Source organism: Barbus barbus, assembly GCF_936440315.1.
Source record: "Barbus barbus genome assembly, chromosome: 23".
Classification (NCBI taxonomy): domain Eukaryota; kingdom Metazoa; phylum Chordata; class Actinopteri; order Cypriniformes; family Cyprinidae; genus Barbus; species Barbus barbus.
The window spans coordinates 3979591-4123769 of NC_136751.1; the positions used below are offsets into that span (position 1 = coordinate 3979591).

Here is a 144179-nt window from a genome sequence, read left to right on the forward strand (position 1 = left end):
ATTAATAAAAAAAATGTGCAAGTATAACTAATTATGTCCGTTTTGATTTAATTGTGGTTTTAAAGCAACAGTATGAGTATTTTCGCCATGTTGGAGCCCCCTACAGTTAAGCGAGTGGAAGTCACTTTCGTAATTCCAGTGAATCGCTGTACAAGCGCATTTGTTGCTGCCGTAAAGCAATCCTTCCTTTTCGCAGAATTTCGTACCCGTTTGCCAAACCTACATACAGTACTTGCAGAACAGATGTTTGAGAGACACGAGTAAAAGTAAGAACAGCAATGCGCTTAATTAGAAATCAGTGTACCACCAGAATGAGACCAGATTTTTTTTTCACGTATAAGTGCCATAAAAGCCACCAAGTTTTGTACCATTACAGTGCAGCTACAATTTTTAAAAATTCAAAATGTAAAACTCTCCAGTCAGAAGTGACCGAATACTGCAGCAGGGTTAAATGTTTAAATGTCATAGAGTCAGCATCAAGTTTTTACTAACAAAATTAAAAATGCCCCTTTTGCCTTTCATTCACATATTTTTTCAAACAGGCAACAGACGGTGCTTGTATTTCACAACAGTGTTTCCCAATGCACATCCATCAGCTTAATTGAATCTTCACTCTGACAACACAAATCCCTAAGATAGCACTCATTTATACTTCCCCACAGAGAACACAGTGTCAACACTTCAGTTAGAGACCCTTATCTGCATTCATTTCAGTACACTCTAAACATATAATGCACGTACATTTGAGATCCAAAGGAAAGGCAAATGGTGAAATGAGTGGGCTTATACACACTTAAAATTAAAAGTTCAAAAAGGGTGCTTTCACAGCGTTGCCAATAGAAGAACCATTTTTGGTTCCCCAAGGAACCTTTCAATGAACAGTTCTTGAAAGATAATTTTTTTTTCCACTATGAAGAACATTTTGTGCAATGGACGTTTCCATGGATGTTAAAGGTTCTTCATGAAATCATCAATGCCAATAAAGAACCTTTATTTATATATTTATACTTTTAGAACTTTAATAAAATAAACATTTGAGTGAAATAAGTAAGTTCTTTGAGGAACATCATTTACACAATTAGGTTTCCTGCTAACTAAACAACAAACAAACACCCACACTCTCCCACCCACACACTCATATTCATGCACAGACATCCAGGCATTACTCAAAAGAGGACTGAAAGTGCTGTTCAAGTAAAAGATGAGTAAGGTACAGAAGAAGTGGCTTTTTTCACAACCCCTAGCTCTGACTCCTCCTCTGGAGATGGTGGGGTGGTTTTAAGAGCTGACAGACCCAGACAAATGTACACGTTACTCCATGCGTTCCTCCAAACACATTTCCCATCTCAGAAGCAGATAAACGTGCATTCTGCTGGACTGCTAGGACCTCTTCAAGATCTTTTCTTTGAGATTTTAAGATTTATTCCTGTAGCTTTGAGCGCAGGTTCTTGCAATCTAGTCTGCAGATATTCAAGGCTGTTGCAACAAAGAAAATCCTCCTAAATGCTGACAGAGACGTGTGGCCTGATGGGATCGGACGTCAGAGACCTGAGCACCCTGCTTCCAGCGGTCCCGAACGCAAACTGTTCGCTGCCCGTCGGCGGAGCTCCGCAGTGGGGACCGATGCTGGACTTTCACCCTGCCTCCCCGTACGGATCTCTTCCCTCCCACTCCTTCGTTAAACAGGAGCCGGGCTGGGGGCCCACAGACCCCCACGAGGATCCGCACTGTGGTCTGGGGGCCTTCACCGTGCACTTCTCGGGGCATGTCGCGGGGATGCATGGGGCGTTTGCTGATTCTCCGTCCAGCCAGAGCAGGATGTTCTCCAGCGGGCCTTATCTACCAAGCTGCATGGACAGCCCTCCTGCCCCACGCAACCAGGGTGAGGACAGCCGTTCGTGGTTCACAGGCTCTCTGTCATGAGCCACAGAATCGGTTTGTCTCTGCTGTTGGTGTCATGAAACTTCAGAGTTAACATGAGATGTTTGAGGTTTTGCATTAAGCTGATGTTTACTGCGCTGTTGATGCCAAATTACTTATAGAGGATTTCTTGTCATTCTCAAATTATTACTTCTGAAAAGTACATTAATTATGCATTTGAAATAAATGTTATATAAATAATTTTTTTTTTTTATATTTTATTATAAATATAATAATAATAAATGTAAATATACAATAAATGAAATTATTCAAATAATAATTATTTTAATTCTTAAGTTATTTTAATCCTCACCATCATATTCACAGTTAAACATGCATTTATTATTAAATGATTTGCAGAGTATCAGTAGTTTATTTTATTCACAAACAGATTCACAAAGACATACAGAAGTGACATATCTTTGAATATGATTCATACAGCATCTGATAACCAAGGAAAATAAAATACACTTTTTGATTTGAACGTAAAAAATACAGCCTTCTATTCAGCCGACTTGAGATGCTTTAATGAAATGGAATTCTGCATAAAGGCTTTTATATCTGCTGCGTCAGCTTTGATAGACGTCCTGGATCTAGAAGGGCACTTCTGACCTCTTTAAGACATTTGGAAAGCAAAATATTGATGCTCTCACAGCTGATGTTCTAAACGAAACTAGATTAAAATGATTCTTAAACAATTAAAGTAGTATTTTACATTAAACCAACCAAATAAACATTACAAACTTTTTGGAGATAATGTGTTCATAAAAAAAAAAAAAGTCTTAAAAATTTAGAAACATGAAATGCCATTTTCTGTAGTGTTGCAGCTCAATGGCTTATTAAGATTGGACTTTTTTCATTTATTTCATGCAACAATTATTACACATGCAAAATAAGTTTAACACAGTTTCTCTCTCTGAAATCTAATATTCACTTTTTCTTTGAGTTGACTTAAAGCACTGTGTGAACATCTTGAAGAGCTTCTCATATCTACTTCTGCAATTTATCATTAGATTAACTTTAGGAAAAGTCACTTGCATGATTAATTGCATAAGCTTATTGGTCTCAAGCGGGTTTACACACCAGATGAATTATAAGTCTGCTGGAGAGGGATTTATATTTAATACATTTTGTCAGGAGTATTAGTGGAACCTTTTCTATGTTTATATTAAGTAATATTCAAATGAATACTTGCATTAGAAGACTTTTATTTAGTCATTTTTCACACTTGTAAACAAAGAACAATGGACAATTCTTCAACAGGAGGAATAAAGTCAGCTGAGATGTGTTCAGTGAGAAAAGGTGGATTTCACTGAGAACAAAAACACTAACTGGTTCTCTGTTTTTCTTTGTCTCTTTCTCTCAGGTTATGGTACAGTAGCATTAGATGGAGCTCCCAGCTACGGACACACACCTGCTCACCACACTCCACCATTCCCCAACAATACCTTCAAACACGAGGACCCCATGTCTCCCCAAAGCACCATGGGTAAGGAAAATATATTCTCAGTGTGGCATAGAAAGCAGTAAATGCCTTTGAATAAATTATGATGCAAAAGTTAACCATTTGCAGGTTGATTTCCATGTACAGTGTAAATACAGTTTGTTTGAGCATCTGACACAGAAACACTGATTCAGCCAATGGGGTGAGCCTGTAGGCGGAGTTACGAATATCAGGCACTTCCCCTTTAAATGCTTTTTGCACTCCCTTGTGAAAATGAAGTGCGCTGAATAGTATCGATTGTGCACTTGTAGTGTACTTCAAATCCTATACTCTTAAGTACAGTATATAAAAAATTATACTTGCAGATAATACAATATTGATTAAATAAAAATCCAAATGGGCTTGGTGGGTTAAAAAGCATTCTTCCATTCAACTAATTCCAATAATATAAATTTAAACTATAATACATTTTAATTTAATTGTAAATATCATGCAATTAAGTGTCCAAAAATTGTCAGTATATTCTTTCAAAGTGTATTATTACCAAAATAAGATCTCTTTTCAAAATTATGCTAAAGTGTACTTCTTTTTCACAAGGGCTGTGTAGGATAGAGTGAATTTGAGCGTATAGTATGACAAATAAGACGTATCGCTATCTGGAGATCACTGTATCCGCACGGATCATTTTGAGGTTAAGTGTCAGATGGAGTTTTAATGTCAGGGCATATTTTTTCCCCTCTTGCTCTCATTTTTACCTCTTTGTCTCCTTCCTCAAACACTGTATGCAACAGTTTCTAAGTTCATTAAGCATAAATTATGTTGCCATAAATTACTGCCACTCTTTTTCGGGCAGCTGAGAGGAGGAAGCAGAATTGTGGATGTGGATAAAAATGTTTAGTGCTGCAGAGGGACTGATTCCCTGTCTATTGCCCTAAGAAACTCTGCTGACTGCTTTATGGTCTTAGTGAGCCCTGCACTGTTTGGATAACCGCAGTAAAGATGAGGCCACACTCTCTGTTAGCTCTACTGTAAAACGCTTTGTTTCACTTGTAAACAGGAAAACTGAAGTATGAGGTCTTTGAAGAGGACTTTCTTTCAGATATTGCTGATATCTATGCTCTTTGAGTGTTGTAATATGCACTTTGATTTTGTGAATATGCAGGTGAGCAGCAGTACTCCATCCCACCGCCTGTCTACGGGTGCCACAGTCCTCATGACAATCAGACGCTGCTTTTGAGGAATAGCTTCAACAGGTACCTTCTTTACCATTGATTATACCATTAAACACAGTGTAATAACAGATTTCCTAAGTATGAGTTTTGAAACTTTACTTGAGTTATTATCGAGTTAATTCTTGAGTTAACAAGTCCCAAGGTGTGATTCATCATGCATGACAATGACAACAATAAAAGTGCAATAAACTGCATCATAGAGGAAGCAGCCACGAATTACAAGAAGTTACAAAAATACGCTGAATTGTTTATGCAACTGATGAAATAAAGGGATATTCCTGGATATTATCTAACTACAGCATCTGAGACGTGCCACAGAAAACAATTTCTGCTTGTCCGTCAGTTTGCAAAAACATGCAGGAATCTCAAAGGCATCATGGAGGGTTCAAAAGCAGAGATGTTAGGCTGTATATTGTTTAAATCTGTGATTCTCAAACAGGCGGCCTCAGCAAACGTCCAAGGGGTTCCTCAAGATGACTTATTATTTAAAATACAAATTATTTAAAATAAACAGGCTTTAAATGGGTCATGGAAAGCATTTTCAGATCCGTTATGTTTCTAGAGGTTAGCTTATGAAGTTTCCGTGTATGAAAAAAGGATGATCATTTTCTATCCTCATTTTCTCTCTCTGTCTTTCAGAGAGGCAAGTGAACTTTTTATTGTAGAGTAACCTATAAATATGAAAGACATTTTGATTTTAAATTTCATGTCTCCTTTAATATAGTCTACTAAAAATATATATATATAAATAAAAAAAAAAAAATCCAAATCACCGTTTTTTTTTTTTCCAATTCACCCTTTTGCCTTTAAAGTACCAGGATTCCCATGGATCATGCAAGCTGTTTTCAATATTAGAACTGCATGGCCATGTTATACATTTTTGTAGTTAAGCTCTAAAATATTTTAGAGAGTAGAAACATTAGGTAAAAAAACGGAAAGATCATGGGGCCTTCGAATATTGTTGTGGACAATGGCGTTCTTGCATGGAGTAAAACAAAATTAAGAGAAATGATGTAAATTATTGTTTCAGTGTTATTGTTTTATTATTGGCATTACTGTTCTAGGAGGATATACTTATGGTTATACTTCTGCGTAACCAACATAGTTTCCCTTTCTCATGTCGTATGAAACTTAAATGTTGTACTGGCTTTACGTGATCATGGCAGGAGTTTAAAACTTGGATATATATAAACTGTCTATAGTAAGTTTGATATATATTAACAATATACATAGTTCACATCTTCATGCCTTATAGGCAGTCCTTTACATAAAATCTGCTATCAATAATATAATCCTTTACTTTTCATGCTCTTAAAACCCTCCACCTTCCAGCTCCACCTTTCTAGATCTGCTATGGTATTTATTAGTGCCTATTCAGGAAGCAAGCATTTACATTATTTACTTTTCACGCTCTGAGTCCCTCCACCTCCCACAGCTCCACCTGTCTAGATCTGGTACAGAGTGTTTATTCATGTAGCAGCAGCATATCTTACATGCTCACAGTGGGCCTATTTATTGGCAGTAGACAGTCCATACTGGCTCATCAGCAGCATAGCAGATCTAGTCTCCCAAAGCCCAATCCATTAACATACTAAAACTATTCAGAGAGTTGTTGATATTTGGTTGAAATAATTGCTAAATTGTTTCACAGCGTGTATTTTGTAATGCTTATTCCAGTGCAATGCTTTGCCCATTATATCTCCATTGTATTGTGTCACACTAAATACCGTTTTCACGGTTTAGTTTCTGTGTAATTAACAGCACGTCACATGAACATGAACTTGTATTGAACTCTGACATTTTTTTAAAAAGGCGCATTAATTAGTGCAAGAAGTAAAATATGTATATTGCTGATTTGTGACTTTGCCTTGGCACAGCCCCCTCTGGTTTCTGAGTGTCTGAATTGAGCGTCAGTGAGGCCCATGTCTGGATGGCTCAGATAAATCCTGAGTTGGTCTGCAGTGAGTCTTGCTGTCTGCACAAAGGTTAAGAACTGCACAGCAGCTCTCAGCAGGCCAAAATACACTCACAGTGATCTACTGCCCGTTTCCTCCAAATTCCTCTTCCTTTCTCTGCCTGGCCCTCCCCAGAGACATGAGAGGATGGAGAGAAAGAGTTATGTATTCAAAAGATGAACTTTATTGGGAGGAGAGGAGGGAAAATCATTATATATATATTTTGTGGAAACAATGATATATAAGTAAAGAAGAACAGCATTTATTAAAAAATTTTTTTTTGTAACTAAATATCTTTACTGTCACTTTTGATCAATTTAATGCGTTACTAAATAACATTTGTTTCTTTCGAAACAAATTTTTGAATGGCAGCATACATTTCAAGCATACATCACATGCTTTGTAATATAGCACATGCATAGTATGGACCAACAATTAATTAATGCCGATATTCATTTTAAGATCAAATATTCCTTAAAAGAAAGCTGAAGAAGAGAAATTTAGCTTTTCTTCAGTGACACAGGAATTAGTGTGCATTCTTCAAATACTGCTCTCATGTTGTTTAGAGAAAAGGAGATCGCAGAATCCGAAATAAGGCATCCAGTTTTGATAAGACGAGATCGCAGCATCCGCACTATTGCCCTTGCTGTCTGGAGCTCCGAGTGCTTTTGGAAACCATCAAAAGAAAATACACACACTCAAACAAACTCACTGGTTTGCATCAGCCTGGTACTGTTGCAGTGTGTTCCGGTGACCTCACAAACCTCCATTTCTTGCCAATAAAGTAAGATTAGAGGGGAGCGAAAAGGGAAATTCCACCTTATTTTCACCAGTGTTTGGCCTAGAAATGGTCTCTTGCATTTTGAAACACTGGTATGAGCTATAATGGAAAGAAATCTATTGGAAAGCAATGTGGCAGCCAATCATAAAGTAATAATGAAACACCACCATAAACTTTCTTATTTTCTGATAATTATATTATATTATAATATTATTTAACTTTTATTAACTAAATATTTACAACTACAACAACTATCATTCATCATCATTATTATTGTTAAATGTGACCCTGGACCACAAAACTAGTCATAAGGGTAAATTTTTCCGAAATTGAGATTTATACATCATCCGAAAGCTGAATAAATAAGCTTTCCATTGGTGTATGGTTTGTTACGATAGGACAATATTTGGCCGAGATACAATCTGGAATCTGAGGGTGCAAAAAAATCTAAATATTGAGAAAATCGCCTTTAAAGTTGTCCAAAAGAAGTTCTTAGCAATGCATATTACTAATCAAAAATTAAGTTTTAATATATTTACAGTAGAAAATTAAAAAAATATCTTAATGGAACATGGTCTTTACTTAATATCCTAATGATTTTTGGCATAAAAGCAAAATCAATCATTTTGACCCATGCAATGTGTTTTTGGCTATTGCTACAAATATACCCCAGCGACTTAAGACTGGTTTTGTGCTCCAGGGTCACAAATAATAATAAACAATAGTGTATTTTGGTATGTTTTGTACTGCTAAGAAACTGGCTGACCTTCAAGAATTGCTACTTCAGCCCACAGAAAAGGGACAGACAGCATATGAGTCAAGACCACTTCTCCAAATCCTTCCCACAATACCCAGAAATCTCTGTGACATCACGCTATTACATGACTGTGCCAGTCACTCTTCTCGCCAGCCAGGTCCACGTGAGAGCTAGCTGAGATACAACACTTCACAACATGTGGTGAAACAGAGCGATGTGTGTTTCCACTGTGCCAAACAAGCCTCCAGTTTTGCTGCTTCCTTAGAAAACAGTTATGAATCAGTGGTGATGATTAGAAAGAAACACCAGCACAACACACTGCTGACAAATCTGCACTTCTACTCGGTGTAGGAAGCCCGTTTCCGCCAATGAATAAAAAATAAAACAAGGTAATTGCAACTTTTTATCTCACAATTCTGACTTTTTTTTCTCGCAATTCTGAGATATAAACTCGCAATTCTGACTTTTTTTTCTCGCAATTCTGAGATATAAACTCGCAATTCTGACTTTTTTTTCCCGCAATTCTGATATAAACTCACAATTCTGACTTTTTTTCGCAATTCTGAGATATAAACTCGCAATTCTGACTTTTTCTCGCAATTCTGAGATATAAACTCGCAATTCTGACTTTTTTTTCGCAATTCTAATATAAACTCGCAATTCTGACTTTTTCTCGCAATTCTGAGATAAAAACTCGCAATTCTGACTTTTTTTCGTAATTCTAATATAAACTCGCAATTCTGACTTTTTTTCTCGCAATTGCAAGTTTATATCTCACAACTCTGACTTTCTCACACCATTAAAACACTCTCTGTGTAAGGTTTTGCAGTGCTTTGTTCAATTTGCTATAGATGAACTATATATTGAACTAGATGAATGTTGCGTCCGAATATGATTTTTGAACAAACATAAAAATGACTCATTATTTTCCATTTCTGTGTTTTGCGCTCGCGGTTGGACAGTACCATTACCGCCGGGCAGTGTGCGGGAGGGGTGACGGGGCGCACAGCTTTCAGACACAGCATTCTTCATTTCTTTATAGTTCTGAGGTTGAGGCAGCTTCTATCGCGTTATTTTAAAAACAGCTGTCAAGTCAAAAACATATTATTGTAACACTATTATTGATAGCTCATCGGCAGCTTTATTTCCAGAAATCCATTTATGTGCTGGTACAGCAGAATCTGACTGTCCTTCAAGAGCAGAATACTTCATTCACCAGAACTTTTCTGAGTGACTTCCGAGTAGATGTTGTTACTGATTATACCAAACCAGAACATCACTAGGCCTACTCCGTATACGTCATGCTTTATTTCATCTAGCCATAATAATCCTATAATACTAATAATCCTATAATAGTAGCCTAATTCGTTTTATACTGCAAGTTTAGCATCAACCGAAATACACATGGTTCAGCTATAAATCAATATTTTTTTTTAAAAACAACAGTGTTTTTGAGCAGGGTTGGAACTAAACTCTGCAGGGCTGTGGTCCTCAAGGAACTGAATTTTGCACCCCTGAATTAGATGGCATTTATCTGGAATATAGGCTACCTGTGTTTGGACATTTTCATAAACGTTTTCCAGAATATGCTTCTTTTTTACACTAGTTAAGATAGACTAGTACAAGATTTTACACTAGTTAACAGTCAGAACTGCAACCAGAACGAGAGCAACTTACATTATTATTGTCTATAGCAATGATAATTTAATCACAGAAGTATATACACTCACCTAAAGGATTATTAGGAACACCTGTTCAATTTCTCATTAATGCAATTATCTAATCAACCAATCACATGGCAGTTGCTTCAATGCATTTAGGGGTGTGGTCCTGGTCAAAACAATCTCCTGAACTCCAAACTGAATGTCAGAATGGGAAAGAAAGGTGATTTAAGCAATTTTGAGCGTGGCATGGTTGTTGGTGCCAGATGGGCCGGTCTGAGTATTTCAGAATCTGCTGTTACTGGGATTTTCACGCACAACCATTTCTAGGGTTTACAAAGAATGGTGTGAAAAGGGAAAAACATCCAGTATGCGGCAGTCCTGTGGACGAAAATGCCTTGTTGATGCTAGAGGTCAGAGGAGAATGGGCCGACTGATTCAAGCTGATAGAAGAGGAACTTTGACTGAAATAACCACTCGTTACAATCGAGGTATGCAGCAAAGCATTTGTGAAGTCACAACACGCACAACCTTGAGGTGGATGGGCTACAACAGCAGAAGACCCCACCGGGTACCACTCATCTCCACTACAAATAGGAAAAAGAGGCTACAATTTGCACGAGCTCACCAAAATTGGACGGTTGAAGACTGGAAAAATGTTCCCTGGATGTGCATCCCACAAATCTCCATCAACTGCAAGATGCTATCCTATCAATATGGGCCAACATTTCTAAAGAATGCTTTCAGCACCTTGTTGAATCAATGCCACGTAGAATTAAGGCAGTTCTGAAGGCGAAAGGGGGTCAAACACAGTATTAGTATGGTGTTCCTAATAATCCTTTAGGTGAGTGTATATGAAGAGTTTAGATGCAAAAGCCTCCAAGTTCCATCTGAAATTTTCTTCTAAAATGAGCATTTAAAAAAAACTTAAAATAATAACTAATACTAAATGAATCCTTAATTTATTTACAATTTTCATCTGGGATGTCTTGCTTGGTCGATATCTTACAACATAAATACAGGAGATAAGATAATTCTATAGCAAGAACATAGAGATGAAAGCGCGCTTTATGCGAGAGTGAAGGAAATCCACCTGCATACATTCATATATATCCACTCTCGTGTTACAATAATACGCTCTTTACTTGACAGCTGTTTTTAAAATAACGCGATTGAAGCTGCCTCAAACTCTATAAAGAAATGAAGAATGCTGTGTCTGAAAGCTGTGCGACCTGTCACCCCTCCTGCACACTGCCCGGCGGTAATAGAATAATAAGTCATTTTTACGTTTGTTCAAAAATCATATTCGGACGCAACATTCATTTAGTTCAATAGTCATCTATAGCAAATTGAACAAAGCACTGCAAAGCCTTACGCAGAGAGTGTTTTAATGGTGCGAGAAAGTCAGAGTTGTGAGATATAAACTCGCAATTGCGAGAAAAAAAGTCAGAATTGCGAGTTTATATCTCAGTATTCTGAGAAAAAAAGTCAGAATTGCGAGTTTATATCTCAGTATTCTGAGAAAAAAGTCAAAATTGTGAGTTTATATCTCAGAATTCTGAGAAAAAAGTCAAAATTGTCAGTTTATATCTCAGAATTCTGAGAAAAAAAGTCAAAATTCCGAGTTTATATCTCTGAATTCTGAGAAAAAAGTCAAAATTGTGAGTTTATATCTCAGAATTCTGAGAAAAAAAGTCAGAATTGCGAGTTTATATATCAGTATTCTGAGAAAAAAGTAGAAATTGTGAGTTTATATCTCAGTATTCTGAGAAAAAAGTCAAAATTGTGAGTTTATATCTCGCAATTGTGAGAAAAAAAGTCAGAATTGCAAGATAAAAAGTCGCAATTCCCTTGTTTCATTTTTTATTTAGTGGCGGAAACGGGCTTCCATAGGAGCCAGAAAAATAAAATGCATGAAAAAACATTGACTTTAAAATCAAAATTCTCTTTCTTTCAAATTTCTTTCTGTTTTTTGCTTTTTTTCCCTCCTATTTTTGTCGTTGTATTTCTTGAGAAGCTGAGCAGTTGAAGTGAGGTCACATGACTGTGATTTATCTCTTCTGTCCTGGCAGTGATAATCTCTACCAAATGGCTTCTCAGTTGGAACGTGTTACCTGGAATCCCGTCAGCCCACTGACACCCAGCATAAAGAGGTACAGACTCTCTCATATCAACACGTGTGCCTTAATAATAACCCCACATTATTTGAATTCCTTTCCTCTTTGACTGTTCCCATTTTTTTGCTTCCTTTCCGTTCCGTTCTGTTCCGTTCCTTCCCGTTCCGTTCCGTTCCTTTCCTTCCCTTTCCGTTCCATTCTGCTCATCTCCTCTCTGACTGTTCCCATATTTTTGCTTCCTTTCCTTTCCTTTGCCTTCCCGTCCCGTACTTTACAAAACTTTCCTTTTCTTAAGAAGGACAGAAAGACAGCCTATATTATTTTTACACCCCCTCACTTCTCGTCTTCTCTGCCGTCGTCTGCCCTATTTTAATTAGTGTCTGTTTTGAAGGTAGGCTTCACTGTCCTCTGATGCGACACAGCACTTTGAAACAAAAGTACAGAGTGAAGTAGGAGCATGAATCATGCTGTGGTGACAGCAGAGGAGATAGGAATGGATCCTGCTCAGTCAACCAGTCCAACCCAGATAGAGTGTCTGACCTTGGATGTGTTGAAGGGGCAGTCCAGGCTAGCATGTTTTTGTGTGTGTGAGAGAGACAGAGAGATGTTGAAATGAAGAGATGTAGACAAACTAAAGGGTCCCACAGCATTGTGGGGATTTTGCTTTGTTTTTTAACGATTGAGTGAATGTGAGCTTGTCTATAGACAGATGATTAGGTGACTGGGACGCTGGACAGAATATTTATGCCGCCTGTCCAGATAAAAGATTTGGCATTCACCTTCTTCACCCCCAATGCCATGACAACAGGGTGTTTATCTACTGAAAGGATGAATGGTTGAGCTGTGGGAGGACTGGACCAGCAATGGCTGATTGTGTAGTTTGAGATGTGAAGTGAGTCGGACAAAGAAAAAGCTTTAGAGGTCTTCAGCTCTTCATCCGTTACTGCCCACACTACAAATCCCCCTCCAGACTAACAGTCCCCCTTGCTATCATTTATGACAGTTGAGGCTGTTATTTTTGGATATAACAACATCCTTTTGTTAATAAAGAGGAAAAGCTGATTCCTATATAGCAGAGCTAATAAGACATGTTTAAATCTGTCTTTTCTGAGAATCTTATATAGGTTATAGGGTCATATTTACATGTTTCACTAAGATAATATGTCAGCTCTGTTTGAGCAGTCTCTCTGTTCTCTGTGAGCGGTTTTGTTTTATCTGCCAGTTATGAATAACTGCAGTTATGTGTAACTGCTCTGTCTTTGTGTCCAGTCACAGTGGTGGTTATGAGGCTGAAGCGTCTGCAGGAGCTCCGCTGGTGTACAGCTGCAGCACTCAGTATCACATACACACACATGGTGTGTTCAGAGGAGTACAGGTGGGTGATTGCAAAAAACACACTCCAACACAGAGACAAACTCATACACATCCATTTTACCTGTACACACACACAGATTGGAGTCTCACGATAATATAACCATAGTGCAAGTGCATTGTAATTAAGGGGATAGTTCACCCAAAAATGAAAATTCTGTCATTAATAACTCATCCTCATGTTGTTCAAAACCTTTAAGACCTTCGTTCATCTTCATATTTTTGTAGGAGAAGCCACTAAATATAATAATTTCCATATATAATAAAAGCAGTCATTGCTTTTGGAGGTGGATGTCTGCTGTTTGGGAACGCAGTCATGCAAGACAGTTCTGTGAGACAACTATACAGAAATACTTTGATGACAGACTTTGCTCAGGCATTTAAGAATAACCATAACAACATTTCAGATGCTGTCCCATTGCACAAAGTCTCACGATTCGAGGAACTTTTTTCGCAAAATGCATTTCCATCTCCCGTTATTCGCATTAACCATTTTCACAAAAGTTAAAAACCAGCTCAAGCGAGCATAAAAACTTTCTTGCCAATTAAACAGATTTTTTTTTTTTCCGAAATTTGTCATTTTCATCATTCTTTTCTGATGCGATACTTCAAAATGCGCGTAAAAACAGTCTAAAACTTCTGTCTGTAGTGTTTGTATGGCCTGAATCAACATCCATCAGAGCTTGAGAAAGCTGATCCTGTCCAGAGAATAGTGTGCATGTATGTATGTTTATAACTTTAGTTTAAAGCTATCCTCTAAAGGCTTTTTAAAGCTAAATTGATATTTAACAGGCCACAAGATAAGAGGGTTTGCTCAGCTGCAGAACTCATCTGGAGTTTGGTAACGCAGAAGTTAAAACAAACAAAGGCTCAGAAGTACAGCAGAATTGGCAAATAGAGTTTGTTGATTGCCAATTATTCTGTTTTTATTTTTGTTTTCTCCAGGATGTGCGGAGAGTACCAGGCATCGCTCCTTCCATTAAATCATCAGAGAGCAGTGAGAAACGGCCTTTCATGTGTTCTTACCCCGGCTGCAGTAAGAGATACTTCAAACTGTCCCACCTGCAGATGCACAACAGGAAACACACAGGTGAGACAGATGCCACCATATGCCGATTGTGTGTATATATATATATATATATATATATAAGTTTCCAGTTTCACTTTGGGGTCACAAACAAAACTGCTTTTATAGTCTAGATTGAGATCTTTTTTTCTCTTAAAAAGCTGCAGGTAAGATTTACAGTGTTATGCAACATGCATAACAAAGTTATAAATCATGCGGGAATCTATTTTTTTCAGACCTCAAATAAGAGAAGTTAATGACAGGGAATTAAATTAGAAGATGTGAAAATTTCTCCATCACTCATAAACATAAATTCATGAGATCAGGTCCCTGGACACTTGAATTCCAGCTCTCAGGAATGTCTGACTCTGAGTCTGATAACAACCATTATTCACAACCGTGAATCAACACACACACACACACACACACACACACACACACACACACACACCTAGAAAGGTGGCAACGCTTTTGTACCGTCTCACCTAATCAAAGAAAGAAAAGCTACACCCTGAAGACACTTTACAGTAAACATGAGTCAATGCAGGACAATTATTATTATATGGACAACATTATAAAAATGGGTAATAGCTTCAAGTGTCATTAGGGTTTACACAGTTACATTAAGATTTAATTTGTTTCATATTAACATAAACTAACAATGAAAATACTTCAAAAGCATTTATGAATCTTAGTTAGTGTTCATTTCAACATTTACTAATACATTATTACAATTTTGTAAAAAAAAGTAATATTATTAAACGGACCTGAGCATACTAATGGTAACAAAGATGAATAAAATCTGTAACAATTACACAGCTTGTTGTGAGTTAAAGTTGGTTAATGCATTAATTAACATCAGCTAATGGGGCCTTGTTGTAAATTGTTACCAAAAATGTTTTCATTCACACGAAAACTGATATATTTCTGGTTATTATTACAATTAATTAGAAGACAGAAACTGCATTGTCAATCGCTTTGGATGAAAGCATCTGTTAAATAAAATGTAAATATTCAATGCTGGAAATTTTATATAAAATTCATTTTATTTTTATCACAGAAAACCAACTTTACTTCACTATATTACAATTAAATCCTAATGTAATCATGACAAACTGTATATCATTGGATTTGTAACTATTTTTTGAAATATTTGTTTTATATAAAATAAAAATAGTATAACTTTTTTTACAGTACATTTAAACTTCTATAACTTTTTAATACTTTAATTTTATTAAATGATTTCATTCTGTAATAATCTGCTAATTGTCTTCTTTAAAAAGAGACCAACCTTAGGTCTGTATTCAAAAGCGTTCATGAATTATAATTTAAGTTTGCATAATGCACTTTCTCCTGAATTTTAAAAAATGGGGATGACAGTTAAAGGGTTAAACAATAATAGATCAATATAGGATCTGTGTAACAGGCTGTTGGAGATTTCTCTTGAAGACACGTGTTAATAGCAGTTTACCTCTGTCTGGAGTACTATATCTATATTTTGGAAATAATGTTATCATAGTAAATTATTTTAAATAACTCCTCAGTTGCACAAGAATCACTAGAATTACTAAGAAACATCTGGAGTGAGTAATTTGTGACCTCATGGCATGTACAGTTTTTCTGATAAATCTATGATGTATGACACTCGGAGCATAACAACAAAACAGATGCTCAATTCAAACGGCGTCCCCTTGTGGAGGCTTCATGTTAATGGCAGAGACTCAGTTATGTTCACACACACTGATTTTCTGCCACACACAGGTGAGAAGCCCTACCAGTGCGACTACACAGGCTGCGGCCGCAGGTTTTCCAGATCTGACCAACTCAAGAGACACCAGCGCAGACACACAGGTAAGACACGTCTCTACTCTTCTAAGCACTCCAGGACAGAAAGCAGTTATGTGGCTTTGAGGTCATTAATATTCTACACTCATAACAGTAGCAGGTTCTTTATTGGCACGGATGGTTCCATAAAGAACCTTTAACATCCATGGAACCTTTTGGTTCTTTATAGTGGAAAAAGGTTTTTAGCTTATTTAAATGTTCTTCCTTCCAAAAAAAACCTAAAAATGATTCTAGCTGTCATGAACCCATCACTTGTATAAAGTATGTGAAGCCCACCACTGTCTCTCTGTCTCCTGCTTTGCTCCTGCAGGCGTCAAACCCTTTCAGTGTGAGACATGTCAAAGAAAGTTTTCCCGCTCAGACCATCTTAAGACCCACACTCGGACTCATACAGGTAAAACAAGTGCGTAAGCCTTTTTTTTTTAGACTTCTCAAAAATGTTTTTTTTTGCATATGCACTGATTTGATTACAGTGCACCAATAAAATGTGTTTCCTCTCTGGTGGTTCTCAGGTGAGAAGCCGTTTACGTGCCGCTGGCCCAGCTGTCAGAAGAAGTTCGCCCGCTCAGATGAGCTGGTCAGACATCACAGTATGCATCAGAGAAATGTGAGCAAACTCCAGTCTGCTGTTTGAGACACTGTACATATAAACACACACACACACACACACACTGAAACACTTCTATCAGTCAGTGAGCTGCACTGCTGAATCACAGCATCCCTATAAGAGAGAAAATGGTGCGAATGCATATAAATATGAGTTTTATTGAAGTCTGCCTTATTGTATTTGACATGGAACACTGCTTTTTGCCAAAGAATGTGTCTGCATCATTTTGGGTCATCTCATTTTGTAAATAAGAACTTTTTCCATTTGTAATAGTTATTTTTTACAACGAGTATATGGACAGTTGATTGCACTGGGTATACTTGTATTTTTTTTTTAAATGGCAAGATGTGCTGGGTCACTTTCATTTCTTAATTTGTAAAAAATTGTGAAGGAGTGAAAAACAGGTGGTGTAAAAATCATATGCACTGTAATGCCTTAAGTGACAAGTGTCTTTCTTAAAATGCCTTTTATAATAAACTACATTATAAATTCTCAGGAAATGGATTGTTTTATTATACATGTATAAATGTGTGTGTGTGTATTTATGTATATGTACGAGACACATGAGTGTATATATAGGCCTACATACATGTGTACATATAAAGAGTTTAGTTGCAAAAACAGATAACTGTTTTTATTCATTTTCATAAATCATGTATTAAAAAGTTATGCTGTATTTTTTTAAGTTATTTAATCCAACCAACCCAACTGCAGTTTGATTGATATTACATGGAATGCAGGATAAAAAAGAAAAATCTCTTCAAATATAGATTTATATAATATAAATTGCATACATACTGTACACACCTGTCAGAAATTGTGTATATTTTTCAGTGCACAAAGCCAGCAGTTTAGACATGAATGGCTGTGTATATATAAATATATATACATGCATACATGTAGTTTCTCACAGAAGTGATTACACCCCTCACATTTTTGTAAATATTTTATTCCATCTTTTCATGTGACAACACTGAAGAAATGGCACTTTGCTACGATGTAAAGTAGTGAGTGGTGTACTCACTTCTGTGAGAAACTGCATGTATGCATGTATATATATTTATATATACACACACAAATAATGTATAATGTTTAAAGAAGGAACACCTTACTTTCAATAAACTAACAACTATTAATTTTATATGAGCAAAAAAAGTACACTGAATAATTTCTCCCAAAGTTTGGTTTGGAGCATTTATTAAAAACTGTGTACAAAAACAAAACTGCATACAAACGTACACCAATGTGAATACAAGCAAGCAAGACCCCAGAAACCGTTCCAGACGAATGTTCGTACTGTTGTCTCCGTGTGGGGTCACAAGGAATGCATCTCTATATACAGATCTAGTCCTCGTCCTGTTCGGCAAACACTGTATACCATCATGGTTTGACTTCACGGCACAAAAACTGCTAATGATTGTCCTAAAATGAATGAGTGCTGAACGCATGCATTGGATCAGAAAGACGGTCTTTCAACGGCCTTCGAGTTTCTATATACAAAATAACGAAATGCTACTTAGATCTGAACGTTTGCATTATTCCTTATTGCCACTATGAAACACAGAATTGTTCAAAGCTTATTGGGTGTGAAATTTTTACTTGTTTTTGCAGAAAAAAATAAAGAAAAGCAAGATCTCTTCAAGATCAAGGAATAAAAATTAAAATCTTGCTCAGACACACGAATATATACATACACGTACATTCAAGCATCTAGAAATCAATCGCATTTACATAACATCAACATTACAAATGACAGCCTAGACTAGACTAAAGTGCGTTTTTGCCCAGAAATACTTTGCCATATCACCTCGTCCTGAGGCAGCAGGTGTTGTCGAGAGGTCAGCGGGAGTGTTGATCGTTTTCAATCGCGTATCGGCATCGTAAAATTAAGTTGGTCGTTTCAATCAAAAGGAACATCGCTTCAGTCATTATAGTTCCCAACATCAACCCTGATTTGCCGTTAAGCTCCTGCCATGCAGCAGGCAAGGTCTTTCATTGGTTCGTTCAAGAAAGGAGCCGATTGGTCGAGAGGTTTGGAGGATGGACGCTCTTTTGAGGTGTTTCTCACGCAGTCAACTTCATTCGTCCTATAAACAAAGAGAAAAGTGTGATAATTACATACACAATCATGACTAATTCATGAAGCTTTTCCAGTTTACAGGAAACACTAGACTTAAAGCATGTTGTTGCAATGGAAACCACACAACAGAAGAATCATCATCAACTATCTTACTGCAACTTCTGCACATTTTTAACCATATTTCGAGGTCTAGAAAGCTCGTCTTACGGTTCAGACAACAGTGGGGTTTAGTCAGTCATTTAGTTACTTGGTCTGCTGAGAAACTAAGTAAGGCATAATAGATCTTTTCTACACAAACGCAACCTAATTATGCCGCCAGATAAAAAAAACAAAAAAAAAAACTTAAATTTTAAAGGCAGCTTCACGTGTAGCCTTTACAGAGGATCTAAGATTGCCGTTCACACCAAGATGAACATCCGGTGTGAAAATTCTGTGCAATAAACATTTTTTGAATGAATTCCTGTTAATGTATCCATTCAGAGACGGGCATGCAGTCATTGCAACTTTTTTTGCATTCTAATCTCTTTTCTATTGCACTGAGAAGAAAACTGGCCAACCAATAAGATTTGGGGTTTTGCTCATATGCACAGAGCCGATGTTGTAAGACAAAATGAAAACTGTTGGTGCTAATATACATATATTTTGCTAAGCGACAGTGAATAGCAGAGGAAGAATCCAGAACCGAGTCTCGTTCTCCATACACTTGTATTTGTGCGCAGCTCTGTTTTGTGTACTGCTGTATTTCTACTGTCCTACAAATGCCACCTACTGTCAGAGAGTGAAACTGCATTGGTCTGAAAAAACAACAAAAAAAAAACAAGCGAAATTGACCGAATTTTCACCCAGAGCATTCATGTTGGTGTGAATAGGAACATGTTAGCAACATGCTAACAATAAAATTAAGTGTCAAGTCTGCGACTGTTCCAAATCAGTCACTTGTGAGCTTCCGTAACCTGTTCAAACATGAATGTTTGAGTAATAGAATTCAATTGCACAATTCATTTTATGCTGACATAGGGCTGTAGTCAAGTCCAAGACCAGGACTATCGAGTCCTGAGACCGAGTCCAAAGAGGTTCGAGTCCAAGTCAAGTCCAAGTCCAAATGAGACAGTCAAAACAGAGAAAGAAAATAAAAGCATCTTCTTCAAAACCACACACTTAACTATTGATAATATGTGACACGAGAGACAGCATATCTTCTATTCTAAGATAATCATTTTGCATTATTATTTGTAATGATCTAAAAGCATGTGCAGCAACACTGTAGGATCAAATTAGGCTATTTTATTTACGTTAGGTTTAGCAATTTCACTAAAGTCACAAACTGAAGTGCAACTTCACATTTTCAGCATTTTTATTAAAGTGTAACAATCACATTCTGGGCTGCCAATGGAAAATATTACAAAGAACAAGCAACATAAGTCTAAAAAAATAAATCAACATGTTCCCATTCTTGAACTTGTTACTTGTTCTAAAGCAGGGTGTCCAAACTCAGTCCTGGAGGGCCGGTGTCCTGCAGAGTTTAGCTCCAACTTGCCTCAAAACACCTGCCTGAAAGTTTCTAGTACGTTTAGATTAGCTGTTTCAGGTGTTTGATAAGGGTTGGAGCTGAATTCTGCAGGACACCAGCCCTCCAGGACTCTCCAGGCGTTTGACTGTTGTGCTCGAGTCTCGTGCATGAAACGGCTTTCTAAAAACACGGCGCTCTAGTTATTAAAAGATGTTTAACTCCAATCTTCTTGCATTTTTTCCTATTCCACTGCCCGCGTTGCATCGGTCAACACAAAAGCACATTATGTGTGAATGGCACATATAGAGAGCATCACAAGAGAGCGGTTAATCATGTGCGAGATGCGGTTAGTTCGTTCTTCTCTCTTTACTGTTATTGTCAAAGTGTCTAAATTCTAGCGTTTGGTAATATTTCTATTCAAAATCGCGATTCCTCGATTTATAAAAAATACATTTGTGGCAAAACATTAAATTCGATAAAATTAATCCATAAAATCTGAAAAATCGCCCAGCCATAGCCCCAGTGTTTGCTTATTTTTACTTTATTTAAATTTTGTGTAATTTATTTATTTTATTTTACATCAAGGTGTTTGATCCTCCAGGCTTTATTAATTTTGCTCTTATTCGTTCTGTTTCTTATTCATTTGGTTCCACAGTGGTTTTTTGTTGTTGTTTTTTTTACTTTTAAGCATTTGTAAGTTTGTTATTTTATATTAGGCTTATAGCATGTGGTGTATTCGTTTTGTTAATAAAAGTCCCATGTTTATTGCAGAAAATTTGTTGTTGTAAGTTATAGATAAGCAATTGACTTGCGCTATTGAAAGTGAAAGTAAATTGCGCACGGGCATTTATAAGCTATATAAAAGCAAAGGAAAGTCAGGTGGAAGAGAGGGAAAACTCCAACGAACTTTGTAAAACCAAACTGTATTATGCAACTCGCCAACATTGTGTCTGTGGCCAAAATAAAAATTAATCATGCCTCTGCGCAGCGCGCACACTCAGAGCCAGGCATATGACGCAGCAGTGCATTTACCAGGCGACCAATGCAATGCCCGTTCTAGATGGATTGTAAATTAAACCAATTACATTACCCGTTTTCCGAACAAGCGAGCCAGATTAATGGTTTTGTTTTGAAAGAGAAAAAAAAAAAAATATAGCTGGACTCGGTCGAGACCAACTACAACATTTGGCGAGTCCAATGACCAAGTCCGAGTCCAAATACCAATGAGTCCAAGACAAGTCCGAGACGACAGAAAAACGTCTTGAGTCCGGACTCGAGTACTACAGCCTTATGTTGACATTGAACGTAGATAATTATATACATTTTGTGAGAAAATACTGGTAATTCTCACCTCACGGTAAGAGTTCTGAAAAGTTTCCACATATGCAAATGGAACTTGGAAGTTGGAACTCCATGCAGCTCCTGTGTTACTCTCCATTGAAAATGAATGACTTCCAGTTTCGCTTGATGCTTGGTAGTGGAAAAGCGGCTTTATTGTCTTTAGTCATACCGCATTGCATCCGATATAGACACTGTGTAAGACGCACCCTTAGGACTTGTCTAAAGATATGTTTTTTGTTTAATGCTATTTAAAAGGAACACTCCACTTTTTTTGAAAATAGGCTCATTTTCCAATTCCCTTAGAGTTAAACAGTTGAGTTTTACATTTTTTGAATCCATTCAGCCGATCTCCGGGTCTAGCGGTCGCACTTTTATACTTTTTAGCATAGATCATTGAATCTGATTAAGCCGTTAGCATCTCGCTCAAAAATGACCAAAGAGTTTCAATATTTTTCCTATTTAAAACATGATTCTTCTGTAGTTACATCATGTACTAAGATTGACGGAAAATAAAAAGTTACGATTTTCTAGGCCAATATGGCTAGGAACTATACTCTCGTTCCAGCGTAATAATCAAGGAACTTTGCTGCCGTACCATGGGTGCAGCAGGCGCAATGATATAACGCAGCGCCTGAAAGTAGTCCCCAGCTATACCTAGCAATGATCTATGCTAAGCTACGCTAAAAGTGCTACCGCCAGACCCGGAGATCGGCTGAATGGATTCGAAAATGGTAAAAAACTCAACTGTTTAACTCTTGGGGAGTTGGAAAATGAGCCTATTTTCAAAAAAAGTGGAGTATTCCATTAAGCACAAGAAACAACATTGATGGAGCGGTTTAGTTTTGTTGCTGATTTGAAATGTTATTTAAATTAGAGTGTGGCAAGCAGTTTTTGGGATTTCAAGATTTCTTCATTTAAGTAGATAGATTTTGGTCTTGGATACCCAAGAGGCATTGCAAATATGGCTGCAGAGTGAACTAACTTTCCTTAAAAGGGCAGTGTCTCTGGTTACATGACTAAAAGTCAAATCCTAATGGTTGGCCAGTTTTCTTCCAGTGTGATGAAAAAAGAGATTAGAACATCTCTCAGTGAAAAATGTTTATATTAGTTTGAACAGAAGCATTAACAGTAGTTCATTCAAATTATTCCTTATTGCACTTTTTGCGCCGAATGTGTCTTCTTGTATTAGAAAATAGCTCACTAGATTTTAGAACAGAGCTACTGTAATCAGTATTGAACTCATTTACCCTGACATGACAACAATGACATCACATTTGTCACAAAAATAAACATTATTCTGTCACCACCATAGTGCAGCCCAGCCAATCAAAAGCAGAGCTGTAGGTGAAGAAATAAAACAAAATTATTTTCACCACTCTCTCTCTCTCTCTCTCTCTCCCACACACACATACACTTAACAGACAAACAGTGAATACAGTGCACAGTTGTAAAAATCACAAGACAACAGATATAGATCAATTGGACAAATACAGTAAGCTTGTACAAGGCCAAACAAAACTAAAAAGACAACAACAAAACGGCAGCTGATTCCAATTTACACACACACACACAAAGCTTCCTGGGGGTTAAAGGCGCTGTGTTAGATGGGTGGGCATTAACGAGGTGACGCGTGGGTCACCATGCCATGCTGAGCGGTTCATGCCAAGCGACCAACCACATAAAACCCCACCTACCTGCCCACCGTCCCCAACCAATGGGCTGCTTCTGTCTACCTGTCTATCTGGAAACCAACCAATTACAGCGTCACAATGCAAAGAACAGATGTCCCCTTCACATAGCGTGACCTGTACTCAACGCACGTCAGATGCTATGATTATCAAGGCTGTGATTATGAGATTAATGTATTATTATATCAGATTATTTACAGAGTCTTATATAAGCAGGTATTTCTGCGTCATGTGACCGTTGGTTTTACAGTGATACTGTAGGTGTTTCTCTCTCTCCTAACCTGTGGACAGCTGACTGTGGGACCTCCGCCGGGTTGTGGGGGTTTTAGAGTTGGAGGAGAGGGTTGAACCTGCGCTGCTGGCCCTTGAGATGGGGAGCGGCACAGGGGTCACGGGAGGAGAGTCCAGCTATGTGAGAAAAGAGATTATTTTGTAAATGCTGACCTGCATTTGTAGCACCTTATAAAAAGTTGTTTTTTTCCCCCAATTATTTTTTTTTTCTTTTTCGTTATACAAGTTAACATTTTATTAATTGTTTATAATGAAATGCATTTTACTTTTCCAAATTTCCATTTTATTTCTCCCAAATTGTGCATTTTCCATTTTAATTCCACTGGATTCAATTTTTATAATTAAACTGTAATAATTAATTCAAATCATGAAACATACAATTTAACAAAAAATTCTCTGTGGTTTAATTAATAGCTTAATTAACTTTTAATAACCAGAAAGCATGTCTAATAAATTTAATTCTGGATTAATTATATATGATACACAATTATATTAAAAAAAACAGCACAAAACATTAAAATATTATAAACTATTCAAATAATGTATTTAATTATTTAATCTTTTAAAATGTAAATAACAAAGTTGTACGGCAGCAGTTTACTGTTATCATGGGGGCCTACATTTGTCACTTACTTGGACAATAAAATATTGGGTTCAAATTTGTGTTACCTATGTGAGAACCATACATTTTCTAAATTAATTTCTCTAATTTTAAATCACACACAAATCACATTATAATAATGAACAGGAGCAGAGGAAAAGTAATAATGAGTGTATTGATTAGTGTATTGATGAATGAGGCCACTGCAATTTAAAAGGTATTATTGATCTTAGACATGAACTCGTGAGGATGCGTGTGTTTGTGCTGGTGTACCTCCACGCTGTCATGAGTTGGAGACGAGGATGTTGAGGAGTTCTCTGCTTGGCGGCGTGACAAAGACGAGGGCCCGATCTCAACAGTACGAACACGCTGAGCGAACTTCAGAGAGCAAACTGACTCACTGACGTTACTCTCTAGAGGAGACACCTGAGATACAGAGAGAAGAAGCACAGTTTATCTCAGAATCTCAGAGTTGTGAGAAACAGTACTGGAGGGAATGGTAAACTGTAAATTATGTAGATAAAAAATTCTGTAAACTTCTTGTTTGGGAATCATAAGGAATATAAGTACTGTGGTTCCAATTCAAAACCACTTCGTTATGATTCCATTAATGACTTTTATTTCGCCTTTAATACAACAGCCTTTTTAATTCCATTAGTTCACAACGAAGTTTTTTAGCATAAGAGGTGATTTCTGTGGCGATTACCATAAAACAACAGGAGAGGGTGTGCACAAACTGCTTAAAATACCTGGTCTGCTCGTGCTGTACCAAGTACAGTCTTTATCCCTAAATCCATTATAATCCACTCAAAATGCGCCGAGGTTTAAAGCAAGCCTCTCTTCATTATAACCCTGCTGACCCAGTGATCCAGAGAGCGCTCACACACCTGCACCATCATGAGGGTCTTGCTGTCTCCGCTGAGTGAGTCCTGCAGCAGGTACGTGAGGCGGGAGTTCCTGAAGGGCACGTGTGAGTGTTTGGAGCGCAGGGCGTTGATGACGTCGCCCAGCGCAGACAGTGATTTGTTGATACACTGAGCCTCACGCAGACGGCTGCCCTCGGCGCCGGATTTGGCAATCCGCTCAGAACCAGCCAGATCCACCAGATTGAGCTTACCTGCAAAAAACGAGAACAAAAAGTGAAGGTTTCATATTTGCAGTTTAATTACTTCCAGTTTAAATGAACATTGTGTGTACCTGAGGTGCGGTGGCCCGTGGAAGAGTTGAAACCTGCCACTGTGACGATAAGGAGGGCATGAGAGCGAGAGCTGTGCTCGTTTAGATTAGTGCACGCTGTCGCCCTGTTCATGTGACCCAGGTCAAACACCTGCAAGGTCAAAGGTCAGCGGTTACAAACAATGAATTAAACTGAATGGATTGATGCTCGTCTATATGACAGACCTGGCATCAGAACACTGATTATTGAACACATCTGAACTATTTTCACTAAATAACGTCTAAAATATCACTTTATTTTACAGTCTCTTTTATACTATAATTATCCTTGTTATACTATAATACTAACAGTAAATTATGTAGAATTACAAGCAACTAAACCAAACCCTAATCCCGTAGTAAGTACATGTTGCTAATTAATATTACTCAGTATTTTATTGTATAATTACACTGTAACAAGGACACCTTAACCCTGTAAAATCTGAAATAATAACAAAAACATAAATTTTTTTAAATGTTTGAAAGCAAACACTTTCTCAAAAGCCTGATGTATCATGTTTGATACTCATGTTTAACATGATTTTTTGATAATATAACAAAGTTATGCTTACTATACATTTACTTTATAAAAATCATTAAGCCTGAAAAGGTACACATACTAAAATGCCCTTTATTCGCTAAAAAAATATAATCAATCAGATGAAGGCATGTTGTGTACAACAGATTTTTCAGCAAAGTTTTGATAATTTAGAGGCCTTAGAAATTTGCATATCAAATATGACAACACATTTAAAATAAAGACCAAATATTTTTTTTTATTTATATGAGGTATACTTTAAGTAGTAAAAAATTTACTACTTTCACAGTTTTCAGAGAGGAGTAGCAATGGATATGCTTTACATTGTCTACAAACTGACCTAACAAGGAAACTTTGTTGCTTTTCCATTAAAAATGTATCTAATAGTGGTGATATTCATTTATTTATCAAGTTCATGAAGCTGGCTTTAAAGCATGAAGAGACGACAGGAAGCATAACTCTGGTCAGATGCTTTGAGCTTCACCTTGTTAATGTCCTCCACGCTCTCCACGGTGAACTCTGTGAGTCCTGGCACATACAGCTGTCCACTGCCGTCTGGACACATCTTTATATCCAGCTTCTCATTGGGATTGTCGCCCAACAGGTTTCTGTTGGAATCAGAAAAACACAAATTAATTCATTTTATCTGCGCAAAACTTAAAGTGGGGCACAGATTAACATTACGCAGGCAAGCTGAATCAGAGCCTATGCACATCTGTTTGAGTTACACAACACAGCAGGAGGCAGGACAGGAAAAGTGAGGGACAGGGCGAGTGAACAGACAGTGTAGGGGGTAATGTGTGACGTGTGATCTGTTTGTGTCTTGCAGATGGCCTGAGAGATTTTAAATCTAATCTGTTTTTACATAACTGCTGACCGGCAGAATCTGTGGCAGGTCACACACACTTCAGTGTGACATTGGGACAATAAAAGAGTGCTGAATATGCTGCAGTGATGAGCACGTCACACTGAAACAGCTCCTGTACAGCATTTGATCATCATCATCATCATCATCTCTCCCTCCTGCTGTCACAGTGCAGCTCTACTTGTGTCTGTTTTTCTCACCGAAGTGTCTCATTGTAGATTTCCACCATGCTGACTGTGATCTTATAGTCCCAGTCAGGCTTTTTCTCAGACACTTCAGAGAAGAGCAGCCGCAGAGCACGCTGGTTAATGCCAGGGTCTTCAGGGACACCCTGCATGAAACAACCAGACATGAGAGACTGACACGAAAACTACATAACCAACATGTATTTAAAAAAAAAAAAAATTTTATTAAATGTGTTTTAAATGCAAGTAACACAACATATTGTTTAACGGTATGAATGATTGATATTCATTTACAATTTGTTTAGTTTTTTTTAAAAGATTACATTTAACGATGTTACTGAACTACACCAGTAATCATAAAAATATTTTTTTAAACACTGAAAATAATCAGAACTATTTCTTGAGCAGCAATTTAGCATAGCATATTTTATAATATTAATAATATAATTATTAATTAGTATGTAGTGCATAAAACAAATTTGACCTATTTTTTTCAAAAATATTGCCACAATGCAAAAAGTCTTAATGGGCTTGATTTTTTTTTTAGGACAATATAGTTATATTTTTAGTTTTAGAGTGACATTTGAGAACATGTGATATACCTCCATAGTATAGGTCTTTCCAGAGCCAGTCTGCCCATAGGCAAAGATGCATATGTTAAAGCCATCAATACAGGAAGTGACCAGAGACTGCACTTCCTGGAACACCTGTCCAATCACAAGAAAGCGTATAGTAACTGATATAATAACAAGACTGTGATATAATAACTGATACGGGAAATACAACTGTAGGAGAAAACTAGTTCAGGCACTAACCTCCTCCTGAGTGGCCTGAGTGGGAAAGACTTTGTCAAGTTCAAAGGTCATGAGCTTGCCCTTATTAGACAAGTAGAGAACAGCATCATCATCAAGGTCAAAGGTTACTATGTTTTTGGTGTCAGCAGCATCTGTTTCTCCAGCATATACAGGACGTACTCGGCACAACACCCGAATGTTTCCTGAAAAACAAAATCTTTATAATTAGAATATCTAATTTCATAGAATCAAACAACATACAGTAATATGAATCAAACTACACAATTCCCAGAAATCTCTGCAGTCTCACCTTTGAGGCGCACCAGTTCATTGTGGCATTTCTTCCTCAGGTTCATCTCCCGCTTGTATTTGCGCAGCAGTTCTTGGTTTGCATTGCTCACCTCTCCAATCACCTGACAGATCTGTAATCAGAGACAGACACGACTGATGAGCTGCGCTCAGGCTGATGTGTCTGTGAGCTCGTATGCGCTGCTCTCACCTCCTGCTTTGCCTCAGTGATGGCTTTCTCCAGCATGTAAGGGAAGTCCTGCACCTGTCTCTTCAGACAGTTGTAATCACAGGTGAGGGTTCTCAGGGCTGGCTGCAGGGTCAGGAGGTTCATCCGCACACCTGTTGTACAACAATCAAAAGAGAAATAAATAAAATTATTTTTTTTACAAAACATATAAACTAGAGCATTTTTGAGAAACACAAATATTTTGGTAACACTTTAGTATAGGGACCAATTCTCATTATTAACTAGTTGCTTATTAGCATGCCTATTATTAACTTAAAAGCACATATTCTGAATGACCATATTCTACATCTCTAATCCTACCCAATACCTAAACTTAGCAACTCCCTTACTATTAATAAGCAGCAACTCACGAGTTTGAGGCAAGTCATAGCTAATAGTTTGTTAACAGTGAGAATTGGACCTTAGAATAAAGTATTGCAAGTAAAGTTTTGTATTATGATATTATTATTTATGATAATTAAGTACATTTTTAATTAAATTTCCAATATTCCCAATGGTGAGTCTCGTTAGGTTGAGGAATCCAGGTTTTTACCCAAATGAGCACACCTTTGGACTAAAAGCCCTGAGGAAGTTTTTTCTGGATGCATAAGGGGCTCATATTTCATGAAGACATAGACTAAAATAAAGAAATTGTCACTATAAGATATATACAACAAAACAAATGTCAAATTTTATCTCATCAATTTGTCTTTGACCTTTCTAATGAAGTATAGTTGTCGAGATAAAAAAAGAGACTTAAAAAATCCATCCATCCATAAATTGTGGCTTCACCACATTAACAGGTAAAAGAAAAAAGGCAACAACAAAAAACTATTTAAAGTTTTTTTTTAGTAAAAAATAATATTACACTAATACAGTTGTACAATATTAAAATGAATAAATTATGGCATAATAACAATTTTTATGTAAAGCAATACAAAAGACAGTACATATAGCACTATGATATGTATAACACTTTAGTTTAAGTATATTTCCTGGTTGTTTTATTTCAAGGTGTCCTTGTTTCAGTTTAATTACACAAATAAATATTGAGTAATATTAACAACATGTACAATTATAGGATTTGGTTTATGGTTAATTGCTTGTAATTGTGCATAATTTACTGTTATTACTATGTGAAATACATTTAACAAGAACACTAATTGCCTTTTTTGCATCAAAGTAATGAGAATATGAGAGGAAAATAAATCCAAATGGGTTTTGTTTAAGAACAATATATTTGCTTAGGCCTATTTCTATTTTGACTTGAGGGTGAAACACGACCTGGACTCAAACACACATGGTCTCACCTGCTAGGTTCTCGTGGACGGCCTTCATCTCGCTCTCGGCTCTGATAAAAGCTTCCTCGATCACTCTGTTCTTCTCCTCCTCCAGACTCTGCATCTCTGCCTCCAGCTGACCCTGAGCTCTCTCCATCTCCCCCTCATACACCAGGATCTAACACACACACACACACAACACTGTCAACACATCTGACCCCAAGGTCAATAAAATCCCGTGTCACTGAGCTATTCAAATAGTAAATGTTTTAAATGAGGAATTACATAAGGTAGTATAAAGGAGCTTTTACAATGACAGAGATTAAATCGCCAACACTCTGAATGTATGATTTGTATCAAGATCACTGTCAGTGTAAACACATTTTTACAGACACTGATTTGATCTTATTCAGATGTCATGAGAAAACCAGTTATCCAAACATCTGAAATGGCAAAATATACAACCAAACAGTCCTCAATTGTAACCCCGTTCAGACTGGAGAGTGGTTACAGTGTTTACTTAAAATTACTACAGTAGCATTACAGAACCAATAATTTCTATATAAAGTATACATCCGTCTATTTTACAAATTTTATTAAGTTCAGATATTATCATTTAAATAATTAATAATTTTATGCAAGATATTTGTGACGCTAAATTGGATGCTTATGCATGTATTATCTACACAACCAGCCAAACATCTGGTATCTGTGATATCATACATCAGTGTTATATTGGTCATTATACTTCCTAATATTTCAAAAAACCATATCAGGTGACAACTACTTTCCACCTTAATGCTAAATCAATCACAACAGTTTAAAACACCACAGATGAGCATATCCTAAGTTCCACCTTATTTGAATAAAATAGCTTTACTTCTGACCAACATAACACAAACCCAGTCATGACTCCTAACCAGTGTCATTAGTTAGACTGACCTAATGCAGTTAGTTAAGTGAAAGAAGACCTGTGGGTGGGTGGAGGGCTGTTGGTCACACATGGGAAGTGCATCTGGGGTCACACACCATCAATATGTATAAAGTACACAACGGGGGTGACATTGACTATTTCACAGTAAGTTAGAAGGGATAACTACTGCAGGTAGAATAAATTATAAACCTGAAGGGAATGTGAGCTAGTTACTCTGCAAAGTTTCAGGGTTTTACAGGTCAAAAATGAGCATGAGCCAACATCAAACTACATTTTTGAATGGCACTAAAAATGGGACAAAGACCCAAAAGTCTGCTCACAGTAAACCACTTCCTATGAATGACAGTTGGGATCTGACCCATGACACATTTTTGACCTTTGACCCCTGCAGAGTATTCTGGCCGACCTTGGAGAGCCTGTGGGTGACCTCGGTGTTACCCCCACCCACCGCCTTGGAGAGCAGGCCATACAGACGGCCACGGTCTGTCCTCAGCTGCAACGCAAGTGAAGAGAGAGAGAGCCGTTAACCAGCTCTGTCACAACATCGATATCAGAGAGGCCTGGAACTAGAGCCTTGTGATTACCACCGTGCAGAAAATCATGAAGTCCAGTCATAATAAAAGGAATTTACAGTATAATGTGGAATGTTGGATGAATAAATCAAAAGTAGGTCTGAATAATCAATCAAATAACCATAAGAAATAGTGTCTGTGAATAGGTTAAAGTACAAAAAGACTGCTATGCAAATATGAGGTCGAATGAGTGGCACAGTTTCATCTACTAAATATACTGAATCATGTGTGATGCATATGGAGTTTTCAGCATCTGCCGTCCCACTATATGAGGAGGACATGAGCACACAAACTGCATCTCCAGAGCTGCTCTGAGAGTCACTTCACCAGCATTTCATTTGTTAAAAACTATCACAAGATACACAAACAAACTCAAAAGGTCTTCACTACAACCAGACAAAATAAAAGTTAGTTTTAACTTTATGACAGAAATGCATTACTACTGTACAATAGAATGTACTTCTCAAAGTATTAACAATAATACAGTTTGTTCATTTTTTTTCAGGAATTTCACAAAATATATGCATTTTCCATTCATGTTTTAAGCAAAAACTTAAATGCAAACCTCTGTTGTGCAGCACTTCCTTTGCCAAAAAAGGATTTGTTTCAAATTTCATTACATTTTATTATGTAAGGTTAATTAAAGACTAAGATTAATTCTTTATGCATTCATTTGATTACCACCATTTTTGATAAACGTGTATTAAATAATAAAACACACTTTAGAAAAATTAACAGATTTCTGGAAAAAAACATTTCAGAGAGTAATATTGTTAACATTTCAATTAAATATTAAATTGTTAAAGTCCTTTCTATTCATTTAAATTAATTAAAATCCAGCCAATTTAAAACTGAAAACCGCGCAGACCTCTAAACTCGAAGCAGCGCTCACAGGAAGTGAGTGTGGTACCTGCTGGCGGAGCTGACTGCTGGTTCTCTGGGACTCGTGCAGCTGCTGCTCCAGCTCTCTGAGGAGCTGCCTCTGGACACTCAGCTGCTCCTGCAGCGTCTGGTTACGGGCCTGAGCCGCCATTAAAGCCTGTTTACACTGAGCAGACTCCACTTCAACAGTCTTAGTCACATACTGCAGGAAGAGTGAGATACAGATTAAATCACTTCAGTTAGGAGAAGTGCATCTTGTTTTTGGTGAAAGGCAGAGAATCAATATATTAAGTGCATTCCTTAGAGAAGTCACAGGGCGCTGGCTATAAGTATATTGTATTGTAAATGTGAAGAGAATATACATATTGTGGTAATAGAGGTGACTACACAATATACTATACACATGGAAAACATGGAAATACTGCCAGATACCATGTTTGCTATTCTGTGGCCAATTTGTGAATCTTCTCTTAATTAGAATAAATGTCTATAGCTTTATTTACACTACCAGTCAAAAGCTTGGAATAATAAAGATTTCATAATTTTTTTAAGATGTCTCTTTTGCTCAAAAAGTTTGCATTTCTATAATCAAAAATATAGTAAAAACAGGACACGATTCCAACATTTGATGATGTGATCACCTCATACCTTTTTGTATTATTTTTTATTTATTTAAAAAATATCTTAGGTTGTCACGGCTGTGATCTTTTGATTTAACTGCCTTATATTACTTTTATTTTTAGGAACAATTTTCTTTGACATTAAAAAAAAATATTTTGTCTACTTTGTTAGTTTAAATTTGCTATACTATTCTTTTCTTTTTAAAAAAAAAAAAAAATTAAAAAATGTTAGCTGTATACGTCATTGGGATGTATCATTTAAGAAAAACAACCATTCCAATGCACAGTAAGAAAGAAATTACAGTAATTTGCAGCTCATGAGGTATAACAGTCATTTATATATTATAGGTTCCGTTTCTTAAATGAGACATCCTCAGTGACATAAGCAGCTGACAAATGCAACCTGTGGACAGAGCAGGCTTTGAAATGAGACACAGCTAATGTTTCATTAGCACACTCTCACCTTGACCTGTGGTGTCAGAGCAGCCTGGCGAGACAGAGCCTCCTCAGTGTCATGAAGCCGTGAGGTCAGCTGCTCCTCGCTCTGGCTCCTGAGACGTGACGCCTCTTCCAGCTGCTGCTGGAGCTCCTGTCTGCGCTGCGCCGCCTCCTGCAGCTGCTGCTGGAGCTGAGCTACTACACCAGTCCTCTCCTGCACCTGCTGCTCCAGCGCAGCCAGTCGCCGCTCCCGCTCGCGGCACTCCTCGTCCTTACGGCACAGCTCTCCACGCAGGGCCTCCACATCCTGGAACAGATGCAGACAGAGAGAGGAGCATTATAGAACAGCTGTGAAACACCAAAACATTTATTGCTTAAAGTAATTATGATGTCATTACAGAAACAACCAATCGGACTGTATTTGAGGTTTAAGTGATTTATGGTTGTGTGAGTACCTGGCTGTGTGGGCAGTGGCCGGTAGAGCAGGTGGTCTGGGTCTGACTGGCCCTCAGCTCTTGCTTGAGCCGCTGGTTCTCACTCTCCAGCACCTCGAGCTGTTTCTCCAGATCTGTCGCCCCCTAGATACACACATATACATTTACTTAGCTAAATGAAGAATGCTAACTATAATTACTATTTGCAAATTCTAACCCAAAGCCTCTCCAAATTCCCTAACATAAATCTTTATACTGGCGGAAAACATTGAAAATTCTTTAAAATTGTATTTTATTTATTGTGTGAATACATTTGGATCAGTTAAAATTAGCAAATGTTCATTACAGTAATGAGACTCAAAGTAAAAATGTTCACTGCATATGCATTGAGTCAGTAAGATTTTTAATGTTTTTGAAAAAGTATCTTATGCTCACCAAGGCCACATTTATTTGATCCAAAATACCGTAAAATTGTAAAATATTTCTAACTGTATAACTGCTTTCTATTTGGCTACATTTTAAAATGTAATTTATTTCTGAAACATTTTATGATCAGTGTTGACTTTGCTGCTTAACATTTTTGTGGAAACTTTTTTTCAGGATTCTTTAATGAATAGAAAGCTAAAAAACAGCATTTATTTGAAATAGAAATCTTTTGTAACATTAAAAATGTCTTTACGGTCACATTTGAGCAATTTAATGCATCCTTGGTTTCTTTCTTTTTTTTTAAATGTGAAAGTAATTTTTTGAACGATTGAGTAACTTAACAGTTCTTTTTATTTAATGCATTAAATAAATGTCAATTATTTTTCCGAAAGAGGGTGAGGTTTTATTATATTTAGCTTTCTCTGGGGGACAAAGCTATAAAGTACAGTTAAGTACACTCACACCCATCTCACATTTGAGATCAGTGCCAATTGTAAATCTTCCAGGGCCGAAGGCATACATTCCTCTCTACTCCCCTCCCATCGTAAAACTAAATCAGGTCAGTGTAAACCTGCAGGAGCAGGAGCTCTTTATTAAACAATAGAATTGTGGTGACTTTAGCCCACCAGGATCAGGTGATTCATACAATGGCACTGAGTGTGACACAACTCTCCCTGTCCCTAATAATTCAGTCTCTCACCAGCTCAGAGCGCAGTCTCTCCACCTCCTGCGTCTGATCCACTAGTTTTTCCTCCAGCTCCTTGACCTACAAAACCACAAACCAACAGCATTATTCAGCCAAATCCCTTTACAAAAATTAGTCAGGAAGTATCCTGCATCCATACTCATGATGTATCGATCTATTTTAATCCAACCAGACAGAAACAATGAATATCAATGCATAAAAGGTCACAATGCATGGTGGCTGAGGAATATAAATGATCTGGTGGTGCTCGTGTGAGTCTGGCTGGAAAACTGAGCCTTATTCTCTCTCTCACTCTCTCTCTCTGTGTGTGTGTGTGTGTGTAATGTACCTGTGTGCACAGCCCAGTAATGAGAGCAAGTTGTTCTCCCTCGTCTTTTTGAAGTCGCTCCTGTGAGTGAACTTTACTCACTTGTACAGCGCTGGGAAAATCCACAGGTCTCTGTGTCAAAACACTAGAGGTCCTCACACCTACAAAAACAAACACACCCCCACACACACACTTTATGGCAAGCAAGCAGATTTTTCTAACTTTTAGGTCACAAGATAAGTAATACCGTAAATAGTTTTATTATAAAAGTATTCATTATTAATGAAATACACAAAAAATTAATTAAAATGTACAAAAATATAAATTTTATAATTAAAATAGAATATTTCTATTAATAATAATGTAATTATGTAATGTTTCAACAATCTGAAAAACAAGCCCAACTTTTTTTTTTTTTAGGGAAAAAAGCAAACATTTACTCAACCTACTCATTTAATTTCAAACCCATATACAAGATGCTTTTTCCCCACTTTTTTAGGTCTCAACACAAGAAATTAATATATTTATTATAAATGTGTTAATTATACAATCTCATATCAGGTCTCTCTCTCTCACCTGTAGGTGACACAGCTTGGTTGAGCTGGCCGTCCTGCAGTCTGAGCTGCTCTTGAGGTTCTTGGTTAATGGACAGATGCTCCTCGTTCTGCTGGATGTCTTGGTTGAGCTGGTGGTCGTGTGTCTGCAGTCGCTGTAGCAGGAGTCTTTTTGCAGCGTCTTCGCTGCGCAAACGTGACTGGAACTCACAAACTCTCTCTTGCAGCGTCTGCACAAACACACAAGAAACCATGAATGCCAGCCGTGCTAAAGAACCTTCCACAACCTGAACTATGAGGGAAACACTAAAGCAGACAAGAGGAAAGGGATAGGTATTTCTGAAATGAAACACATAGGTTGATTTTTCTTTTTAAGAAGTGTTCATGCAAAATAAAATATTAATAAAAAAATAAACCTAAATAAAAGCATAATTTACTCAACCTATTCATGTCATCCCTAACCCATATGACAATTTATTCCATGGAAAAATTAAAAATATTTCATAATTTAATGTATAATGCACAAGCCTTTTTACATTTTTTGGGTCACTATGATTTTGCAGTAACAGAACAAACAGCCAGGACAGCTACAAAAATATGTGATCAACAGAATAAAAGAAAATCATACTAGTTTGGAATGAAAGTAAATGAAGACAAAATTGAACCATCACAAGAAAGCTTAATGGGCAAGTGACTATTCCTACTGGCACAAACTACCTTGGATACAGAACCCAGATGACTACAAAACCTCTAAATAGAGACATTTAAGCAAACAGGGTGGATCTATGAACATAAGAGACTTTACTGCAGTACAGTGTGCTTTGTAAAGTTGACGTCAGAACGACACAAAGTAGCTCACAGCTAAGCACAAAGAAAGAATCAGAGGGAATTACGTAGGCAGACGTCCAGGAACAGGACAAAGTAACCTTCTGTGCAGGTGAAATGGTGAGAAGGCAGCGCAGAGACACACAAATGAAGAATGACGGGGAAAAAGGAGAGTAGAAAAGCATGAAAGCAAGAAGATCAGTGGTGTGACAATTAATTATAGACAAAATATGAAACAGCAAATCAAACAAAATAACTCAACCTCGAATATCAGGAAAAATGTGCACATACCAACACACCGAGATGAAGCTATACTGGAAGATTTGATGTCTTAAAATCCTGTATTTCAGACATTCATTAGACTGGAAATCATTGCACCTTCACAGGTAACACTGCCTGGTCAACACAGATTGATCTAGAGAAGCACATACACAAAGCTATCCCATGTCTAAACTATTGTTTGTATTGAGAAGAGTTGTCAATGCATTGAAAAGCAGAGATCAGGACACACCACACGTGATCTCCAGCCAATCGGATCGCTCCTGTGCTCATGGTATGCTGAAAAGCCTGGAAACTCCAGCGCACTCAAATCTCACTCCAGATTGTCTTTTACAGAGATGTTTATCCACCCTTGGAGATCAAAGAGAGGAGGACTGCACTCCTAATGCTTCACTAAATAACAGTGGATCATGTTATGTAACTCATATCTAGGGACCAGGGGCCGGTTTCACCAGCTGTGCGCAACTTAGCCTAGTTTGGACATAAAGGAGCACTAAGTTACAGCTAATGCATTTACACACGCCTCCAACCAGGAGTAATGGTTGGAATAAAACAAACTCATGTTTCACTTGACAAACTTCAATCGTTTACACACACGTCCTAATGAATAATTTTACACTTGTTAATAAATTACTTTGTTAGTGACTCTTCAACATGAACCCAATCTAAGCAGCAGTGCTATGTGTGCATTCTTGTCCTTAAATAATAAAAAAAAGGGACAAAGTGTAAATAGCATAATTTTTTAGCGATAGATACTTTTTACACTAAGTGCAAATAGCTATAGACTATTTACACTATGTTAAAATAGCAAGATTTTCTGCTTTTTATACTACTTGCAAATAGTGGCAATTGTCTGCACCTCAGTATTGTAGTACAATAAATCCCTCCCTACACCTACCCTAACCCTACCTGATACTCTTTTCAAATTTTATTGAAAATAAATGCCTTTCTGATGCGATATGAAACTTGAAAAGGGTGAAAAAAGTTCGGCAAAAGGTGGGCTTGAATTCAGGTCTATCGTGTTAAAAAGCACACGCTCTACCATCACTGAAACTGATGCTGAATTAGCATCTTTTTTTAGTGTTGACTAACCCAATCACACGTTAGTGGGTGGAGTTAGTATAAATAGCCTTTGCCAACAAGGCTGGCTATTTGCACTTAGTGTAAAAAAAAAATCTTATGTTTTTGTATCAGTATTTATTTACTGATCCTTATTAACTCAAAATACAGTTTCAGAATTTTACTTGCAAAAAAAAAAAATACACCTATGACTATGGAATATTTCATAGTATCTCAATAGAAACATAAGTTAATATAGATTGAAATTCACAGCATTTATACAACTTTTCCTCATGTATTTGAAAGCAAATATTGGATTATTGAGGGTACACACGTCATATTATGCGACTGTATGACTTCACAGAAAATTTACGAACTACTAGCTACCTTCTGCCTTAAAGGTGCTGTATGTAAGTTTTTGACTCTACTAAAGCTTAAAAATACTATAATATGTTTGCAGATATTTATGAATCATGCTATGTTAACATATTGTTTATCTGAAAAACAATGCTACAGTCAGTTATTCTCCTTTGAAAATGTGCGTTCTGGCCCGGAATATCGGTTTGTGAAACCCGCCCACTGCCAGTTCACCCAAATGTATTTCGGCACGCCGGGTTGCTAGTTGGCGGAAAACACAGCGCATTTCATTTCATTCATTGTCATGTGCGCTCGTTCCTGTTGGTGTCGTTAATCTAGCAACCTTTGTGTGCATCAAGTCTGAGGAGGGGGGGGCTTCAATATTTTTGTAAATCCTACATACATCACCTTTAAGAACAACTTGAAAATGCAACTGAATAAAGTACAGAATTCGTTACAACCTAACTAGTAATAACTAAACCTCCAGTGTGGACTTTACATTCCAGTTTAAGAAAGAACTTATGAATGGAAGGTGCGACTCAACCCAAAGATTTGGGAACTAATTATACTTCCAAGCCACCAATAAACAAACACACAGAAACACACTGGCACCAACTCCCAAACATAGCGTCATGGGATTCAAACACCACTCACATTATCTTTAGAACATGTAAACATTTAGCTTTAATTGCTAATCAGTGGTCCACTTTAGTGAACAAACAATTCTCTATTATTTAAAATTTAAGCATAAAAATGGTTGTTTTTAGATCTGATACAGACTAATAAACAAGATCACTGAATGAGCAAATAGCAGCCCATCTAATAAACCAACTGAAATGTGATTTGCCTGCAGATGTTACTCTGAGGGAATCTTACACTGAAACACTCGGACTCTGTGGTCATTTACAGAGAACCAGAGAAAGCAGCTCGTCTGAGAAGCTCTAGAGCTGATAACATTGTTTAAACACAGAACACAGAGGGAGCGCTGCCTGTTAGCTGTGACTTATTAACCCTGTGAAACCAATTACGCAGAGATCACACAGCTACAGAACAGACCAATCACACAGTGACCAGCTCCTGAATGCAGTGATCTGGTGAAGACGGATTCAATCACAAATAGTGGTCGACCGATATTGGTTTTTTCACAGCCGATGCCGATATATTGGATAGCAGGGTGCCGATGGCCGATATAATTTTTTAAATATTTAAGAAATTTATAAAAAAATAAATGTGTAAAATAATCATAATTATACTTTATTTTTTGCAAATAAATAAATATTTAATAAAAATATAATTAAAAAGGAAGTAAACACTCGTCGACCACTAATCACAACACTGTCTCACAGAAACACTGACTGTTGAGGGTTTAATATACATGTATATTGCACCACTTGAAAGTTTGGATTGGCAGGATGTGTTAATGTTTTTGAAAGGAGTCTCTTATGCTCCCCAAGGCTGCATTTATTTGATCATAAATACAGTAAAAAGTAAAAAATTGTAAAAATAAAAATAAAATAGTAATATTGCAAAATATTTTTATATCTAAATAATGGTTTTCTATTGTAATATATATATATATATATAAATTATTCTTCAGTGTGGACGCATTTTTCAGGATTCTTTGATGAATAGAAAGTAAAAAAAAAAACAGCTTACTTGGAAAAAAATATTTTATAACATAATAAAAAAAAAAATCCCCTTTGATCATATTAATGAATCTTTTCTAAATATTTTTTTTTTTTTTTTAATATCTAACCCCAAACTTTTGAATGGTAGTCTAAATATTCTACTACACAGAATCTGAAAATAACATGTTGCAGTAAATCCCTAAACCCAGTTATAAGCATCTGTAACAGTGATTCTTGCCTTAATGAGCACAGTTTGTAATATGAATTGCCCAGGTTAATACTAGAATAGTGTTATAGGATCATACCTGTATGAGCAGCTGCTGCTGTTCTGAGGTGGCTGTTTCAGAGAGGTCAGAGGTCAAACAGTGGCGCTGAAGGACAGAGTTGGGCAACGAGAGAAAGGAGCTCTCCTCCTCACCATCACTCATCAGGATATCCAGGGAACTCGCTGAAACTACAAAAAAGAGAATATTGTCAATCCTTAATATTAAATAATTCAATAATTAAATAAAAATGGACTTAAGTCTAAAAAAAAACAAAAAAACTGAAGTTGAAGCACTAAAATAATAAAAAAAACTGTAAAGTAAAACAATGATACAAATTAAACAAATAGTAACATAAAAAAAAAAAAAGTAAAAATGAAAAAAGCACAATTACTAAAATGCTACTAAACTAAAAATAAAAGCTCTCAGAATATTAATAAATACTGTAATAGTATACAAATAATAGTAAAATAACACTGGCCCAGGTGACTTGTAAGTCACACAATGGCTTTGCGAGGGAAACAGACTAACTCAAAAAAAGAAGAATAGACATAGCTACTTTTCTTGAACAAACCAAGGAGATCTAGAGCCAATGTCAAGATTTTCAGTTAATAATGGCTTCAATTTCAGTCTGTTTCTCACATCAAACCACTGTATAATTTCAGAAGATTTGAAATATCTTAATTTTATTTGAAATATCTTAATTTTTCAAAAAAAGTCTGGATCGATTTGTATTCATTCTGACTGCTCTCTCACTGAATCATCTAAAGCAGATTCGAAACACTTAAGAAAGCAGAAAGTGGATATTCACAAAAGGCTTCTTTTTCTATCTTTTGTCCTCACATGCACATGTCTGGTTTTAAATCACTCCTGTCACTGTCACTCCTTCGTTCTGCTCCGGTGTCCTGCTGTTCTCACAGATTGGTCCAAAGAGGGAGTTATAGAAATGCACAATATTTACATGAATGCTAGACAAACTCAAAATTATTTTTTGTTTCCAGAATTTAATTATTAACATGAGCATATATTGCATTTTTGAACCTTTTAGTAAAAAACAAAAAAACAAAAAAAAAAATCCGCTCATGCAGGCACCCCTGGTGTTTTCTGAAGCTTTCGTGTCCTTTTTGAATCTTCAGAGCTCCTTATTCAACGTTACTGCATAAAAACGGTTTATAATTTTTCTGTTTGTGTTACTAGGTAGAAATAAAGTCCTTCAGGTTTGGAACATCATGAAGGTTGCGTAAATAACGTCAGAATATTACGTTATGGGTAAAGCAATCCTTAATAGCCGACTATGCAGAGAACACATCAATCTGGTAAAGGTCCTGCAGGCATAATAGAAACCACTGACTAATGATAAGATAACAGTCTTCTGCGAGTGATGCATTAACCTGAATTTCAATGCAGCCCTGAACCTTATCAAAAAAACAACAGATTACCGTTTTTTGTCTGTCAAACAGCTCTCTGTCACACTCACACGGATGAGACGTGCAGCCTCTCGCCGGTGCGGTTTACGATGACACAGCAATAGAGCTGCTTTCGTAGAAGAGTGTCAGACTGAATGCAAACCGGTCACTGCATCACTGCAAAAACCAGCCGCCAGATATTTCCCCGATTTTCCTCTTTGTTTGCTACCCGTTTTAGTCCTTTTTGTTCTTTGTTTCTCACACAATCGCAGTGGCTATTGTTATATTGTCCCGTGCAGCACAGAGCGCATTAGCACATGTACATATTTTCCCTGCCTCGTGTTCAAGCCCTGCTCTCGTCTCTAAGGAGATGTACCCTTCTGTACCTGGACAGAACGCATAGTGTTCTCTGTTCAGACCGAGAACGTCTGACTGTGTTGCTCCTTGTCAGTGCGTAAGCACACATCCCTCGCTCTCTCCTCAATGACTGAGCTCTCTCACACACAAACACAAACCTACTTCTGTGTATCTTCAACCTCCTACATACACTCAAACATTCAAACTATCCTCAGAAGAATGTTGCCACACCGGTTTTGTAGTCCACCCATGTGACAGTGCTTACCATCCAATGAGAGGTCTTCGTTCCAGAGCTCCTGCAGGCAGGGGGTGTGGCCAACGTCCCAGGTCTTTCGTGTGCCGTACATGACCGCAGGGCCGAGCAGACCACACCGCTGGACCGGCTGTAAACACAGACCACATCCCATAAACACCTAACTAATGAACTTTTGAGACTTGAAAAAGCTGCATATTTTTCATGGAGATTTTACAGAATAAAATCATTAACCCATACATATACATTATTTATATTTATACACACATACATATACATATGTACACACACACACACACACACACACACACATATAAAAAACAGAAGAGTTTAGTGAGCCTTTTGAACATTCTGAAACCTAAAATGCATTTTTTTTATTTGTATGTGCTTTTTTTTAGCTTTATGTTCAAAACTCAAATTTTGTGGGCAACATATATAATATAATGCAACTCGATGACAGAGATGAATGAAACAAACATTCTTCAAAAGCCTAATGTATAAGTGATACATTTCAACATGATTTTTCTAAAAATGTATGGATAATCAAGTAAACCTTCAGTCCAATAAGTGCATATTTTGAAATTACAAACAAATGTATTTGTATATTTACCTAATAATAATAAAAAAAAAATCAGCAAGGGTTTCACAGCAAAAAATCACTTTCACTTGCTTAAGTATAAAGCATCAATCAGATGACAGAAGGCATGTACCAAAGCGCAGTATAAAGTCCAAGACCTCTACCATACTGGCCTGCACAACAAACAAACAAACAAAAAAAAGACAAGACTGACTAAAACAGCCTATAGAGATGAAATACTGCTGACATCTCGGCATGTCTCATGCGGTCACGTGACCAGATGCTTTCCAATGACCAAACTTCAGGGCCATGAACAATCGGTGTAACAACAAATGAGATTAGTGTGACGGGCACAGGTCACACTGACAGACAAGGATTACACTCCTTCACGACAGACAACACAAGAACCTAGACACCGAATAACTAACTGACTAATAGTGTCTTCTACAAACAGACCCGACCTGCTTACAAAAACATAGCAAAAAACCAAGAGGATGGCAGTATTTACTGGAGTCTCAATCTACAGTATTTCACCCAGCAAAGAACAAACAATAACAGATTTAGAGAGCCACTGTCAGTGTTAAATTTGCTAGTATTTGCATAAACATGCAAACATATTTAAATGAAAAGAACTAAAACATGCAGCGGTCATATTTCATCCCATAAATAGAAATGGGTGGCTACAAAAGTGAACGTTTTACTTTAAAGACAGTGCAATAAGTGCTGTTCTTTTGAACTCTATTCAAAGAATCTGTATAAATAAAGAAAGGAGTGTTTTCAGCATTGATATTAATAAGAAATCACCAAATCAGCATATTAGAATGATTTTGAAGGATCATGTGACACTTAAGGCTGGAGTAATGTAAAAATTCAGCTTTGCGTCACAAGAATAAATTACATTTTAAAACGTATGAAATAGACAACAGTTATTTTCAATTGTAATATTTCACAATATTATTGTTTTTCTATGACGTTTTTACACTGCTCGTCACAAAACAACTGTTTTTGGTCAAATAAAGGCAGCAGCAATAGAATAAACAAAACATCACATATTGAAAAGTTTGTGGGTGTGCTTACTTGCCATGAAAATAAGAATAGAATACAAAACTAAAAACTTTTCAAATTTATGATGAAACATAATATAGCCACTTCAGCACAGCAGCATGAAAAACAAAGGCTTTTAACAAGATAACTATGAATCTCTCTGAATATTTAGTCTGAGCTATTATGTAGTGCACAGAAAACCACTCTGTCACAGTACAAAGGGGTCATTAGCTGATTTAACGCAAGTCTGAGCCCAAAAAGAAAGTAAGAGGCTGAAATTGAGTGAACACTGCATAGCAGCAACAAGCAATCAGTCTTGACCCAACAACAAACGCTAGTCACGCTGCATATCTAATCCTCCTAGAGCACAGAAACCCCTCTAAGACTACATAGCCTCTATTCACACTGGCCTCTCTGATTTTAACACACACACACACACACACAGTCCTGCTGTACCATCGGTCCGGCTTTCCTGCAATCCTGATGAAGCGCAGGGCGATCCCGGTCCAGCCAGCTCTTGTTAATGAGTGATCCCATCCAACCCAACATCTTATCTGCTCAAAACCACCAAATAAACTGCTCTTAACTGCTTTACATCTTCAAAATGACGTTCATGTTGATCACATTGTAAAAAAAAAAAGAAGAAAAAAAAAAAGTGTTTACACTATCAAGTCTGTGAAGATGTCCTGTGCCGCCACCTCTCTCTACAGAGACAGGGAGGCTTGCACCAAGTTCATTTTAACCATAATCCTTTAAGCTGTCAGCAGATGACCTCTTTTCACCATGATGGCAGGACAGACATTTTTGGACTGATCAATCCAGTCCCCATACCTGACACCTTCACTTTCCCCTGACATGTTAGAAAACATCTGCACTTTAAGCAGTTTTGTTCAAACTGTGTTTAATGCATTTATTTGATCAAAAACACAGTAAAAACTGTAATATTATGAAATATTATCACAATTTTAAATAACCGCTTTCTATTTGAAAATGATATAAAATGAAATGTATTTCAAAGCTGAATTTTCAGCATCATTACTTCAGTCTTCAGGGTCTCACGATCCTTCAGAAATCATTCTAATATGCTGATTTGCTGCTCAAAAACATTTATTAGCAATATTGACAACAGTTGTGCTGCTTCATATTTTTGAATGCTTATTAAATAAAAAGAACGAACATTTATTTGTTGAAATATAATCTTGGGAACATTACAAAATGTCATTTTTGATCAGTCTATAATGTCCTTGCTGAATAAAAGTATTAATTCTTAAACATTTAAAAACAAATAGCCACAAGGCACACAATTTCTGAATGTCATATGAAAAACTATTAAAACAAGTTTAATTTACTTAAGTCAGTATAAGCACAATATTTCACAAAAAAGTAGTTATATGATTTAAATGATAAAACTGTAAATACTGTTCAAAATATCGTGACATTGATGTAAAATGATCATAGTTAATGTAATGAACTACATCTGTAGTTCATCTTCTAATAACCTGTGTGAACTTGAGAGGAAGTGACTGTTTTTCCAAACATAAGAATAGACTAAGTGAGCTTTCGGCTCCCTATCGACTCAAAGATAGTCCTTATTCCACCTGAGAAGAAACCTAAAAGCTGGGCTATGCAATCAGGGACAGAAAGCACTTGTACTACTTCTAACAGTCTCTCAAAGGTGTATTCTGGAATAAAGAAACATTTCTCCCTTTAATCATGCTGTTTATCAACTGACCACCAGAGGGAGCAGTGAACATCTAGATTCTGATGGGAGTCACACTTTACCAATTACTGGATTCATTTTCCATCAAGATGTACAAACATATGACTTAATTATCCAACATAAGTCACAGTAAACAAGAAAACATTACGGCATCTGAATTACCCCAGAGCCATTCTCTTTTCCCCTAAGGTCAATTTACGCTCTGTCGTGAGTAAAACGACACTCGGGTCCTTCTGATGTTTCAGCAGAGCTCACGGTGGTCTCCTGGGAGGATCTCACACAACAGACTGCTCTAATGAAACATCTGATCAGCTTCTGCCCCCAATGAAACCGCACACCTCAGATACTCATTTCATCCAGTCCCATAGACGGGCATTTCATTAAACGCTGTGCTGAAAACGGCTGTTTAGTTGAGGAAGAGCCAGCTTTTTCCATCACACTGACATGGGTTTTCATCTTCAGCAGCATACTTACACACAGAGGAGTGTGTGAATCTCATTAGCCTACTTCTGCCTCTATCTTTGTCCCCTGTGTCTCATCTTCTATTTTAGTTCTGCTACCCACATCCACCGACAAAAAACCCCAGCAAATCACGTACAAACCAACGGTTGGTCTAGAGAGCCTGCACTTAAAACAGCATTCAAAACACTACATACATCTGAATGCACCTGCGTGAGACGTCAAAGCCCTTTAAACACCTCAAAACAATATTCTAACATGAAGTATAAGATTATTTTACTCGACCTCTTACAGTATTAGATCAAACCTGACTAAATGGAGAGAACTAACAATTCTACAATTCTCTTCTACCAGTGTACACAACATAGACGTATTATTATACAATTTTTGCTTTTAATTAGTTCTGATGAACAAACATACATAAGATAATAGGGTAACGTATAATCTAGCTTAACATAACATTTTTCAGATACTGCACTTGGGTCTCCCTGACTGTCAACTGCAACAGAACAGCACAAGTATTATTATATTCATATTTTATATGCACTGCAAAACTTCTAAAATTGTTCATAATCAGTTTTTGGAAATTAATAAATAATTTAATTACTAAATTACAATTAAAATCTGAGAACTGTGTTGATGCTTTTTAAGTTGGTGTGATATACTAAGGTACACTTGTAGAAGCAGAAAAAAAAAATGAAAATAAATAAATTTAAAATTAAATAAAATGCCTAGAACATTCCCAAATCAGAAAACACATTTAATAGATCCAAACAGACTTGGATTCATACACTGTGAAATTTATCCGGGTTTTAATTTTTTTACAGTGTACTGTATTAATATGAAATTAATATGAGTTTTCCATATTGATTTTTCAGGTGTTTTACCTGCATTTTGAATTTTTCACTTCATTGCATTGTGTCTTAGGGTTAATGGAAACATCAATAAAATTAATGGACAATGTTCAGGCAGAAAATTACCAGTACGTTTAAATTTCTTTTTTAATAAATGCAAAAACAAAACTATTTTAGTCAGTCTGTAGCGTTACAGACTTAAAATTAGCTTTATATAAAGTAAGTTTATAGTATTCCTTCATGTCGAGAGCAGTGCAAATGAATATGTGGTTTTCGAATTATATCAATAGAATTCATGACTCGAATATGAAACAAAAGCTGTTACTAATGTATCCTGTTAGTTACTGCTGACCATTTCTTTACTCCAGCCTACAGCATCAATCATTCATACTGTATCAGTCGATGCATGGATGCGCGCACACACACACACACACACACACACACAGTCTGCCACCAGTGAGCGGTTTCATGAATCCTGTGGTCCAACAGTCTGTCGCTGTCTGTCTGATTTCCCTGTATCGTTCATTTATCTGCAGTCACCCACTGAGTGTGTCTCTCCATCTGTCTGTCTGTCTCTGCACTGCTTTGTCTAAATCACTGTACAAACACAAGGAAGCCAGGGACGCAAGCACATGCAACTTCTCTGCTATAAACAGGCCCATGAAACATTCATCTGAATCCAGTTATTACAGCTTCCCCATCCCCCCATCATGAAAGAATAAAATCACCCTCTCCTTCCCTCCCTCCCCTCCTATAAATCCCTCCATAGCGCTCCGGCACAAACATCTGTCTGCGCTGGACACCGTGGCATTAAACGCTGCATGTAACGTCCAGAATCACCAGACCTGTGCATGCTTGTCATGTCTAATGAAAGAAAATAATGTTACATTTTAGACATGAACAAAATCTGAATCTTAAACCAAACTGGTAAAATATGAACAGAAAAACAGTACACGTGGTTTAAATAAAATGTTGCAGCATCCTCTCTGAACTCACCTCTGTTCCTGCGGTCTCCTGCTGTCGCTCATGCCTTCATTATTTCATAGCATTTATTTGGAGCACATACACACACACTCGTGTACACACCACCACCGATTTCTGCCGCTCCGCCACCAGCTAAACCGTCCCTCTCGTGCTCTCTTTGTGTCACACACACTTGCGTCTGCATGCAGCTCCTCTCTTCACACACACACTCTCGTTCTGACACGAACGCTGTTTTTCCAGTTGCTGTTCCTTGGTAACGGTGGAATCTGAGCCGCATCACGGCCCCCCGCTCTTCTGCCCTCCTTCCCCACAATTCCCTCCTCCCTCTTTGCCACTCGCCTGGCCACAGAAATAAATATTGCATCATGCAAATGTAGCGTAGTGCTGCTTCTCACTCCATCAACATTTGTGTGTAGCATCCACCTACTTTTTGGCACACTGATATATTTTACATTTATTCATTTGGCAAGTGTGTTTGTGCATTTATGTTGCATTTAAGGTATGAAGAATTGAACCCACAGCCTTGGTGGACCAACTGATCTACAGAAATTCATGCTTTTTTTAGTGATAAACTGGAAATACATTGTTTAGGATGATTAAGTACTTTATTTGCATCAGGGTCAATGAAAAAAGATAAAGGAAAAATATTTTAAAAATGTAGTTTAAAGCATCGATTTGACTTTAGTCATGTTAGTTTTATAGGTATAAATACTACTATATACATCTATACTACTAACAAGAAAAGTTTAATTTCAATGATTGAAAATGTCAACCATTAAGTAAAAAAATTACGTGAATATGCGAGTACATATTTTGAAAATTGCTTTAAAATATTTTTGAAAGGTTTTATTTTTGGTAACACTATTTTAAGGTGTCCTTGTTACATGTTTCATGTACTTACTATAATAATAATTAATTATGCATAAGTACATGCAAGCAACCCTAAGACAATTAATTAGCTACATGTAATTACTATATGGTTAGGGTTAGGATTACCAACCCTAACCATAACCATATAGTAAGTACATGTAGCTAATTAATATTTTCAGTATAAAGTGGTTAGTATCACCCTGACATTTCTAAGGTTAAGCCGCCTGATTAAAAAAATAAATAAAAATGAATTTTAATTCAGAACAAAAGAAAAAAACAACCACTACTCATGGAAGGAGTATATTGGAATTACTGTGTGTATGAATCAAACTAATCTATATAGCTGAATAAATTAATAAATGCATACAAAAACTAAATCTGTTTATGAATATTTCTGATCAAATCTGAGAGCATTTTTCTGATTGAATTCAAAGCAAAAAAAGAAAGAAAAAAGACAGACAGACAGTCATGATTTTTTTAAAGCCGGTCACAGCGGGTGAAATTGCGCACTCGTTTGTGTGGTGTATTAATTGACGGGCCTCTCAGCAACTACACTGACACCATTCTTCTGCTCCCATGAGAGCAAACACATGGTATTAGTAACTCATGGGGAGGCATTGCTAGGTAACGGGGTTACAAACGCAAACATGAACAAGTACAGAGAATGTGGCATACTTTAGGAATATGAATACCTGGCTGATAAACACTATAGTTTGAAAGCTGTTGCTCATCTACGGAGCACAAATCATTTTAAGGTCAAGTCAGCATTATGAAACCCTTTCCAATGTATTGTAAAACCAAGTAAAGCATAATAAAACTGCTGTTAGTGTTCTGTATATTATCGATGTTAAAAGTTTACTAATTAAGGTCCTAAAACTTCAGTGCCAGCTTTGATGACAAATCGGTGTCAGGTCAGGAATTTTCCATGTATTGACCCGACAAGCCTGTTAATGATAATCCAATACTGCCATTCTAATCACTAGTCGTGGGCAAGTAAACTTAAACACCCTCAAACTCACTGCAACTAACCAGTTACACATGGTTTGGCAACTAGAACGCTCTTTTTACTTTTAACACTGCAAGCACAATATACTTTAATAATGACCAGAAACATACCATAAAAAAGCATGTGCATGCAGCTGCTTGGCCAAAACATTCAAAACCTGCAGTCTTGTGCTACACAAAAGAGGCGATAATTCCTTTCAAATATTCATTAAACCACGTTTTTCTGATAGCTAAACAGGCTAATAAACACGCTAATAACATAAGATAACACGCCGAGCAAAACTCTCTTCAGTTACGGTTCCATAACAACTTTATATTTGCACGGAGTATTTTTTATGACTGTTTTAGTTTTGCCATACTGCACCACAGAGTCGATATATGGTACACGTGGTCTATAAAAATCACAATCAGATAAAGTTTGTACATGCACTCTTAAAAATAAAAGGTACTTTATTGGCATCTAGGTTTCTATTAAGAACATAGGGCTTGACAATTCAATATATAATCACAATATAATTTTTTTCAGTAACGGTGATATGATTTTTAAAATCTACTGGCTTAGACTACAGCCTTTACTGGGGAAACCGCTAGTAGTTACCGCTACCCCTCTCAAAGCGCCTCCTACTGGCAGAGAATCAGATTGGAGTTTCAATAATAAGCCTGTCTCCAGCAACATGTTTTTGTTGTTGTTTTGTGTGTGTGTGTGGGGGGGGGGGTGCTTTAAATTGATCAAAAGTTATGATAAAGACATATAGATGCTGTTCTTCTGAACTTTCTATTCATCAAAGAAACCTGAAAAAATTATACTCCGCTGTTTTCAACATAAATGTTTTTTGAGCAGCAAATCAGAATATTATAATGATTTCTGAAGGATCATGTGACTGGAGTAATGATGCTAAAAATTCAACTTTGAAATCACAGGAATAACTTGCATTTTAAAATACTTTCAAATAGAAAACTGTTATTTTAAATTGTAAATATTTCCAAATGTTACGCTTTTGATGTATTTTGGATCAAATAAATGCAGGCTTAGTGAGCAGAAGAAAATTCTTTAAAAAACAAAAATGTTACTGTCAAATAACTTTAGACTGGTAGTGTATGTTAGCCATAGTTTGAATTTAAAGATATTAATATTAATAAGGTGAGTCTGAGATGTTTACTTGACAGTGATTTCACATTTCTTGTTTGTATGAAGGCTAAAGAGAAATAAAAGGTGAACATTCATTTATTTGTGCCGTTTTTTCCCTCCTAAAATATTTTATAGGAGGAGTTCATAGACTCGGCAAATTAATTTTTCATAAGTTTGTAGGTACAGACATCTGTTGTGGGCATTCTTGGCAATTTTTATGAGCCTTTTTTTTTTTTATAGTGTTCATATCGATATCGGAATTATATTGTATCGACCGCAATTAAGAAATGTATTGTGATATAAATTTTGGCCATATCATCCAGCCCTATAAGAACATTTACACCCATGGAACATTTCACTATTTCAGTAAAAAAGTTCTTTACACAAAGAAAATAAATGGTTCTTTTAAGAACTGTTCACAAAAAGGTTCTTTTATTGCATTGCAGTGAAACCCAACTTTGGAACCTTTATGTTTAACAAAAAAAAAAAGCTGCAACCAATGAAGTTTTTTTTTTTTCCCAAGAATTTATTCTACTGGTGGAATAAGCACTCGCCACTCGATCAAACCAATTCCAGCAAGGAGAGATTTCTGCTGATCCAACAAGTGAAAGCAAACAAGATTAAGGGAATGGAACAATGGAAGATCGAGCGCATTCCATTTGAATTAAATTACGATTAAAGAGCTCTCTGATTAACCCACTGTTTATGTAACCACTCGGGATTTTATCTGCTAAAATGGTCCATCAGACAGCAGAGAACATTAGAAATGGGACAGCAGAGGGACAGGATGATAAACATTGTTCCAGGTACATGAAAATCTCCATGCACTTCTCCATACAAATCTTTCACTTTCTGAATTACTAGTCTAAAAACAGCAGATCGCACAAAACAGCCGAGAACAATTGGATGAGCGACGGAGCGTCTTGAAACGTATCCAATTGACTAAAATAGCTCTACTAGACATTCAGCAGTGATGGAAAATCACACACTCCAATAGTCCAAAGGAAAGGAAGCTGAGCCTAAACCTTCAACCAGCAAAGCATCTGACGTTTCGCCAAATCAATAATAAAACACTCATAAATAATGAGAGGAAATCAATAAATAAATAATTGCATTTTGGATTAAATGTTTTCCAGCATTAACATAACATGGTGAAACCCTTTCAGCTCCTGAATGGATCAATTGAAAACAATAACCTTAAACAAACCTCATTTGATAGTGATCATGTATGTATCAGACCTGAAGATCAACCTCAAACACACATTCCTAGATTCCTCCCCTGAATTTTCAATCTCACCTGTGCTCTCTTTCTCCTCTCATGCACATTATCCAGGTGCACGGATCTTCTTTTACTTGCTCTGCTGGGTCCATCCAAGCATCTTTCAAAGTCATGCTGTCTAGACACTCTTGAAGTCTCTAGTGGTCCAGAACCTTCATGCAAGTGGTGCTTGTTCCTCTTCTTACGTCCCAATTTGGTTACATCTGGTCTGTGCTGCTCGGGACCCTCGATAGCCTTGGGTTCAAAGGGTTCCTGGACCTTGGGTCTCTTAAAAAGGTTGTGGAGAGACAGCAACACCAGTGTGCACACCACATACATGGTGGTGCTGACTAAGAGAGTCACAAATAAGTCTAACAACACATTCAATCAGAGAAAGAGATGGAGTATCAATTAAAAGTCATTCCGGCTGATCCCGTTTCAGGGTCAGTGCAAGCAGAGAACACTATCTTCTGGTTGAAGTTACAGTCGTGATATCAGCTCTACTGCACTGCCCTGTGTAATGGTGAGATTCTGTCAAACTGAAGTCCAAAAACCAACCAGAAAGTTTGGAATAAAGTCCACCAACAATAGTTGCCTTCCTGCTTCTTTTCCCACCAGTTCTTAACATGCTACGTGTTCAGAACATGTTATTCAGACACCCCAGAGCTCGACTTCTTCTAATGCTCATTTAGGCTGATAATCTGTCCGTGATCTGATCAGCAAATGAGATGGCTGCTCTCATCTCCCATTCTGAGGCAGGATGAGGGAGGGCCGACTAATGCACACCTGCTTTTAAACCCCACAAAGACATTTTAACCTACCTGGACACATCTATAAAGACACACCCTGATAAACAAGCTCATGTAAGCCAATGCAAACACACGCAAACTTGTGGAATAATAGATGACTAGTTTGCTAATCAGGAAGAGCTTCTGAATGTTGGGTCATTATCAGTCACATCGCCATGCCTCCTCTTTGGAGAACTGCCAGTGTTCACCTGGATAACAATAACAATATAGGTGTATTCCAGAGAAATCTGATTAACTGTGTCATCACGAATCATAACCTCCACTGGCACAAGCTGATATCCAACAAATCTTCACCTCCTCTTGCGTCACTAATGGTTTTATTGTATTTTTTACGGTCGCTGGATTGCAGGAATAAAAGTCTCACAGGTCAGCACTCCTTCTGTCATAACGCCTGGTATTGATAGTCCTTATCCCAGTTTGTGGTCCATACGACTGGGCAAACTCCAAACGGTCGCAGTCCGGCCGCTTCTGCGCTGTGGGTGAAGTCCCACACCTCTACTGAATGGGAAAATGCGTTTCACTCTTTCTCCCTCCCTTTTCTCATGGCGTCCATCTGTCACTGCAGTACAGAGAGCTTAGCGTGATGTAACAACTGTTTGCATCTATGCAAAAAGAAGAAAATCATCTTAATGTGTGGATAAAGAAGCCCGTCCGTGATTGGTCGTTGCCATGGTGAGATGACCTTGTCGAACTGCGTCTTACAAACCCGTCCATCACGCTTCTGACAATAAACAGAAAATAATACAGAAACGGGCAACTTAGGGAATGGCTCACAGTTGACAGTGCCGACCTTGAAGGCTGAATTCTGATTTGTGGTTATAAAAGATCACTGAAACCCTGTTCTGGAAGTTCAGGATAAAAAAAAAAAATGGTGTCACGTTCTCTGCATGTGCGCAGACAAACAAAAGACCATCTTCTGGTTCATTACCCTTTTTAGGGGGCCTATCTGTCACATACTTCAGACCAAGAACAAACAACAATAGTGCCTGTTCTAACCAAATAACCAATAAAGTAGTCAGTGCTCAAAAGACTAAATGACATATTACACATTCTATTAAAAATAAGCTCAGTAATGTAGGAAAAACTTTAACACTGCAAATAATTTCACTCCAGAGGAATATTTTTTTTTTTATAACACAAGGGTGTCAGATCCTGTTCCTGAAGGGCCAATACTCTCAAGAGTTTAGCTACAACACACTTGGCTAAAAGTTTCTTGTGAGTCTAAAGACCTTGATTACTTTGGTTCAGGTGTGTTTAAGGGCTGGGCGATAAAACAATGATAATTATCGCAATATAATTTTCCTTAATTAAATGATAACAAGAGTTCAATAAATGTTCAATATAAATGCCAAAAGCAGAACGAAACAGCGCTACTCAACTGCCCTACGCGGACCATTTATCTCTAGAAACACAGTGTACGCAAAAATACAGCCAGAAGGCTTTTCAACCTACAAATCGCCATCATTTACAATGGATTTACTGTAGAAACACTAAATGCACTATGGTATTGTGGAAGAAATATGGGATATTCATATCAAATTTCACTACATTATTAATGTATTAAAGGGGTAATGAAATATAATTACATATTTTTTGTCATTACGCTTTAGCATTTATACTAAATGTATTTAGACTACTGTTTTTCATACAAATACCTAGAAACCATAAAGTTATATTTTTACCATGGTATTGTGCAGTTTTAACTCTGGCTATCTTGATTTAAATGTATGCTACTATGGAAGAAAACCTGTTAATATTAATGAAACTCCAACAGTCAGAATAATTAAATAAAGAAAACATTGGCATGTTCTGACCATAAAGTGTAGTTTATATATAATTAACAGCTTTCAATTAGGAGCAAAAATCTGCCTTTAAAGCTGCAGTCTTGCAAAGTTTTGCCTCTTTGTCACCATCTCTGTTTGAAAACCTGGAATTGCAGCTGCTTGCGGAATTATCCTCATTGCGTGGGTTGTGAGTGGGCACGGCTCCAGCGCGGATGAATCTAATGTTTTGAGGTGAATGTGTTCAATTTCTGTACAGTCTAATCTCTAATTGTCATACCATTTCAATTTCATAAGAAATTCTATTAACCCAAACAGCAAACTATGCTCCCTTCCAACTGGTTTTCTTTAAAATACAAATTTTGTGTAATCCCAGACTATCTGTAATCAGAAGCACATTTAAAATTTGACAATTCACATGCGTTTCATATAATCCTTTCTGGATTACAATCCACCGTCAAAATTATTTTTTGACCTTTAATTATTCCAGCTACTGTGAGAAAAGGCTATAAAGCGATGCACCACCTGCAGGATCCTCACATGCTATAACCTAGTAGCCGGGAAAACTTCTTCATGTTTACAGACGTGACGTAATGACGCAGCAGCATGTTTGAATTTCTCGTGAAAACCTACCCGTACCACTCAAATTAGAAAACATTATTATAAGATAAACATTGTGAATCGGGCTAAAGTAAGGCGATGGTTTGGATCATTTTTTACCAAAAAAAGTTACGGACTGCAGCTTTAAAATTTAAAGAAATAAAAATTATCGTGATAATTACCAAATTCGACTGATAAGAAAAATTTCACTGTGATGATTTTTGTGGCTATATTGCCCAGCCCCAGTTTGAGTTAAATTCTGCAGGACAGTGACCCGCCAGTAACAGGTTTGGACACTGCTGTTGTAGAGCAGTGAAAACTGTCTGTAATCAAATCAATTAAAGGTACAATCAGATCAGGGTTATAAAAAAATAGGTATGCAGGTGAAATTATAAAAACAAAGATATGGCAACACTAAACCTTACTAAGATAAAACTTGACTTATCTAGATGACAAAGCACAAAAAAGGTCCCCAAAAGGCCACCTACAAGAAATGCATAACACCAACCAACCACAATACAATTCAACTAGAAACTACAAGTGACGTCCTCACAACACTCTACTGTACATTAGAGCAGCATTGCATTAAAAAGTATGCAGCAATTACTTCAGAATCTATATATTAACAAATATACGCAGAAATAGAATGCCAAATGTCAAAGTTTGTTTTTATTCCAAAAAAGAATGAGATTTGCACACAGATGTTATTATATACAATATGTCTGAAATATCTGCCATGTTGTGATTCAGTTTTTCCAAGATTCCAAAAGCAAATGACTTTTAATGGATGTTTGCAGTCACCGGTGTTATGCATGTTATGTGAGCTGATAAAAAAGGCAATAAACTTGAAATTATATGATGGGTAAGTCTTGCTATGAATAAAACAATACAATTGCAATAAGGTGGACATCAGAGTATAGCAGTATAAAAAATGGCCTCAATGTCTTGACAAGTCTTCACAATTTTTCTCTTGACTGAAACAAAGTAAAAATCTGGAAGAACTAAACACGGACATATTCCATGCAATTTCAATGAAGAGGCGACCTTTGATAATACCAGTGGCGTTTTATATCCTTTTTGAAGTTTGAAGGCTTCAGCCTTAATTGTAATAGCGTGGAAAAGAAAGACCAGTGCATGCTGCAGAGTTCCACTTAAGTACATCATACACTCTCAGAAATAAAAGGTACAAAAGCTGTCACTGGGGCGGTACCTTTTCAAAAAGATACATTTTTGTACCTATTAGGTTCAAATATGTACACTTTAAGTACTAATATGTACATTTAACCCCACTGTTATCTTAATCTTTCAATGAATTATTAAGTGCATGTGTGCAGGTGTCATGCAAACACCCAGGTATGCAACTTACTAGACGCTAAACCAAACACGACCACCTCAGTTAAGCAGCTTGCAGCAGAAATATTTCAGCAAAGTGAGCAGTGGGATTAGGAAAAGGTGACAGCTGCCACCACTCTCATTCAACCCCTTCACAATTAATGCAACGAGACAGTGAGTTCAGAAAGGGAAATTCAGCAGAGACTTGCACAACCTTTCTGTGTGTCTCCAGGCAGCGATGCATTTAGTTTTGCTGTCACACAATGCCCTCAGCGTGTGCTATTTCTGAAGCAAATGACAGAGTAACAGAAAAGGGTGGGAAACCTCAAAATTACAGGCTTAATGTCCACTAATGTATGATGCAATACCTCAGCTTTCATCTTTTTTTTGGAGAAACAGCGTGTGTGTATACATTTTCAAGGAACTGGTTCTTCGGAGAATACTGGTCTGGGGAGCACGAGTCAGAAAAGTGAGGATCAGTGTAAACTTGAAAAGTTAAACAGTGGAAACACAGGTCTGACCCAACCTACTGGCAATGAGCAGTGACCTCATGAGTGAGTCAGAGTCTCCTTTGAGGCGTAAAGGCGTATATGTAGACATGTGGCGAGACGGCCATGTTCTAGGTGTCTGACATCTGTTGCACACGTTGTGCTTTACAGAAGCACCCAGTAAAGTTTACTTCAGGCTGGAGGATACAAAAAGAAAGAAAAATAAATCAAAGCCTCTTAACCAGAAGAATGAGTGCTTTAGGCTGTTAAAACTCAAACGTGTGTCTTATAAGAAGAACATTCTAATTTTATTTGTTAAACTAATTAATCTGATTTTCTCACGTAGACAAACTCACAGAAATCTTTCTTTGGCACATTGAAGAGACCAGCCCATAAACACAGAGAGATTGTGGAGCACAGCACCATCTGTTGGTCTGAGCTGTTTCTTGGATAGAGGACAGTCTCTGATTCAGTGCAATTATGTAACATGAAATCTTCCTTGTGTTGCCAGTATAAAGAGGGTGTGACAGGGTTTCTCAGGGAATTCAGTTGTTTATGCAGTTCAACTAACGTATAATTAGAGAAAAGAAAATGATGGTAACACAGGATATTCCTTAATTATATGACTATACAAAATTAAGGTGACACTGTGAGTGGTGTCACTCATTATCTTCTTAAAATCATCATTGTAAAGGCAGAGTCATGCAATAATAACCGTTAGTTGATGTCAAGCAATGACAGCAGTGTCTTAAAGTATGATGTGTATCCTTAATCTAAAAGGAGCTTTTTTTAAAGCAATATTTTTGTAATTTATCTATTATTATACACACCATTTACTGTATGAGCTCATATCAATGGGAAGCTGGATAGAATATTTGTGCATTAAAAAAAATTAACGTCACACCACAAGTGAACTTCAAAAAAGCTATAATGCTAATCTCAAACTTAGAATGACCTCTAGGGGTGTAACGGTACACAAACATGAGTGTTCATTATGTACTGTACCTCAATTTGAGCTCACAGTTCAGTACAACAAGAGAAAAAAAAAATATGCAGACTGAACTGAAACACCTGTACCTTTTTTTTCAGTAGGAATGTGTGTACCGGTACACCCCTAGTGGACACATTTGATAAAAATACTTTTGATACAGACTAATGAATCTTTCAGACTGAGAAGAACCAATTCAAGCCAAAAGATTCACCCAGGTAATGGTTTCCTCTATGCAACAGCAGTATTGGAATTTCCTTGATGAGCTTCATTTGCCTGAGGACATGACAGACATCAAGTCTGACAGCAAACAAGTGACAGTTAGTGCATTTTCCACCTCAACAAACACACACACAGTTCTAGGATGAAAAGCGTCAGTGCCACAGTCGGTTCTCACTGACTCCGCACTGAGGAATGTACTTAAGGGCATATTCGGGAATCATAGAATACAAACTGGACAAGGCAGCCCAACATGTCTACATATGTCAGTATCACACCCCATCAAACAAAGAAAGAAACGTACGAATAAGAGTGCCGTCTACAATGCACTGTAACGGAAGTTGTGCAATTATAGCATGTATGGTTTCATTGGTTATTATAAAAAGTCTCTTTGCAGAGCAGAGATGTCCAAACCAGGGTGTGCACACTAAAGCTGGCCCATGATGACCTTTGCTTTGGCCCACCAAAAAAAATAAAAAAATAAAATAAAAACAAGGGCAAAAACATGCCATTAAAGCATTTTTTTCCGCACTGAAATGTAAATAAACTGTCTAATTGAATTTAATAAAAAATATTTTCAATTTACACAAACAATTATTTATTTTTAATTATTTTAAAATGTTAGAAATGTCATAAACTTTTATATAATATGATTTATAAGATATAATGCAACATTTATGTTCGGCTTTTGGCTCCTTGATCAAGTTTTGTCTCTTTGTATTCAAAAGTTTAGGCACCTCTGATGTAGAGGGTCACTGAATATGACGCATTCTTCAGAAATGCTCATGGTGCAAGACAACAAGAAGATCTTGCATTCAGTTTAGCCTTTAACAAAAAAAGCACACCTGCTATTTTTCCATAAATTAAGTCTTCTAAAGCCACATAATTCTAAAAAATAAAAATAAATGATAATCTTTTGAGCTGTAAACTAGAGTCTGTGAAAAAAAAAAAAAAAAAAAAAAAATGTAATTCTTAATTTAAGTTTAATTCTTGATTAAATCATCACAGTGAATGAAATCATCCAATTCATTGATCCGACTCGAGCAGATCTTCATTCAAGAACTTCTCAAAGTTAGACCAAGATTATGAGGGAATAACTTCCATTTTGGTTTGTTTCTAAAACAAATATATCCTAATACTTCAGAAGAAACTTAAAACAAATAAAATCGTGAGTAAACGATGCCCGAATTTGCTTTTTTTTTGGAGGGGATGAACTTCCCCCAGGAATAAACAACCGGACCGGTTACAGTACGCACTGTCCTCCTGTTAAACATTCATCAGATCAGCATTCACTTGATAACGTCCAGTCAACAACTTAAAGAAGTTAAGCACTAGAAGTGTCCCACGGCCTTTTTTCATAAGCCAGTCTAAACTAACTCGACTGATCTGGCGTGTCGGAGCTGACATGGGGACTAGTTCACTGGAACATCCGCTGGATTTGCACCGGGCACACCCGGACTTTGATACACCCCAAATACCGCTGTATAAACCACTTAAACATTCACTCGATGAAAACATAGTTTAGCTTATATTTTCAGTTTTAACCACCTATAATGGAATAATCAGAACTGTTAAGACTAGAGAAAACACAGCTGACAAATGCCTCTCGTTCGAGAAAAGGCAAGCACATATTTTAATTTTAACCAGAGAAACAGGATGTTTAGTTTATGATTCACAACTTATATTTATTTTATTAAACGAGTTTGCATTACTGCGACAGTTGCACGTGTTTTCATGAATGGTTTTGGTTTAGTATAGCTAAGTGTAAAGTATAAAGCATGTGAAAGAATGTGCTTACGTCTCAAACTCCTTCCTCCGCCCTGTTTCCGTCTTAACCCGTTTCCTTCAAGGTTTATTCCACTCTTCTTCCGTCCGTCTGTTGAAAAGCAGTGTTTTATCTCACAGTTGGAAGAGTTTAAAGTTTTGTAGTCTCTGGTGAGGTGAAGATAAACACGCCTGAGTGAAACATGCAGCACGAGACGCGCGCGCACAGCTGACTGCAGTGACGCAAACGCTCCTCCCGTTCAAGCAAAGGAAAAATGAACGCGTTTCCATCCTATTAGACTAGAGACTGTTCAGCCTTCATTAACTCAAACTCTCAGTCAGCCCTCCTGATGTTAACAAGACGTGCAATAATACACAATACACAAGAACTTTCATTATAGACAGGATAAATGTCTTTAAATTAGAAGCTAGATCTATTTGAATGAGGCATGCTGTTGGACACCCTTTATTTATAGACTACAACTTGTGCTTTTACATCCATGCTGCTTTAATAAGATTCCTGTATAGCTACATGCAGAATACACATGCACAATGCACGAGGTCTGTATAAAACAGAATCTAATCTTATTTAAACCTCAAAATAAACAGTTTTTAGTCATTTCAAAAATAGTAGAGAAAAGTCATGATTTAAAATAAATATTTAAGATCCTGCACTTCCAGGTCACTAAATGTTGGACTGATGACTGGAAAGAAGCCCATCCTAAACACTAAGAATTATTTTCAAACTTGGTCATAATTTGCAATTAAAAAATTGGTATTAAATAAGCCATATATATATATATATATTTAAATATAATCTTCATTTTCACAAGTGCCTACTCAACTGTAAACCATTAAAGATCATTAACCATGAGAGATTAATATCATTTGACACCCAAGAATTATAGAAACCAAATTTTTGGAATGTTTTCAGACAGCAATCTTATATAAGACTGACTCATCACATCACTAATCCATTGACGAAAACATTGATTAATCATAATCATCATACCTGATTTATGGCTGAAATTAGTTTAGGCTGCGAGATGAACAGCTTATAAAACATACGCTTTGCAGCTCATTGAATTCACTAGTTTACATACAAATAGAAACATAAGAAATCAGTCCCGCCCGACAAAGACAATTCTGCCATGATTTACTGACCCTCATGTTGTTTCAAAAGTGTTTGACTCTTTCTGCATTATTTCAAAGAATGTTTCAAATGTTTTTGTCCATACAATGAAAGTCAGTTTAAAACACCACTGGACACTATTAACTTCAACTGAATAAAAAGAGTGTGAGTAAATGGTGACAGAATTTTCCTTTTTAGCTGAACTTTCACTTTAACAGCCCCTGAATGTACTGTAAAGTGTAGTTGCAGTCAGTTAGCAAACCTAGCATTGTCCCTCAGATTCCTGCCTTTACATATTTCCTGCCTCTGGTCTTCTGGAGCAAGAAAGGAACAATGAAAAACTGCTCATTCTTCCTGTGCTCTTCCTGTCAGTGTGTATATCTGAGTCTGTGTCTTATTTGGACAAGTGATTTCCAGGAGCATTTAGACCTGTTTTACTAGATTTCACTTTTTTTATGATTTTTCCACATACATCCAGGGCTTAGTTTAAATTCACAGCACCTGGGATGAAATCTTTATGGGTTGGCCTCCTCCCCTGAGACCAAAAAGTAAGCAATACTGTGGACCCCCGTCACAGGGCTCAGGCAATCATGCTTGAGTTTCTGTATACAAAAATAGAACAGCTATTACATGCAATCAACCTAATTCCTGCCCATTCTTCTTCTAACCTCTCATGAAAAAAATGAGGGCCGAATGAATGCATTTCAACAAATACAAATTAAAAGTATGCAGTAACTTTCCATTTATAGATTCTTTGGTGCCTGTTCACACTAGAAGTTCAGCACGAACTGACCTGGAAACACTGAAAAATCATTCATAATCGATTAGTACACGTAGTACACATCAAAGCACATGGAAATATCAGCGGGGTATTTTCACCATGTGACTTTTTTTGAAACAAGTCTAGCTTTCTAGACTTACCTTATAAAAGAAATGTAACAGTTATATCCAATAAAGCATGGAAATTGCCTTCACATGGTACTGCATCACAATATTTCTTTGTGTTCTTTGCATACAATGTTAAAGTGTATTTAATGCAACTAGACAGGGATAGTTCACACAAACATGAATGTTTTGCATTATTATCCATCCAAGCTGATTTGGTGACTGTAAGGAAAAACATCAAATAAAAATAAATAAATAAAATACAATAAAAATACTGAGCCATTTCTTTAATAATTCTCATATTTAAAACTACAGAAAGTCAAACCGTTTTGGAACCATACAGAATTTTCATTTTTGGGAGAACTATCCCTTTAACATGTATAGTTTGACTAGAAATAACTCTACAATGTCATTGTAACATGCTTGTGTGTGTAAAGTTGTGTACAAGAGCGTGTGTACAGAGGGAGTCCGCTAAGGCAATAACAGACAGGATGTTGGAATAACATGCAGAGCAGCAGGCAGTCTTGGAATTAGAGCAGCGTGTGCTGTGGAAAATAGTCAAGATTACTTTCCATTACACAGAGAGCTCTGCTGACCCTATGGCCCTTCAGTCCTAAACATTTATCAAAGGCCTTAAAGGGAAGTTAAGGTGATGTCTTATCATTTTTCAATGTTAGAATATTTTACTTATCCCAGCATAACATACAGTGACAACTATAGGTGAGCCAACAGGTTGATTCCACTGAAAGATGTAAACACTGTGACGCCAGTAGAACACTACTCTCTCAGCAACACTGACTCAACCAATGGTGTGAGTTTGAGGCGGGGCTAGTCGTTTATCTGGCCAATGGCAGTTGGCGGAGTGTTCAGGAAATGTTGTGGCTCAGGGGGTATTCCAGAAAGCAGGTTATGCTACATACCCAGGTTAGTTTATTGAGAAGTATACAGATAACCTCAACTTTCGGTTCCAAAAACAGATAACTTTCATGGAATGCAAGTAGTCATAGCAACCTATTCTTTGAGCATTCAGCACATATGTTCCCTATTACAGAGGTTTTAACGGGAGGGACAGGTTTTACACAATATTATATATATATATATATATATATAGTCATCGTTTTTTTTTTTTTTTTGTAAAGCAATATGATAACATTAAGCAATTTTTATTTTAGTTTTTTTTTTTCAACAAGACATATTCTATGTATTGTATTTCTATAATAAAAAAATAAATGTGATCTCACCTTACAACAAATGTGGAAACAAAATTAACTCATACAGCCATATTATTTTTGCCAGCCAGTTTTTCTTAATACAAATTTAGTATCAAACAAACAATATAATTCTTGTTCCCAGTAATAAAAAAAAAACAATTAAGTGTTAAAACATGAGATGATTGCAAAACCTCCCATAGGTTAGCCAATATAGGAGGTGATATGCACTAAAAATATAATTAGCCATTAAACCAAAAAAAATATGATGTAATTCTTCTTATCATCTGTTTCCATGCTGATTCCATGCTGATCTTTGTATGTTCACCGTGAACATATTCAGAGTCGAATGAACTTACTCCTGGACTTGTTATTGGAACCGATAACCAGAAGAAAGATTTGGGGTTTATATGACAGTGAGTTAACTCTTCTTTCTGGAATACCTGTCAGAAGCTCACTTTGCTTTCAAATAATATTTAGGGCATGTTTACGCTAGGGCAGATTTGGTTTGGTTAAAAGAAAATATGGTGCAATTGCTCTGTTAGCGCAGTTCATTTGAATAAGAGTGAATGCTGACAATCGAACCTTGGTGTACACCAAACAAGCAGACTGAGACCTCATGAAAAGGCAGGTCTCGTTCTTCTTCCAAACAAACTTTGGTGCGGTTCGACTGAAAAATATGAACGCAATACGAACCAAAGACATCTAAATGACATCTAAACGGTGCGACAGTGTGAATGCTAAGCAATCCATGGCTAAATGTATCATTCGCTTTTTGAACCATACCAAAAGAACCAAGAGAACCAAACTATAAGTGTAAACACACCCTTAGACAGCAGTGCCACTGTAAAAATGAAATACTTTTCACCTCTTGAGAACCTCTAGGCAAATGAAAGTCCTTCAGATATAGTGTATCATCTTCTTTCAAATGCTTCAAAAACTTTGTCTTATGATGAGCTTACTATAAGAACCACTGGAAGCCTAGAGTCCTTGCAGGAACTTACAGTATGGTTCTTTTCTGAAAAGTGCCTAGAGATTCTCCAAAGAGTCTTGAAAAGCTGGTTGAAAAGCATGTGTAGGAGTTTCACCAACATGCTAATACAGAAAGCATGACAAGGGTTGTATGCATTGAGCTTTTCATCAGGCTATCTACCCTATCCCTACTCTGGCCTTTGTCCTTGCCCTCGTCCTTTCTCTAGCCTTCAGTCTTAGCCTTCAATTTTACTTGGCTCTTCTCCCTCCACTCCCTCTCCAGGACTGACTTCAACAGAGAGGATCTCCTCTCCCTCAACACGGGGAGTCATGCGGATGATCATGGTGCTGTCGGTGGTCTCTGATACCATGTCATCTTCATCCGGGACGTGAAGCCGGGGAATGGGTGAACGGCGGTGCATGGGGGAGGGAGGGGGCACTGGAGCTGTGGAGGTCCTGCCGGAGATAGGAGTGGACGGCTGAGAGAGAGAGAACAGATAAAAGAAGTAAGGGGCCTGACTGGTCAAATGTCAACAAACTGTGCTACTTTAGACATGAAGAACTTTAACTGCACAAGAACAGAGCGCTGTTATCATCAATTATCAAAAACGACTCCTTTATCGGTTTCAAGGTAGTCACATTCTAACTATTCGTGTTAAAAGAAAGTAATACTGTGCGTTATATAACAGGACCTGAACAGGGTGTGGGATTGTTTTGCACACAGTTTTAAAAGTTCCTGAAAGTTCTGGTGTCACAACATAGTAATTCCCACACACATCTAAACTAAACAGCACACGCAACAACTACAGTACATTTGCAGAAAGCACATAATTTGTGCTCAAAATGAGCCTAAAATGTGTAATTAGGCATAAGCAATGATCCATTTCCAAAAGCACAAACATAAAATAACATTGAAAAGTTTACAATGACTGGATACAGTATATTCACAGTTTGTGAAAATGGAAAAATTAAATACTAGGGATGCACGATATTGGAATTCTGCCGATATTCGATATGCCGATATTTTCCAACTCATTTTGGCCGATGTCGATGCCGATACCGATATATTTCCTTTTGTTTGGAAACAACACCAAGTCTCTCCTGTGCAGAAATTATAAGCAAAATATTATTCATTTTGGTTAACTTATTTATTAGAATTAAATAAAAAATAATAAAGGTTTTTTAACAGTACATTGAAGCTTTGAAAATAAATATAAATAAACTATAATCAATCGCTGCATTTTTTCCCCCAGAAAGATGCAGTGTTAACCCTAATATTTTATTTTAAGATTTAACAATTGTAGATGGTCTAAAACAAAAGAGTTGTAAAAATTCTGAAAATCTTTTAGAGCTCATGATTTGTTTAAAAAATAAAACGTTACACATTAATGAATAAATCAGTATATATAAAATTATTTAATTTACAAGTGTCATGTTTGTGATTTTTTTTTTCATGTAAGCTATAGCTTCTGACCATTAAATCAAAACATACTTATGTTATTACATCAATTACTGCTTTATTTAATCAGAAACAGCCTAAATGTTATTTGTGTAGGCTATTTTACTTTTAATTTAATTAGAAGTAGGCCAACAGCGCCCCCTACAGATTAAAACTCCTTACCGAACGGGCATTAGGACCTGGGGGAGGCTGTCACTGCTGCCCCTGCTTGTGCTATAACTGTTTACTCTATCCCACACCGAACGCGTCTTTCTGTACATGCGTTCACACATTAAATGCAGCGATCCAAAACAGTGAATCTATTCATCATTCAGACAAAACTTTGCTTCAAGAATGAGCCACATTGCTGACGTGATCTAATCGCTAGCACACCCTGAGCACATGCGAGTTAACCCCTTCCCCTTATCGGCAAGACATATCGGCATAATTGTGCATATCAGGCCGATGCCGATATTTACATTTAAAGTCATTATCGGCCGATTTCGATATCAGTCCGATAATATCGTGCATCCCTATTAAATACATTATAAAATAATTGTTAAAAATATTTTAGCTTTTTAAAAATTATTTATTTTCTCATTTAATTATTCTTTCTATGTAACGTCACAATTTTGTTGTAAAATAATACTGTTTTGATCTGTTTGCTATTTGCAATGGTTCCTATTTGCTATTTTTCATACTGTGATTTTTGGTGAACTATTAAAACCATTCAGGGTCAGTTTCACTAGCAAACATCATAATTATAAAAATAGTATATGAAACCCAAAACAATAAAAAACTAAATCTTACAAAAATGTATTGTCCCCATTTTTAATTAATATATAATAATAAGTAAGAAGAGGATATGATGTTTATCATAATGCTATTCTGACTACTGAACTAACTTAGTCACCTTCTATGGCCAGTTTTCTCTTTTCAGACCAATTACTGTCAAGGTGAAGCACATGTTTGAAGAAAATGCTGCTAACCAAGATTAAATCAGCAAAAGTTAGTTAAACCATTGACAAACCTAAATAACAACCTGGTCATATATTCAAGTCTTAAGTTGACGTTTAAATTATTAACTGAAAATCAATCAAATGGCAAATACGCCAAATGCATAAATGTAAAATATATTTAGATGCATCACTTCCAGTTTGCTGTAAATGCTGTTTGGTCTCAAGACACATTAGGACCAATGACATTTGATATTGTTGATTTATTACATTGCAACTCTTACGGTGGAGGGCAATTTGTTTTTCACCCATAGTTATTGTCTGTCTTCAGAATATGTTTTTGGCCTAAAGCATCATAACAGGGGATATAAATACCTCTAGAGTTGCTCCCTTATATGCCTCCTTCAGCTTGGCAAAAATCTCTCCTGTGCCAACCTCCAGTGCAGCCTTGTATAATTTGGGCGTCTCCGGCCGCTGCGGGATGACCTCACCCGTGTCTTTAGCCTGGCCCTTCTCATCTGCAGGCTTCGTATCTTTGGTCAACATTTTCCTATGGAAGAAGACAAGCTCATTAGGATGACAGGAAGTTGATTTGTAAGCTACAGTAGCATGTGCATCACTGAGACCCTAACAGGAAGCGGACCTCCATAGGGTTTGAGAAGACATCAGATGACATGATCTCAAACACTTACATAACATCATTCACCACACACACACACACACACACACACACACACAGTAAATTGGTCTCACGGGTGAATGCATCATGCGACTCATGTCTGACTACATTTACCTTCTTCAGTATCTCAATTACTAATAAAATCAAACACTAATCTCCCAAGTTCCTCCTTGCATTAAAGAGAAAGTATGGGAAAAGGAGGATGTAGAGGGAAAGGCGATGTTTAGCAAACATGGCTAATCTATAGAGATCTGTGAGTGTGATACAGAGCTGTAAATGGCTCAGGCCACTGCGTTGGATGAAGTGTGTGTGGGTTTGTGTGTGTGTGTGTAAAGATTGCTGGGGCTCTTGGTAGAGGTTCGAGCTCCGATCCCTCTCACTTGGCCTTCTTGCGCAGCAGCTTCTGGGACTCGGGGTAGTGCACTAAGATCTCTGCCAGATCCTTCTTATCCAGGATGAAGAGGTTAGCAAAACCGTGGGCCTTTACGTTAGCCGTTCGTCGGTTCCCGCCACTACCTGCCAGCAAACTGATGGAGTAAACACACAAAAAACAGTCAGAGTATGGCTTTTCACACATAAAGCATGATTTATCTTTCTCACATGAGCTATTTTTCCATCCAGTGTTGCACATAAAACATTTGCGAATGAAGCACCGTATCCATCCCATGTGTTCAAAAGAACAAAATCGTCACTTCCTGGGAAACCGGTGAAAGTTTCAATAATAAAAATGAAAGTTGCTGCAACTGGGAAAGCCTGTGGCTGTAATTTCCTACCTAATAAATTAATTCTGCCAAACGAAACACAATAACAAATGCTGTCATGTTATCTCTCGCTCAGATGCCTGACGTTTGGGAACGCAATCATATGAGAGGTGATTTCACCCCTTTTCAGACTTTGGCTCAGGCATATTAAAATTATAAAAATAATATTTGAGATGGTGTGCTGGTTAGTTCCGTTATCCAATCACATGATCTGTTGAGGAAAAAGTCACATGAGTTTTTTGTAGCACATTGAGGAATTTATTTGGTAAATGTGTTTCCACCTTCTTCTTATCGGATACAAAATAATCAACTGAGCACATGTTTTTAATGTGCATTTAATGTGCATCTTCAAGTGATATCCCAAGAATTACATACAAATACATGGATGGAATCAAAAATGTACTTGATAATGCTTCATTCATCACTGTTAAAGGTATAGTTCACCTAAAAATGAAAATGTCATTATTTCTTTCTTCAGTGGAACATAATAGAAGATATGAAATATTTCAGTGGTCACCAAAATTGTTTGGTTAACAATATTCTTCAAAATGTCTCTTTATGTCCCGAAAAGGAAAGAAACTTGCGCAGGTTTATGCAGTTATAACAAAATGAGGATGAGTACATGTTTACAAAAATTTATTTTTTAGGTCAAGTTGAGTGCATTGCATTGTGGGATACTGTTTATTTGGGCAAATGTAGTAGGTAATGCTATATATAGAAAAATACTGTACATATCGCATACTACAAAAATAATATATTAAAGTAGTACTTTTCCTATGAGATCACATATGATTTTATTTAGCCGTCATAATATATTTGAAGCTGACCCGATCAGTACATGATGTATGAAAGTTGCATCTTCAATAATTGTCACTCACCTGATTTCCCCAAACACAGAGCCAGCTCTCAGAGTCACAAACACCGTCTTCCCATCAGGCCCTCCAACCACCTGCACCTCTCCAGCTTTGATGATGTACATCTCTCGGCCGATCTCACCCTGACCGGCAGAGCCGAGCGGGACAAGAGTCAGTTCAAAACGCTAACAGATAAAAGGCCCTTTCATGGTGGCTGCTTGATGTGACCTTTACCGAGACAACCTTCAAATATACTGGACATATACTGAGATTATCTACTGGAGGTTTTAAAATATTGTTGCAATGCAATAGCAAAGCATCTACAGTAAATCACAAAACTAGTAAATGACATATTGCTCACTTTTTTACAAACAGAGTCTCCTGGAAGGTACACCACAGATTTCAGCCTCTTGAGCATGTCAAATATCATCTGTCTGTCACATCCCTGCAACAAACAAGAGACGAAGACTTCTCAATGGCTTTCACAACCCATTACAGTATCATCATGTGACATTTTAAACAGATGAAACAGGATATTCCAAGAGAAACTAAATGAGTTAATCCACTGGGAACTGACTGGACGGTGAAAAGTGATCTCTCTCTATATGACAGATGTTTAGACAGGAGGCATTAAAAAATAATAGGGCTTTGCTATGTCAGGAAAGGCAAGCAAGCAAGTTATTAGATTTTGATGAAAAATTTGAAGGGAATTAACTTTTTTTTTTACACTGAAACAATGGCAGAACACAAATTGTACATTTTACTCATATTATTTGTGATCAAGTATATTGATGTTGACATAATTAATCTGTAATTGCCATCAGGCTTTGCATTGTAAAATTTTAATATTAAGTATTATTGTTTAGTAGACTTGATAGGGTTTAATGCTTAATTATGTTGTAATTTAAAGCAGATTCAGTTAAACTGGGTTACCAGTTACCTGGACGTATTATGTTACTGATTCATCTTGAATTAAATCATGATCCATGTGGAATAAATCGTGTAATCACACTTTGTTCAGCGTATGGCCTTTTCCTTTGTTATTTAATAAATCAATAAAAAATGCTTCATTCAATGTAAGGTTTGGACCAAACCATAAGAATAATTAGAGAAAAACTAGTACATTTGGCTGGACAAGTTAGAGTATTTTTTAAAGATGGTACAAAGTATGATTATTTTTTCATAAGGATCAATGCATTGATCAAAAGCCTAACGATATGATGCATCAATGCAACACATAAAAAAATCTATATATACAGTATATATTTTAGATTTATGTTCAGAATTTTGTTTTTATTCTATATTATTTAATTTTTGTAAATTTTTTTGTTGTTGTAGATGTCCCAATTGAGATTTAAATCATGATATTATCAAATCATAATTCCATGATGGCATGTTTTGAGGTTCCAGCAAATATTGTATCACTGGCTAAGACATAAAATATACATGAAAAATCAATACATATATATTTTAATTAAATTTTGTAATTTTTGTTATTTTATATTATTTAAAACCTTTTTTTTTTAGATGTCCCAATTGAGATTTGAAGTTTTCAGAGAGTTCAATTAAATGTTATTTTGGTTGCATATGTGATTTAATGAAAATGTAACTGGTTGTGTAAAATAGTCACATAATGCTGTACATAATATTCCACTTTAGACCAGCAACAAACCAGCCTTAAACCAGAGTGGTCGCCTTTCCGTCAGTATTTTGACTTTGTCATTCAGACTTTTGTCATTCTGTGTGTGTTCATGAAAGAAAGAAAAGAGTGACATAATTAACACGCACCTGAAAGAGCGCCACTTTACTGACAATGCTGTAGTTGACATCTGCAGCGATGTCCAGACGCATCTTATCTGGAAGCTGTATGAGTAACTCCTGTTCATCTGAAGACAAACGGATCATGAAACACAGCCAAAACACACATATCATGTGCAAACATCTAGTGCAGTGGAATTCTGCTTACCCAGCATGCCTTGCGACTTCCAGGTGTAGTCGTACCAGGTCTTGATGCGGTTCTGGATCTCGCGGGGGATCCTGTAGGAGGTCATGTATTTGACGGTGCTGTCCACACAGTGTCTGTAATAGGCCTCACCTGCAGTAGCAGCTCCAACTACATCTCTCATCTATGAGTACACACACACACACACACACACACACACGAACACATACACACCACAGAGGAAAACAACACTTTAAAATGCATGCAGTTTTATTATTTGATTATTTTAAAGTGGCATAATATGTATGTATGTATGTATGTATATATATAGAGAGAGAGAGAGAGATCAGTGGCCGAAGCACATTTCAACTAAAAACAAGACAAAAATAAGAAATTATAATTTGTATAAAGACAGATTATTTTCTTATGTCAAACACACACATATATATATTTATATATTTTCATTTTATAATATTTTTTTATAATTTATCACATTCTATTCCTACAAGTCTAATAAACAAAATCTGGACAATTGTTTTATTTATTAGAAATAGAAAATCTTATTGGTGATAAGTGATTTTTATTTCATTAGTGCTTCTCATTAGATACAATGTGATATTAATATCATTTTATACTTTTTGTTAATATTTTCAATTTTCTTTCTGTTTTTATTTTAAATTTAATAGTATTTTAATATAATTTTTTTTTTTTTGTCTATTATTGACATTTCTATTATCATTTTTTAAAATGATTTTATTTTTATTATTTGTATTTCAGAGTTAGTTTAGGTTATTTTGGTACATCAAGTTAAACTAAATGTTAATAATGATACATTGATGAAATAAAATAAGATAAAGTTGATTTTCTTTTAAGTAACAAAAGTTTTTTTTAATGGTTTTAGTTATTATAGTTTAGTTTTTAATGGTTTTAGTTATTATAGTTTAGTTTTTAATGGTTTTTAGTTTGAACTATAATAACTCTGATTAGATAATACCATATATGTAAAAAATAATCTGCTAATAAAGTACAAAACATACATTTTCATTATTTTTACACCATTCCCCAAAATCTCATTACTGTACTACCAGAAAAGACTAATTTTTCAAGTATTTTTAAGAATGTATCGTTTTTTTCATAATACAGTAATAAGGATTTATTTTTCAATTTGGGGGAATTATGATGACCTTTGTTGTCCTAAATGAGTCTTATTTTCTTTATGCAAAATACAATTTCCTAGTTCCTTCTTTTGAAAATATGGCCTTATACCTTGACATTTATTTGACAATAAATGAGATTCACCCAGAATTTCTTTCTCGTATGACTCCCACCTGGCCAATCATGATGGAGAAAGCAAAGACTCCCACAAAATAGTTGACGAGTTGGAAGACGATTTCAAAGACAGTGGTGGGATCAGGCAAACCTCCGATGGTGATCAGAGTCTTCACAGCAAAGTAGTAGCAGCGAATATAACTGTGGGCACCAAACACAGACTCATATTACATTATCTCCACTGTGCACAATATACCACTGAGAAATAGACTGAGATGGATAAGCTCACCTGTTTCCTTTGCCATTATAGACCCATTTGGTAGAACCCAGTCCTTCATAGTCAGAACCCCAGTAGAAAATACAGGCATTACAGTGCAGAGAGTACAGCAGGTATGCACTCGTCCGGATCACCCTGCAATCCATGGCAATGAGTTTCATTTTTGGGTGAACTGTCCCTTTAAAAGATATCTGCTTTGTGTTATACTCACCTCTAGTGGTGGAATCTTACCTGTAAATGTAGGCTTTGCTCATCACAGCTTCCAGACGATCATTAAACTCAAAGAATGCATTGTACTGCAAAAGAGACACAGAATAAGCGTGAGTTTTAAGGATATGTGTGTGAAAGTGGGACGAGAACAGGGTCGGTGTGTGTGTTTTTTTTACCTTTAGAAGGCGAGGGAACCTCAAGAGCGATTTGACACCTGTGAAGGCATACAGCAAATCCAGTGGAAAGAGACTGATCACATCCATCTGAAACACCCAACACCAATGGAAGTTTCACTAACTGACTGAAGTTTTTTGTTCAGTGTCAATGCATAGATTTAGTAGAAAATAATTTGACCTTGAATCGCTCTGTTTGCCTGTAGTTGTCTCTCATATCTTTTTTGTCACACTGAGCCAGACAAAACATAAAAAATAGATATCATCAAAATAAAACAAACAGTGGCCTCAAAACATATCCAGATACTTAAAAACGGAATTGCATTATATTGCAACAAAACATTAATTTTAAAGAATGACAGTATGGAAGCCTGTTTAATAAAAATAAAAAGTAATTCTGAGAATCACAGTTCTCAATATTGTATGTCACAATTCAGAAGTTTGTCTCACAAACTCAGAAATAAGTCAAATTGCAATATATAAACGCAGAATTGCGAGATACCAAATTTCCCCCACAATTCTGAGTTTATGTCTCACAATTCTGACTCAAATTTCCCATAGAATTCTGCATTGACTTTTTCTCAGAATTTTGAGTTTACATCTTGCAGTTCTGTTTTTTATTTCTGCCAAGGAACTGAGACGTTTTATCTCAGTTCTGTGCAACTGTGAGTTTATCTTTTCTTTTTAGAATTACAATTTTATCTCGCACTGAATTTCTATCTCGCAATTTTGAGTTTATATCTCGCAATTGACATAAGTATTGTGAGACATGAACTCAGAATTACAAGAAAAAAGTCTGAATTGTAATATTACATTTTTAAGAATTTTTAAGCCTGAAAAAGGCTTCCACAATTTCAGGCAAAACATTGACAAACAGAAATTTGTGATGCTTGAAACACTAAAATAGTAGATATACTGTTACTACACTTGTTGCTACACTTTCTGGTTATCAGAAGTGAATTGACGTTGTGTTCAACGCTGCAGGTGCTCTTGCTCACCACAATGTCCCCTCCTCTCACAAACTGCAGTCTGGGCTGCATAACGAAGATGTCAAGAATATAAATGCCATCACAGAGGTAATCCATCAGCAGCCACCAGTGAATGTTCTCAGACGTCTGGTACGGGAAAGTGCAGCGCACAGGGATTAGCCAAACATTCCAGTTCCATGCGAGTGTCACAAAGAACAGCCACACCACGTAGATCAAGTCTGTGAAGAATCAGAAAGAATCAGTAGGCCCACAGTATACAGTATGCATGCTATTATACAGCACATTTTCATCTTTTTTCCTGTCATTTTATGTGCACTTAACTAAAAAAAAGAGCTGCTTTGAGAGTCACTTCACCAGCATTTCAACATTACATTTGATATATATATATATATATAAAACTATTGTCAGATACACATCTAAACTCAAAGGTCTTCATGACATCTTGTCAAAATAAAATTTTAGGTTAACTTGAAGAAATATATTTCTATTATACAGTAGAATCTACTTCTCGAAGTGTTAATAATAATACAATTCTGAAAACATGATTTTTTAAAGAGGAATACATTTTTCATCTGTTACTTTTATTTTAACAGTAAACTCTTTTTGCACCACTTTGTTGGCCAAAAAGAAAATGAATTGTTAAATTTAAATTAAATTAGATTTTAAATATAAATTGACTGATTAAATTAATGTTTTATGCTTTTGTATTAAATCATAAATCCAGAAAAATTAAAACAGACAACACAGAATTTCTAAACACACATTTTTTGTTTGTTTCTTGGTTTCAATAGACTGTCTTTTTGGACTAGGAAACATATTCAAACAAAAATTATTTTATTTTAAAAAATCATATCAACTTCTCATTATAGGACACTTTGCATATTTTTATAATAATAGAACATCTATTATAATAGATGCTCTATTATAATAATCATCTACTCTTGCTGGTTGTAGATCTCACCTGTGTAGGGATCAATGCTGGAAGGGAAACGGTAGTCCAGTATGACTCTCAGCCATGCAGGAATCTGAGGCATTTTGAACTGAGGAACTGGGAACTTGTATCCCATAAACTCGTAGATTTGAACCTCCTCTTCAGCCTTCTCCTCAGCGTCTTTCGCTTCCTCTGGAGGAGGTGGTGGAGGTGGAGCTTCACTGGGCTTTTTGGCCGGAGCTAGGGTTCAAATATCAAAGGTGAAGAATCAGTCTATCCTTGACCTGACATCACTGAACTTATACAGTAAAATAAACCACAAATAAAAGTCTACTCACACGCTGAAGGGCTTTCATCACCAGACTCGTCTGGATCCACCAGTCTCTCTCGTGCACGGTCTGTTCGCTCTTTAAACAGCTTGATCAGCTCCTGCAGACGCTCATTCACAACAATACTTGTCTGACTGGCTGCAGACGCTGGACGCTCAAGGCCTCTGATATCAGAGGAAGTCATGTCAGGTTGAAGTATGACATCTCTGTTGAGTCTAAAGCAACTATGTGGATTTTTAAAGACTCACTCATCCACATTAAGTAGATCAGACTTGTTCATGTCTTCATCTTCCTCACCAGGAGCCATCTCCTCCTGCATTCTTCTGAACAACATACAACACATTACAATCTATACTATAGCAAACTAGATAAAGAGTCTGAATCCACAGCTTTGCTGAGAGTGGAAAGAAAAAACAGGACTTTCAGAGAAATATCATTGCACAATATTTATATTTATATTATTAGGTCAGATGGATAAACACTGACCTGCGGGATTTCCGATTTGCTACAGGAACAGTGAGGGTCATTGAGTCTAACTCTGAGGGCACAATGATTTTGGGAACGCCGCTCATCTCTCCATCATCCACTTCCTCTACCTTCAGTGCTGGCTTCATATGGGCTCTTTCTGAGAGCACACACAATGACACAATGAAGCAGATACGTAACAGATTCTTGTGCAAATACATTAAAGTAACTTGACATTATCATTGAAGACCAGCAATAAAACATAATAATGGCAATATATACATGTCAAAGTCAGACATGCCCCTTTGGGACAGCACACCTTAATACTGTAGCTTCAACAATTGATTGCCAATTCAAAGTCAATGTTTGAATAAACTGACAGCTCGGATGCCCAGATTATGCAGAGTTGATATATAAATAATGTTCTTAGTCTTTCCTATATGACAGGGTTTATTGTAACCAAATAACTAAACATTTTTTTGCATGTCTCCTCAACAGGACGCAGCATCTGAGGCAATATTCATGTCAATAGCGCACACTATGTGGTAGAGTTTGGAAAAAGCCATAACCTTAAGTGTGAGCTATAGTAACATTGGTACTTGCATTAGCAACAAATAACTGGCACACAACAGACAGCACAGCACAGCACAGCACTGTCTAGCACAGTCAGTTCACCTGAGAGATTGCTGGAGGTTTGGTGTCTTTCTGTAACTGTAGGGCACTTTAAAGTTATGTCTATAGATGTCAAGCACGGGATAATTTGGATATTAGGGCACTTCAGCATGGGATGTTTTAAGAATAAAGTCCACTAACTACAAATTCTAAATCCAAGACTACATGCTGCTGCTGATGCGTTCTACATGGGCTTGAGGATGTTGAGGCGGTGGAGAACGTTCTGGAAGCACTGATTGGCTTGTTTTGGGAGCTGGGACATCTCCTGGTATAGCAGCATGAGATCGGAGGGCATCTTGGGCAAGGGAACATTATTGTTTTTCAGCAGATGTAAGCTGCTCAGACATGCGGAAGCATGGGGGATGCGAAGAATCCAGCTCTTTACGCCAGAACAGCTAGCAGGCGCTGCAGATAGGCAGACCACTTCAGTTACACTTACATTACATTGCACTGATTATGCACAAACTGGATATCAACAGTTACAGTTATGTTCATTTGGTTTATACTGCACATCTTTCATACTTGTCTATAGTCACTGTATGTATGTATGTGCATGTGTTTATGTTCACACCAACCTCCACATCCTTCTTCAGGAGGTTCCTCTTCCTGCAACAGCAAATCAGACGATAAATAAAAGAAACATGTATAAGACAGCAAATATGAGTCAAATATGAAAAACTCCTCAACTTTTACAACATTTATAAACTTGTAAAGCTGCAATTCAGAACAATCCCAATATATTTTTCTGCACTAAAAAAAAGGCTGTGAAAAATTTTCACTCAGAAGTTGCTATTAAGTTTCACAAATAATAATAAAGAAACAGCACGTAACTCACTGAATGAAACATGACATTTAAAAGTATAAAGACTGATATAGTATTTTATTGTAAAATGTAATCTTTGTTTTATTTACAGTACATAATCTTTTACAGTGTGAAAGAAACTGACTTGTTGCATAATTAAATGTTGCATTTAATTGAACAAAAATATAGTATTTTCAGATCTGTCACGTGTTCTAATAATTTTGGCCACCACTGTATACTGCAAGTCATATTTGATTATTATATTCAGAAATAATGTAAAATACATGTAAATAACATAAAACCTTTACGAACATTATAAGCACTATGAACATTCTCATGTTTATCTCATTCAACAAATCTAAATGTGTGCATTTCATGCATGTTTTGTGTACTTGAGGTTAATTGCATTACATAAATCACAATGGAATATAAATCACAGCATGTTTCCCACGATAAAACATGCGGGTTATATTTTTGAAAATACAGTAATAATAATGCCTGTTTTTGATCAATTAGATGTTGCCTTGGTGAAAATAAATATCAGTTCCTTTTAAAAAGTTAAAATATCTTCCCAAACTAAACGGTACCTTGCTAAAATCTTTTAAGCAATATGTTACCTGGTCAGCATCAGGAGGTAAAGATGCTCGTTGAGGCTGACTGGTCACTGGCGGTGGTGGACTTTGGGGTGCCTGATCTGAGACATCAGACTCGTGTGGCGAAGGCTCCGCTGGGCAGACATCCATCATGCTCCTGAAAAAGGGGTTTGAGCAGAAGTCTAGTCATGGCAACGCATCCAGTCAATCACAGACGTCCAGAGGCTGCTTAACCCCCAATCAGATCTGCAGAACTCAAAGAAGCTGACAAAAAGTTATTGGATTGGATCAAAATTCTCAGACAATCCCACAGTTGTACTCTGAACGGATGTTTTTAGATTCAGGTTCAGTGAAAATGGATTTATGATGTTTTTTAGAATCTGTCATAAAGAGATTACGGTTTAAGGAATAGTTCGTTCAAAAAAAGTATTCAAAAAATGTACCGAAAATGTGCTTACTCTCAGGCCATCCAAAGCAAATCCAACTCATCAGAACAAATTTGGAGAAATGTGGCATTACATCTCTTGCTCACCAATGGATCCTCTGCAGTGAATGGGTGCCGTCAGAATGAGAGTCCAATCAGCTGATAAAAACATCACAATAATCCACAAGTGATCCACACCACTCCAGTAAAAGAGAAAGTGAAAAACTTTTTGAACCTCAAAGTTTTGCTCCCAACTAAAATACGAGTCCTCTAAATAATATTGCTTTCTCAAGAGAAAAAGCCATCTAGTCTGAATCAGGAGAGAAATATGCACACAACAGTTCAAAACAGCTCTAAACAAATATGTTGGTGGGTTTTGATGTGAGAGACAACAGGAGATGGACTTTTTCACTGGATGAAGCGTTATTATGGATTATGGACTCGTATTTTGGCCAGAAACTATAGTTTAAAGTTAAAATGCCTTAATGACGGATTTGTTTCTTACAATCATTTGGCGTTTCACTTCACAAGACATTAATTGATGGATTGGAGTGGTGTGAATTACTTGTGGATTATTGTGATGCTTTTATCAGCTGTTTGGACTCTAACTCTGACGGCACCCATTCACTGCAGAGCATCCATTGGTGAGCAAGAGATGTAACACTGCATTTCTCAGGTGAAGAAACAAACTCGTCCAAATCTTGAATGGCCTAAAGCGGTGAGTAAATGTTCAGCAAATTCTCTTTTTTTCTCGTGAGGACTACCAGCAAATGCAACAAACTGCATGATGGTGACAATGCTGGTCTCAACAGAACCTCGACTTTTGTATTCCTTTCACCTATGTTTGCTTGTAAAGAATGGATAGAGTGGTAATACTGTACATCCTCTGATACTAAAAGCAGCAATGCTACTAATTTAATAATTCAGTAGCGCAGTAGTGGGGTAGAATAACAAAAGTCTCCAAGTAAATACGTTTTGTGGCACGTCTTAGATGGTGTTATAGTAGATTAGAGTAGCGTATAATGTAGGAAAATATGTTTAATAATCACAAACTAATGTAGGCCAGTCTAACATACCTTTTCTTGTCGGCACTGTTTACAGGGGATGTCAAGTTGGTTGCGAAATGTTGATTAAAAAGTGCACATTTCAGTTTAATTCCATAACTTTTTTTGGCTTTCTGAATTCAGCACTGCAATTCGCAGCAGCAGCAGGTCTGAAACTGTGTTCTGCTTCTACTTAAGTGCTTTGGCCTAAAAGCTTTTTTGGCATCAGCTGTTCTGGTTTTCAGTGACGCGGTAAAGCAGGATGAAGCCTAAATGAAGCATCTGACATCATGCCCAAAATAACACAAAGAGCTCAAAAGTGGGTCACTCCTATACTTGTAATGGTTTGTCTTTTTACAAACTGAAACAACACTCAAAAGAGGTTTGCTTTGATTTAAAGAAACATTCTCTACATGGGCTAAACTGCTTATACTAATTTGCATGTTCTTTTTTAGTGTTGTTGAAAGAAGTCTCTTATGCTCACCAAGGTTGATAACACAATACAGTAATATTGTGAAAGATTATTACTGTTAAAAGAACTGTTTTCTATTGGAATATATTTTAAAATAGAATTTATTCCCGTGAGTCAAAGCTGAATTTTGAGCATCATTATTCCAGTCACATGATCATTCAGAAATTATTCCAATATGTTGATTTGCTGCTTAAAAAACATTTATTATTATTTTTTATCAGTGTCGAAAACAGATTTTTCTGCGTAATATTTTCGTGGAAACTTTTGGGGCAAAAAAAAGAGAAATTTAATACTTTTATTCAGCAAGGACGCATTCAGTTAATCAGAAGTTTCAATAAAGACATTTATTATTGTTACAAAAGATTTCTATATCAAACAAATGCTGTTCTTTTGAACTTTCTATTCATGAAAAGAATGCATTATGGTTTCCACAGATTTATTAAGCAGCACGACTGTTTTCAACATTAATAACAATAACAATAAACATTTCTTGAGCACCAAATCAGCATATTAGAATGATTTCTGAAGGATCATGTGACAATCGAATGAAAGTTATTTAAGAGATTTTGTACTGTATACTGTATATCTCTGATATACAGTACGGCCCACTCTAAAGACAATGTAAAACATTGCATGAATGTATGAAGGCTTCATACTTATCTCAGGAGTACATGCTTTAGTTTTACAGGAACAGCAGAGGCTGTGTGGGGACTGTGCAGATATAAACAGCAGCTAAAGCATGTGCTGCAGCTTTAATGAAGTATAATGTGACACTGAAGGACCCTGCTATCGCTGCTTTATTTGTCATGTCATCTACCCCAGTAGTGTAATGCTCAGGCTGCTAGCGCTTTGCTGCTTAGCTCTGAGGATGAAGGCCTTACTCTGTGTTCTTACTATCCTCACTCTCCTCCTCACTCTCTTCATGGAGCGGCTGTAACCTGTATGGCGAGCCGGAGAGGACAAACAGCACTTCAGCTGACACTCAGGAGAATAAAGTAACGGTACAGCAGTAAAGAGAAGCAAGCAAGAACTCGCATACAGTCACTCTGCTGTGAGAGAAAGATGCAGCACTGAAGGGTTGGAGTCCAAAATTAAGTTTCTGCGAATGGAAAGTCAAATACTACCCATGCAATTATTATTATTATTTTTTACTGGCCATTAAAGTGCACTGAATATAGATCAATATGAGATTTGGGCTATCCATCCTAAACTTTAAAAAAGATTTTTCAAAGTTGTAAATTATTATTGGAGTATGTTTTACAAGAAAATATATTAGTCTTCTACAAAATTTCACATTTATTTCTGTTACTTGCCATTTCTTTGTAACTATTTGTAAAATTTACCAGCAGTGAAAATATCAAAAATTGAGTGAAAGTTATTTTTACATCAAATTTGTTTCAGTGTACCACGTGACCAGCATCATATAAGAATTTAACTGAATTTAATTAAATTTATTTTAGAAAGAAAAAACACAAGCAAAACATGTCACTTTATAGTTATATTGTATTATTTTTATATATACACTATAGTTTAAAAGTTTGAAAAATATATATATATTTTTTTTTCTTGGAAGAAACTAATACTTTTTTCAACAATCAAACAATTTATGTTCAAAAGTAACTAAAGACATGAATAAATTTATAAAAATATCTATTTCAAATAAATGCTGATCTTTTGAACTTTATATTGATCAAAAAATCCTAAAAACAATTATCATGGTTATCATTTGTTTTTGAAGCAGCTCAACTGTTTTCAACATAATAATAATAAATGTTTCTTGAGCAGCAACTCAGCATATTAAAATGATTTCTGAAGGATCACGTGACACTGAAGACTAGAGTAGTGATGCTAAATATTCAGCTTTGCATCACAGAAATAAATGACATTTTACAATATATTCAAATAGAAAACAGTTATTTAATAATAATAATAACATATTCATGTTTTTACTGTATTTTTGGTGAACATACGAATCTTCTTTCAAAAACATAAAATACTTATTTTGTAAATCGTAGTATTATTTTGGTTAAAACATGTATGTAATGACGTGTAATGTAACAAAGCATATAGATGACCACAAAGCTAATAGAAATAGACAAAAAGCTAGCTCTAATTCTAAGCCAAAGACTATTGTTACTTGTTTTTGTTATTTGACGAGTGTTAATTTTGGACCCTGGCAGAAAGCAAAGAGCGAGAGTGGAAGGGAGGGGAGACACTTACTCTGAATCCTCTTCGTTCTCTTCCTCCTGGATATTTGGCAGTCTTTGTAAAACAAACAGTGAACAGGTGAATTCTGAACACTGTAAGTGTGTTTATGTGTGTGTGAGACAGAGAAAGGGATAATATGAGAGATATAGAGACAGCGCATTGGTCACACAAAACTTTTGTAGCCACTTTGTGGTTTATCACACCCCAGATCTCAGTCTTAACAAACACAGGGTTCCTCTCTGAGTTTGTGGTGTGTTTGTGACTTACTGCTCCTCATTGTCCGGCTCTTCAGTTTTCGTGTCGATGATGATCTGCGTGGTGTGCTCTTCCTCCAGCTGTCTGACGGCCAATTCTGCAGCCTGCTGGGCCAGATCCTCCGCCATACGAGCCGCTTCCACACGCTCCTGCTGCAGTCTACACACACACAAACACAGACAGAGAGAGAGACAGATGTAATGCCTTCACGTGTTATTGAAATGAGAAAAAAAAAGCACTGTATGCTTTTAGGGGGTTTATGTGCAACCTCCCTAACTCGTAATTGCGACTGGGAAATAATTTTGATACCCGAGTTTCAGAGTTGGAAGAAATCATACATTACATACATGACATGTTGACTGTTTTAGCCTGTATGCCATTTTGATCATATATATCCATGATCATTTGATGCATTTTTTTTTTACACAGGGATACTGGCTTTTATTTAATTTTGAAATACTCTGGGTTTAATTTTTCGGACAACAAAGCAACATTCAGCATATTGAAAAACTGGAAAAAAACTCAAACTGGGTTAAAGATATGTCTTTAACCAAGTCTTAAAGGTACAGTAGCAAAATGGACTATTTAACTCTGAGGGTCAGCGAGAGGGTAAAAAACAGTCATGAAAACTAAACCTTGAAAAATATTAAAAGTGTAGAATATAATCTAGTCCTTATTAACCCTATAAAGCCTTTTATATACAGTCATTGTTTTAGATTCACAAATTATTCAGGCCTCTAAATGATCAAAATTGAGCTGAAACCAATTTATTTATTTTAAATCTATATGCCTTCTGTCATCTATTTATTCTCACCAAGTAAAATGCTTTTTAGTGTAACTCTAAAAATATCCACCTCCAGGTCATTTGTCTTTACCGATTTTAATATTCAAGTGTGAGAGTAACTTTTATACTGTTTATACACTTATTGGACTGAAGCAACTTAGGTCTACATGATTATCCATACAATTATTTGAATAAAATCATGTTAAAATGTATCAAATCATGTCTAATTCATGTCATCATCATATTGCATTGCATTAAATTTTGCCTCCACAATAAAAACTAAAGAGCTTTGATCATAAAACTAAGCATTTTAATTAGTGCTGTCAAATGATTAATCGATTAAAATTTTTTGTTTACATAATATATGTGTGTGTACTGTGTATATTTATTATGTATATATAAATACACGCACATACAGTATATATATTTAAAATATTTACATGCATACATTTATATTCATATAATTTATATTATATAAATATATTTAATATATAAAATAAAAATTTTCTTATATATCTACATGCATGTGTGTATTTATACAATCATAATAAATATACACAGTTCACACACACATATATCATGTAAACACATTTTTTTTTTTTGGATGCGATTAATCGTTTGACAGCACTAATTTGAATATTATCATACTGAGACATTATTATAGATATTGAGTGACAACTGATATAGTCGTCACTAAATAATAGTCCCCTATACTCTTGCAAAGATCTCATTGAATTACATTACAAGCTATCAGAATTTCATCTTCATTTTTGAACTTTAATAAATATCAGCAACTGAACCAAACTGCATATTTTTTGCTCAGTTTGAGAAATTCTCCTATATCAGACTACATGAGCCATAAAAGCCTGATGTATCAAATATGATACTTAACAAAATCATTTTTTATTATGACTAAAGACAGCACTAAACTGTTCTATTTCAAAATATGCATGGCTTCACATGGTTAAATCCACCACACGGTCGCTGGGATCTAAACCACTAGCTCTCACCTGTCCTCTATATTTGCTATGGCAGTCTCCTCCGCTTCCTTCTTGATGCTCTCAATGAGAGGTGTCCAGCGCTCAGTCTGGGTCTCTGCGTCCTCCTGCTCCTGCATGGCCAGCACGTGAGGCAGGATGTTGGGCAGCACCTGCAGCAGGGATGAGCCCTCCTGCCCCGAGCCCTGCTCCCTCTGCTGGGCATCCCAGTCTGAGTCCACCTCCTCCAGAACCATATCACACGGGTCCTGCAGGATGCAGACTGCACCGACAACAGGAAAAAAAATCATTGGTCACAGAGATTAGGCTTAAAGACTGAGAAACTGACATATTTCTGATTGTTTTCTTTTTCTACTGAATGTTTTTGTATCAGTGCATCACAACTGACATAGTTTTCTCTGAATCTGAAGCATGCAGATTTACTTTCGAGACAAAAACTGGATAGCATTGATCCCACTGGAGCCCAACGTGGTTTGCTGGTCTCAAAGCATGTCCATGCACATTAGGCTGTTCTATGTTTTGGATGTTTTTTGTGCGGTTTTGGGCAACTGTCAGCTGTTCAAGCTGTATCATGTTTTTTGTTTGTTTGTTTTTTTAATTATTAATCCTAATAATGCATTGCATGTCTGTATTATGTATTAAAAAGCAACACATTTAGACCCCAATGGCAAGAATTGCACATTTTGTAAGCTGTAAGAATTGTTTAAAATTTAGGGTAACACTTTATTTTAAGGTCCAATTCTCACTATTAACTAGTTGCTTATTAGCATGCATATTACAGCTTTCCTGTAGCTCAAATAGTAGAGCATGGCGCTAGCAACGCCAAGGTCATGGGTTCGATTCCCAGGGAAAGCAAGAGCTGATAAAATGTAAAAACTGTAACTTGAATGCAATGTAAGTCAAGCGTCTGGTAAATGCGTAAATGTAAAATGTACTCACATATTGTCTGTTTAATACTTACAGTGTAAAGGGTATATTAATGCGTTATTCTACATGACCATGTTCTGTCTAGATCCCTTAACCCGAACCAATACCAAAACTTAACAACTACCTTACTGTTAATAAGCAGCAAATTAGGAGTTTCTTAAGGGAAAACTCAAAAATGCTAATAATGAATATGTGTTCCCTATTCTAAAGTGTTACCAAATTTGGTTGATGAAACACCTACAGTATACTGTGAGTCCTAAAGTGTTAAAACTTACTGAAACAGAATGTCTGATAAAACTGAATTAAATCATTTTAGCTGCAGTTGCAAGTAATACAGTAGTGCTTCTTCCACATACAATTTTGCAAGCATTTTACACATTCCTGCTCTGACCACACGACAAACAATCTGCTTTTTGAAATCATTTATTTATTATTGATTTCATACAGCGAACAAAGTAGCTGCCTGTGTTGTGTTAGCAATAGCCCTTCACAATAAAGCATAAACATAAATAGCATCAATATACAGCATGAGAATGTTCCTCCTTGCTGTTGTGAAGCCTGATATTGATGAATCGTGCACAGTGACTTTGCTAACATCCTTAGCATGGCAAAACAGCTCATAGGTTTTGTTTTTCAAAGACTATTTCTTTTGTATAGCAGGCAATGTAGATATTGGCAAACGCATTTAGTGGCATGGGGATTTATGGGCATTTTTTTCTTCTTTTTTTCATTTTATGGCAAAAATATTACATATAATTTTGCTACTTGAAACTACAAAAATGATTTTCTTACTCAGGGTTTTTGTCTTGTTTTCCAGTACAAAGATCAAGATACCGTTACTTAAGAAACAAAATTATATTCTCAAGTCTTGTTTTCTGAAAAATTTATCAAAATGAAGCAAATTTATTCTTAAAACAAACAAACAAAAAATATCTGTCAATGGGGTAAAAAAAAAAGGTTTTCATTTTGAATTATCTTTTTTCTTACCTCTTTGGCCGATATTTTTTCTCGTTTTAATCAGAAATTATTATTATTTTTTATTTTTTTAGAAAGCAAGAATATGTTTGCTTGTGTCTTGATTAAAGAATATTTAGATATACGTACTGTAAAACAAGAGGAAGAAAATCATTAAAAGCAGTGTTAAAGGTGAAAGACTTTTTTTATGTTAAACTTTCTCCTATCCCAGTTTAATATTCATAGACAAAAGTTGATTTCCTCTAAACATGTGAAAACCGTGGCTCTGTGGTGCTTATGAAATCCTAAACACAAGTTTGGGGCTAGACTTTCTGACCAATCAAAGGCAGAAATGTTAATGTTTAATGACACTGATGGTGCAAATGCAGACAGTATATTAGCAGTAAATGACATTGTAAACTCTGACTGGGCCACTGTGTGTTTACTGCATGTCTGTGAGGTAGCCTAATCTTCAAAGCACTAAACAATCATAGCAATTAATAAGCCAGCATGCTAATCTGTAATACAGTTAACAGAAATCACCTTGGAAGATTACATGAAAAAGCACTTTGAACTGCTACAAATGTTCAAAGCTGATATAGCTGTACAGAATTAGAGGATATTAGTATGTGTGTCTGTCTGAACGTCTCTCGCTGTCTCTGTGTGGAGGTAGTGGCTCTCCCAGTCATCTTCTCCTTATGTTTAGGGGGCTTTAACGGCCTTCTCCCCTGAAACAGAAGGAGAAGAGGAGCTGAGTTAACACCTCCACCTACAAATAAGCAGTGAGAGAATAGCAACGCCTCTGATAAATTCAAATATATAATCTTGGGGAGAAAAACACCCTGTCTTGCAAAGCTGTCTGCAGTTATTATATCTATGCGTGTAAAGAGATGTTAAAAAAAACACAAACTTACCGTTTTGAACGATATCAGAGCTGTCCTGCAAATAAACACAAGGTATGGGTATATAGACCACTAGCAGAATAGCAGTCTTGCTTACTTTTACATACACTACTTTACTTTAAAGGGGACAGTGTGCTTACAGCTTACCTCTTTTGGTTTCTGTACTGGTTGTGGTAGAATGCGTCCGAGCCCATGTACAATCCAGCCAACCATACTTGAAAACAAATTAATGCATGTCATTAGACTTATATATATATAAATATTTTACATTTATCCAAACAATAAAACTGTTTTCTATTTGAAAAACAAAGACACGTTATGTTCACAAAAAAAAGAACACACAAAACACAAAAACTAGCAAGCAAAAAACAAAACAAAACAAAACAAACAAAAAACAACAACAACAAAAATGAAAACAAAACAAACACAAAACAAAAACAAACAAAATTAAAACAATAACAAACACGGAAAACACAAAACAAACCAAAACAAAATAAACAAAACAAAATAAAAACACAAAACAAACCAAAACCAAAAAAGAAGAAAAACAAAAGAAAAACCAAAAGCATTACAAACACAAAACTAAAACCAAAAAACAATGCAAATGCAAAACAAAACACACAAAACCAAAAACAAATAAACAAAACAAAATAAAAACACAAAACAACAAAACACACGAAAAAATAAAAAAACAAAGAAAATGAAAACGATACTCAAAACGAAACAAACAAAACAGAAAAACAAAACAAACACACAAAAAACAATACAAATGCTAAACAAAAACAAACACACACACACACATGTTGGTTTTAGTGGTTTATGGGGACTCTCCATAGGCGTAATGGTTTTTATACTGAACAAACTGTGTGTGCTATTGCCCTACACCAACCCTACACCTAAACTTAGCCCTCACAGGAGACTTTGTGCATTTTTAGATTTAAAAAAAAAAACACCATTTAGTATGTTTTTTAAGCCTTTTGAATTACGGGGACATAGGCAGTGTCCTCATAAACCACCTTCATATTGTAATACCTCTGTCATACCCATGTCATTATACAAATTTGTGTCCACATAAACCACATAAACATGCACACACACACACACACACACATACACAAAAAGTAACATACAAACAAAAAACAAAACAATCTATATTTATTTAACCAAGGAGTTAAAGCTTGGTTTGGTAACATAACCATATAGACATTATAAGGGAAGCAGATGGACACTTACTTCGTGCCTTTGGAATCCTCAACTACATTAGGTTGCTCAGGAGCTGCAGGTGGAGCTACAGGTGCAGGTGGAGCTACAGGTGCAGGTAGAGGTGCTGGTGCTGGTGCTGGTGCAGGTGCAGGTGCAGGCGCAGGTGGAGGTGCAGGAGCAGGTGTTGGTGCAGGTGCAGGTGCTAAATAGAACAAAAGAAAATGTCAAACGCAGACCACCCTGTCACCAAGAAAGCCTAACATTCTTGATTTAAAAAAAAAAAAGTTACCTGGCTCTTGTTTGCAGGGAGTCACAGGTGCAGAAGCAACTTTCTGGGCAGGTGCATCTGTACCAGCAGGAGGATCAAGATGGACAGGAGAGTGAGGAACTACTTTCTCAAAACCATGCTTAATCCATTCTATTACCCTGAAAGAGAAAAAAAACAGATAGGTTAAAGGTGTTCAGCCAGAATGAGAGCTCAGATTAGCTTCTGACAGCTGATTAACATATACCTGGGAGAGAAGGGCACGTTAGTAGCATCTGGCTCCTCATCAGACACAACCTCCACCACAGGAATATGAGGCAGTGGCCCAGCATCTGGTGAGAGTGAGAATCATGTCACATGTGTTGTGTCCTATCTCATCGGCCCTTTGCAATGCAAATTCTGAAAGCCAAAGCTTATACTGTTCTATATGAAGTGGTAATTAAGAGGCTGGACTCACCACGAACGTCTTTGACCTCTTGCACCTGTAAAGAGACAAAAAACACCAAATAACTCTTACTGCATTAGTTCTTGACTTACAGTTTTTTACAATCATTTTTGCACTAATAACAGAACCTTTGTGTCATTTTTCAAAACTCTAGACACATAATTCACAACTGAAGGTCAAAATGCACATTTTTCAAAACACTTAACACTTTTTCCAAATGCTTGGATACAATACAATACACATAAACTAAAGATCTTTTGTTCATTGAACTAAAATCACTGAAATCACTGGTTCAAAATGACACAACTTAACATCAAAGTATTACTTTTTCAAAATGCAGCTCTCACATCACATCTGAATTGAGCGTCTATTCATTTCATTATAAAGATCTAACTATCAATTGATACAACTGCTTAAAATGATAAGTAACTGTTGCATTACTCTTGATGCATAGCTTTTATGGAAACTGATTAACAATATTCTATGTTTAGATCATGAAAGATTCAGGATAGATCATTTGACACCAATTACCACAGAATATGACCCTTATGGACTGCAAAATCTATGGATGACATATTGCATTCTTTATCAGATATGGTTTCTATGGTCCCATGTACCACTTTTACAGAACACATTTTCATATGTGTTCAACTTTAATGTATGAAAGATGTCACTTTTACGTAATTGCTTTTGTGGTTTTAATGAGTTAATGGCTACTCATTACTGCTGATTGATTTCACATATTTGTACGCATATATAAGTAAGATGAGTGGTATCCTAGTAGCCTACTCAACATAGTGAGGACATGGAGCCAGAAGTGGAAGGTGAAAGGCAAGGATTACATGGTGGTCAAAGGAATAGAAGGGGACAAGCACCCCTTTTGAGAGGTGTCCATGGGTCTCATCATAGAGGAGAGCTTAGGCCTCACCAGAGAGGTCATCGTGGGCCTCGTTTGAGAGGTGTGGGTGAACGTGGTAGAAGACCACAGACCTAGACACCGGCAGCAACAGCAAAGGGTGTCGAATGAAATCAGAGCTATAGTTGTAGACTATGTCATAAATTATGGCATGTTTCAACCAAATCTCAGTAGGTCAGTGTCAGGCCTGGATTCGCCATGCCAGAATATTCTTTCCAAGATGTTTAGCGAATGAAAACATCCATTGTAATGTAGATGAGAACCTCTGGCCAAATCCACAAGACCGGGTTGATGGAAACATAGATGCACAGTGCAGGGAGGAACACTTCAGTTTACAGTATACTGTACAGTTTTTTTCTTTTTTTTAATCTAAATTTTTCCTTTGGAAAACCTATGTTATGATTTTATTTCATCAGTAAATTTCACATTACAGTAGTTCAATGATACCACTGTGTCTGTACTATTCTCTATAGTCTACAGTAAAATAATGAAACCTGAATCACATATTTTGTACAACTATATTTAATGATTGTACTAACAAATAAACAGTGAAACTATGGGTATCATGTGTGTGGGTGATCTAAAGTAATGTTCCTATGATATTTCATAATAAATTAGTACTTTAAACCAATGCTTCTGCAAATGCAAGGCTTCTTTAAAGATATGAACACAATATGCAAAGTTTTGAACACTGGACAGCCTAAATAATGACTGTTTTGTGTCTAGAGTTTTGAAAAATGACACGAAGGTTCTGTTATTAGTGCAAAAATGATTGTAAAAAACTGTAATATTGGTGTGAAAATTAAAGGGCCAGGTGATTGCCTTGCATTTTAGTTTTTATCTGTCTGTATTATTTCAAGTGTCACTCATTGGTGTTTGCAAGAAGGTTTTTAAGTTTATGTTGGTATTTCTTCAACTTCAGGAATTTTTCCCTCGGTAAACTTCGAAAATATAGAAAATAAACTCTTTCAAAACATATTTTTCCTGCTCTCGCTGGATGTTTATTTATGTTATCTCACATATTTTTTACTTATATTTTAACACACCTATTTTATCTTGCAATGGTCAGCCATAATTTGTGTATAATTTGTAACCAATATTGTGAGTATCTCTCATTATTTCACATGGTTTGTAAATATATGTTTTTATTTATAACATTTCAAAGTTGAAAGTCTGTGGCTGTGATGAGTTTTATGTGATCTTCATTTACAACCCGAAATCCACAAATCCACAACTAATTAAGTTAATTGACATCAGGTCTATAATAAAAGGGATGTCTTAGAGAGGCAGAGTCTCTCAGAAGTAAAGATGGGCAGATGCTCCCCAATCTGTGAAAGAGTGCATAAAAAGATTGTGGAATACTTTAAAAACAACGTTCCTCAACATCAAATTGCAAAGGCGTTGCAAATCTCATCATCTACAGTGCATAACATTCAAAAGATTCAGAGAAACTGGAGAAATCTCTGTGCGTAAGGGACAAGGCCGAAGACCTTTGTTGGATGCCCGTGGTCTTCAGCCCCCAGACCACACTGCATCACTCATCGGCATGATTCTGTCATTGACATTACTAAATGGGCCCAGGAATACTTCCAGAAACCACTCTCGGTAAACACAATCCGCCATGCCATCTGCAGATGCCAACTAAAGCTCTATCATGCAAAAAGGAAGCCATATGTGAACGTGGTCCAGAAGCACCATCGTGTCCTGTGCGCCAAGGCTCATTTAAAATGAACTGTTTCAAAGTGGAAAAGTGTTCTATGGTCAGACGAGTCCAAATTTGACATTCTTATTGGAAATCACGGATGCTGTGTCCTCCGGGCTAAAGAGGAGGGAGACCTTCCAGCGTGTTATCAGCATTCAGTTCAAAAGCCAGCATCTCTGATGGTATGGGGGTGCATAAGTGCATACAGTATGGGCAGCTTGCATGTTTTGGAAGGCACTATGAATGCTGAAAGGTATATAAAGGTTTTAGAGCATCATATGCTTTCCTCCAGACAACGTCTATTTCAGGGAAGGCCTTGTGTACTTCAGCAGGACAATGCAAAACCACATACTGCAGCTATTACAACAGCATGGCTTCGTAGTAGAAGAGTATGGGTGCTGAATTGGCCTGCCTGCAGTCCAGATCTTTCACCTATAGAGAACATTTGGCGCATCATTAAACAAAAAAACGTCAAAGACGACCACGAACTCTTCAGCAGCTGGAAACCTATATCAGGCAAGAATGGGACCAAATTCCAGAACCAAAACTCCAGAAACTCATAACCTCGATGCCCAGCCGTCTTCAAACTGTTTTGAAAAGAAGAGGATATGCTACACCATGGTAAACAAGCCCCCGTCCCAACTATTTTGAGACCTGTAGCAGGCATCAAATTTGAAATGAGCTCATTTAGTGCATAACATTGTAAAATTTCTCAGTTTAAACATTTGTTATGTTCTCTTTGTTCTATTGTGAATAAAATATTGGCTCATGTGATTTGAAATTATTTTAGTTTTCATTTTATTCCAATTTAAAAAACGTCCCATCATTTCTGGAATTCGGGTTGTAACACCGCGTTAGTTTTGATAATGGTTACGGCTGAAGAAACACCACATATGTAAGCAAGCATGCCCGTTTTAAGCTGCTAGCCATGCAATCATCTTGATGTAGCAGGGTCAAGCTACAGCAGGATAGTTATAGAATATAGTAAGAAACTTTAAGATATTTGAAAGGCAATGAAGCTGAAATTATGAGAGTGACAACCTATAACTGCCTAAAGCAATCCTGAGAAGCTCATCTGCAGCAATCAGCTTGTGTTTACAACCTTAATTTGTTGTGATGCTATATACTGGGATGATAACATTAAGTAGAAGTAGAAGTCATTAATATTCAGCAGTTTGGACTGGTTGTTATAAATGCTTCTTGTTTACATGCATTCAAACCGGCTGATTACTGTGAGCAGACAGAAACGCAGGCGAGGATCAAAGAAAGGAGCTCGTATTTTGACAGAATCCTGCCCTAATGATGTGATGATGAAAAGTGTAGAATATGACCCCTAGTTGACTTGAGGGACAGAGGAGAGAACAGCTAGCATGATCCTGACATAGCTTGTCCCAAAAACACTGTACTTACTGGAGGATCCACTTTAACCACTGGAACTGTAGGCTAAATGGAAATGCAATGAAACTCTCACAGAAGTTTGAAAACCTAGACATCTAAAGGTGTCTGTGGACCTGAAATGCTCCATTAACGCTAACTCTAAAAATGAACTCCATTAACTCTAAAATGCAATCTAAAGTAATTAAATAAAATATATATAAAACAAATCTTTGTAAAGTCATTCTTCCTCAATCTTTATCTAACAATAAATACAAATTTTCTCAGTAAAAATTATTTTTTTCTCAGTAAATAATTAGTAAAAAAAAAAATCTTATGAAACATGCCTATGAAATATATATATATACTACATTTTTGTGGAGTCATTCTTCCTCAATTTTAATCTAATAACAAAATAATTGTCATTTTTTATAATAACAATGCATTTCTTTTTGGTAAAGGTACATTTTGTTTTCATAATTCACATTTTAAAATAACAAATAATAATAACATTATATATATATATGGTAAAGTAGCCAAAGAGATAAAAGATTAACTTTAATAAAATTTTACTAAAGTATTTAAAAACAGATAATTTCTGAAATAGGTTAAATCAAGAAAAACATTTTTTAATGTGTTTTTTTCATTAAAGTAAATATACCTTACAAAAACCTTCACTTTTTATTGTACATTGTGAGGCTCCTGGACAGACTTTGGAAAAGGTCTGTTTTCATTATCCATGTTATTTAAAATTTAGAATTTAAATTTATTTGAAATGGTTGGAATATTAAACACATGAATGATCATTCTTCACAAACGTCCATGAACAGCATAACAATGTAGTCATTAATATGCTTAACAAATTCTAACATGCCTAACTAATAAGCTTATGTAGTAAACTGCAGCAAATCCGGCAAACTTGTAGGAGGAAATATTATAAAAATTGACTTGGTAAATAACCAAATCAGCAATCATACTGCACAAAGCCTCAGTGTCTTATGGGATTAGTGAATGTGTGCAGTGTGTGTCTATACCTCAGTGACCTCCTCCGGCTCTGTCTGACCCTTGTATTTCTCATCTGGCTGTGGAACCACTTTTCCCAGTCCCTGCACAATCCAGCCTATCATTCCAGCTCTGATGGAAGAGGAGATACAGTAAAGTCCATCAGCTGCTCTGGGCATAGGTGAGGATGTGAATGCATGCAAATAAGCTGCTTTGCTATAAGTCAACTCTAGATGGCAGCAGGGGACAGTAAAAACAAACAGGTTTGCCCAGTGGGCGCCAGTGAAGCATATATATATCTATATAACATTTTATGCTCAAGGGAAGCCAGTCTGCATATTACAATGCTTAAGTTTATGTCTGTTCAGCATGAGGGTCTTTTGCCTTGAGCTGTTAATATGGAAATACAGCTCAGTGCAATAAAGTCTTTTGCGTGTGTAGCATGCAAAGACTCTCCATGCCGGTCTGCAGCAAAGCTCTGCATGTTTGTGCATGACTTCATATCTGCTATAAGCTACTCACTGGTCCGATGTGTTACTGCCATCCATGATACAGTGATGGAAAAATGTGTGATACACATCAAAACATTCATTTAACAGGCACACACACAAATCCAAATGTGAAATACACAAGTATTCTTATAACTACATGAACATACGGAAAACAGCATACACATAAAAATAAAACTGAATCCGTTTGATTGAAACTATACCTGCTGCTCACTGCATTTTCCTCATGCTGTTCAATCCATGGTAAACAAAATGAAAAAAGGGTCAAGAATAAAACACATACTCATATGCGCTATACATGTACATTATCAGGCTTGTGTAAATCAAAAAGCATGGTTAAATTGCTTGAAATTAGTTCACCAAACAAAGTTCTGTTTCTACATCTGCCTTGAAACTTGCCACCTGAATGTTAAACATAGTTGTTTTTGACACTTTGACTGTGTTCACATTTGAGTTAAATTCATCTTCAGCAATGTCTAAAAATAGTATGTATTGCTTTATCTCAAAGTTATGATGACTGAAGAAGGTGTCTGCACATAATGACAAACGATCATATTTGTGACATGGTAAACACCAAAAAATCTCAACTTCTATCCTTATTAAAATGACAAAAACAGCAAAAATGTAAGTCACAATGACCAGTAAAATATGTACCTTGCACACTGGCGATCTAAAAAAAAATGTATTTTTGCCTTGCATAACTTAGCAAGAGTGCAGATATTCTGTTTCAAATTTCAATAGTAATTCAATACAGCACTAAATCTAAAAACAATTGTCTCACGTTTAGTAATAATTTAGTGTTCATTCATTTTAAAATTCATTGTTTGTGTGCCAACAAAAATATAGCTCATATTAATGTCTAATGGAACTAAGAAATAACATAACAATAGAAATAGTTGTAAATTCTAAAGATTATAAGATGGTCAACTACTTAATTTAATTAATTGAAATTCAATAAAAAAAATCATCTTTTCAGTAAGTTTTCTTTATGCATTGCATTATGCAATCTCACCAATTAGGCATTTTTTATTTTTTTTTAGCTTACACACATTATTATTTAGATTTTCAGCTTTATTATGTGAATGTATGAGACAGAAGTCATAAAAATACCTTAACTTCACTGTTGGCCAGTTTAGAGGAGTTTATTGGCTGAGGGAGAGCACTGCTGAACCCATGAGAGAGCCAGCTCAAAACCCTACTCTGAGAGCTGGACAGAGAGAGAGAGAGAGAGAGAGAGAGAAAGAAGGAGGGATAGAGAGCAGTAATTAGGTCTGGCAGGATTACAGCGTCTAGAGACACTGAACGCACATATGTCCCACACACACACAAACACAAACATAACATCACCTGTTTTCCTCTGAGACCTCCTCCGTTGACTTGGAAGGTTCTGCAAAATAACATCATGAAAAATGAATGAACAATATTCTCAGGTCTGTATTTTTTCTGTGATTCAGTCGTGGTCATTGATCAAAACTGCTGTCAAATTTGATAGAATGCATAGTTACCTTGTTTTACTTCCTCTTTTTTCATCCCATCCTGAAAAACAGAGCAGAGACAGTGAAGACATGCTTAAACAGTGAAAGGTGACTCAACGTACATGTTCACAAACTCACAGTCGCTGGTGCTGCAGTGGAAGCATTCTGGTCCTCCTCTGCCAGCTTCCCAGGAGATGCTGGAGGCTGGGGAACAACCTTTATCACCCAGCTAAACATGCTGTCAGAAACACAGATCAACACAGCAAGAGTCAATGCCAAATAAAGATATCCAAAGAACCGTCCGACTAAAGCAGTTTTGGGGAGTAACTCACTAAACTCCACTACCTTATATACATAGGAGTATTTTCAAGCAGAACAGATGCTTTTTCAGTTTAAGCTGTTTTAAAGCCTGAACTCAGAGAAGAGTTCAGGATTTCGGAGAAAGTCAGACTCATCAAAGCGAATCGGATCATCCCTATCAGCCCTTTCTCTTATCCACCTCTGCAACGTGGAACGAGTCTATGTGAAGTCTATGTATTATGTGTCATTTTTAACCGTCTGCAAGTTGCATTTAGTGTAGGTTTACCAGTTCAAGTTGGATATGCACCTTTACTTATTTAACGCTTTGTTTCAAACAGCAGTGATAAACAAGAAAATAGTGATTCAATGCTGCAAACAAAATTCAATTCTACTGTAAAGCAGACATTATACAGTTGAAATCAGTTCATTGTTGATTCAGGTTGCTTATGGAATTAGTTTAATTCATCTAGCCTATAAAGCAGCTCTCTCACCAATTAGACAATTTTACATTTAGCCTACAAAAATATCAAAATATGATGTTTTTTGTTTAATAAAACTACATTTTTTTGGAATGTCACTTTCAGTAAATGTAAATACATGTTGTTTTGCATATTTGTTCATGCACAGCCACAGCGACCAGTGTGGCATAAGGTGAATCACATGAATACTGAGTAAATATAAATATAAATACGTTCCATAATCATAGTTCTGCTAGACCGGAAAGCTATAGTTCAGATATAACTGAAAGTAAATTCAATACTTCAAGAAGGACAATGCCAGCTACTATCATTGCATGTTGCTTGCAAAATGATTATCTTCTGAAGGGTTTTGAATGTATTAAACAGACTGCCAATCATTTTGCACATTTGAGTTTGCTGATATGTCTCTGAGGAGTGAAGGTGTGTGATTAAAGTTAAAACAAATAAGTTGAAATTGCATGCAGCACCTGCCATGGTTTGAAAGCAATTGCCATGACATATGTAATATAAATCTAACCGTTTCTCGCTCTTGGTCACAGGGGTTTTGCTCCAGTGGGATCATGGCTGTTTGTGTGGGCTCCTGTCACTGTTAATCACTGATAAATGCATCTGACCCTAATCTCTCCTGGCTTGAACACCTGCGGAAACAGAGCAGGCCAGCTATACCTGTCTGCCCACACTGCTCCACTTTACACCTGAGCAGAGAAAGATGGATTTGTTTTGCGGTGGTCTTACTGGTGGGCTCTGTTAACTCAATTTGCTTACTCTAAACTCTCCATTCCAGGTCAGACACTGCGCTGTACATCATCAGACATGCGATCTGCTTTGAATGCATTCAAACCAAGACTATACAATCCCACAACTGCAGATTTTAAATCGTGATTCACTTAAAACCCCTCCAACCCTGTTTGGTCCAGTGAGCAGATTCTGTTTTAGCAGCAGTACAACCAATAGAAACACAACTTCACAAATAACACCGAGCCAAATTGAGAAGAACAGTTGCATGATTATGAGTGAAATGCAGGATGCAGAAGGGTCTCGGAGCAGATGGGTGAAAACACTGAGCCATAGAGGAGACTCATGGACTGGTGATTTACTGCTAGTCAAACCAGCTGTCAGGAGGTTCATACGGGTTGACATTTGAGGATGGGAGAGGAAATGAGCTGTGACCCACTTCAACTCAAGTATTCTCTAAAACCAAGTTCGAGTTCTGTATATATATGGCATGGAAATTCAGCTAACACCAATTCTGATAAACATTATGATATTTAAATATTAAATCTGATATGTAAAATTGTATTTTATCATATTTTCAATTAATAGAAAATGCTTTACAATAAGGTTCCATTTGTTAACCTTAGTTAACTACATTAGTTAATGTAAACTAACAATTAAAAATACTTCTAAAGCTTTTATTAATTTTAGTTAATGTCAATTTCAACATTTACTAATATATTATAAAAATCAAAAATGGTTTGTGTTAATATTATTTAATGTGTCTGAGCACTAACTATGAAGTAACATTAACAATAATTAAAAAATATTGTTAAAAAATATAACAAATACTGTCTTGCTCATTGTTAGTTAACATTAGTTGGTGCATTAACTAATGTTAACCAATGGGACATTTGGAAAATACCAAATACCAAAATATTTTGTCTTTCTTTACCTTAACTTTTTCAAAAACTGGCCTGGTTGTTATGACCCACACAAATACACAAAAAAATTGGTGTGGAACCAATTTTTACTCATAAATGGTTAGCAAATTTCACAATTAATTACAAAAAAATGGCAAAAAATACTGAAATAATATGTTCTTGTAAAATATATTCTAATAATCTTTTATTAATAAAATGTAAAAAAAAAAAAAAACAACCATAAGACACTATACAAAAACTCATACTAAAAAAACATTAATTACAAAATAAAAATGTGTGCCTATTAAATGGACATCATTAGAGTCTTGCTTGTTAAATGTTGGCAGACGCAGTATTTACCTGTAGTGTTCAGCAGAAGACGGTCATCCCAGAGAGAGGCTGAGGCTGAAGGACGGCCAGGTGGGAAGTGGAGGGATTATCCATGAGAAAGCACAGCTAACGGGATTAGGCTTTCTCTGGGACGGATGGAGAGGGAGGACCTAGACTTGGACTTGATTAGCTTCACACAATCCTTCTTGGTCATTTGACAGCACTAGTTACTACCTTTTATTTTATTTTTTTATAGTCTTCGTTTTAATTGTAGTTAGATTTTAATAATTTTGTTGCATGTTTTTGTCCTTTTTATTCATTTTAGTTATTTACTTCAGCTTAAACTAAATCAAAATGAGATACGTTGCCTTGGCAACTAGCTGTAATATAATAATTTTTTTTTTTTTTAATATTTCATTTCAGTTGATGCTTATTTTAAGTAATGTAAATGTGTTTTTTTTTATTTGCTTATTTAATGATAATAAAATGTATTTCATTTCTCCTTGCCTAAAGTACATCCAGTGAAAACTGTCTCATTTCACCTCAATCTCCCCGATGAGATTCATTTAATTGGTGCAGTTATGGTTTAATGTGTTTGAAAGGTTAAAGTTGCAGGTGAGTTTATGAGTATGATTCAGTGAGATATTATTGCTCTGGGAAGACATCCTATGGTCATAAGAGAAAAATATTAATGTCCTAATTTATCCGGTCTTTGGGGGCTCCTCAAACCTTTAGAAACGAGCTGTGATATCATAACTGATTCCAGTGTGCTTGCTACTGCCCTTCAGGTGCGGTGACTGTTTCAGTCTGTTGCCATCGCCTCCCAGTTTGCCATCTGGCACATATTCATCAGTGAGATAAGATGCCGTCTCTCGGCTCATGTTTAAAAATTCTCAAAGCCTGAGATGAGTCACTTTCACCTCTGCTCACGGCTCTCTCGAGTCTGCTTCATTCCTCCTTCCCATATGTCAGCCACCCTGCCACTTATTACAGCCGCCACATCACGTCCATGAGTGCAGGAAACTTCACACAACAAAGCTGATTATCTGTCCATGTTACGAGCCCCTGCTCTTTCTTTCTTTCTTTTCTTTTCTTTCCCGAGTGCAGCTGCTAATTGGATGGGGGCGGAGACTATTACAAACACCTGAGGCCTAGCTCTGCCTATGAGCTGCTGGTGGCACTTCAATGGCGGCTTGCCCTGGGAACTCTTTGTTTGTGTTTGCTTTTGGTCTTGCCTTTACTTACTCTCTTTTGTTTTAGGATGGTGAGTGGTTGCTATAATTGCTATAGAGTACATAGAAAGCATAAGTAAGTGAGTTGACCCGGAAGACTTTTGTTGTGTTTATTTTCTTCCTCGGAAGATAGGAAGCTCCCCAGTCCTTATTTATGATTTGTATATGTTTAAATACTTTTCTTGCCATTTTCTGTTATTGGTCATATTTTTTTTTCCTGTACAATAAAACCCACTGTGGTAGTTGTTTCTAGAATGGCTTTCTTATGTTGGTCCCTAAACCGGAACAGTCCATAATTTCAGACAACCAGAAACTAAACAAGAATTTTGGGAAAACAGCTTTCATTAGTGATTCACTGGAAAGGACAATTAAAGGAACATTTCACCCTGCATTTTATCACCCTCAGACAATCCTAGATGAGTTTGTTTCTTCATCAGAAGAGATTTGGAGAAATGTAGCTTTCCATCACATGCTCAGCAATGGATCCTCTGCAGTGAATGGGTGCCGTCAGAATGAGAGCCCAAACAGCTGATCAAAACATCACAATAATTCAAAAGTAATCCACACCACTCCAGTCCACCAGTTAATTACAAATCTTTTATATGTAATTTAACCATTCTTTATATGTATATATGTATGCTTTATCCCTACCTCTAAAATGACACATAATAGGCAGAAAATGTGACAATTTTAATTTAAATATTCTGTTAAATGGATATTTGTGAGCCACTAATCACCCATCAAACACACACAACCATAATTTATTCCACTTTTATTTACATCTTTTATTACCATTTTATATAACACTTTTGGTGTATTTTATGGTCGGTTTCTAAATAACTGTTACAGTGTGTCAGGAAGGAAATCACAGGAATCTTCAATATGAAGATTTAATAGTCAAACTTAGAAACATGGAGAACACACACACCAAACATAACTGAGATCAGACAAGGACTGCAATGAAACTGAATGCTTATAAAGAACAGGAAACAAAAGCGTAAATGAGATGATTAATAAACACGTGAATTAAATGAACGAAGATTAACTAATGACAAGAACCGGAACAAAACCAAATATGGGCAAACAGAAACTAAACAGAAACCAACACGTTACAGATATCGCCCCCCCTCCCGGAAGGTGCATCTCGCACCGTAACAGTGATATCGGGGAGGGGTGGCGGGCGCCTTGGAGGCTGGAGCAGGGCCAGGACAGGGAGGAGACAAGGGAAGCCTGCAAGGCGGATCATGAGACTTGGGAGGCCATGGAGGGACAGGAGAACAGGACAAGCAGTGTATGTGCCCCCCCAAATTTTCTTGGGGAGGAGAAGCGGGCTCTTGGGTGTTGACGGAGAGCTGGATGGGACAATCGGAGACGACTGAGAGCTGGACAGGACCAGCGGAGACGACTGAGAGCTGGACGGGACCAGCGGAGATGAAGGAGAACTGGACGGGACCAGTGGAGACGAAGGAGAACTGGACGGTACCAGCGGAGACGAAGGAGGGCTCATGCGAGGAGCTGGCACTGGAGGGCACTTGCGAGGAGCAGGCACTGGGTTGGAGAGAGTTTCATCCAGAGGGCTTGCCATACTCTCTGCCGGAGGGCTTGCCTTGGCCACGGGCGGCAGTCTTGCATTGGCTGCGGACAGCGGCGGGGTTGCGATGGCCGCGAACGGTGGCGGACATGAGGGAGCCGTGGGGATTCCGGCTCGGGATTGGAGACTCTCCAGACACCAGATGACCGCCTCCTTCCAATTAAGGTTGGAGGTGTCTGGGAGCTCCATTTGATGGTGGTAAGAGATCCCGAGCCGGAACAGTGTCTTGAGAAATTCATTGTTGAGGGAGCTGGTGAGGGCGAGCGGCACAAATGCCCTCGTGTAAGTGAATGGAGGCACGGCGATGAACTCGGCTCGTTCATTCATGTTTTCAGGGTCCGATCTTCTGTCACGGAGTGTCAGGCAGGAAATCGAAGGAGACTCAGAAATCTTCAACAGGAACATTGAATAGTCAAACTTAGCTTATAAAGAACAGGAAACAAAAGAGTAATAAACACAGGTGAACTAAATGAACGAAGATTAACTAACGACAAGAACCGGAACAAAACCAAATATGGGCAAACAGGAACTAAACTGAAACCAACACGTGACAGTAACAGCATTTAAAAAAAAAAAAAAAAAGTTGCTACCTTTTTTTTTTTTTTTTTTTTTATAGTCTTCGTTTTAATTGTAGTTAGATTTTAATAATTTTGTTGCATGTTTTTGTTATTTTTATTAATTTTATTTATATACTTCAGCTTAAACTAAATCAAAAAGAGAAACGTTGCCTTGCCAACTAGCTGTAATATAATACGTTTATTTTTTTAAATATTTCATTTCAGTTAATGCTTATTTTAAGTAATGTAAATGTTTTTTTTTTTATTTGTTTATTTAATGATAATAACTCTGCCAGTATTTCATTTCTCATTGCCTAAAGTACATCCAGTGAAAATGATGAGATTCATTTAATTGGTGCAGTTATGGTTTAATCTGTTTGAAAGGTTAAAGTTGCAGGTGAGTTTATGAGTATGATTCAGTGAGATATTATTGCTCTGGGAAGACATCCTATGGTCATAAGACAAAAATACTAATATCCTAATTTATCCGGTCTTTGGGGGCTCCTCAAACCTTTAGAAACGAGCTGTGATATCATAACCGATTCCAGTGTGCTTGCTACTGCCCTTCAGGTGCGGTGTCCTAATGTCCTAATAAAAAAAATAAAATAAATACTATTCTTTTGTGTCCAACGGCAAACAAAATAAATATTACACAATATGTAATGGTAAACGATTAGATAAAAGTTATTCATTGTAAGATTTAAAAGTGCAGTTTTTTTTTTTAACATTATGCAATCATTTGAAACGAATTGGAACCAAATGTCAGAACAGAATGATATGGAATAATTTTCAGTTGTGTTAAACAAATGCAACTGAAAACAATGTCAATATTCAAATACAAGCGCATCAACCGATTAATTCCATGATACCTGCATTCCAAAATAAGGATTCATAAACATGTACAAAAGTTGTTCATGTCAATACTGTAAGTTTTATTGTCTAGACATAAATATATGTGTGGTAGAACCATACTTTACGTAAATATACATAGGTAACTCCAAACAACAGCAGAGAGAACAAATATCTGTAATCAGAGAGTGTAGCCTAATCATTTTTGTAATTCCTTGATGTTTTGATGGCAAATGTAGCCATACAGGTGTGTGACAGCACAACAAGCACAGGTGTGTGTGATTGGCAGGCTAAAGCGCATGCAGCGGCTCTATGGCCTGAGGGATTATGTGTTAGTTTGGCTAGCAGGGCAAACCGCATTGAAATTCAGCATCAGCAAAACAGAGGATGGATCATCCCCATGTACTGACAAATCTGACACAGTGTTCTCAATATTCTCTGCCGTCTCTTGGTCTCTGTATGCTTTAGGAACCGCAGAGGATTCATAGCGCAGCACTTTTTACTAATTTAAACCAACAGTTTCCAGCTGTCAGCGTAAAGGGATAGTTCACCCAGAAATGAAAATTGTGTCATTGTTTACTCACCTTCATGTCATTCCAAACCTGAATGAATTTCTTTTCTCCGTGTACAAGCTGTTCTTTTCCAGCAACTCTTTTTCCACTTCTTTTTCACCGTATAGAAAACATAGCAACTTGGACATACTGTTTTGTGTTCCAAAGGGATAAAAAAAAAAAAAAGTCTTTTGGGTTTGGAGCAACATGAAGACCAATAAATGATGAAGTATTTAAAAAATATTTTGCAAAGAAAATGCCAAAAGTTTTTGCACAATTCAGATGTTTGTTTTCCTCATGTGTGACTCTTAGAAGAGTTTCTTCCACTCCTCTGCAAATGAACACATACACAATCTCCTTAAGTGATCAGAGGCTGTAATCCAAACAGATTTAAGCCTGTGAGAAGGGGAAAGATATTGTATGCCACACATGTGAAATGGGTCCCTTAAAGCAGGAAGACAGTGCAGCTGAATTTATCAGCCAGTGAGCAGGAGAAATGAGGAGAGTGTCGGGGAATCATGAAGCAGCAGGAGAGCCGCTGTCAGAAGAGTCCATTCAAAAATGATCATGTCAACAGCAAGTGTAATTCCCTCTGACAGCTTCACACAGATTTGAAAGGTAAAAGTTCAACAGGTAATTCAAGAGTGTACAAGTAAACACATGTTCAGTGTGAATTAATGCTGCAAAGCTATTGCAAATACTTAAATAGATAGTCCACCCAAAAAGAAAAGGGTCATCATTTACTCACCCTCATGTCATTCTAAAATGGAGATCATGTTTTTCCATTTTTTAATGGAATGTTTTATTGAACCTTTAGAGAGAAAAAACCTACAATAATAAATAAATAAATATTGTGTGTGTGTGTGTTTAGTGAATTATATTTGATACATCAGGCTTTTATAGCTCATGTGGTGTGAGAATATGGATATAGTGGAGCTTAAAGAGTCATCGGATGCCCATTTTCCACAAGTTGATATGATTCTTTAGGGTCTTGATGAAAAGTCTATAACATACTTTGGTTAAAATTTCTCAATGGTAGTGTAAAACAACACCCTTTTTACCAAGTCAAAATCAGCCCTGTTTTCAGCAAGCCGTTTTAGTACATGTTTCTTTAAATGCAAATGAGCTCTGTTGACCCCGCCCCTGTCTTCCATGGGGTGACGAGCTGTTCTCATGATACTGTTTACTTTAGCCGCGGAACTTGCTAACTAGCACATTATTAGGAAAGGCGATTTGCAAAGATTCATATAGGAGCCTGTATCACGAATGATTCGCGTGAACATAAACACATTTAGGCAGATTGGAAGATGCATTCCCTTCAAAAACAAAGGTAATCGTCTTCAGCGGCTCAGATGTCGGGAGTAAATGACGACTGCTATGTTCATTATTACATCCAACAACAGAACACCTAAATCGCTTAGGAGCCATTCTTGTCTGCATGTGCTCCAGCGTCGAAACAATGGTGGACTGTTGACAGCTCATTCAGGGCGGGTGTAAGGTAAAACACTAGCGTCAATCAACAATCGTGGGAGGGCCTAGGTCTTTGTGATGTCACACATCTGAGATTGGCTTGATTTGAGAAAGGGGAAATTATTTAATCAGATTAAAAAAAACCACTGGGTGGATCTTCATCATTATAGGGCGGTTGTGTACACACACTGCCAACACACATTTTGCTTCAAACAACTTATAAAAGTGCATGTCGCACCCGATGACCCCTTTAAAGCCTGAGACACAGAAGCTCCATTTTTTAACAAGCTGGACCAAAGCTATGGGAGATGCTGAGCAACACTTTCCTTCTTAATCACAGCCAGCAGTAACAGACAAACATTTAGATGGCCCAGACTGAAGGCTGTTATTTAGATTTTTATGATAACACATAGCTAGCTGTTAAATCTAGTAACAGTTCTCAGAGATGTCATTCAAACTTGTAATTCTAAACAGTGTGATTGAATTTCAGCCATTAGAGCTAAAGTAAAAAAAAAAAAAAAAAAAAAAAAAAGGAAGAACATTAAAAGAGCTTTGTACAAAAATATTTAGAATGGATTTTATAATATATATATATATATATATATATATATATATATATATATATATATATAAAAAATGCTTTGTGTTTCTTAAAGGAATAGTTCACACAAAAATTACAATTTGGTAAAAATGTACTTCCTCAGGCCATCTAAGATGTAGATGAGTTTGTTTGTTCATCAGAACAGGTTTGGAGAAGTATTACACCACTTGCTCACCAGTGGAGCCTGAATTGGCGCCGTCAAAATGAGAGTCCAAACAGCTGCAGTAATCCACAGGTCCATCACAATAATGTGATGTAATCCACAAAAACATTACAGTAATCCACATGACTCTAATCCACCAAATAATGTCCTGTGAAGAGAAAAGTTGCATGTTTGTAAGAAACAAGTTATCGTTATCATCAAGAAATAACTTTAAACCATCACTTCTGGCCAAAATAAGGGTCACTAATCCATAATAACTATTCCTCCAGTGAAAAAGTCCATCTCCTGTTGCCTTCTCAAAATCCACCAAAACAACTGTTTTGTACAGTAAATGGTGTTGGTCTGTGCATATTTCTCTCCTAATTCAGATGAGATGACTTTTTGACTGGAGAAAGCAATAGAGGACTCGTGTTTTAGCCAAAAGCAGCGATTTGAAGTTAAACACGCCTTATGGATTTGTTAATTACAAACATGCAGCTTTTGGCTTCACAAGATGTTAATTGACTGGAGTAGTGTGGGTTACTTGTGGATTATTGTGATGCTTTTATCAGCTGTTTGGACTCTCATTCTGACGGCACCCATTCACTGCAGAGGATCCACTGGTGAAGTGGTGAAGAAGTGGTGTGATTCTTCATTTCTCCAAATCTGTTCCGATTAAGAAATACACTCTTGGATGGCCTGAGGGTGAGTAAATATTTGATCAAATGTTCATTTTTGGGTGAACAATTCCATTAAATATCTTTTGAACCTCATGCATCACAGACTCCTTTTAAAAATGTACTTTTTGTAGTTCTGACATCTATTGCTGAGAGTTGATCAATTCCCCATACCGTAACCACCCTCAGTCTCTCCATCATACACTCCAAATCAAATCATCAGCCACTGCTTTCCTGTCATATATCTCATTACCTGTAGCTCACATACTAAATAGCCTTGTGCCACTTTCAATTTTTTTTATTAATCTACTGCCCATCTGCATTTTCCACCCACATTCTCCGTCTCAGGGTGGATTTTAGTTGCCATTAGTCTTGTGGTGTGGCTGTAATGAGAGATGGTTAGGTAGAGTTATGCTATACAGCTTCTTGTTACAGCAGGTAGAATGTGATTTGTAATGGCTACAAATTGACTATGTTTTATAACCCTCACTTTTTATGCAAACACCTCCAGAGCTTCCTCAAACATTAATACTTCATATATGCTATGTTCTTCCTTTGCAAGGACACTTCAGGCGGTAGGAAGATATAAATGTGTGGAGAATAATAATTTGTCAGAAGCACTTGCTAGTCTTCTACTTGACATGAACTTGCTGGTGTTCCTCACACTATTCAGTAACACTTTATTTTAAGGTCCAGTTCTTGCTATGATTAACAAGCATCAAATTAGAAGTTGATTGAGGTGGTGGGAACTGGACCTTAAAATAAAGTTTGACCTACTCGTCTATTTTGAACAAGGACATCAACAACAACAAAAATTCAGTTAAATTTGTTTGGGATCATAACTCTCATAATCAATGTTGAACTATCAATGAAAAACAAAAAACAAAACAAAAACAAACATCATTTTAATTCATTTATAAATTTAGCTGAAACATGATTTAGCAGAGACCTACAATATTAGGTTATTAATCCCACAATATTAACAATTCCTGTAAAAAATATATATATCTGTATTTTTTCATAGCTGTATATGATTTTTTGTAATGATAACAAAAGTTTAATGAACTTTCTGTCTACATTTGTCACATGTCTGTGTGTTGAGTTTTAGTTTTGACCTAGTTTTTGCCTGTCTTAAGTTCATCGTTACCACCTGTTGTTTTATTAATTATCCCATTAGTCCTTGGGTTTATAAATCCTGAGTTTGCCCCATTTCAGTTGCCAGTTATTGTCTATGTAACACGTTTAAGTAGATGGTTATTAAAGACTGTTATTTTGGATTATCTTTGCCTCATCTTCCTCTTTGGAGTCACGTTACAACATTATTCTGCTATTTTGTGTATCAAACTTTTATTATTTTCTGTATAAACACAGACTATTTGTCTGCATTTTTCTGTATCATTTCTATGTAGCAAAAAATGGGTCTTAGCATCCAAAAAATACTAAACCCAATGACTTTTTCATCAGAGAAGATGGTGAATGTCAAGCTCCCAAAAGCACACAATAGTGCTTATTTTATTTGAAAATCAGTCAGTAATTTAGGTAATATTCACTCAAAATCTTATCCTCTCTCATTTAAATCCTGAGCATGTGAAAGCTATAGTTTTTACTGTAATTATGACATCAGGTGCTATCAAGTCACTTTGGTTGGGACAAGATGGTGATGTACCTTTTCAAAAAATCAGCAAGATTATTTAACCTTTACTTCTAAAAAAAGATGATTTAAGAATGCTCATCAGGTGTGTTTTTGCTTGTGCAGTCGAAATTGTATACTATCATATTGTTCATGCAACTTTGCTAGTACTATTGAACATTTCATAAAATAATTTCACTCATTTAAAAAAAAAATACTGTCAATACAGACACTGTCTTCTCACTGACACACCCACAACTCTGCGTCTAAAGAAAGTCAATTTCTCCTCTTGTAATGTGGTGGCATTCATAATATATTAAACTCGTAAACACAATCTTTCCGACATGACTTAAATGCACCATTAGAGTTAGTAACTTTCCTGTGCATCCTGCGTTTTGAGCACCACTGAATTACACCTCTAACTGTCATTTTATGAAATGTAAATCTGCAGCAACGTGAACATCCTGCTAATCATCTCCTTGTGTGTTCCACAGAAGAACAAAAAGCCCTACAGGTTTTTGGAACGACATCACATGGTTGAACAATTTTTTCAAATGCAAGTCCTCTGAGAACAGATGTGAATGTGTCAAACACCTTCATATAAAGCAGAAACGCCTGTCTTGGCTGTTTTCACAAGGTCCCTATGTAATGCTAATGAGCAACTGAGGCTGTGAAACACTCACATGTCTAATTAAGATGCAAAACTAATGCACCTTTTTCTGAGTGCTAAATGCACTAAAATTAGACGGCAGAAACGTTAAACAGCAACGGGAATCATCTTCCTATTAAATGGGTGGGATTTTAATGAGAGTTTCATATAATCCAATTAACACAGAAATTAATTCGTTCACAAATGCCAAAGTGCTAGAGGTGTATGTGCATGCATACTGGTGATCTTAATGAGCTTTCCAATTTATGGTATATCTCTCTTGATTAGTTGAGATTAGTATGGGATTTACTTCCACTTCTTCTCTAGACCCCCGCAATTTCCTTGACTTTTTTCAGCATTCACTCTAAACTTGAAAGTGTTCCTGAACTTGTGATCCCATGGGGAAAGCTGGACACTAAACAGAAAACAATGTTAAATAAAATCAATAAGTAAAAACAGAAAATTGTTTATAAAATCACATTAATATGTGTAGGCAGCATTCTGATGCCACAGCTGTTCCAAAAGCGAGGCTGCTTAATTTTGATGCCTTCTAAGATACAAACTGCTGGTTTTTACCTGTGCACGTTTGCTGAAACCAAGTGCCATTGTTCCTATTGCAGTAGTTTTCAATCCTCGTTCTGGGGACCCGCTGTTATGAATATTATCTGACACACTCCGGCTACATCTACACTAATCCAGAAACATTTAAAAACACATCTTTTTCTCTACATTTTGGCATTTAGTCCAATCTGAGACAGCATTTTTGTCCTGCAAAACCAAGCTTTTTCAAGACACTCTCCCAAGTGGACATATTTAAAAATATTACTGTGGTAGGTCTGGTAGGTAGTCTTGTGACACACATTGTATCAATAGATATCTACGTTGCTGAAGATATATGTTACGTTACATTCATGCAAAGATGACAGAAAACACACAATTGTTGACCTGCAGCAAAGCATGAGGATGCATCATTGAGTGGTGAGATATTTTAATAATAACATGATCAGACTAGAATAATAGTGTGAGGATATTATGATGACAGGTCCCTGTATCATCTCAGTGATATTTATTTTATTTTAAGCATGAATTATAAGATGCTTTTTGCATTTGGAAAAATGTGATGCCCTGAATCAGTATTGAAAACACTGCTCTAATTTATTTGTACTTTTTTTTTTGCCAATTATTTCTTTTCTGCCCTTAAAGTGTTCGAGCATCAAAGATTCAAAGAGTCATGGAGATCTCAAACTTGGTTGGATGGTTATAGACCCCCCCCCCCCATTACTCATGCACATCTACACGCATGCGTTGGTGGCATATCTGTTTCATTTTATTTTGGATTTCTTTTCAGCCAACAAAAATAGTACCACTATGGCAACTGTGTCAGGCTTTGAGTATTGCCAAGAAACACTCAGACTGAAAACATGCAATGTAAACTCTGAAAGTCTGGAATAAACTGTGTATTATCGTCAATTGAAAGTGTTTTTAATCACTCCTCTCAAGCACAATTCTAGCCATTTCAATTCCCTCTGTCTGGCCATCGCTTGAGTGATTCTGGTGCGACAAAACCGTTTTAAAAGAACACACTCCTCGCTCATGGGCAGTTTCAAAGATTTCTGGCCTCTCTTCTTTGATTAGTTTTCTTCTGTTTTCCACACATATCAGACTTATAGGTGCAGTGGCATCAGCACAGAGTATGGCTTGAACCCAGCATTACTGGGTTACTGATTATGAGCAAATATCAACCTAAATTTGGGATAATAACAGACTCATTCCAGCATTTGAGTTGAAAAATAACTCTCAGTGTGTGTTGTCTTGTATAGACAACTTTGGAGTACTACAATCAATCATTTCACAAAACTCATATAGACATTGTTAGGTCAAAAAGTTAATGGTATAATTATTTAGAGCACTCACCAAAAGAAACATGAACCAAGGCCTGTGTTTTACATACTCTTTCAGAAAGCACTAGTGACTAAGTGATCTGAGGGAAAAGGAACACTTTACGATGAGCTTCAAAGGATAACATTTGAATCTTTCCCTTCTGGATATCTTTTCTCCCCTGTGCTCTTAGCAGTAATGAAAACCATTTAAAACATTTACTCTATGAATCTTGGTCTTCAAAGAGTTGTCTTTTTATGTTTGGAAACACAGATTTCGCATTAATCCAAAAAGAAAATGTCAGATCTGATCTGCTTTTTTGTAGTCTACTTCAGTGGATTTTTTTTTTTTTTGAAAGGCTCTCTCGCTCTCTCAAACACACACACACACACACACACACACACGCGCGCGTTCAGGTGAAGGCCACTCTCCATATCTGCTGAGCTTTTTTTCTTTTATTTAGTCTGTCTTTATTGTTTTCACTTACTCTTCCTGACCACAGCAAACATCATGACTATCTCCTGTTCTCCAAGAGAATGCTGTCATGTTGCTTCAACTGTTATTTCTCCCTTTCTTCCTCCCTCTCTCTCTCTCTCTAACACCAAAGCACAGACTTGACTGAGATGACTGTTCTTTTTCTTTACATTTTTGATATCATCTCCATGATATTTGTAGAGGCCTGAGCAAGAGTATGCTTACTGTATTTGTGTTTGCATTAAAATGAACCATTTCTTAAATTCTCAGTTTTCCCAACCCTAATTAGTATACATGATTCACGCTCTTACAGACAGAAATGGCTTGAAGAGCCATTTTCTTTCCTGTGTTGACCAATTTCTAGATGAAACAGGAAGTTGGGCATGCATGTGGAAAGGGCATGTCACTTTTAAAAATATAAATATGCTTTAGTTACATTATAGCCTAAAATCTAACCAAGTCTATATTGCAGCAACATTTCTGCAAAATAAAGTTATGTTGCTTCTTGCAATTTTGTGACACTTTCAAAGTGAGTAGTGCTAAAAGCATGTTCAGTTTATCTGACACAGATGAAAGTGAATCTGGCAACATTTTATATTACATTGGTTGTTGTACGCACCATGGCAACTCAGAAATGAAATGTTGGTGAGTGGCGCTAAAAGTTTCATACAAATGTGTTTAAAAAGTACCTACAATAAACCTGACCCTAAACCAAACTGATTGTGTTAAAAAATGAAAATGAATGAGAAAACACATTTGCTACAGCAACCATGACATTTTAGCTTGCTTCTACAAGTCTTTGAAAGCTTTTATCATGACTTGTGTTTCACAGGACTTGTACCTGAACAAGTCAAGTCAAGTCACCTTTATTTATATAGTGCTTTTAACAATACAGATTGTGTCAAAGCACTTAACAGTATCACATTGGAGGATAGAGTGTCAGTAATGTATAATAATAAGATTAAACACTCAATTTTCAGTGAAAGGCATTTCATTATTGAATTCAGAGATGTCATTGTCTAGCTCAGTTTAGTTTAAATAGTATCTGTGAAATCAAATTGACGATAATCGCTAGAAATCAAGTGTCCCCAGCTGAGCAAGCCAGAGGCGACAGCGGCAAGGAACCAAAACTCCCTCTGAATGGAGAAAAGTTCCAGAGTTCTCCTCTGGCCAGGATATTATTGTTTATTTATTATTTAATTATTGATTTAATTAAAATTTTAAATGTATAAATGTATTATATTTCTATTTTTATATTGTTGCAATTTCTAACAATAACAGTATTATGTAGTTAGGTATTTTATTATATTTTTAGTTATTTTGTTTTATTTTTAGTTTTTATTGTATTTTTAGTCGAGGTCTTCACTGGGGATGTGTCCCCGGGGCTAATCCAGGTGTCCGGCCTCCGCCGACAATCAAGGCCGCAGACATCATCTCCCGGCGCCGATCCACCATCTGATCCAGACACGGACTGAGAAACAGAATAAGAAAGAAACAGACAAATATTAGCGTAGATGCCATTCTTCTTACGATGTAACGAGTACATCGTGTGTTATGAAGAGTGTTCCCGGTTTCGGTTCATCTAATTAATGCAGCCTAACAATCCTTTAGTGGATTTAAATAATAGAAGTGTAGTAGTGTGTTATGTGTAAGCCAGGTTAAAGAAATGTGTGTTTAATCTAGATTTAAACTGACAGAGTGTGTCTGCCTCCAGAACAGTGTTAGGTAGATTGTTCCAGAGTTTGGGTGCTAAATAGGAAAAGGATCTGCCGCCCGCAGTCGATTTTGATATTCTAGGTATTATCAAACGGCCAGAGTTTTGAGAACGCAGCGGACGTGGAGGACTATAATGTGATAAGAGCTCGCTCAAGTACTGAGGAGCTAAGCCATTCAGGGCTTCATAAGTAATTAACAAGATTTTAAAATCTATACGATGTTTGATAGGGAGCCAGTGCAGTGTTGACAGAACCGGGTTAATATGGTCTTACTTCCTGGTTCTAGAAAGGACTCTAGCTGCTGTATTTTGGACCAACTGTAGTTTGTTGATCAAGCGTGCAGAACAACCACCCAATAAAGCATTGCAATAGTCTAACCTTGAGGTCATAAATGCATGAATTAGCATTTCTGCATTTGACGTTGAGAGCAAAACGTGGCTTTCAAATGAAAGATTGCTATCAAACAGCACACCTAGGTTCCTAACGGATGAAGAAGAATTGACAGAGCAGCCGTCAAGTGTTAGATCGTGTTCTAGGTTATAACGTGGGGGGTTTTTAGGTGCGATAATTAACACCTCTGTTTTTTGAGGATTTAACAGTAAGAAGTTACTCGTCATCCAGTTTTTTATATTGACTATGCATTCCATTAGTTTCTAAATTTGGTGTGTTTCACCAGGCCGTGAAAAAAGATTCCATACCCCTGTCCCAACTATTTTGCATAAAATTTTAAAATTTCTCAGTTTAAACATTTGTTATGTTATCTATATTCTATTGTGAATACAATATTTGCTCATGTGATTTGAAAGTCTTTTAGTTTTCATTTTATTCAAATTTAAAAATACGTCCCAACATTTCCGGAATTCGGGATGTAATCTGCTCCTCAATCATCATGAAAAAGAAAATGAACACTCTAAGTTTTACTGCCTCTAATGGTCATTGCAGCTTGAAACTCCGGTCAAATGTATGTATGCGTTAATTCAATGTAGCAAAAAAACAGGGTTGAGGCATTTGTTTTGCACATTTTTCCAATATATCCAATATCTGTGTTATCAATATTTATTGTATATCTGCTAAAAGTGACTTTTGTAACTCAACTTTTAGGAGTATGTACACTGGCATATTAGATGACCTCATAACAAATAAACATGGGCTATTGTTTTATGAAGTATTCATTTGTAGTGCCTGGGGTCCGTAACTGTGGACGGAAGCGAATACAGGCAGCATTCTTGTTGTTAAAACAAAACAAAAATAACCATTCTGTTATCACTAAATTTTACTTTGCAGCTGTTTTTGTGAGAAAGCACCTGCAGGCACCAGACCATAGTCTTCCTCTCTTCCCTCCGCTCTCATTCTGCACTCTCCTCACCAAATCAGATGAATTATTAAAAGTTACGGTTCATTCAGGCGAGCAACGGCATGGCGTTCTGCATGAGTGAGTGTGATGGACGGCGTGTGTGTGCGTGCGTTTAATGCAGCAGGGGGGCACCAGCGGCCAGGGAATGAAACTCAGATGAAACTGCTCGCCTCTGCAGTTTCCCTGTCAACACTGCCAAACTGCCTCAAACAAATCCAGTCAGCATACATGAGAGAGATAAAGCATCAAACAATATCAAAACTGCCTGTCTGTCAACACAGAGCTGCTTTACCTCACACAGTCCTGCCCGGCACCGAGCAAACCGGCAAAGAAATACAGAGAGATAAGCATTAGAAACAGAGATAAGTAGGGAAAACATGAAGTAATGGTTTGAGAAAATGAATGGTGACGGGTAAGCTAATCCTTTGTCACTGACTTTTGGTTTTCATACAACTTTAAATTCTGCCATTACTTATATTTGCATTTTCCTTCATAACTCACAGACTACTTGAAATACACTAGCCATCTTTTGATACAAAAGAAAAACAATAGGAGCACTAATTTATAATACAATTGATATATTTTCACTAATAAGGACAATACTATAATATTAAATGAAATGCGAAAAGTTAGAGTATTACAATTGCCTCTTGTTTGAGAACATTGAAAAATAATATTAACCGACTGTACCTCAAATAAAAGCCTACATCAAAGCGATCACTTTACTGCTGTAGTATCTAATACTGTTTTTAATATTTATTTATGTATTAGTTTTTTGTGTATGCTTCAAATTATTACATGTCAGGCATCATATGCATTCAAAAAGCAAAGTCTATTACTATTTTTGCAGAAGACTATAGGCAACTATTCTAGTGGTATCTAGATTTAAATTTTTTAAATACACATATTACTCAAATATATTAATCAGCGGATAAGTCAAGAGCAGCCTTTAACCAAACTTTAATAAAATGGAACTGTATTTTATTGAAAACTTCTGCTGAGGTAAAATTATCATGCTCATTTTCCACAGCCAGACAGAGAATCCTTCCCAGCATGTGCAGATTAAGTGTCATCACTCTAACTTGCTTCTGATTGGAGGAACTGAGTGTGTTACAATTGCCCCCGGTCTCTGTACATCTGTACAAATGTACATTTTTCAACTCCTTTTACAATTATGTAAAGCCACTAAACCATGCACCTTAGCAGTTTTAAAATGCATAATACGGTAAATATTGCATTTTAAAATTTTAGTAATGTTGATATATTGTATTGCTTTAGTGCATTGTTTCCCCTTTTTTCCAAATTATATGCTAGTAGAAAAATAAAAAAAACATGCCTAATTAATTGAAATCATGATTTTTTTTTCTCCCAGAATACTGTTTTCCATTTTTAAATTCGATAGTTTAAAAAAAATTTAATAATCAAAAAGCATGTCTAATCATATACACACACACACACACACACACATACTATATATATATATATATATATATATATATATATATATATAAATATAAAATATACACACACACACTACACACACACACACACACACACATACTATATATATATATATATATATATATAATATGCACACACACACACACACACATACTATATATATATATATATATATACACACACATGCTATATATAGGCCTATATATTACATTTTTGCAGAAAAATTAATATATGCATGTTCCCAGAAGAAAACTCTTCCTAATGCTTTGGCCCATAAACTTCCATTATCAGTTCAGTAATGTAAACACATTTTTGCTTTTACAAACTGAGGGAGTTGAAATTATTTTCTAATGAAATCGACAGTACGTCACAGATGCTGTCAATGGAGTTGTTTTGAACTTGGCACGTTCCTTTTAATCACTGCGGTATAAATCATTTCTCAGTGAGCGCCGTGCAAGATGATAATTCCCTTCCAGCTCAGGGGTTTGGGGAATTCTCACTTCTGCCTTATTGTGCAGATTCACTGCATTATTTTGCTTTTTTAACATTTGTCAGATGCATAATTGAACATCCACAGCTATAGAAAGATCAGATTAAAGGGGCTCATCGATCACACTATCACTGACGAATGACTCACTAATTCTCTTTGATTTCTCTCACTCTCTTTCTCTCTCCTCATTCTGTCCATCTCTCAGCAGATTCAATTAACGCTTTACCTGTCTGTTTCAGGGATTACGTGCGTTTAAAGAAATAACAAGGTGTGTGTGTGTGAAAGGAGCTGAGTTTAATCAGAGCAGCCTGACAGCGAGAAAAGAGGCTGTGTTAAAGAAAAATTGGATTGTGGGATACTATTCACTGAAGTTACCAAGCCCAAGTGTCTTATTAAATGTGATGTTGTCCACAACCTTAATTTTATTCATATTTCAAGCCCACATCAGGCCTATTGTCAAAACTGCATTTTCATTAAATAAGAAACAGTTTGGTCCCCTACACCCTTCAACCGTTCAAAGCTCTCACTCCAGAGGGTAAACCATTTGAAGGGATTTGGGCATAGGGATGAGCTCTTCCAAATACATCCAGGTCTGATGTGTGTATCTGACAAAAATTCTGGTGAAGTGAGCAGCTCTAAAGATGACGTTCCTGTGTTCATGTCATCATATATTGACACGGCGAATGTTAAAAATTGCATGTGCATTACAAGTGCTTACGTTTGTAGTCACTGCACCATTTTATTTTAATACTTCGTATTAAAATAGCAGTCTCGTTGTCCTTTAATATTCACAGACACATATCTATATTGTGATCTGATTAAATGTACAACCCCACTTTTCACTAATTCAACCAAAATCATTAACCATAGAGATACTGGAACTCTTCAGCTTGTTTTCTTCATACCCATATTGATTCTTGCAATGCCTTTTCATTGGTATACCTTCCAAATCTCAGCTGACACAAATATTCTTCCAGAATCAATACTTTGATAAAATAAGCCTTTGATCCAGGGACACGTCCTAATTCACAAATGCTCAACAGACACACCGTGAGGTAAGCCATTAAAAAACATTTTCAAAGAATATTTCTTCATCTTACAAAGATCCTTATGTTTTAAAATGAAATCTTCTGGACTGATTCATCAGGATGACTGTGAAGCCTTGAGCCAGAACAGCCTGAGGCTAAAGAAAGATAGAAAGTCCTCAAGAGAGATGGTGGATAAATATATAGATGGAGAGGAAGAGAATGAGTGTGTTTTTCATGCCCAAATGGAGAAACGGAGGCAGCCAGAGTATTATTGCTGGCTCTAAAATCTTCCAGATGCTAAACACTATCAAGTCTAATAGCCAGGAGATTTGGCAAATAAAAACAAAGAGCACAACAAATCAAAACCTATTTGAGGAAACACTGCCTCCCTCGTCACCATAACACAAAGTCAATATGTACTATTGCTCCCAAACTACTGACAAACAAGTGTGGACTGGAGGAGAAACGCAGAGCAGTTATTTGGCCATTATGGTGGCAGGTTAGACTCTCTTGTGGTAATAATGAACTCCATCAATCCCCAACCATTACCCACCGAGTGGCTGGCACCCTCTAGACGACAGCTCTGTGGTGCCCATAAATCACAGAGAGGGTATCCTAACTGAGGCCAGTTACAATATATTCAGTGACAAGCTGTAAATATCCCTCTACAAAACCATGATATCAGATTGCAACGGTACTCTGATGTTTTAGGGTATGTTTACATGACAACAATGTACTAAAAATGTAAAAGTTTGTCCTTTGCATTTTTGAAAAGATTTGTGTACAGACAGCAATGTTGTCAAAATGATCACAGATCACACGGATCCATGAAAACAACTAAAATTCTGTATTATGCATGTCAGGCAACTCTGCACATATGTATAGACTGAACATGCATGTGCACAAGATCACTGTTTTCACAAATTTGTGCTGGAAAAGGCATTTTATAGTTAACATGGAGAAGATAGCAATAACACTTTGCAGTTTGAAACTCGTTTTCAAAAGTTTGCATCTTGAAGCCCCCAAAACCATTGTAATATAAATAAACATTCAAAACACATAGAATTTGTTCTGGTTTTAGTTGACATCGGTGTTGTGTAAACACTCACTTAGATTGACTGTTGTATTGTTGCGATGATATCACTAGGTGTCAGTATAAGTCCAACACAATATCCGCTAACAGATGGTACACTCCAAACAGGATAAATCTGCCTCCGAAGGCACTTCGGCATGAGGACCCTCATGGCTGCTATATTGGAAAGGTCGCTCCAAAACAAAGTGGTCAAAACTGGTCACTTCAAAGGGTCGTTCAGAAGGAAAGATTTTGAAGGGTAGTACCATAGACTGTAAGAAATCCTGTATAATCTAACCAATCCGACGACGACTTTGAAACTCTTGAAGTGTTTCCAGATAAGTGTGCCATATGCATCAGACTTTTAGCCAATGTTCCTTTGTAGTGACGTCTGAGGCTGAGACTTGTGAGCGCTTGGTGAAGAGCATGAAGCGATGATCATTGTAGTCAATCACAGTCATAGTTTCAGCTCTCTGCTTGTAAACGACTCCTAATTAATGCCATTAAATAAATAGAATTTTATGAAGAAGAGGGTAACAAGGTATCACTTTAGATTACAGCCCAAAGATGTTACACTTACACAGTAACTACACGTAACAAGAGGGTAACAAGGCATCGCTTTAGATTACAGCCCGCGGATGTTACACTTACTCAGTAACTACACTTAACAAGAGGGTAACAAGGCATCGCTTTAGATTACAGCCCAAAGATGTTACACTTACACAGTAACTACACGTAACAAGAGGGTAACAAGGAATCGCTTTAGATTACAGCCCGCGGATGTTACACTTACTCAGTAACTACACGTAACAAGAGGGTAACAAGGCATCGCTTTAGGTTACAGCCCAAAGATGTTACACTTACACAGTAACTACACGTAACAAGAGGGTAACAAGGCATCGCTTTAGATTACAGCCCAAAGATGTTACACTTACACAGTAACTACACGTAACAAGAGGGTAACAAGGAATCGCTTTAGATTACAGCCCGCGGATGTTACACTTACTCAGTAACTACACTTAACAAGAGGGTAACAAGGCATCGCTTTAGGTTACAGCCCAAAGATGTTACACTTACACAGTAACTACACGTAACAAGAGGGTAACAAGGCATCGCTTTAGATTACAGCCCGCGGATGTTACACTTACTCAGTAACTACACTTAACAAGAGGGTAACAAGGCATCGCTTTAGATTACAGCCCAAAGATGTTACACTTACACAGTAACTACACGTAACAAGAGGGTAGCAAGGCATCACTTTAGATTACAGCCCACGGATGTTACACTTACACAGTAACTACAGCTAACAAGAGGGTAACAAGGCATCGCTTTAGATTACAGCCCAAAGATGTTACACTTACACAGTAACTACACGTAACAAGAGGGTAGCAAGGCATCGCTTTAGATTACAGCCCACGGATGTTACACTTACACAGTAACTACACGTAACAAGAGGGTAGCAAGGCATCGCTTTAGATTACAGCCTGCGGATGTTACACTTACTCAGTAACTACACGTAACAAGAGGGTAACAAGGCATCGCTTTGGATTACCCTCTTGTTACATGTAGTTACTGTGTAAGTGTACACAATAACTACATATAACAAGGGTGTATGTTTGCAGAGTAGTTAAGAAAAAAGTTTGTAGTACATTTTATTCTACTTTCCTCAACCCACATACGCAAGCCCAAAGTGCACCAACAGCACTACAGCTATCAAAAAACATCAATAATACAGTAATTATACGTGTTGTGTATTATGCTGTTATATATCCTGGGAATATATAAATTATACTATAGTATACTACAGTTTACTATTTGTATCAATGTCATGTAAGATATATGTTGTTATAATACAATAAGTAGGCTACCCAGTACATAGTGTAAAAATATGTTGCATCATATATTTTATGTTATTAAAATAAGGCAACTTGTTAATATCATAATATTGTTGCCTAACACAGTAGGATATAAATACCACGTAATCTTAGAATAGTTACACCTTACTTATGAAATACTAACAGTGTAAATACTTTTAATTTTCCAAGTCATTACCCCCTTATTCCCCAATTGTTTCCGTTTACCTACATGTACCTTCATCTTTAAGCTATGCTGACGTGGAAAATCGCGAACTCTACATACACGTAATTTCAGAATAGGTACCCTTTAGTTATAAAATACTTACAGTATAAATGCTTTATAATTTTGCAGGTTATTACCCACTTATTCCCCAAATGTTGCATATTGTTCCCTTATACCTACGAGTAGGTACTTTGGAGGTACTCAATACTTGCAACACAGGTACACTGTAAATTCTGTTTACTTACGCGGTACATTGCGGGCTGTAATCTAAAGTGTTACCAAAATATGTTTTTGTATTTTTATGAATATTAGTAAAAAATCAAAATTTTCTGCATGTAATAAGTGCTTAATCTATAGCAGGTTTTTTTTTTTCTGTGGAACATATGAACTGCAATGAAAAATTCCTCTCCAAAATGAAGGCCTTTACAGAGGATAAAAATGAATTGCTAATGAAATATCGGTGAACTGAAAGCCACTGCACTGTTTCCCTGCTCCAAACCATCAATTATCCTTTTCTTAATGGTTTCTTCTCCTCACACTCATCATTTCCTTTCTATTCTCTGGTCTTTGATGTCCTCGTTTCCTTCTCCTCTTCAGTGTTAGGTATGCCCAGGACATACACACTGATTGATGTCAGGCACTTATAAAGGGTTCCTGCATTCCAACCTCCACCTGTCAATCAATAAATTAACACAGATTCCTTGACACTAGTGAACATGACTCTTTTCAAGACATGCAGCCAAAGATTTTGAGTCTACATTAATGCAGAGATGCACACATACAGCATTGATATTCCTGGTATTTTAGAGCTTGACTTACAGTAAAGGTGGAGTGTGTAATTTCTGCACAACTAGAGTCACCGAACAAATGCAAAATGAAGGCATATCAAATGTTCTCAAGCTGGTATCCAAAATACTCCCCGTCTTCTATTTCATCTTTAAAATCAAATCAAAATTTACCTTATTTACTTTCTTTATGAACTGTACAGGCTATTGAGTACATAAATCCTTTTATTGCCAGCGGCGCAGGCAGAGAAGTCACAGCCACGCGCACACTCACAGTCGCGTGTAAACACGTCGTTCCGTGTGAGAATGATTCACAAAGTAACTCACAGAAATTTAGCGATGCATATTGTGGTAGAAAAAAAAAAAAGAAGAGATTTACAAAATATTATTTAGGTTAGCAACATTAGATGGCCATGATGTTTCCCCGAATAACAATATCGGTACGATTACAATGTGACACTGGTTTTATACAATAGTATTTCAATAAACAAGAGGTCAAAATTAAGTGACAAAATATTGACTGTTTTTGCTCAATTTCGCCAACGAAAATAATTGCGATCAAAGCCACAGCAGAACTGTTGTGTGTCTCCGACCTACACACAGCGGTGTTTCGTTACTGAATGAATCCACGTTTTTTAACGAATCGAGTGAGTCAATGATTCAGTGGCCCATTCATAAGGACAGTCAATTGCCTCGTTTCTGAATGAATCAGCCGTTTGAATGAATTGGTTGAATGAATGAATAAATGACTCGCTCTTTAAAACAGACATTTGCCGCCACCTACTGGTGGTTTAGTCATATTTAAAAGTATAATTGCATTTTTTCAACATTTATTTGTATGTTTTAAAAAATATGTAAACCATTAATCTTATAAAATTATTTGTACATTTGAAATTTTGCAGTGTAAATACATTTAATGCCACTTCAGATGCAGCTTCTGTTTCCTCAGCAGTGGAAAGATAGAGTTTATTAATACTAATTTAATTTGAATGGTAACAACTCTACAGTTTCTTATTATGCTAACTGAATTAATTGAAACAAAGTAAGAATTTGATGTGAAAGATGACACATTTAATAAGGTTATGGGAAAGAAATGACCATTTATAAACATAGTGGGAAATGACATCTGTTTTGTTACATAAAGCAACTCATTTTAAGTTAACTATTTCTTCCTCTTTCCAGTCACAGAGCACTTTATTTTGAGAGTTGTTTAAGTGAGAGAAAATCTGTAAATTAGTCCAGATTGGGGAATTGTAATGTTTAATAATTTATTTTATTATGTAAATAATTTTTGGTTGAAATTTGCATAGATTTTTGTTTGTATATGCTGTCAATTATAGTTCTTAGAAAGAAAATCAGAATCGGAAAAAATCGGTATCGGCAGGACACACTTCTTCCAAAAAATCGGAAATTGGAATCAGCCAAGAAAATTGCAATCGGTGCATCTCTAATATGCATGCTAATAAGCAACTAGTTAAGAGACCCTAAAATAAAGTGTTACCTAATTTTCTACCAGTGAACGGTTGAGTATTTACTGACATCACAGTTGTCTTTTTGGAAAAGCATGTGCTTTTTTGAGCTGTTTTATTTTAACCCTAACTTACAGCATCAGTAGAGATTCAAGATTGTTGACTTTGCAATAAAAATGCATTGTATTTGGAAAGATATATGGCAATTGAATCATCAAATTGTGTACATGAGCTATTGGAGATGAACCCTGATAACTTCTGCTGTACTATTTGTTGTTGTTAGGGGGGAAAGGATGTTGGGAGGTAAAATCCTGGAGATCTGCACTTCATTATTGCGGTTGGCATCCATGACCCTGTTGATATACTTGCATCATGTTTAACTGCACAGCTAATACACAGAGACCTCGGTAAGATTAGTGTTAATCTCACACGGCATGCAATGAAATCAGCCTTTATCTTGGAATTATTCTTTATCTATATGACCCAGCCCTCATCAGCGTCGGCTTTTCTCAGGAGTGTGCAAATGTGCATTAACCAGGATAATTAAATTCAATTCAATTAGCAGATGCTCAATAATAAACTGCTGGACAGAAGACAGCAGGGTATTTCATTTTAGGGAGCATGTAATTATTTAATGGCTCGGATGTTGTGTTCTCTAACATGTTTTCGTGTTTTATGTTAATCAGTAATTTTCTGTAAGGTGCTGCAGGGAGGATGTACAGAAATGAGTTAGCATTTTAGCAAATCTGGTTCCTTAGTTTCAAAGTCAATGGGTTTTTTTAATGGGTTTTTGGTTAAATGCCTGAAATAAGGTCTGTCGTTAACACAAGCTCAAGATGTTTTCATGTTTTAGTATTTTTGAAACTTTTACTTATCTTGAAAAAGGCAAGTGGCTGAATAGGACTAGGTTGTCGGGCACATTAAATGTCATCACATCATCAGACAAACTCATCTACTCAGTCGCTTTCACAGCCTCATTGTGTTTAGAATTGAACTCTTGCAAACTATTTCAAACTTTCAGGGGAAATGTTTTTTTTTTATATATTTTAAATAAAGGCTGAAAGAGTTGTCGGAAGATTAGTGTTGGTGACGTTGAAGTCATGTGATCACGGTGCAGTTCGTTTATAGCCTACTTTAAGCTTTTTAATTCTGCTTAATGTATTTAGGCTTCAAAATTCCTAAAAGTTGTGAAGATTATCACGATGAACAAAATGTGTAAGAATTATAAAAAAATTTTGGTCACAGAGCTTATTTTCTGTAGTAATCTAAAAGTCCTATGGGGTTTTTGTTGATGGATCCAGGGTGATGGGTTCATCTACAAAAATATATCATCACTGCACTGGGTTCCATTCTGAAGGGCTCATTCCTATGCCCTGATATCTTCAAAGGGTTTAGCCTTCAGAGAGAGGACTTTAAATGAAGGAAAGGTGTAGGGTTTTTTTTCTGCATCTTCTTGCTGAGCCAATAAGGAGGCGCCATCGTCACAAAAATAATCATGGGAGTAAATTGCCCATCAGTTCTTTTTTATTACCCATTAGTTCTATCCATGCATGCCGTGCAGATCCTGAAAAGTGAAGCCAAAACATTTTGTTCGCCATCTGGTGGCTGGCTGCAGTATAGGTCATAAACCCTGCCCTCTCCATCTTAGTCTCGCATAGCCAGACCTTCAGACTGATGGCAGAAGGTCTGGAATATATGTCCGCTTTCATTGGCCAATGCCCGCCCATGAGGCCGTTTGACAGACATGTCAAACAACCAATCATAGTTCGTTTCGTTTAGCGTCACGTTTCGGGGCGTGGAAATGTCGCTACAATAACAAACCAGTGTGTGAGATTCTATGCCGCAAACTTTAAATATTTCACATACTTTTGAAAATCCAGCATTTAGTTGATCCTGATAAGCGTTCGTTGTCACATTTGTAAACACTACGCCTTTCTTCTTTCGCGAGGGGGTTTGGTGCAATGGCATCTTTGTTTCCCGGCGGACCGAAAATAAACGCGACACTCGCGTCTCCCAGAAATGCGGTTTAATTCAACCAGTCAGATGACGACTTCGACATTCGACAAGTGTTTCCAGAAAAGTGTGCCATATGCATGAGGGCCCGTATTCATGAAAAATCTTAGTGCTAAGGGTTGCTCCTAGTAACAAAATTCTAAGAAAATTCTTAGACATGTGGGAGTTTCCTCTTAAAATTAAACAAAAGATCCTAGTAAAGAAAAAAGTAATTCAGAAAGCATCTTAACTGGAAAAATGCACTATGCAGCAGTGATGATTTGGGTCTGTTACAGCACTTATTAGGCTATGTCTCTGTTCATTTCATATAAAATACGGTATGACAGCATGGTAAATAAAAAATAAACAATATATATACATATATAATGTGTGTGTGTGTGTGCGTGCGCGTGTGTGTGTGTTTGTGTGTTTTTACTGTTCTTTGTATTTTGTATAAGTAGTTGCAAATTAGTTTTTTTCTGCATTCTGTTCTTGGAAAAGATCTGTTAAAATTTTGTTAAATAATAAATATATTTCTTTAATTTAAGGTCTTTGGACCTTGCATTTAACTATGTAATACAGTTAATTGTTAATAACTTTGAAACACATCTATTGTAGCATTACTAAAATTGTTTAATGTTACACTTACACGGTAACTACTCGTAACAAGAGGGTAACAAGGCATCGCTTTAAATTTCAGCCCGCGGATGTTACACTTCCTCAGTAACTACACGTAACAAGAGGGTAACAAGGCATCGCTTTAGATTACAGCTCGCGGATGTTAAATTTACAGAGTAACTACACGTAACGAGAGGGCAACAAGGCATCACTTTAGATTACAGCTCGCGAATGTTACACTTCCTCAGTAACTACACGTAACAAGAGGGTAACAAGGCATCGCTTTAGATTACAGCTTGCGGATGTTACACTTACACAGTAACAACACGTAACAAGAGGATAACAAGGCATCGCTTTATATTACAGCTCGCGGATGTTACACTTACACAGTAACAACACGTAACAAGAGGGTAACAAGGCATCGCTTTAGATTACAGCTCGCGGATGTTACACTTACACAGTAACAACACGTAACAAGAGGATAACAAGGCATCACTTTAGATTACAGCCCGTGGATGTTACACTTACACAGTAACTACACTTAACAAGAGGGTAACAAGGCATCGCTTTAGATTACAGCCCACGGATGTTACACTTACACAGTAACTACACGTAACAAGAGGGTAACAAGACATCACTTTAGATTACAGCCCGCGGATGTTACACTTGTTACACATACTATTATGTTGTAATAATACAATAAGTACCCAGTATGTAGTGTAAAATATACTGCATCATATATTTTATGTTATTACAATAATGCAACTTGTTACAAATCATAATATTGTTGCCAAACACAGTAGGTCACGCATACCACATAATCTTAGAATAGTTACATTACATATGAAATACTAACAGTATAAATACTTTTAATTTTACAAGTCATTACCCCCTTATCCCACAAACTTTGCACATTGTTTCCATTTACCTACACGTACGTACAGCTGTAAATTATGCTCACACGGAAAATTGTGCTTTGTGTGTCATACATACCACGTAATTTCAGAATAGGTACCCTTTAGTTATAAAATACTTACAGTATGAATGCTTTATAATTCCGCAGGTTATTACACCCTTATTCCCCAAATGTTGCATATTGTTCCCTTATACCTACAAGTAGGTTCTGTGGAGGTGCTCTATAGTTACAAAATAGTTAATTATGCGATACATTGCGGGCTGTAATCTAAAGCGTTACCCATATTTTCTATAATTATGAATGAAGTACTTACAATCTTATAGTCAAACAAGCTCTACTATAGGCTCCTGGATGTAAATAGAGTGATACAGATGACACTAAAGACATTAACCTCATGAAATAACATCAAGTACTTACCTCTGGTGAGATGAACATCGATGGACCTTTTGGGTTTACTGAACCCTGTAATAATCATTGCTCATTGTTTAGTTTGGGCTGCTGTGAGGGGTAGAAAGTTTAATGCTTGACAGGTCAGCTGAGACAGTCACTCTGAAACAACCCAGGGTTAAATAATTTACAGATGGAATACAGTCGTCGGCCAATCAGATTACAGCTAGTCAGATCAAAAAAGCTATTTTTTTCTGTGCTGTATCAAACCGTGAAAATAGTTGCATAACAAAGAAAGAATTGGGATTTTTATTCAATCTTGCCATGTTTGCCTTATTCATAAATTATAATAATTACTAATTTTCAAAAAGGAATGGATATTGATTAACCCACTAGAAAAATATCCTGGCTTCTTTTGTAATATTTAATGGTTTGTATTTTCCAATTTCCAAATTGCATTGATTAAAAATATATTATGTTTGTGTACACAAGAGAAATCTAAATTAATAAATAAATCATTAATAAAAATATCACTGCAGAGATTTTTAGAAGTTCGCATCACTGTCAACAAAAACCCAAAATAATTTTTCCATTGGCTTTTGGATTATTGCAGATAATAATCTCTGAGGCTAACAAAAGTTTATAATTCTTACACATTTTGTTCAATATGATAATCTTCACAATGGAATGCAACTTTTATGAATGCCGAAATCAAAAATTCAATCACCAGAAGCCTAATGAAGGCTATAAATGAACTGCTCTATGGTCACATGACTTCAGTATCACCTACACTAATCTTCCGACAAACTCTTTCAGTCTTTATTTAAAAAAATATTTTTTCCTGAAAGTTTAAATTAGAAGAGTTTGCAAACGCGATAATAAAAACAATAAGACTGTAAAAGCGATTAGCCAGTAGACGAGTTTACCCATTCACTGTAAGGACGTTTAATGTCCCCGAAAACCTCTGTATTCCCATTTAGCTTGTTAGCAACTGCCTTTTTCAAGACAAATAAACCAGTGGGGAGGTACTGTTGTATTTGATGTCGTAGTATAAAACATGGAAATATAAAACCCACTGACTTCAGGCTGATGGAAATGGAAGTGCTAAAATGCTAAAATTTATTTCTGGGTTTTTCCTACAAAAAATATGTCCTCCCTGCAGCACTATATTGTAATTAAGAAATTCAATTTGAGAGTTAAAATTGAGAAATTTCATGTTACTATGCAGTTTCCTGTAGTTTTTCTGGTTTTTTTTTTCTCTTACTATTTTCTGCATGTGTTTTGTGAGATCAGGGCAATTTACCTCCTCCTCCTCCTACACACACACACACACACACACACACACAATGACCTGTCCGCTTCTTCTCTCAAACTCAGTTCAAGTTCACTGCCCTCCTCCCCCACACACACACACACACACACACACTGTACGGACTGCCACATGGGTAACACGCACACTGCACTGAGCTATGCATAGTCAATGAGCAAGATGATGTAAGTTCTTGTACCTGAGTACGTTGTTATTCAGGTTAACAATCTCAGTGGTGTGGCCAACTAACCTCCACTCACTTTCCACAAGACACATGAAAGGTTTGACAGCAACCCAAGAGCTGCCTGAAAGACTTAACAAGACACCTTTAAAACATGACCTTTAAAACAAGAACTGTGTGTGTGTGTGTGTGTTGATCACACTTTGATTTCACTGCTGTGAATATGGATATCCACTGAACCTTATTAAATGTCATTGTTGATGCTTCTCTAGTTATTATCAGTATTTGGACACTGTGACATTTGTCTTTTGCTTTGCTCCTGAACTCCCAGCCGTATCGCTTATCTCTGATAGCTCGGTCTCAATTAGCATGAGCATCATTCTCTGGCATTTTGCACTTCTTATCAAACTTCAGGCAGTCTGAATCAACACTGTTTCCCCATCCAAACATGATATATCAGATATTTTTGACACCTCTGAAATGAAAAGATCCTGCTTAAAATCTGCTTGCAAAGTTGCTGGCAGGTCTAACAGATGAGTTTCTTTCTTTTCTATTATTGAGTACAAAAAAGATTCACACAGAATCACACAGAGCATTCTGATTTCTTTTCTAGGTCTAGATATAAAAAATACAGTTACTTTGTGTTTTAGTTTCTGAGTTTTGCAGGAATTACTTAAAAATCAAAGAAACCGTTCTCCTGAATATGAAGCGAACTAATTTGTGCACTGACTTTGTGCTCAAAGATGTCGGATGTAACTCTCTATTTATTCAAAGGAATCTGGTTATTGAAAATAAATATCAAGAGTAGGTTATAATAAAACAATCATCTGTCTGAGGTGAATCGGTCTAAAATAGGCTGCCTTTTTATCTGTATTTTGCACTTCCTGATAAGAGTCACAGAATTAATGAGGTCTGTGTTTAACCTGCCAATGGCGTCCAGCAATCCTTTCCCTGTGAGTTTTATTCCACAATACGTCATCTGATAAGAGACACATCCTTTTTTTTTGAAAGCCAGGATGGCTTGTTCAGTATGCATCAAATTTAGACAAATGATTTAAACTCTGGCCTAGATCAAATAGCCTGGCTTTTTTATTTTAAAGTATATATCTCCACTATTTAATTCAGTGACTATCATGCATTTTTACCATGATTTACATATGACACCCACTAATATGTCAACAATAGTTCATATACCAAAAAATCTTGGGTAACACTTTATTTTAAAGGTGTCCTTGTTACATGATACATGCACTATTATAATAACAATAAATTATGCATAATTACATGCAAGTAACCCTAAACCAAGCCCTAATCTTAACCCCAACCATATAGTAAGTATATGTAGTTAATTAATATTACTCAGTAATTAAAGCTATAGTTACACTGTAACAAGGACACCTTAAAATAAAGTGTAACCAAAACTTGTCAGGCATATTTAGAACATTAGACATTTTATTTAATGATCAGTGCAGCCACCAAAATACTAATTTGTCATTTTAAATCTTTACTAATCTTTGCCATATGCTCCAAATCACTAGGTTTTACACATTTGACAGCAAGACATTTCATAATTTAAAATTTAGTATAATCACTTTTTTCTTTTATATATTTAAATAAGTACAGGTCAGAATAAGCATGTTATTTCATTTTGACAATGGAGCTTTATTTTACACATATTTTGACATTTTGTTTTTGACAAAAAGCTTTAATGTTTCAAAGAAAGCTTCCTTTGAAACAGACACTATACTTGCATTTAATAAGATTGCATATAAAATCATTTTTGTAAATTGAATTCGGTGTAACAAAATGGAATATCTCATCAAGGCGAATCATACACTTTCAGAAAAAACTGGTACAAAAGTCACTGGTGAAAAATGGTACACTTTTTTACCTTTTTTTGCGTATTAGTTCCTTAAGAGTACATTTTAGTACTTACAGTGTACAAATGATTACTTTAGTACCTTCCCAGTGACAAATTTTGTACCTTTTTTCTGAAAGTGTCCATGTGCTGCCTTACTAGCACTATAATAAACCAAATATATAGCAGTGTACTTTGTTATCTTAAACATTTTAGAGCATAATAAAATAGAGTAACTCTCAAATTCATCCATATCTTGAGCCCAACATAACCACACCGTGCAGGATCCAACTGCCTTTTGATCCTGACTTAGGGAATACATTTAAGAATTCAGAATTATTTTACATATCACACAGATTTCAAGCGTCTAGGACAATGGCAACACTTCAAACTTTAGTGGAATGTGTAGACACAGGACCTTCACAGCCTGCACACAGCTAGTGTGGAAGTCCTGGAGGGATGGGACGTTCTTCATCACGTGTTTATCTGATGCTGAGACAGGAGAGGAATGAGAAATCAGTGCTGGAGAGAGATGCTTCTTTAGGAAGCCATGATACTGGGCCTATCTGACATTACTGGAGTCAATAGCACTGGTTACCCTTTAGAAATGGAATTGCTTTTATCATCAACTTAATGGTCTGAGATATAAATGTTTTATTGTTTATACTGAGATGCATATACAATGGAGTTTTAGACTCTTGACCCTTAACGGCTTCAATGACGCTTCAAAATGTTAGATATGGGTAAAATCTAGTGTTATATGATACATTATTAGTTATGGCATGAAAAAATTCAGTTTGATTTGAATGCGAATACAACTTTTATCATTGCTGTTTGGATAAAATTTGATGAAATCATGAACCTCATGAGCCTTTAGTTTCTTGAGTTTCATCGTCCAGTCTTAAAGTAACCTTTGTTGGAAACGTTTGCTCTTCCTCATTAAAGTTCCTTTTCATCATATTTCTGAATCCTGCGCTCCCTGGTGCACGTTACCGTTACAGAGGTAGTGTATTGAAGATTTCCATAAAAAAATATGAAGCATCACAATGGTTTTTAACATTTATAAGAAATTATTCTTGAGTAGCAAATCAGCATTAATGGAATGATTTCTGAAGAATCATATGACAAGAGCATCTCTTTCCAACACTTTCATTGCTTTCCTCCAGCCACCCACACAAACTCAGACTTGCGCTTCTTCCTGCATCCAAACTATGGAAGCGGATGTCAGTCCTGCCTGAATACATTCTCTCCCCACTGACTTGCTGTGAAACCCTGCGGTGCTGCATGAATGCAGATCTCACTTTCATGAAATTGAAGTTGGCCTCCGAGCCTTTTGTGTTCAAATACTAAAATCAGCTGGGAAATCTGTTACATGTAATCCTCTTTTAAATTTAAAAGGTAATATGAATGATCAGTAAACAACGGTGATGGGAAGATGAACACTCTGAGGAACAACTGAGAGCTAGTGTGTGGAGCTGAAAACTAAATAAACAGGCAGAATTCAAAGTGTCTTGGTGGAAACCTCAGGCAAAGATGTGCTCCTGGTTACTGGTTTGGAAATTGTTGGAAAATTCAGACTTGATATTGTAACTCTGTTTAAAAAAGCTAGTGAGCTGACTATCTAGACAGCATTTTAAGCAGGGGCATTTCCTCCTCTGAGGAGGCCAAGCGAGGCAGCGCCTCCTCAAAAACCTGGTGAGAATGTAATTACAGAAATTAATTACAGATGTAACTACATATAGGTATTTTTAAAAATATAAGTACAATGTAAAAACATGTATGTACACAATAAGTGCATTGTATCAAATTATTAATTTCAATGTAAGTACATTGTAAGTACAATGAAGTTACAGCAGGAATGTTGAGGTGGGTTATAAGAGAGAATGAGTGGAATGAGGTACATCTTCTGCACTTTGATTGGCCTATTATGCTGTTTTTGTGTTCTTGCACATTCTGCATTGACAAGTCAGTCTGAATGAATAGCTCAGTAATGGTAATAAATCATTAATAATAAACTAATTAAAAAGTATGAATAAAACTCACCCACTTTGATATCAGCGCTTTATGTCATGTCAACTTGAAACAACTTCAATATATGATGTGAAAGTTTTTAGTGAGCTATCAGCTTGGTGAAATAAATTAATAAATCGCTGTGTCTGTAACCAGTGTTTACTGAGCTTTGATAACTAATGATCCAACAGAAGTTGACTGCTGAAAGCAACAGCTGAATATTAGTTCACAAATAAAATACGCAAGAAATCCACTCTTGTCCTTGTAAAAAAACTATTTACTTGATTTTCAAGTCAACAAATTTGTGAATGTATAAGTGAATGTAACATTTTTGTCAAGACTACATGTCTCTGAGTAATATGTAATGTATTTACACAAAAAAAACTTCATTCCGTAAAATAAGTATAATGAAATACACAAAAAAATTTTTTTTACATCTCCAGCACATTATATAACTACAAAAAAAAAAAAAAATTCAAACATATTTTCACCTCTTAACACACTCATGGGCATTAATCACTTCACTAAATATTTGTTGGCTAAAAAATAAATAATCATCATCTTACGATATATATGTTTTTAAATCCACATTATTTGAATATCGTCATCGATGTGTATCAAAAAATAACATAGACAATACACAATAGTATTTACAAGAAGTAGAGATCCAGGGAGTACACATATTTTCATTTTCGAATGCATCATCATTTTTTGTGAAAAATCGAATATTCACTTATCTGAAGTGAAGTGACATACTGCCATGTATGGTGACCCATACTCGGAATTCGTGCTCTGCATTTAACCCATCCAACGTGCACACACACAGCAGTGAACACACACACACCGTGAACACACACCCGGAGCAGTGGGCAGCCATTTATGCTGCGGCGCCCGGGGAGCAGTTGGGGGTTCGGTGCCTTGCTCAAGGACACCTCAGTCGTGGTATTGAGGGTGGAGAGAGCGCTGGACATTCACTCCCCCCACCTACAATCCCTGCCGGCCCGAGACTCGAACCCGCAACCTTTGGATCACGAGTCAGACTCTCTAACCATTAGGCCACGACTTCCCCGATCTATTATAGATCTATTCACTATAATAAACGTATATGTGCAAAAATATATGTGTGTAAAGTTCTGATTTAAGCTTGTGGAGGCTTATTACTAAAGAAAGATAATCTAAATAAATAATTTTTAAGAAAAAAAAACTGTGTGCAATTATTGCAGACAATTAAGCTTAATGAATTATTATGCTCCTATTCATCATGCAGCCCTGTCTGAACTGAACCAACACTGCACTGACTTGAGCTAAATAATGACACTATGGTCCTTTAGAGGTGCTTTACAGAGAATCTGAACTGTCTCCATATTTGAGTTCCCATAATTGATTCTGCTGTTTTGCTGTAAAGCTGCCACAATCTGTATTACAGCTGTAGAAATAAAGGTGACTTGACTTGTACTGTTTTATGCTTAATAAAGGAATATGCTATCACTAAACTCGACTGATTGAAATCAATTGTCCAGTTCAGTTTCCTGTGCGTTTTGCACAAGGAGTGCTATTTGTATGCCTCACAGAGCTGCTGCATGTAGAGTGTTCCAAATCAATCACTTACAAGGTTCCATTTCAGTCGTCTTAGAAGGCAGCTGTCTATGTAGTCAGCAGTGAGGCAGCTCGATAGCTTTTGGATCAGAGCTGTGTCTGGGTTTAAGACTTGTTTATGCTTATTTCCAATTAAAATGAGGCAGCCACACACTCACACATATTGCAACAAAAAGTCATCTCATCCAGATGTGATTTTAATCTCCCGCCACATTGGCAGGCTTGAATGGATTATCAATGCCCCAGTGCGTCGCGTGAATGTCTCATTCCAAGCAGAGAGTTTCTGCCTCCTGCTGACATTTTTTCATCAATAAAAATTAACATTTAATTCTCAGGCGCTCTGAGCCGAAGCCGTGACTGTGCCAGCAGTTAATGGGGCACCAGCAATATTAGCCCTCAAAACCACTGGATCGATAGTAGTTATTACTAATATTATTACCCCTGCTGATAGTACTACTGTAATTGGTATTATATTTTATGGCCACCATTAAAAAGGATGTCAAAGACATTATCAGCTGCATGTTTAATAGTGTGTAGGATGGGGGAAATGATGTCACATTGGTCACTAGACTTACAATCATATAAGGTTAAGGGTTTTAATGCTTTTGTAAGTGATCGAGCCAATGGCTTATTTTATTTATTTATTTTTTTCAAACATGCACCAGTAAGCAAAGTAACATGACCAAAGAAAAAAAACTTTACAGTATATGCACTAAATGTGTACTTAAATACTGAGCAGTAAAAGGTAGCTGCATGGGTTAGGGTTAGGTTAGTATCTAGGTTAGTTATTACCCATTATTGGAATTACTACTGTAAATAGCAAACTTATAGTAGAAAATATTGATGAATTTACTATATTTAGTAGTGTAAGATACATCTTTTTTTCTTTTTCTTTTTTACTTTTTGTTAAGTTCTTTTTTATTTATTAGTTTTTTTGAAGTTGCAATTTCAGTTGGCTCAAACACAAGAGGTCACATTTCTTAATCATAATACAAAAAAAAAGTCTTCTTTTTTTTGATGAAGTGGTAAGAATTTTAAAATCTGATGGTGTATGTGAAACCACAAGAGACAAACAGCAGGATGTGCAAGAGTTATTTCTGTCTCCTGGATTTTCTGCAGAGATAGAATAACAGAATGAAAAATGGCAGGCTTTTTTCATCAAATAAAGGAAGCCCATCTTCAAGCACACAAATGCTGCAAATGCATGTATACACACACTTCCCGCGAACATCCTTCCATCTATCCGATACTGTCACAAAAGCACACATTTTCATTTTATATCTCTTTTGCATCTGATGCAGGAAAACACTCTCCAAAGCCCCATTAGAACTGCAGCTGAAACAATTTACTCCCGCAGAAAGGGTCTCATGGAAATAAAAGCACTTTCTTGATGCTGTCAGGTAAAAAAGAAAAATATTGCATGCCCTTATCATAACCTGTAATCAATCATAGAATACAATACAATGATTATAGCCTGCTAAAATAACAGGTAGCATACAACAGCATATAATTATATCTATATGTACGGTGGCCGAGGGAGCTCAACGCGCTGTAACTTCAGAAAACACATGCAAATAGAATGCAGCTGGACAAGCGGCTTTGGCACTGCACTCCATGGCTGTGCTCTAGGTCTTCCAGGCCAAGATGCTCACCAGCAAGGAGGCCGGTCTCGATGCAGCTTCACTCAGGGACCTGAGGAGCGCGACGGACCTGGCCCTGTGCGCCACCAAAGCCACCACCCAGGCCATTGGGCATGAGGGCCAGAGGCATTGCCTCCTGCTGGGCATGGTCCAGTGGGGTGTCCATTTCAGAAATTTGTGAGGCGGCCGGCTGGTCCTCGCCATCCATATTTTTAAGGTTTTACAACCTGGACGTCCTTGCCTTGCAGGCCAGAGTCCTTTCGACTTAGTTCGCCACCTCCGGCTAGCTAAACAGTCTGATGGGTTCACTTGACCAACATTGTTCAAGTCCCTCCTTCACTTGGACGATCCATATTACATGGATTCCAGGTAGCAACTATACGGGACGACACCCAGGCCACGGATGACCCTGATGGCTCAGCCTGTGCTTGGTATACTTTATTAACTCCCCTGGGTCTTACTCCCACGTGAGTCATGGTTTTGAGTCATTCCCCGTTATAGCACGGCATGATTGTACTGGTTCCCATACAAGCGTCTTACGGCACGGTACGAGTGGAATATCGAAAGGTAACGTACTCGGTTACTATCGTAACCTCGGTTCCCTGAGATATGGGAACGAGTACTGCGTTCCTGGCCATGCTATGAGTTACACGCCTCAGTTACTTCATTCAAAGAAATCTGAGATGCGGTGGAGCGGCTGCTTATATAGCCAGAGGCCCCGCCCATTTTGACAGGCTATGGCGGGCTGCATAGGCATAGGCTCACTCAGCGCCAAGCCATTGGTTCGATTTTATAGCACTGCACTAACCAATTTCCCACACAGGAGAACAATACAAAAGGCAAACAGATCAAAACATGGCAAATACAGCAAAAGAAAATGAACAAATATGACAAAAATAATTTCTACCCAAATGGGTGTCAAATATTTGCAAACGAAAGTCAATAAATTAACATACATTAACCCTTGGAATCCCAGAAAAACATGCATAATTTTCGATGTCAACAGCAAAAACAAACCCAAGTACAGACAAACAAGCCCAAATAATCAGAATGAGCAACGCAATCAGTGCAACAAGCCAACTTTTTGAATTGAAAGCCCAAATTTTGTCCACCCATCCAAACCAATTTTGATCCGCATAATTAAATTGAAAACAGCCCAATCTGGCAACACTGCTCCACTACTTTAGCCCCTGCTGGTAGAGGTTGTAAACACACTATTCTGGAGGAACAAAGCATCTTTCTCCATAGACTGATATTCAAAATTAGCCATGTATTCTGACGATGAAACTTTTTAAAATTGTTGCAAATATTCCAATATATATTAGTGATTTAATTTATTATCATATATTATTTATATATAAATGAGTAGATTTTGCCAGTAATAGTTTTTTTTTTTCTGTATAGCTCTTAAAAGCGCAAAAGAACTGCCACTGAAATGAATGTGAATGGTAACCAATAGTTTTCTCCAGGCATTATAGACTTCTTTGGACACAACCCTATTGAAAACTCAGAAAACCAGTGCACAAATGCATTCTGTCTCAATACATGCACGTCTCCTATGAAAGCAGTCTTATTCATTTTCAACATAATTATTTCACAGCACCAACATCAGGCAATGTCATAGCACAGAGAGGGAGAGCAGAAGGAGAGGCGTTGTGATGTACAACAGAAGATCATCACCACCTCCCTGTTAATGATGCTGTCACTGAAGCTTAACATGAGCTGTTCGCAGGCCGTTAACACGCCTGTATCCCTTATTATGAAGGAATGTGGGAAAGGTTGCGTTAAATTAAGCAGGTTGGCGGATCTGCTGAGGAAAATTAAGTTTAAAAACTGCTTGAACCATCGAACAGGAACACAGCTGGTGATAAAACATGACCTTTATAGAAAGCCCTGCCCCAGATACTGACCAGAAAGAAGATTTCCGCTAAATTTGGTCCTTAACATCTTCAGTTAAAAGGATAGTTCACCCAAAAATGACGATGACTTACTCACCCCCAAGACAGGTGTATATGACTTTCTTCTTTCAGACGAATACATTTGGAGTTATATTAAAAAATGTCCTGGTTTTTCCAAGCTTTATAATGGCAGTGAACGGTGGTCGAGATGTTGTAGCTCAATAAAGCTCAATAAAGTGCATCCATCCATCATAAAAAGTATTCCACAAGTATTCCGCTGTGGGGGGTTAATAAAGGCCTTCTGAAGTGAATCGATGTGTTTGGCTTTTTAAGCTTTAATCTCTAGCTTCCGCTAACTGTGGTAAGCAAGAGAGTGGTGTTCTAGCGATAGGGGCGGACTTACCCATTAGGCAAAGGTAGGCGACCTCCTTGGGCCCCCAAAAGCCAAGGGCCCCCTAAAATGGTTTATATGAGATGCGCATTAACGCGGACACGCGAACGGTTGCTGTTTACAGTGTTTATTACTACGCCAACTGTCTGCGTGTCCGAGTAGAACGTGCTTCTTGTGTATGCTTGAAGCAAATTAAAATACTATCATCTGAAGCTGACTGCCGCACGAGCGCGAGGTCTCTCTTTGCCAACGTGCGCACACCTCTTCTCTGCGTCTGCTCTCTTCAGCGAGCGGCTGAAACTAGCTGCGCTTTCAGTTAAAACACAGATATGTTGCTTCTCTAATTTTACATGCAAGTATAGCCGAAATAAAAGCACAGCTATTGTCTTTGTCTTATGTGGAGCCTATTTGATTTTATCAGACGACGACACGATTATAAATCAGGATTTTTGTGCAGATTAACATCTTGGAAGGGAGAGCTGGTTATGTAGTCTTAATTTGTCGTGTTTCAGTCAATATTTCATATTCATTCTGTTGTCTGACAACAGAAACAGTAAAATATACCAATTAAAACAGTTTCATTGAGAATTTAGCTGCATCAAAATACAGTATGTGGCACAGAGAGGCAAACAAATGTAATAATAAAAAAAATAAATGTACATTTTGCAGAAGATGTGAGCTGTGTCAGTAAGTTGCTCAGTGCAAAGAAAGAGAAGTATTGGGAACCTGGTATTTCTAGATTCTTTTTTTTTGAACAAGTTCTTTGAAAAACATGACCTTTTGTCTTGTCTTCATGCTCTATGCTAACTATGGTTTCACTAATAATATACATATTGCATAAAGCATCCATATTTGTCCATGCCCATGTTGATTAGAATATTAAAACTTTAATTTAAAGGTACATTTAGAACAGATAAAAATGTGCGATTAAGTTGCGATTATTCGCGAGTTAACTCAAGACAATCATGCGATTAATCACAATTAAATATTTTAATTGATTGACAGCCCTATGTTAAAATAACTAAATTTAAATGTAGGCTTACGCTGGTAACTCATCAGTGGACTTTCCTCGTCAATATAGGCTATATTTTTTTCACACTTTTCTCATTCTCGCTAATTCAAGTTTTTATATAAATGAACCTCTGAAGGGAACCGATTGTCTTGATGGCAAAGTTTTGATGGCATTTTCATTTTACCTGATAAAGTATCATTTATGAGCTGAGCACTGCCATTACCATGGAAACCGCCATATTTCTGACGTCCCAAAAGCACCTGCTACTGACAGGGAATGAATGTGCATTTTCCATAATCCAGTCTGCAGTTTTTGTTGAAAATCCACCCACATAAACCCGTTTAAAATAATATAATAATTTATACTTCTGACTCATCCCTTTTCTTTAAAAAAAGGGTTTAAATGTTCAATTGTGAGGTTAATGATTTTATAATTTATTTCGTTTTTTGTTAAAGCTTGTATCTCAACGGTAAATCAATAGCTATTTCTTGGTCTACAACATGAAAGAATAAAAGTGTCTGCTAAATGAATAAATGTAAATGTAAGAATTATAACATATACATGAAAAATGTAGAAACATTGGACAATTATGGGGCACCATTGTGCAGCAGCAAGCACCACAACAAAAAAGGAACCTCAAGGTTGATCTAGGTAAATGTGTGTAAATGTGTATGGCCCCATTCCTATATTTGTCTGGGGCCCCCAATTCACTAAATCCGCCCCTGTCTGGCGGATGATGTTGGATGCAGTCGTACCGTAAACTCTGTTGAGAATATGCTAGTCTCGCAAGAACCAAGTTTTGTTTACAGCAAAGGAAATCAAGTCTCCTGTTGGCTTAAATCAAAATCCTCCGACATATTTCATTACAAATCCTCGTTTTGTAATTCTAATTTGTGACAGTGTTTGGTTTTGCACTCTCCTCTGCGCTTCCACGTTTGTTACTTCTCACTGAAGCTTACGCTACACCTACGTCATCCGCTAGAATGCGACGTCTCAAAGAAAAAATTCATATACGCCTAGGATGGCTTGAGGGTGAGTAAATCATAGGGTAATTTTCATTATTGGATGAACTATCCCTTTAGGTCTAAAAAACACAGTCTGTTTAAACAAACATCCTCAAACAATGGCATATTTTCATGTCGTTATTGAACACAGCCTGTAAGTACTTGCAGTGCAGGGCCATAAGTATGCAAACCCTTGACTTTTTGGCACCAAACACTTCTAGTTATGCAGATCAGACATACAAAATTGCAAGAGGGTTTTTTCCCCCTGAAACTGTGAATCAGTCTATTCACACACTGTAATAGCTTCTGTTTTATATTTATGTATCTCCAGGAAAGAGCTACTATATTGATGCTACAAACTGAAAGAGTGTGAACGGGGTGATTGTCTGGCTTGAAGTGTCTGACCACATGGGCTTTGAGGTCACCACGGCTAATGGAACTTCAATGTCCATTAATCCAGCTATGGAGCTGTCTGTTAGCCAGTTGCAAACTGCAAAGACAAGTCAAAGATAAATAACATCAATAGACCTACCAGTAATAAATCATCTGGTTTGATGCTGCTAACAAAAGGATTAAAGGGATAGTTCACCCAAAAATGAATATTCTGTCATCATTTACTCCAAACCCCTATGAGTTCCTTTCTTCTGTTGAACACAAAAGAAGACATTTTGAAGAATTTGGTAACTAAACAGTTGACGGTAGCCATCGACTTCCATCGTATGGAGAACATACTCTGGTCATCAATGGCTACCATCAACTACTGTAAAGCAAAAAAGAAGACATTTTGAAGAATGTTAGTAACCAAACGGTTGATGGTAGCAACTGAATTCCATAGTATGGAAACCTGTTTTGTTTACCAACATTCTTCAAAATATCTTATTTTGTGTTTAGCAGAAGAAAGAAACTCATATAGGTTTGGAAAGTTTGGAACAACTTGAGGGTGAGTAAATGAAGACAAAAAACAGTGTCTTTAACTTTCCAAAGACATTAAAGTCACAACTGTTGGGTTACAAACGGGAACAAACAGTACATTCTGTGGAATAAGAAAGCAAGTTCAAAGTTCTCTGGGATTTTGCTTTTGGATTTGACATATTCACTGCAGACTGGAGAAATGGAGAATAACATGTTCTCTTTGAAAGATAAGTTTTTGAAAGTGGTCCTGTCTAAACAAAAGAGATTTACAAACTGAATACATGACACATCTGTGGCATGCATAAAAAGCAATTTGTTGAACAAGTAACAGCAGATGTTCAGTGTTTTATTTCGGCCGAACATCTGCGTCGGTAAGATATTGTCCTGTGTAGACTGTCTGGAGAATCACGCTGAGATTTCCAGAGGCTGTATGAAAGCTTCAGCCATGTGACTCCATTTCAAACTCTCTTTCAGAGTATCCAACACCTGTTAACCGCTGTTCAGTGCACATGTTCAGAATAAGCACATATTAGAAGTTCCGATGAGGCTCTGAGTAAGTCCTGAACATCTGTAGTTACATTAAACAGCATAATGCAAATATGCAAATCACCAGAATTATTATGCCTTATACAGTGGCTCCGTTGAATTGTAATTGGTTGACACACATTCCAAGGGTGTTGATGCATTTTCTTTAACTTCCTGGCTGTGAAGTAGTTCCAGGTTTGTTGACTGCATTATAGTTTCATAACACTTTGCTAAAAAGCTTTCTCAATTTGAGTGCTTCTACTATGCGTTATGTAGAGCATATTTACACTACAAGTAAAGAATTGCACAAAAAATGTGAACACCTGGGAAGTAGGTAGTATTTCTTTATTAAGGTGCTTTCCTACCATTTGCCTTTAATACAGCTTCCAACCTTCTTAGAACAGATTCATACTACTACTGAATAGTCAACAGTTGAATGTAGTCTATCAGATCATCCGCCAATTTCTTCAAAGGTGTTGGACGAGGGAATCTACTTCTTACTCTTCTCTTCAAAACTGCCAACAGTGGTTTGATAATATTCAATAAAGTGATTTGTCTGGTTGGGGCAGGTATTGAAGTTCCTTTTGGTGCTCCATCTGTCCAGGATTTATGAACAAAACACCATCTTTTTGCATTAATATTGATGTCTGTGATAACGTTTTAGTAATTGCAGCTCTTTCATGCATGGTGGTTTTGTGAAGTTCTCTGTGGCCGGTTTTTGTTGAAACAGGGACTTCAAGGTGAATATTGAGGTTTGCTGTAACTTTGCAACAGTTTGTTGGAAACAATGCCTAGTGTTTGATTTATTCAATAACATTCAGGTTTGGTTTTCACCCACTTCTTCACTGATTTTAGCATCTTAAAGGTATATTTCTACCTAAAGTGTACATATTAGTACCTAAATGGCACATATTAGAAACTTTTGAAAAGGTACCACCCCAGTGACAACTTTTGTACCAATATGTATACATTTGAGTGTGTGGAAGGTGTTTTGATATTCGTAAAGCAGTCATAAAGCTGCATCTTGACACTAGGACCAATGTACTGTACTGTTTAGGTTTTTGTGTAAGTGTTATGATCAAGTTAAATTGATTAGCTTCATTATTAGGTCCATTTTTTTAAAAAATGTTGTGGTAACATCATCCTCACACTTGAAAGAGAACTATTCCAAACTCCTCGATTCTCAAGATCAATATTAGCCAAAAAGCATGATTAAACACACACTTTGACAATCCATCTTGCTTCATTTGATACACTGATTTGACAGGTTTTGATTCAGGAAGGATGGTGTGTAAATTGGGACAGCAAAATTTCAAATGAACATCAAACTAGTAACAGTGGCTTAGGCTGTATAAAAGCACTAAATCTGCATTTTCAGGAAGTGGTTCCACTCAAAAGAACATTTTAGGGACAAAATCCTAAAATATGGCTTTGGGAGTTTGGCGTGTGGTAACCGCAGTTTAAGCAGAATAATTCACTCTATATTGTTGAATTATTGAAAACTTAATGGACACCTTGGGTGTAACAGCCACTTTTCCTCTCATGGTGGTTGCATTACCACCTCGAGTTTCAATAATTAAACACCCCGTCTTCAATTATTCCTTACTAACACTTTTTAGATTAACATTGCTACAATATTTCAATTCTAGCTTCAATCTGCAAAGGCAGGCAGAACCGAATATTACATCGCAGATGACATATTCATGGTAGGTTTGGGCCGTGCTGTTACTATCTCACAGTTATTATTGTCAGAGCTCATAGCAAAAACCATGTCTCTGTTTTGTGTCTTCAATCTTTATCACATGCCTTAAGAAATATGAAATAGATCAGAAACCACCTTTTATGTTTCAGATAAATAATTGAAATAATAATTTTCCTCCTCTACTGCTAAAATATAATAAATCTTTCAGCCGCAGAAGGTGTTAGGCCTCTCATAAGAGAGTCCCACGCAGATGTTTGTAGTCTAATTGACTGTATAAAAACCACAGTGAAATGATCTGTAATGACCTCTGCGCTATAACTCTAGATTACAGCCATCAATAACCGCCATTTATCTCAGGAACACATAGTAAATCAAATGCAGATGGAGGGAAATGATATCCGTGATTGTGTGCGTCTCCCCGAGGGCCTGTACGGTTCACTGAACGCAGAGTGGACAAAGCTGGCGACATTACTGCTTTTGCCGGTGCTGCATTATTCATGTGAAATGGTGATATTTCACGCTCGAATTATGAAAGCACGTATTGAGCAAACCGTATGTGTGCAGGAAACATTATATTCCTAATATGAAACGGGGTCGCTCAGCCGGTGGGATGCATTTAGGGCTAATGTCACACAGATCCTCGGGCTGAACGACAGCAAATTAACCAATTTGCCTGTGAGAACAGAACGCATAGTGCAGGTGGGTGTATGGAAATGCACCCGCCTGTCGTGTCCCTCTGGAGAGCAAGCAGATGCTGCCACACACATACACACAGCAGCAGACATATTGAAAAATGTGTTTCTGATAAGACTGGAAGGACTTTTGGGTGCCTTTTTCTGGGTGGCACAATGTGAAATCTGACATAAGTGACATGGCGTCCGTGATTTGTCTGACCACAGAACACTTTCTACTTTGAAACAGTACATTTTAAATGAGCCTTGGCCCACAGGATACGACGGCGCTTCTGGACCATGTTCACATATGCTTCCTTTTTGCATGATAGAGCTTTAGTTGGCATCTGCAGATGGTATGGCGGATTGTGTTTACTGACAGTGGTTTCTAGAAGTATTCCTGGGCCCATTTAGTAATGTCAATGACAGAATCATGCCGATGAGTGATGCAGTGTCGTCTGGGGCCCGAAGACCACAGACATCCAACAAAGGTCTTTGGCCTTGTCACTTACACATAGAGATTTCTCCAGTTTCTCTGAAACTTTTGATGATGTTATGCACTGTAGACCACACTGCCGTAAAAGCACCGATGGGAGAGGAAATTTTTGCAGATGATATATTGACAATGTGCAAATAATAAAAAAAAAAACACAGATGCAGCCAGATCATTTCCATAATGACCAAAACAATATAAAAGCAGCACAAATAAGCAACAATCATAGCCGTGTTTATTGCAAAATGGGTTTAAGACCTTTTTTGGGGGCGTTGAATAATGGTGCAAACACAGGTAAACTGACCTGAGTAAATCACCTTGCATGATTCGTTTAAATACTCTCCTCCCATAAAATTTCTCTGAAAGTGAATAAAGGCATAAGCATAAAAATCTATGTCTCCACACCTTTTCATTGCTAATTTGTCTCTTTGTGTCTTTAGCAAATCCTGACAGTAGTTTTTTTTCATCAGAATGTCTAGTTTTTGAGGGTTGTTGTTGTTTTCCGTATGAAAATGGAGGCTTTCATTGGCAGTCGAGTTCATGTGCGCTTTTGCTTAGTTCATTATAAAAAAATTATATTAAATGAAGATTTTAACATGGTGCATAGTATAAAATTACACAACTAGACTATCAAGACTGTCATGCAAACTGTCACTGACTTCCCCTTAAAATAGGGCATGACACCCCTGTGCATATCTATCAAACGTTTTATAGCATGAGCTACGAAACACTGTCAAACTCAGTGACTAGATCTTCCTCTAAAGTGCTAATTGTGTTTCCTGATGGATTATAAAAGCTCTTGTCATTTTTGTGTGTAATATTCATAAGACAGTGTTTTTTACCCAGTTTGACTGAATGAGTTTTTCAGAAATTGCAGCTATTTCAGTGATGAATGAAACCACTGACCTTGTGTGATATGTGCTATTTATATTTTTCTAACACAAAACATGTATTTAAAGTTGCATTCAGTATTTAGCTAGCGGCAGCATCACAGTTCTTTGTGTTCTTTAAGCATCGATATCACAAAGGTGTTTTATAAGCTACACTGCCCTCTACTCAAGTGGTTCAGAGTGTTTTATCAAGTAACTTATAAAAATTGATGTGGATCTTCAATATTTTAAGTGTGAAATATATTGTAAATAACAATTCAAATAAATGATTTCAAACAAAAATAATTCACTGTGTAATATAGTCACAATAACAATAATTAAAATAAAGATGTGTTTAATACATTAACAGTTATAACAGTGTTAACAAAAGTGACACACGTGCATATTTTTCAATTGTTTACTTTTCTTTTTTCACTCTCAGCCGGATGCGAGGCAGG

The 144179-nt window shown here is 36.7% G+C and overlaps 3 protein-coding genes across 20 annotated transcripts; 1 reads left to right on the forward strand and 2 right to left on the reverse strand.

The window, feature by feature from the left end:
* Positions 1–1503: 1503 nt before the first annotated feature.
* On the forward strand, positions 1504–16783 carry LOC306842921 (Wilms tumor protein homolog; the record flags this gene model as incomplete). Its single annotated transcript, XM_079374121.1, has 9 exons — positions 1504–1882; positions 3287–3409; positions 4527–4617; positions 11823–11903; positions 13137–13242; positions 14184–14328; positions 16066–16155; positions 16460–16552; positions 16662–16783. The coding sequence occupies 9 exons, from the start codon at positions 1504–1506 to the stop codon at positions 16781–16783; spliced, it is 1230 nt and encodes a 409-aa protein (XP_079230247.1).
* A 1139-nt stretch (positions 16784–17922) lies between these two features.
* On the reverse strand, positions 17923–60082 carry kifc3 (kinesin family member C3). 17 transcript variants are annotated; one of them, XM_079374094.1, is made up of 24 exons: positions 51901–53170; positions 41974–42091; positions 39988–40136; positions 36428–36463; positions 35557–35764; positions 35002–35141; positions 34668–34733; positions 33563–33685; positions 33133–33414; positions 32078–32251; positions 31002–31088; positions 29692–29839; positions 28364–28494; positions 28175–28286; positions 27886–28067; positions 27673–27777; positions 27086–27216; positions 26505–26628; positions 25465–25594; positions 25155–25384; positions 24541–24693; positions 23657–23783; positions 23382–23428; positions 17924–18843 (listed from the first exon to the last, which is right to left on the reverse strand). In XM_079374094.1, the coding sequence occupies exons 1-24, from the start codon at positions 52198–52200 to the stop codon at positions 18835–18837; spliced, it is 3312 nt and encodes a 1103-aa protein (XP_079230220.1). In that variant the 5' UTR covers positions 52201–53170; the 3' UTR covers positions 17924–18834. The 17 variants fall into 17 exon arrangements, with proteins under 17 accessions (XP_079230223.1, XP_079230229.1, XP_079230222.1 ...); XM_079374097.1 differs by lacking the exons at positions 36428–36463; positions 51901–53170 and adding an exon at positions 59877–60081 and having other exon boundaries at positions 17923–18843; XM_079374103.1 differs by lacking the exon at positions 23382–23428 and having other exon boundaries at positions 17923–18843.
* A 2910-nt stretch (positions 60083–62992) lies between these two features.
* Positions 62993–98082, reverse strand: cngb1a (cyclic nucleotide gated channel subunit beta 1a). 2 transcript variants are annotated; one of them, XM_079374093.1, is made up of 36 exons: positions 98014–98082; positions 95376–95475; positions 95268–95298; positions 95110–95149; positions 94873–94969; positions 93941–93991; positions 93286–93385; positions 88272–88296; positions 88062–88146; positions 87839–87975; positions 87580–87751; positions 86494–86560; positions 86359–86383; positions 83576–83825; positions 81794–81940; positions 81539–81580; positions 80200–80256; positions 77404–77536; positions 76560–76590; positions 75334–75472; positions 75096–75167; positions 74857–75011; positions 74549–74758; positions 73597–73805; positions 72780–72830; positions 72602–72688; positions 72447–72511; positions 72228–72350; positions 71998–72139; positions 70694–70853; positions 70516–70613; positions 69089–69172; positions 68752–68870; positions 67493–67639; positions 66809–66983; positions 62993–64518 (listed from the first exon to the last, which is right to left on the reverse strand). In XM_079374093.1, the coding sequence occupies exons 7-36, from the start codon at positions 93376–93378 to the stop codon at positions 64276–64278; spliced, it is 3543 nt and encodes a 1180-aa protein (XP_079230219.1). In that variant the 5' UTR covers positions 93379–93385; positions 93941–93991; positions 94873–94969; positions 95110–95149; positions 95268–95298; positions 95376–95475; positions 98014–98082; the 3' UTR covers positions 62993–64275. The 2 variants fall into 2 exon arrangements, with proteins under 2 accessions (XP_079230219.1, XP_079230218.1); XM_079374092.1 differs by having other exon boundaries at positions 75096–75170; positions 93776–93991.
* Positions 98083–144179: the final 46097 nt, after the last annotated feature.

Excerpts from the sequence above, each read along its gene's own strand:
- kifc3 (XM_079374094.1), bottom strand. The coding sequence starts at position 52,200 with ATGTATGTGGTGTGCACACTGGTGTTGCTGTCTCTCCACAACCTTTTT. Across the intron at positions 36,464-39,987 it reads AGCAGCAGCTGCTCATACAG|AAGGTTACTTTGTCCTGTTC; the intron begins GTATGATCCTAT and ends TCACCTGCACAG. Across the intron at positions 35,765-36,427 it reads GTTCCTGGACGTCTGCCTAC|ACGCTGCAAGAGAGAGTTTG; the intron begins GTAATTCCCTCT and ends GTGTTTGTGCAG.
- cngb1a (XM_079374092.1), bottom strand. The coding sequence starts at position 93,801 with ATGGATGGCAGTAACACATCGGACCA. Across the intron at positions 80,257-81,538 it reads GAGAACGAAGAGGATTCAGA|GTTACAGCCGCTCCATGAAG; the intron begins GTAAGTGTCTCC and ends CTCGCCATACAG. Across the intron at positions 68,871-69,088 it reads GAGACTCTGTTTGTAAAAAA|GGTGAGATCGGCCGAGAGAT; the intron begins GTGAGCAATATG and ends TCTGCCGGTCAG.